This window comes from Neoarius graeffei, chromosome 12 (assembly GCF_027579695.1).
Source record: "Neoarius graeffei isolate fNeoGra1 chromosome 12, fNeoGra1.pri, whole genome shotgun sequence".
NCBI lineage: Eukaryota > Metazoa > Chordata > Actinopteri > Siluriformes > Ariidae > Neoarius > Neoarius graeffei.
Genome location: NC_083580.1, coordinates 18,645,151 through 18,789,329, shown reverse-complemented (window position 1 = coordinate 18,789,329; position 144,179 = coordinate 18,645,151). Strand labels below are relative to the sequence as shown.

The 144,179-nt window shown below is 43.0% G+C and overlaps 2 protein-coding genes across 3 annotated transcripts; one reads left to right on the top strand and one right to left on the bottom strand.

Moving 5' to 3' along the window:
• Positions 1 to 13,427: 13,427 nt before the first annotated feature.
• Positions 13,428 to 58,247, bottom strand: LOC132895789 (uncharacterized). Its single transcript, XM_060936620.1, has 11 exons — positions 58,025 to 58,247; positions 34,804 to 34,912; positions 31,226 to 31,295; positions 30,928 to 31,084; positions 28,130 to 28,235; positions 26,976 to 27,051; positions 26,685 to 26,844; positions 25,676 to 25,781; positions 14,217 to 14,292; positions 13,908 to 14,082; positions 13,428 to 13,484 (listed from the first exon to the last, which is right to left on the bottom strand). The coding sequence occupies exons 2-11, from the start codon at positions 34,886 to 34,888 to the stop codon at positions 13,428 to 13,430; spliced, it is 1,068 nt and encodes a 355-aa protein (XP_060792603.1). The 5' UTR covers positions 34,889 to 34,912; positions 58,025 to 58,247.
• A 24,032-nt stretch (positions 58,248 to 82,279) lies between these two features.
• phyhd1 (phytanoyl-CoA dioxygenase domain containing 1) lies at positions 82,280 to 143,352 on the top strand. 2 transcript variants are annotated; one of them, XM_060935613.1, is made up of 12 exons: positions 82,280 to 82,428; positions 82,543 to 82,583; positions 103,722 to 103,880; positions 115,985 to 116,060; positions 124,141 to 124,188; positions 124,370 to 124,425; positions 129,311 to 129,373; positions 130,941 to 130,962; positions 133,972 to 134,100; positions 134,236 to 134,352; positions 139,605 to 139,731; positions 143,015 to 143,352. In XM_060935613.1, the coding sequence occupies exons 2-12, from the start codon at positions 82,551 to 82,553 to the stop codon at positions 143,058 to 143,060; spliced, it is 876 nt and encodes a 291-aa protein (XP_060791596.1). In that variant the 5' UTR covers positions 82,280 to 82,428; positions 82,543 to 82,550; the 3' UTR covers positions 143,061 to 143,352. The 2 variants fall into 2 exon arrangements, with proteins under 2 accessions (XP_060791596.1, XP_060791594.1); XM_060935611.1 differs by having other exon boundaries at positions 82,280 to 82,583.
• Positions 143,353 to 144,179: the final 827 nt, after the last annotated feature.

Genomic DNA, 144,179 nt, shown 5'->3' with positions numbered 1-144,179 from the left:
TTCGAACTACCATTTGGTGCATAAGCGCAAATGATATAGTCAGCAACCGTTCCCTGACCTGAATGTGCAGGGAAACAACCCTCTCATTCACTGGGGAGAACTCCAATGTTAGTGTGCCAAACTGGGGGGCTACCAATAGCCCCCCAGTGAGCGGCACCCTGCCCGGTGCCGCTCACCCTTGGCAACTCCAGGTGACAACGTCAACCTGACAACTTGACAACATCAAGTGGTGTAGGTCTTATTTTGCAAGAAATAAGGGGTGAAATAAATAAATAGGCCTGAAATAAATAAATAGGTCTGAACAAAAAAAAAAAGTGAGTAATGGTATTAATACCTAAGTGTTTTCTAATTATACACTCCATAAAGACTTTCGATCAAACAAATCTTAAGATGAAGGTGTCAAATATTTGAAATTTCATTGGTCAATAGCAGAATGTAACCAAATTAGCCACGTGGCCTAAGGTCATGTCACGCAGTTCAGGGACAATTTGGTCAGCTACAGACTCACTTTAACCTACTTGTAATGTACAACCCCAATTCCAAAAAAAGTTGGGACACTGTAAACTGTAAATAAAAACAGAATGAGGAAAATTTGCAAATGATGGAAAACCTATATTTCACTGAAAATAGTACAAAGATAACATATCAAATGTTGAAACCGAGAAGAAAAATTTTTTTTTTTAAATATGCGCTCATTTTGAATTTGATGTCAGCATCATCCTTTGAAAAAGTTGGGACATAGCATGTTTACCACTGTGTTGCATCACCTCTACTTTTAGCAACACACTGTAAAGGTTTGGGAACTGAGGATTTTCTCAATTGCTGTGGTTTTGAAAGAGGAATGTTGTCCCATTCTTGCCTGATATATAATTTCATTTGCTCAACAGCTCGGAGTCTCCTTGGTCATAGTTTGTGCTTCGTAATGCACCAAATGTTTTAAATGGGAGACAGGTCTGAACCGCAGGCAGTAGCACCCTGACTCTTTTACTACAGAGCCATGCAGTTTTAATATGTCCAGAAAGAAGAAGAAGCCGCCTTTGTCACATGCACACTCAAGCACAGTGAAATTTGTCCTCTGCATTTAACCCATCTGAAGCAGTGAACACATACATGCACACACGTGAACAATGAGCACACACACATACCCAGAGCAGTGGGCAGCCATGCTACAGTGCCTGGGGAGCAGTTAGGGGTTAGGTGTCTTGCTCAAGGGCACTTCAGCCCAAGGCCACCTCATGTTAACCTAATCACATATCTTTGAACTGTGGGGGAAACCGGAGCACCTGGAGGAAACCCACGCAGACATGGGGAGAACATGCAAACTCCATACAGAAAGGCCCCCGTCGGCTGCTGGGCTTGAACCCAGAGCCTTCTTGCTGTGAGGCAACAGTGCTAACCACTACACCACTGTGCTGAAAGCAGTTTGGCATTGTCTTGCTGAAAGAAGGAAGGCCTTCCCTGAAAAAGATTTTGTCTGGATGGCAACATTTTGCTCTGAAACGTGTATATACATCATTGAGCATTAATGATTCCTTCCCAGATGTACAAGCTACCCATTACTTACTTACGGTCCCCATCAATACTAACGATGGGGGACTCGATGTCGTCGGGTGCACCGCTCCTCAGCTTGCCGTTGAAGTCTCTGTTCACACAGAAGCTTGCCATTGGCTATGTGGTGCCTCCAGGTGGGACGGTTGGCCATTAAGTTATGCCAATCATTCTCCAGATCAAAGATCTTGATGTCCTCTTTAATAGTCTTTCCACCTTTTCTTTGGTTGGCCGCGCAGTCTATTTCCATGAGCTAACTCACTGAAGAGGAGCTGCTTCGGCAGTCGGTAGTCTGGCATCCGACAAACGTGGCCGAGCCACCTTAAGTGATTGCCGCAGATCATGGTCTCTATGGTTGTGGAGCTAACCCTTCTCAGCACTTCAACATTGGTCACCTTGTGCCACCACTTGATCTTAAGGATTTGTCTTAGTGATCTTTGATGGAACATTTCTAGTAGGTGCACATGATGCATGAGTGTGCACCATGTTTCACTACCGTAGAGCAAACATGGTAGGACCAGAGCTTTGTATACTGTGACTTTTGTGGCAAGCGAAAGACCTTTATGGTTCCAACATCTGGTGGTTAGTGAGTGGAAAGCAGCTGCTCCCCTGGCAAGTAGTCTTTTGATTTCGTCGTCAAGAGAGGCATCTTCAGAAAGTTCTCCGCCAAGGTATGTAAAGCTGTGCACTCGGGTAAGTTTGTGATTATCTATGGTGAAAGGAGGGGGTCATCACATTGGCAGTGCATCACTTCTGTTTTTGATCTGATGATGGTGAGTCCCCAGTCATTGCAGGCAGCGTTGAGGACCTCTGCTACACTTTGAAATGACTCTGCTGTTTTGGCACAGAAGGCGTCATCGTCAGCGTACAGGAAGTCATCCAGTCTGGTGGTCTTGGCTGATTTGGTTTTCAGGCACCTAAGGTTGAGCAGCTCACCATCAAGCTTGCACTTGATGTCTATCCCAGCATTCTCCATGGATTTATGAGCATGGTGCACAACGAAGGAGAAGAAAAGGATGAACAATGTAGGGGCCAGTATGCACCCTTGCCTTAGTCCCGACGAGACCTTGAAAGGTGGCATCATTTCACCATCCATGAGTACTTGCACTACCATGCCATTGTGGAAGCTGCTAATGATGTTTACTAGCTTCGCTGGTATCCCGACTCGCAGCAGCGGTTGCCAGACTAGGTCCCTGTCCACAGTGTCGAACGCTTTAACTAGATCAACAAAGATGAGGTGAAGTTCTTGATGCTGTTCACGGCATTTTCCCAACAACTGTCTGAGAGTGAACATCATGTCTGTCATGGAATGACCAGGTTGGAAACTACACTGTACCTCTGGTATGTATGAAGCAATCCAAGGCCATATTCGGTTTAGAATAACTCGGGCATATAGTTTACCAACAACAGCCAGAAGTGTTATGCCACAGTAGTTTTCACAGGTGTAACAGCATTTCTTTTTGAAAAGCTTGATTATGCCATTCTTGAAGTCATTGGGGACATGCTCTTCTTCCCAGATAATCAGAAGAAGCTTGTGGAGTTTGCTAACAAGTTGTGGACCCCCTGCTTTGAGGACTTCGCTAGAGATGGTGTCTGGACCCAGTGCTTTCCCTGACTTGTGAGTGTTGGAGCCAGCTTGAATTCATGTATTATCTCGGCTTGAGAGATGTCATCTAGGACCGATATATCTGCCGTCCCGTGTTGGCTGAGGAGGGTGCTGAAGTGCTCTCTCCACCAAGCCAAGATATCTTGCTTTTTAGTGAGACGAGCTCCATCTGCTGCATTGACTGGGCTGGTGCCACCAGACTTCCATTGAGGAAGCAATCTAACAGCTTCAAAGGGGCTCCTGGAGTCATGGCACTGCACATGGGACTCGATCTTGGCAGCTCTGTCAAGCCACCACTGATATTGCATGTGGCGGAGTTCACGTTGACAGAGGTTATGGGCTTCCCAGTAACGCTGGTGATTGTGAGGTGTTAGGTTTTGAAGCACAGCTCTGAAGCATTCCCGTTTCCATTCCAGCAGCTGTTGAATTATGGTGTTGTTCTCATCAAACCAGACCTGGTGTCTTTTCGTTTGTAGACCAAGGGTTTCTTTGGCGGTGTTTTACAGGGTAGACTTGGTTTGATACCAGAGACCCTCCAGGTCGTCAGAGTCAATGTCTGGCATCTTCTTAAAGATATTTTTTTTGGGCTTTTTGCACCTTTATTGGATAGGACAGTGTAGAGACAGGAAATGAGCGGGAGAGAGAGAGACGGGAAGGGATCGGGAAATGACCTCGGGCCGGAATCGAACCCGGGTCGCCCGCATTCATGGTATGGCGCCTTAACCACCTGAGCCACGACGCCCCCAATGTCTGGCATCTTCGAGTTGATGGCAGCCTCAAACTCCTGTCTGACCTTAGGTAGGTTTAGGCATACCATATTTAGGCAGAGAAGTGTTTTCTTGCGTCTGCATTGGGTGGAGATGTGAAAACGCAGATTGAGCCTAGCACAGACCATCCTGTGGTCGATCCAACAGTCTGCACTGTGGCAGACCCTTGAGTCTGCTAGGTCACTCTGGTAATGCTGTCTGACGATGATGTAGTCAATCATGTGTCATCTCTGTGAGTGAGGGCGTTTCCACATACCCTTATGGATATCATGGTTCAAGAACAGGGTGTTTGAGATCGCAAAATCAAATCTTGTGCAGAGTTCTAGTAGTGTGACGCCTTGGGCGTTTTCCTCACCAAGGCTATACGGCCCAATTACGTTTGGCCAGGCATCGGTATTGGTACCAACTCTTGCGTTAAAGTCGCCCAGGAGGAAGAGCCTGTCAGCGGGTGGTACGTCTGCAAGTACTGAGGTTAGCTGCTCATAGAAGAGTGTCTTCTCCTCAATTGGTCTCTTAAAGGTTGATGCATATACAGTGATAATGGTAGCGTGACAGTTTTTAGTCAGCAGGATATGCATGGTGGCTATTCGTGAGTTGATAGCTTCCCAAGAAACTACTGCTGGTCTGAGGTGGGATTTCATCACAATCGCGACGCCCTCCTGCTTCGGCTGGTTGCTGTCCCTTCCTGAGTAGATGAATGTGTAATCACCCTTGGTGAATTCACCTGTACCAGGGATGCAACACTCACTTAGACCTGCGATGTCAATGCACAGTCTTTGTAGCTTAGATGCAATAAGAGCTGAACATCGCTCAGGAGCATGCTGTTTGGATGAGGAGGTATCAGACATGATTCTTACATTCCAAGATGCAATCTTAATCCAAGAGATGTATTTGCAATGGCATTTGGGACTTTCAGGTGTGGGGGGTCCCGTAGGCTTTGACCCTGCCCCATAACTCCTGCAGTGGTCCTTCCCGTTTTCTTGACGCTGTAGCAATGTTGTAATTGAAGAATCTGTAGTGGGTTTGAAAAAGTTCGCTGCAGTAAGGGTGCTGACCTCGCTGCAGCTAGCAAGTAGGTTGCCCAACTTCTGTACTTGCGCCCTTCTTCCAGAAACACAAACAGTGGACTCACAGGGAGACACAAATCACCAGGTGCAGTACTGGAGAGAAGCGGTCAAAGGTGACATTCACCATTTGAGTCAGAGGGCTGAACCTTGGCTTGGTCTGACTCAGGCAAGCTGGCCGTTCCAACTTCCGATATGTTGGTGTCTCTATGCCCTAAGGTAGCTTGCCCAGTACCTTTTCTCCATAATGGACCCAAAAATGGACTGTTGTTCATCAGACCTCTCCTCTAAGACCAAGTCCGGTAGGTCCTACTGGACCTCCGCCGGCATAAGCTCTCGAGCTCATAGGGGCACACAAGCTGCTACACTACAACAAGGTCACAGTCCAGAGAAGCTACCCATATCATATTCACTAATGCACCCTCATGCCATCACAGATGTTGGCTTTTGAACTGTGCACTGATGATAAGCCAGATGGTCCCTCTCCTCTTTAGCCTGGAGGACATGGTGTCCATAATTTCTGAAAAGAATCTCTACTTTTGATTTGTCAGACCTCGGGACAGTTTTCCACTTCACCTCAGTCCCTTGTAAAAGAGCTTGGGCCCAGAGGTGGTGGTGGTGTTTCTGAATATTGTTTATTTCTGGTTTTAACTTGCATTTGTAGATGCAGTAATTAACTGTTTTCACAGATGATGGTTTTCTGAAGTGTTCCTGAGCCCATACAGTGATTTTCCACTACAGACACATGTTTGCTTTTAATGCAGTGTCTCCTGATGGCCTGAAGATCACAGGCATCCAATGTCAGTTTTCAGCCTTGTCTCTTGCACACAGAGATTTCCCCAGATTCTCTGAATCTTTTAATGATATTATGTACCATAGATGATGTGATCCCCAAATTCTTTGCAATTTTACATTGAGAAACGTCATTCTTAAATTGTTACACTGTTTGCCCATGCAGTCTTTCACAGAGCAGTGAACCCCTCCCCATCTTTACTTCTGACTCAGCCTCTCTGGGATGCTCTTTTTATACCCAATCATGTTACTTGATCTATAAAGTGCTCCCACATGGCGTGCATCTCCAAAAGCCTCTGACGACCAAGTCCAATTCCTGGCCTGTGCGTGGGGCTTAGCTTCTTAGCCCGGTGGAACTGCTTCTACTGACAGGAGAAGGGACGAAGGCAGATCTCTAGTGCTGTAAAACCAGTTGCTTAAAATAGAAGGCACACACCTGGGAAGGCAGCTCATCTAGGGGAAGGCAAACCCTGATTTCAAACCTCTGCAGCCTTACAGCTATAGCCAGTCATGGAAAAGGTTACAAGAGTAAACCCTCTTTTGAATCTTTTTCTTCCTGCTGTTAGCTTACATCTTCAGTGCATCAGAAAATGGTGTGTTCCTCCACACACATTCACATGGCAAGCTGTTCAATCTCTCCCACCTCCAAGCCAAGGCCAAAGTCTGCCTGGTCATGCTCAGAGAAACGCTTTTTGCTGACAATGCTGCCCTGGCCTCCCACACACAGCAAGGACTTCAGAGGTTCATCAACCATCTGGCTTATGCCTGCAAAGAATTTGGTCTTAAAGTCTGCCTGAAGAAAACAAACGTGATGGGTCAGGATATTAGCAAAGTGCCTAGCAACTCCATAGGGGACTACACCTTGGAGCACGGGCGATTGCTCTAAGACAACGAGGGAGGCTCAGCCTCCTCTAAAAATGATGAACATCGTGTAGGATGAATTGTGCTAGGCTTATGTTATAAGCCAACCTTATAACACTGCTATTTCAGATCCAGAATCATAGAAATATATGTGCTCAACCCAACTACAGTGCGAAATCATTCCGTTATAACTTTCCCCAGTTCGCCTAATGTGTGCATGAGTTTTTCCCCCTCATGACAGCGCGATGCAGCCCAGCCTCAGTGGACTGGGAGCTATGTGCTTGTCAATCTCAAAATGCAAGATGATTATTGGACAAATACTGCGAAAATGCCCGCCCACGGAGTCTCACGGACTCCCAGCCTCAATGGACTTCAATGGCATTTGGGAGCTATGCGCTTTTCAATCTCAAAATGCAAGACGGTTATTGGACAAATACTGCGAAAATGCCCGCCCACGGACTCCAAGCCTCACATGGGAGGGACATGGCAATGCTTTCCGCGAGGAGACTGGTGATTGGTGAAAGCGGCCGGATATTTTCTTTGATTGACAGCTCGTTTCAACTATAGACAGGCAGCAGTACAGTGTTGCCAGATTGGGCGGTTTTAAGTGTTTTTTGGTGGGTTTTGAACATATTTTGGGCTGGATAACGTCAGCAGTATCTGGCAACATCAGTTCAGTCCCATGCGGATTCGCAAGTGCTGTGGTGTATTGTAAGAGATCAGCTTACATTTCGATTTCATTCATTACATACAGTTTCTACCAGCTTTTTTAGTTTGTACATATTTTCATTGTAAATAAAGTGTAAATATAGTGTTGTCAAGTTTGCTATCTTAGTTCCAGAAATTTCGTTTATTTGAGTGACTGAACTTGAACTTGAGGGGGCTAGTCAGCTAGCAAGAAAGCTGCGCACGGATGCCAAGCATTGCTGATTTAATTTTGGCGAAGCCATTTGCCAGTCTTCCTTTCGAGGAAAAAATTAAAATTAAAGAGCAGGGTAGACCAACGCCTCAAATTGACTTGGTGAAAAAGGTAGGGAATAATACTCGTTCCTTTCAGCTCTCCTGGTACGAGAAAGTGAATTGGCTAACAGCAAGTGACCCACATCAACAACAGTAAATAGGCTACTTTAGTAATATGTCATGGATGGACCAAAAATATAGAATCTATTTAAAATGTTTATGCTGAGTATATTATATTGGAATATATATTTTTCTGGATATGAATTAAACACAGCTACAATTTGGAAAACATTTTTAAACAAAAACACAGCCGAGGTCAATTTTTAAACAACATGCCACAATTTTAAAATATAAAATATTAAAATATACCCCCCCCAACACCACCATCATGTATTGGACAGTAGGCTAATGGGCCAAAAGAACCTGTTATTTCACAGTTTGTGACCCTGCCAACAATCAGCCAGATCAGAGGCAAGAGTATGGGCAAAATTGATGTTTTTTCTTTTAAAATCTGGAAACATCGTAACCGACCAGCCTCCCCGTTTGAAAGACTACCAGCCGCCACTGCCTTGGAGGTGGCCGAAAACTTCACTTACCTTGGTTCTACAATCTCCAGTGACCTGTCCCCTGAGGCTGAGCTCAGCAAAGCAGCATCTGCTATGTCAAAACTGTCCAAAAGCATGTGGGAAAACAAGAAGCTGACCACAAAAACCAAGATCTTGGTGTACACACCCTACACTGTGTCAACAAAACCTGGATAGCTTATGCATTACATTAATGGCATTTAGTCAACGCTTTTATCCACAGTGACATACAACATACCCAGAGCAGCCTGGGGAGTAGTTGGGGGTCAAGTGCCTTGCTTATAGGCACTTACAGCCATTCCTGCTGGTCCAGGGAATCAAACCAGTGATCTTTTCATCCCAAAGCTGCTTCTCTAACCATTAGGCCATGGCTTCCCTGTGCCTAATGCATGGGTGCAAGTATAAAATTTTCAAAAACCTGAAAAGTCTGACAAAGTCAAACGTGCATGACGCAGCCATGCAGGGGGTGGGGGGTGGGTGTTTACAAAGGGGGGTGAGCCCCCCTTAGGGCTAAAAAAAAATTTAAATTACAAGTTAAAATGGTTGTCTCTCATGCAATCTCATGCAAACATTTATAATATTAATAGTTATATGATTTGCATATTCACATCAAATGTTTAATACATTTCATCAATTCATCTGAAATAACAATATTTCAAGTACAAGGCTTGATATTTCAAAACATCTAGCAACTACTAATTTAAATGTTGAAACAACCATTTTTAGTATGCTTTTGCTGTGATACCTTTTTTACAATATATACACAGCTTGAGTTAAAATAAGGGGCCACGTCTTGATGTCCTCAGAAACTCCTGGATTTTAGCAAATAACAAGATTCAGCTTTTTCCATATACAAAAATATCTATATTTTATAATCCATTACTGACTACAAATGAGTTTCAACCTAACAACCACATTAGAAAAGATGATAAAAAAGCTAACAAACTTATTTCAAGACCTACCTTACTTTTATTTAATAATTGAAAGGTAATCAAATGTAAAAAAAAAAAAGTTTATAAAAGCAGATACTTGTGATGAAAAATTTCAATTCTAGAAGAAAGCACATTGCATTTGCACATCACACAATATCAGATGACAATTTAAAATCACCAATAAATGTTTTGAATTCACTTATTACTACATAGCACAAAAATCAGAAAAGTGATTAGTCTCATCGGCGTGACTTTTAAGTCCCTTCTTCCCGCTGGAGCCATACTTGATAGTCTTTGAACAGCAGTCACAATACGCAACTCCCGGGACGTCCGGTTTTCTCAGCCATATTCCCTATTTGTCACCGTTTTTGTCATACTCGCTTCACCATTCCCATCTCAATTTATTTCTAGATGTCTTTTCTAATTTTTTTGTATTGGGGCCTTCTGATAAAAACTTCATTTTGACATATTTTGATCAGCAACCAGAAGCAAAGCACTTGGATCTGTCGCAAGGGAGGGAAGCGAAATAAGGCTTATTATAAAAGCTGAAGTTTCATTGGATGGCAGTTAACAGTGAGCCAATCAAAAGCACTGTTCTAACTTGCACCAAAAGAAACGGCGACTCATGGGAATAGCGGTGTTGATTTGGTCGAACAACGTGCTACATGCGTGAAACATGATATCACACATGTATAACACCGTGAAACAACGGGCTAGTTGGTGAGCGGCGTATAAATTGAATGAGGTTTGTGGCAAAGACAAGATGAAAAGATTTGTCTCATGCAGAGACTGTACCACGGTAACCCGGTAATATGCTGAGAGTGAGACAGTGAGAGGGCCACCCCCCTGAAAATCTCAACGGATTTACACGATTTGGAAAAATGACTTTTTCAGAACCGAAAAAAACGGAGCTTCCGGCACATGCCGGAAAACTTGCACCCATGCTAATGCCAGACAGGAACATCACCTCAACAGCTTCTTTCTGCGTTGCCTGCGACACATCTTGAGTATATCCTGGCAGGACATTGCACCTAACAAGGATGTCCTCGAACAGGTGAACACTCCAAGTGTGTTTGCACTGCTATCCCAGAGATGCCTCCAATGGTTCGGCCATGTCTGTCGCATGGAGGAAGGATGTCCTCTATTGCAAACTAGCATCAGGCTCAAGACCAGTTGGCTGTCCAATGCTGCATTATAAGGAAGTGTGCAAGAGGGACATGAAGTCTGCCAAAACCAAACTTGACTCACGGGAAACAGCTGCATTTGATCGCAGCAACTGGTGTCGTATTGTCCAGACAGGTGTTAAGAGAGCTGAGACCAGGAGGGAACAGCTGTGGTACAACAGAAGGGAATGACGAAGAGCAAGAGCATGCTCCACACCACTGCTACCAACAGCATACATATGAAGCAACTGGCAAAGATTGCCACTAAAGAATTGTACTTTACAGTCACTGTAAACGCTGCTCCAATGCAGCAATCTGACATCTCCGGCGCAGTCTATTATCTTTCAAGACAGAAGGAGACGACAATGACAACAACCATATTTAGCCAGTGAACAATTCACACATGAAATGCAGGTTTATTCTTCATCAGTAATAGATTTATTTATTGAATAAGGCACAGCCGATACTGGCAGCAATAGAACAATTGACATTCATAACACACATACACACCAACAGAAAACATTAACAAGCAACTGTAAACAGGTCACAGCTTTGCAAACAGATTTTCACTGCAGAATGCACTCCAAAACGCCAGCTCCGCACTAGAGACGTCCTCTTGCTCTCAGTAAAACATGTCACACTACAGGATCTGTGACAGAAACAAGAAAGAACATAACTTGCTAAATTATATGCACAATCCATATGCCAGTTGCTAAACCCACCTTTCACAAAGTTTCTATCGCCTCATCTTGTCTACACTGACAAGGTTCTTCTGAATGGCAGAACAACACAAGCATACAGCTTTTTCATTTTCCCTAATGTAGTAAAACCATGTCCATTGTGAAAACAAACCTGCCTTGAAACCATGTCCATTGTGAAAACAAACCTCCCAATTTGAACCTGAAAGTCTAATTATGTAGAAACTGAATAAAAATTTATTACTCAAGTTTTTTTTTTTTTAAATGGATTTCAGAAGTCCAAAACTGTATCATTGGTACATGGAAACGTTTCCCAGCTCTTATTACCGGGGGGGACAACCCCCCCACACAAAAACAGAATTGCTAAAATCACAAAATAGAATTGGCAATTTTCTGAAACAGAAAATCATCAACCCTAAATGGGATAACTCGAGAGCATTAATAAGGCAGTTAGAAATCTGTGCTGTTGTTCTTCTGTGGCTTTTGGAAGTGGAGTCAAATTCTTTCTTGCTCTTTTGTTTTTTTGGGCTATTGTCTCAGCTTAATAGAATTCAATATCTGAAATGGGGGCTGGAGTGTTCATCTTTACGAACTCATTATTCCACTTACATGGAAGCTCAGTGCTGGCTTGCTTAGTATAACCATTTCATCCAGCTGCTTCCACTTTAAAAATTAGGGCTGCAACATGAGAGCAAGATTCTCCGAGCCTGTAACAGAGAAATTTTAAACTTATACTTTGTCCATCCTGTACATAAATATATATGTCTAATTACACATGGAAGCTAACTCACCTTACCTATATGTATACATACACGTACAATTAAGGCTATGTTCCTGAATGGGGCAGCACGGTGGTGCAGTGGTTAGCACTGTTGCCTCACAGCAAGAAGGTTCCGGGTTCGAATTTCATGGCCAAAGGGGGCCTTTCTGTGTGGAGTTTGCAGGTTCTGTCTGTGTGGGTTTCCTCTGGGTGCCGCGGTTTCTTCCCACAGTTCAAAGACATGCAGATTAAGTAAAATACCCAGCGACTGGGGTTGCACAAGCTAGTGCATATTTAGTGCTGGTCCCAAGCCTGGATAGATTTTGGAGGGGTGCATCAGGAAGGGCATCCGGTGTAAACCTATGTCAAATCAAATATGCGGAACAGATCCACTGTGGCAACCCCTAACAGGAAAGAATAATAATAATGCATGTTCCTGAATGTATGTCATCAATATTTTAATCTTAGTAAGGCTATATTAGAAAAATATATACATGTGGTCGCTAACCTACAGTATCAGTAATTTTAAGTCCCTTCAAGTGCATAAATTAAGTTAGTGCAGTACCATTCTTACAGTTCAAACTTCATTTGAGAAAGTCTTTAAAGTGTGGCCACTTACCCTGCCATAGAGTTACAATGTCCAGCCAACACAATACCACAATGTCACTAACAGCAACCCATGGCTGATGTGGACTGTCATTGGTTCTCTGGGATGGCAAGACATCGGCCCTCATTAGAAAACAGTGACTTGTCTTCATATAGTATACTATCTGCAACCAGCCAGAAAGGAAGAAATTAGTTGCATCTAAGCTCTTTCTGTTTTTCATAGCCTCCTTTGTATACACACCCAGAAAATAGGAAATAAAGTTTTAATATTAAGATTTAATTATTTACTATAGACTACATATCTACAGACTATAATTTATGTCTATAGACTACATAGTAGAACTATATTTTAGCTGTCTATTTGCCTAACATTAGTCTAAAGTTCTTAAAATGTAACTAAAATCTCTTACCTGCAGTATTGAGAAGTTAGTTATATAGCTCAGACCACTGTGTCAAACTGTTAATCCATTTATTAGCTGGGATATGAATATGACTTCAAATGCAAGACTTCTAATTTCTTGTCTTATCGTTCCCTGGCTTCCCAGGTCAACGTTTCAATGTATAGGACATGATGACTCTAATTTGCTCTAGTATTGATATAAACAATCTCTAAATTACAATTATAATTTGTATATTTACAAATGCCTTAATGTTTCTGATTGATTCAAGATATATATCCATCGCGAAATTGCTAAATAAACACTGACTGCCAACGAAAATGACTGGAATGTTTTCACCTCCCATCTTGGTTGCCAAGTGGTAGCCTTTTGGAAATGACATCAGCCCGAATCAGTCAATACTGAAGGGGTGTTTTGTTATTGATTTCAGACTTAACAAGTGAACTGATTAACTGTTTGTGTAAATTGTGCTATGCTATGTAATTTGTGTAGCTATATAGCACTAGCTAGATGCTAGCAGGAAAACCGCAGCAAGCTGTGTTAAAGTGTAAGGGTAAGCTTCTAGCAAAGTCATGTTTATAATTGGCTAGGATATAATGTTATAAAAGGTCATGAATTTGTAGACCGTTATGAAAGCCTATAATACTGTGCTACTGTACTGTTGTTGTGAGTTCTGAGGACATACCCTTTAAGCTGTTCCGTGGAGCTGCCGATACAGAGTAATGTTGAAATTACGAGTGCGGTACTGTTGAAAAGAGTTATGGTACAGAGTTACAAAAGATTGACTGCAAGTATTCAAGTATTATAATTTCCTATAATATAGAAGGTAATTCACCCATTTGGCCCGATTCATGGGACCCAATACCCTACACAGTTTCATTTAGGTAAACAATGAAATAATTATCATTTAATGATAATTAAACTATTATCATAACTATCATAATTCTGTCCTGAGCTGAACCAGGTATGTGTTTCATCAAGCACTTAAATGAGCACTAATTACAAAAAAAAAACCCTAACGTGTAGTTTTCTCTTCTCCAAGATAATTTTAGTTGTATAGCTCTTAGTCCCTGATATACTTGTACTAGTATGAAGCAAGTTGATCCGGAAATCATTGTAACTACTACCGTATCTGATATTTTGTGATTAACACAGAGTTTTATATTACCTTACTACCATAGGCGGTCTCATATTCGGTGCGTCGATACTTGTCTGCAAACAGAGATGTAGGTGTGGTCTCGAATGTTGAGGGAAAAACACGTGCAGTTTCTTTCGGAGGATGAGGTAGGCGATGACAATATTTTTCCGCATACTCAGTCAGCCACCGAGATTCAACATAGCAACTACAGAGAGTCAGAGTTAGAGAAATCAAGTTAATTGAGGGATAAAGTATACACACAGTAATCCAATGTTGACTGCAGATAAATTAATAATGACAAATTAAAGATGACTCATTCAGTGTTTTTTGAATAGTTACCTTGGGGTGCTCATGTCGGGCTGATCAGCCTTTATACGCTCTAGAGTCTCCTGCCGGGCTGGACGCAACACACGTCCTTCAAGGAAACAAACCATTAAACATATTGAATATACTAGAAACACATCAAATGTGATAAGACAAAATGTGAAGACAATCCACTGAGATTTTACACACACACAGACAAGTGCTCGAACTTTCTCGGCTAGAGCTGTACTTTTCACTTTTTAAAGAAAGCATTTACTTAAATACACAATACTTTCTTGAATTATTTTATATTTATACATTTTACAACACATGATAAATGTGCAAATTTCAAATTTGGAAGAAATGTAAAATTCATAATCTTCCCTCAAATGATTGTTAGTTTTTTAAAGTTGATATGCAATATTATGAGGCTGTAGGACTGGAAGTTAGGAGCAAGATATTATTTGGCACTATTTTAGTACGTTTATATTTTAAAATCCTTTTTTCTGCAGTTCTACAGATGACATGTAGATTACAAGTTTACAACATTGTCAGTAAACCCGCTGAAGCTCAACAGACTACAAACATGGACTCTCCGAACTACAACTCCCATAACACACAGCACCCTCCTACTGAATCACAGCTGACTGTCATTTCCTCAATCACCTGTCCCTCTATATAAGCTCACCTCTCCAACACACCTTTGTGAAGTATCATTCTGCTCTCAGTACATACCAAGGCCTTGTACCTTTCTGGCTGCTTATTCTGATTCTGGCCCTTGCTACTTTCTTCTTGTTTCTTGCTGTGTCACTCCTATACTATGTTGTTTGCCAATCGCCCAACCCTCACTAGTTTACTGATTCCCGCTTCTCGATTTGGCTTTGATGACTTTCTGCAATCTGTCTTCCTCTGTGTGTACAACCATAGGTGTCTGCATCCGTACAGGATACTTCACAGACATGGATGTAGAGGAGGGGTCCAAACAGACTGCTTTAAACGTGCAGGGGCGTTTGCTAGGAGAACATCAGCAGACGCTTGCCAATCTCAACACTCGGATGGCTCAGCTTGCAACAGTGATGTCGCAGGCCCTCCTAGCGCGCCCCGAGTCTCTTTCCAATCCGGTGTTGCAACTCCCCACTCCAGAGAAGTTCGCTGGAGATGTCAGTGCATGTAAAGGTTTCCTGTTACAATGTTCTTTATATTTCACCACTATGCCCAGCCTATCTGAGAAGCATAAGATCGCTAAATTCTTGTCTTTTCTCACTGGCAAAGCACTCCGCTGGGCAACTGCAAACTGGAACAAGAGTGGCGAGCAAACCGTCGGAGGACAATGCACCAATGGCGGTGTCCCGTACTAGATTAACCCGTGCTGAGTGAGCTAGATGACGCAAGGAGGGGTTGTGTTTCTACTGCGGGAGCTCTGAACATAACATCCGGAACTATCCGACCAGCCCGCGAGAACCCAACCGAACAACCCGTGTCCTCCACAAAGCTCTCCTCCAAGTCTTTCCAGTTACCAGTGATACTGAAAGTTGCATCCTCTACTCACACATTATCTGCTTTCATAGATTCAGGGGCAGAGGGAAACTTTATCAGTCAAGCCATCGTGCAAGAGCTCAACCTTCCCGTCACCCTGCTGCGCAGTCCACGTACAATCCATTGATGGAGGACCAATAGGTGACGGACTGGTCACTTCACGCATCCAACCTTTGCAAATCCAGGTTGCAGCATTACACAAAGAGCTCATATCTCTCTATGTTACGTCAACCGTTAATCATGACATTATTCTCGGGTATCCCTGGCTGCAACTCCATGACCCTCTCATCTCCTGGCAACACAAAGAAATTCTCCAATGGTCACCTACCTGCTTCCAGAGCTGCCTTTCCCATCCTCAGGTCCAAGTAGCCTCCACCTCTGTGGAGAGCCCTCAACCCAACTCCATTGAAAATGTGTCTGACTGCTATCGGAACCTCTCTGAGGTCTTCAGCAAGGGGAAGGCCTGCGGGCTACCTCTGCACAGACCTTACAACTGCACCATAGACTTACTACCAGGTATGTCTCCGCCTTGCTGTCGCATTTATCCCCTGTCCCAGAAGGAACACGCTGCCATGGAGGATTATATACAGGAGGCTCTCAAACAGGGATATATTCGCCTGTCCAAATCTCCCGCATCAGCTGGTTTCTTTTTCATGGGGAAATGTGGGGGCAGGCTGCAGCCCTGCATAGATTAGAGGTCTAGACCAGGTCACTGTCAAGTATCTGTGTCCTCTTCCCTTGGTTCCAGCAGCACTAGAACAACTACGAACCACCAAAATATTCACTAAACTCGACCAGTGTTTCCCACACACAGTCTCAGTCCGCGCCCGCCCACACGCGCACACGCACAGCGACACTGACGCACCCGGCCTGACATTGCTTGCGTTGCCTATCTGAGACAGCGTGAGGAGACAACTCTGATAAGCTACATCCTGTCTGCATCTACATGTTAAGGTAAGTTTATACAACTTTATGTAGCCTTTGACACGATTGAGAAGATGACACTTAGGCTACGCTATTGTGCTTTATAGGCATATGGAGAGCACATTGATGGATAACATTAAGTGTATTGTTTCAGTAAAATTACTTTGTCCATTTTGTACTGGCAAATCTACCTTTGCTGTAAGGCAACAGTAGGCTATTTTGAGGCAATATTAGTTAGACCTATGTAGTTATCTAATTCGTCAAATTAACTTTATCATCCTACCAGGATCAGGTCGTTTCCAAATTCACCGGCGAAGTGCTTCCCGCTTGACATTGTATGTGCGCAGTCTATCCAAGTGATGGAGACGTGAAGTGACAGCAGTGATAAACTAATCTAGGTCTGCATGTACATGTTAAAAGGGAAAAGTAGTCTATTCTAACAGAGAGCGAACTTCGATGCCACTTTTGAGAATTAGTGCTAGTAGCCTTAACGTGATTTGTTACTGGTGAGACGGAGGACGTCAAATTATTTTTAGCCTTTTCTAATAGGCTACCTTCTAAAGGTGAAGCTATTAGGCCACATAATTAAGGGAATGTAATGTTAGTTACCTACTTAATTAAATTAACTTCTTGACTCGAATTTGATCGTTTTCAAATTTACTGATGAAGTGTTTCTCCACTAACGTAGGCCTTAATGCAACGCGTTGAATGTCAGGTGACAATGCCAGCCTTATTGTAGATGCAACAGCTGTAACAGAAAATCTCCGATCCTTATTAAACTGATGCTAAATTTTTGTTAATTCAGATCATGAGCATTTTGAATTATTTCAAAAAGAGGGATCGAAATTCACCTCAGGATGAAGAGGTAGTGACTGAGGTAGGCCTAACATCAACTGCTTGCTGTCTTTGTCAGGATGTCAAATTGGTATAACACTCCTAGCAAGTGAATGCGATGAATGGGGGCAGATATACCCATTACTCAGCCACTTGGCAGTGATTGCCCTTGTTGTGCCGGTGTCGAGCGTGAATTATGAAAGAGACTTTTCCACAATGAACAGGGTAAGGACATCTGCAGGCAAACCAGTGATGTGAATTTCAATTTACATTTACCCATTGTTTTTATGCTCAAATCCCACCTAAGTTCAATCTCACTTTCAGTTAAATATTTCAGAGTGAGCTCTACAATCACATGACTCATTGTAGTAACAAGTTGTTTGCCATTTTAGGTCAAAACAGACCTTCGTAACAGACTGCAAGGAGAGCACCCGGCCGCCTGCTTGAGGATTTCCATTAACGGGCCACAACCAGAAGATATAAATTATGAAAGGGCACTCGAACTCTTTTTTTTTTTCTCTCAAAGCCAAGAAAAATCAAATGCACAAGTGCAGGGTGTGGTCTTTGTAAATAGGGCAGGCATTTGTCAGGGTCACTTTTGACATACAGCAGAGCTAGAAGTCCTTGTTTTGTAGGACTTTTTGTAGGAGTTCAGGGTGTGAAGTATTGTAGGATTTTTGGTTTGGTTGCTATCTGTAATATGTTCTTCTTGTAGGACTGCCCTCTGTAGCAGCATGCTAAAATAAAATACAAGGTGTATAACCAATACCAACGAATTTGTTCTTTGTTAGTCTTAGTTTAGTAGTATTAGTAGGCTAAACAACCCCGCGCACCCCTGCAATTCAACTGGACACGTGCCCCCCCCATGGGCTGCCCCCATAGTCTCCAAAATTTCTGTGGGAAACACTGTCGACTTACGCAGTGCACACAACTTGATCCGGATCAAGAAGGGTGACGAGTGGGAAAACTGCCTTTAGCACCACCACTGGACACTTCGAATACTGGGTCATGCCTTATGACCTTTCTTCGGGTCCTAGTGTGTTCCAGTGTTTCATCAATGACGTGCTCCGGGACATGCTGGGTAGATATGTCATTTCATGGGTTTCCCCAAAGCATTTTAGCATGTCGGGCCCGATACGCTTGCTCTGCCTGCCGATACGCTTAGTCGCTTTAGTTAAAATCCGATACACTTAGATTTATACCGATACGTTAAAATTTCCTACTGACAAGTAACTAGATACATAGGAGAGCAAATAACAGATCCATTTACATACTGATTGATATTTGTGTTAAACAAGCGGTCTTTTTTTCCAATGTTTGTGTTGATTCTGTCAAAGTAATATGTCTGCGTGGTATGATGTAAACAAACTGTAATCTGTTGGCTACATCAAGATCACGTGTTCAAACCGTACAATAAAAATATCGAAAGAAAACGTCAAACATCCCGGAAGTTTCCGATTCATTATAAGTGATCTCATTGGCTGCCGATGTTGCCCCCCACCAGACGGACAAAGCTGACTGACTTTAATAAGCTAGGAGAAGACTTGCTGGACAAATTAATTCACATCAGCATGGATGACAGCGAGATGAGCTATGAGAGGGTTGCCCAACATTGGGCCAAGCAAAAGCCAAGGAGAATGAATCTGCTTTTAAAGGAGTAGAAAACTTAATTCATTAGTTTGGGTTTGCAGAAAGATTATGTACTTATAAACACTCTCACGAAGTGAAGTTGTCCAAATGTGTCAAATATAGCATAATTTCAAATAATCATCATAAGCATTTTTGGCAGTGTGATGTCACTGGGATCCATTTAACAAAAGAAGGCTCCGGATTATTCTTTTGTTAAAGGCTCACAGTGACCTCACACTGCCAAATATGCTTATCATTATTATTCGAAATTATGCTATATTTGACACTTATTAACACAATCTCTTCATGAATGTTTTTATAAATACATAATCTTTCTGCAAACTTAAATGTATGAATTAAGTTTTCTTTTCCTTTAAATATGTTTTAATCTTAATCTACTCCATTTAATAAAATGCCAAAATTTGAACTTTATAATATGCAGTTGCCTTACTTTTCAGTGCATCTTAGTTATACATATATTATGGTAATTGCATCAGAAACATTCTAAGTCATTACAGTTATAGTAATACAGCAACTTATTTTAAGGTGGCAGTTCTTAGGTTCAGATCCCTTTGTGATCAACAGGAGGTCATGATGATCGATTCTCTTCATTGGATTGCATAAGATGGAGCAAACCACTGGTCATATTTTCATGCACATTTTTGTTACAACACTACTTGATCATAGATAATTAAGTGCAAGGGATCCCCCTGGATTTTCAAATCTATCGTATACCTAAGTAATCTATAACAAAACAGTTTAACTTGCATGTTGAACTTTAAGGTGAAATTTCAAATGTGTATACATTAATACTATTTAGGTCAGAAATCATTGAAGCACTGTTAAAATCTATCCTATAATCATGTATCTAAAACCTATCAGAGACCCTGAAAATGCACCGGAGAGCATCTATTTTCAAAAAATTTTCCGGGGGGGCATACCCCCGGACCCCCCTAGTTTCACTTCGCGCCGTTGGCGCTCAATTGTCTGTGTTTTATCATGACAGAATTTAGGGCTTTAATTTTTTTCTGGGGAAAACACTGCATTGTGTACATAGACGACATACTCATCTACTCATCAGATTTCCTGCTTCACCAGGAACACATCAGAGCAGTCCTCAGGAGACTACTGGAGAACAACCTCTACATGAAGGCTGAGAAGTGTGAGTTCCACCAAAGCAGGCTCTCCTTCCTGGGCTATGTCATCAGCGCCAGTGGAGTCAGTATGGACTCATCCAAGGTCTCAGCCGTAACATCCTGGCCAACACCTCGCTCTATCAGAGACCTTCAACTCTTCCTAGGCTTTGCAAATTTTTACCGTCACATCATCCGAAACTTCAGCACTCTGGCAGGCCCGTTAACCTCGCTACTAAAGAAAGGTCCCAAGAGTCTACATTGGAACCCAGCGGCTGAGGAAGCCTTCAACAGACTCAAGCAAGCTTTTACGACAGTCCCTATACTCCAGCATCCAGATCCTGCAAAACCGTTCATCATAGAGGTAGATGCGTCCAACACTGGAGTAGGGGCCATCTTGTCCCAACGTTTTGGGGAGAAACAAAAGCTACATCCCGTAGCCTTCTTTTCCAAGAAATTAACCTCAGCAGAGAGAAATTATGATGTAGGAAATAGAGAGCTGCTTGCAATCAAATTGGCTCTTGAAGAGTGGTGGCACTGGTTAGAGGGAGCAACACACCCTTTCACTATCCTTACTGATCATAAGAATCTTGAGTACCTCAGAAAGGCCAAGAGACTGAACCCTCGTCAAGCCAGGTGGGCTCTATTCTTCACGTGGTTTGACTTCATCTCGTTCCGTCCAGGGTCCAAAAATGTGAAGGCGGACACCTTATCCAGGGCATTCGAGCCATCCCACCACAAAACGTGTTCCCATCCCATTGTCCCACCACAATGTTTCGTGCAGTCCATCACCTGGGAACTGGGCAAGGAAATCAATGCATCTCAACCCCAAGCCCTGCCGGTCAACCTCCCACCTGGTCTTCTCTGTGCCAAATGCATGTGCCCAGGTAAACTCATCACCTGGGCACATGCATCTCCCGCCACAGGACATCCAAACAGCCAACGAACCCACCCAATGCTAAGGAACAGGTACTGGTGGGAAAACCTGTTCTCAGAAATCAACCAGTTTGTCGCCTCCTGCTCCGAGTGCACTCAAGCAAAGGTCCCGAGACGCACCCCCCCCCACCCCCCCCACCCCTGGCGGGCAAACTATGCCCACTACCTGTTCCCCAAAGACCGTGGTTTCACCTGGCAATCGATTTATTTATTTATTTTTATTATTTTTTTTTTAAATCACTGACCTACCTCCCTCTCAAGAAAACACCACAATAATGGTAACCATAGACAGATTTTTGAAAGCCCTGAAACTCATCCCGCTGCCTGGCATCCCCACAGCCTCTCAAACCACAGAATTCTTGTTCCAGCAGGTCTTCTGGTACTATGGCATCCCAGAAGACACAGTTAGCGACTGGGGACCTCAATTCATTTCCAAGTTTTGGACGAGCTTCAGGGAAAGGTTGGGGGTATCCGTGAGCCTCACTTCCAGCTATCACCTGCAATCCAATGGTCAAGTAGAGAGAGCAAACCAGGAAATTGGCTGCTTTCTCATAATCTATTGCATGTGTAACCAGGGGGACTGGGCACGCGTCCTGCCCTGGGCTGAGTATGCACAAAACTCGCTGAAGCACTCTGCCACCCAACTAACCCCGTTTCAGTGCATACTCGGCTACCAACCGCCCTTGTTCCCCTGGGACAATGCACCTAACCAGGTACAAACTGTCTGACTGACTGGTTCAAGCGTAGTCAGACCATCTGGGAAGAGGTTCACCAACGTCTGGAGTCAGTCTGTGCCAAGTACAAGATGTATGCAGACAGGCATAGAGGAGAGACTCCCAACTTCCACCCAGGCGATAGAGTTTGGGTGGCCACCAAGAACCTAAGGGAGACCAACATCTGTAGTAAGCTCCACCCTCGATACATCGGCCCATTCAGAATCCTGCGCCGTATCAACGAAGTATCTTGCCGTCTCAAACTCCCTCCCCACAGCCGTATATCACCCACATTCCACGTCTCACACCTCAAACCTGCCATCCTGGGGCCCCTCATCAGAAACAAACCAATCCAAGAACACCCCTCACTCAATCGTGAAAAAGACCCCATCTACCAAGTCCACAAGATCCTAGATTCAAGACGTAGAGGAGGCCAAGTCAAGTACCTGATAGACTAGGAGGGGTACGGGCCAGAGGAACAAAGCTAGGTCAAAGCCAAATACATCCTTGACCCCCTTCTGAAGCAAGAGTTCCATGCCCGGTTTCCTAGCAAACCAACACCCAGAGGTAAGGGTTGCCCCAGAAAGATTGTCGCTCCCAGAGGTAGCTCCTCTGGGGGGGCTCTGTCAGTAAACCCGCTGAAGCTCAACAGACTACAAACATGGACTCCCCGAACTACAACTCCCATAACACACAGGGCCTTCTGTCTCCCACCTACTGAATCACAGCTGATTGTCATTTCCTCAATCACCTGTTCCTCCATATAAGCTCACCTCCCAAACACACCTTTGCAAAGTATCGTTCTGCTCTCAAAAGTACCTTGTACCTTATTCCGATTCTGACCCTTGCTACTTCTCGTTTCTCGCTCTTTGTCATTCCTACACTGTTTGCCGATCGCCCAACCCTTGCTAGTTTACTGATTCTGACTCCTGCTTCTCGATTTGGCTTTGACGACTTTCTGCAATCTGTCTTCCTCCACGCATACATCCATAAGTGCTTGCATCTTCACATACAGATTACAAGTTTACTGGCTTGGGGGGGAGGGGCTAGATAAGGATGGTCACCTGCAGGACCCCTCCCCACGGCTTCTATTAGAGTATTTTAACCTGAATAAACAGTTAAAGGTGTCATATTTAAGCCTTCAGATTTATTTTACAACAATAATTCAAACAATTTTACAACAGAACTTTTTTTTTATATCCAAGTTGCAGTTTCAGCAGGAGATCTGGTAGTGTTCTATTCGGCCAGGGGCAGAATTTTGATTTGAAGGGGTGTGTGGTGAGGGGACAACAAAGTACAGGCACAAATCCTCAAAAGAGCTTATGTTTTTCAGATACCCCTACCCAAGGTCTATCTGCTGTACTTGGGTCTTGCAAAAGAAATCTTGACCTCTATTAAATTATTTGACCACGAGTTGGCCTAGTGGTTAGCGTGTCCCCCTCTCGATTGGGAGTTCTATTCACGGTCGGGTCATACCAAAGACCATCATAAAAATGGTACCTACTGCTGTCTGGCAAAGCACGCTGCAATACAGATGTGAGTGGGGAGTCAAGCTCTTGTGGTTACCAGAGGACTAGCCCCCCACTGTAACCCTAGCTATGTAATAGATGAGAGGCCGAGGGCTACGGAAACAGAGATCGGCACCGCCCTATGCACCACATGGCGTGGGAAGGGACTTTGATTAAATTATTTGATTAAATAAAGGTTGTATATGAATGAGAGAATATCTTGGAGGAAAGTTCACCCCTCCAATACAGTTCCACAGACTTGGCAAGGAGCACTGAAGATATTCTGGAGCCTCATGGTGGCCTCACTAATAAGACACTTCATCCATCCATCCATCCATCTATCCATCCATTATCTGTAACCACTTATCCTGTTCTACAGGGTCACAGGCAAGCTGCAGCCTATCCCAGCTGACTATGGACAAGAGGCGGGGTACACCCTGGACGAGTCGCCAAATCATCGCAGGGCTGACACATAGAGACAAACAACCATTCACAGTCAATTTAGAGCCACCAATTAGCCTAACCTGCATGTCTTTGGACTGTGGAGGAAACCGGAGCACCTGGAGGAAAGCCATACATACATGGGGAGAACATGCAAACTCCACACAGAAAGGCCCCCCCATCAGCCGCTGGGCTCAAACCCAGAACCTTCTTATTGTGAGGCGATAATGCTAACCACTACACCACCCTAAGACACTTCATTTTGGCTTTAATTTGTCACCCATCTGTACCACAGCCTCTCATACCTTATTGTTTGATTCGGTAATTACCTCACCCGAGATGGAGTCCACCAGGGGGTGAGGTATTGTTTTAGGTCAGGTTTCTTTGTTTGTTTGTTTGTTTGTTTGTTTGTAAATGTTACAGGAAAATGGCTGGACCAATCGTCATGAAACTTTCAGGATAGATGGGAATTGGTCTCAAATAGAACCTCCAAAATTTTGGGGGTCATCCAGCCAAAGTCAAGGTTACGGTAACCAAAAAGGTGTTTGTTTTTTAATTTAAAAAAAGCTCTGAGCTCAGACTACAGGAGCGCTGCCTCGGAAAGACTCTGCCCACAAACACACTGATTGGATCACTATCTGCCTCATTTGCATACACTTGTCATTGGATGGTTTCTTGGTTCGTTTACATACGCAAAGGAAGGGGGGTTGGCCACGCCCACTTTTAAACCCCATTGATAAAAACTTCCCTGCTCTGTTGATTTTATTACTATAAATTATAAATAAATGGACTAAAGAAATCACTTTCAGACATGTTTATGCTTATTACAGAGGGAAAGTGCGTTCCACTGAGCTTCCACTGTCTGTACTTTTATATTATTCTACTCTTACCTCCTACAGTTTTTGAAAGTGAAACCTCCAAACTGAGGCTGACATACACGCTGTCGTAGGGGACAACAGAATCAGAATCAGAACCATGTTTATTGGCCAAGTATGTTCACACGCAAGGTCAAAATCAAGGTCAAGTTCACCAAAAATGTCAATCGTTTATTCGCGATATCTTCCTTCATATTCATCATAAGTGCTACCGGGCGAGATTTGTTTTGCCTGGCAACACTTGTTTGTAATTGGCTCACCTCTCCACTTTCTATATACTGTTCCTGCTTCCTGTCTATCACCTGTGACAGCTGTCCCTGCTGAGTTACAGAATCAAGAAATTATTTCCAAATAAAAATGCTTTCATGAATGAAAGTGTTATACTGTAATGATTTAGAGATCAAAATGATATATGAACCATTTATAGTTCTAACTGATTTATAATTCTAATTAGAAAGTCAGATAGCTTATTTCTTCTTTCTGTAATTTGTCTTCACTCACCTCTCCACTGCCTATCACTACTTGGATTTATGTGTTGCATGAAGAAGTACAGTAGTAGATTGACTGTGCTCGTTTGATATAACATAAAAAATAAGTCATTTTCTATGGCTAACTAACTTGATGTTTACAAAGTGATATTATATTCCAACATTAGCTCACTATGAATATTCATAACATAGTGTTAGCTAACTTAATATAGGGCGTGTCTGAAGACATCACTCACACTCTAAAAAAAAATAAGTAGTATGTCTTCCATCTTTTGCCATTTCTGACATTGCTAACTACTGTTTGAATCAAATTGTTTGAAGTCATCAAACTTTAAAATTCATCTACAGTGTAACATGACTTTATCTAATCGGTACCTGATAGAGTTTAGATTAATATTGTTTTTTACTTGACAAGTCAGAGCAACAGTTTTGATGATGTTAAATACCAGCTGTTCTGTTAATGTTAGTATTTACACACCAGGTCCAGCTTTTGTGGACCCTGAATGAGAATCCTGAAGACCAGCTGCCTGGGGATGGTGGTGTGTTGTAGGTTTCACCAGAGGTGGAAAAAGGCTCTGATTTGTCTATGAGGGAAAAGAAGACAAGAGGTATAATGTGTGATGAATAATCTGATCATTTTAATCATTAAACTAAGGTCAGAACGTCACAAAGAAATAGCAATCATGACAAGTTCATATTTGTCTAGGTCATATCGCCAGACAGGGATTGCATTAACTCAGAAATCGTGCATTTTTACACACAAAAACGCCAAAATATGCATGTTCAGAATTTTAATGCATCCTGGGACACAGGGCTCCTATTTGAAGAATTTTTCCCAATTGCCTTGGCAAATCTGTTAGATTATGTTGTTTAACAAAGCAAAAGTGAACAGAATGAAAAGGTCAAAACAGAGGCCTTTCATGTGACATCATCGTAACAGCGGTTTTGTTTACGCGGCTATATTGCCGGGCAAGCTTTGTGTTTTGACAACGACCGGCACAAGTGTACATGAGTGACTGTAAGCCCAATTCAGTAAACATCTACAGATAAACTTGTAGAAGTTACATCTAAAAGAACAATGCCAGAGACCTGTAGTTCTTTTGGATGTAATAACAGACGTGGAGATCAGCCTGGTTTAACTTTTCACAGGTTCCTGATGAACCCAGAAAAACGGAGACCTGCAGTTAAACAGGAAGACCGGCTGATAAAACATTCCCGTGTGTGTGGAGAACATTTGATATCAGGTTAGTGATATAAAAATCTGTTATGTATTAAAAAAAAAAAAAGAAATATTTGGGATCCACAAAAAATGTCAGGGGACTCCAATTTGGCCAGTCATGTGGCTCCCTAGACTCAGATTGAAAAATCCTAGCACCATCCCTGTCCATAGTTACTCTGCCAAATTCTATAAATTTAGTGGAGTTTGGCAATCATTGCATGGACTACTGTGTCCGCCATTTTGTAATCAGCATAGAGTTTTATATTACCTTATGATGATAGTCGGCCTGGTATGAGGTGCACAGATTCTTGTCTTCAGCTTGTCTTATGCTGTCAGCGGTCAAATACTGATCGCGTGTAGGTTTCTTCAGGTGGTGAACTTGCAGGAAACCAAAGTTTGCCCTATACTCAGTCAGCCATTTAGTAGACCTGCCACAGAGACAAGAGAGAGTCAGAGAAATCAAATTAATCAAGGGATAAAGTATACACACAATAATCCAATGTTGACTACAGACAAATGAATAATGACAAATTAAAGATGACTCATGCAGTGTTTTTACCTTGGTTTGTTCATGTCGGGCTGATCAGCCTTTATATGCTCTAGAGTCTCCTGCTGGGCTGGACGCAACACGCGTCCTTCAGAAAGCAAACAATTGAACACATTTGAATGTACTAGAAACACATCAAATGTGATGAGACAAAATGTGGAGACAATCCACTGAGTTTATATATATATATATATATATATATATATATATACACACACACACACACACACACACACACGTGCTCGAACTTTCCAGGCTAGAGCTGTATTTTTGACTTTTTAAAGAAAGCATTTGTAGCATTTACTTAAAATATACAATACTTTTCTTAATTATTTTGTATTTATACATTTTACAACTCAAGATACATGTGCAAATCTCAAATTTGGAAAAAATGTAACCTATTGAATATCTTCCCTCAAATGATTTAGTTTTTTTTAAAGTTGATGTGGAATATTATGAGGCTGGAGGACTGGAAGTTAGGTGCAAGATATTATTTGGCACTATTTTAGTACACTTATATTTTTAAAATCCTCTCTTCTGCAGTTCTACAGATTACATGTGTTCACAGTCTTATAAAGATGCTATTCCATTCCATATTCAAGATGCTATTCCATTTTTCTTTGTGATTTGTTACTCAGAGATTTGATCAAGAGAATTGCACTGATTTTGTTATTTGGCCCTAAACCCAAGTTCAAGATGAAGCTTTGATAAACTTGCATTATGATAAATTTGCCCTGAAGGGCAAAATAAGCAAAGAAGAGCATTCATTTTGATTTAAATCAAATAAATCTAAGACGTAAATGGAATTTAACAGTCTAAACACAGCCAAGACTGGAAACATCTTTCCTACCCTTTAATCAGCTCAGTAGTCAAGGATCAGTCAATTTCCTTATTGTAACAGAGAATTACACCAGATGTCCTTATCACTCATTACTATTCACAATCCAACTTCTGTTTTTAAGTGAGTCATCTGGTTATCTCCACTGTTTTCTCCTCAAACTTAGACTTAAGTAATCAAAATTTAAAATGAATCTACGATGTAACATGACTATCTAATCGGTACCTGATAGAGTTTAGATTAATATTGTTTTTTACTTGACAAGTCAGAGCAATAGTTTTGATGATGTTAAATACCAGCTGTTCTGTTAATGTTAGTATTTACACACCAGGTCCAGCTTTTGTGGATGCTGAAGGAGAATCCTGAAGACCAGCTGCCTGGGGATGGTGGTGTGTTGTAGGTTTCACCAGAGGTGGAAAAAGGCTCTGATTTGTCTATGAGGGAAGAGAAGACAAGAGGTATAATGTGTGATGAATAATCTAATCATTTTAATCATTAAACTAAGGTCAGAACTTCACAAAGAAATAGCAATTATGACAAGTTCATTTCTGTCTTGGTCATATCTCCAGACAGGGATCGTGTTAACACAGAAATAGTGTATTTTTATGCACAAGAATGCCAGAAAATGCATGTTCAGAATTCTAATGCATCCTGGGACACAGGGCTCCTATTTGAAAAATTTTTAACAATTGCCTTGGCAAATCTGTTAGATTATGTTGTTTAACAAACAAAGCAAAAGTGAACAGAATGAAAAGGTCAAAACAGAGGACTTTCGCGTGACATCATCATAACTGCGGTTTTGTTTATGCGGCCATATTGCTCGGCAAGACTGGTTCATAAAACATTCTCGTGTGTGGAGAACATTTGATATCAGGTTAGTGTGAAAGCTCAGTGTAACCTTAAAATGTATATCTGGATGTGAGCTTTGGACGTGGTATATTTGATTAAACCTAATGCTTGACGAGACTAACATGTTTGTTATCTACTGATAATGTAGATTCAGCTAAACACCATAAAATATGCTAGATCTCAGCCCTGCCTTCTTTATTACGACTAGAATTCCAAGTTTGAGCTTACCTTTGTCATAATAAGGTATTTTTCTTTATCAGGAATTTCTCATAACATTCCAGCATGAACAAAACCTGCCTTGAAATATTAGTAGGCATCTACACTTTTGTAAGCCTTTAGCATCTCTGGAGTATTTAGAAGTCCCAAATACTCAATAGTTCAGGATGTTGTGTCCCAAATCCAGTAGCTGGTTTGCTGTACAATTTTCAAGTGGAATAAATACATTTATGGGTAAATTAAGAAGCCTTTATTTTTTTATTTTTGTCACATGTAAACTCAAGCACAGCGAAATGCCTCCTCTTCATTTAAACCATCTGAAGCTGTGAACATGCATGCACAGAGAGAGAGAGAGCATGCATTGGGCAGAATACATAATAACATTTGTGAGTAAATTATATGGATCTGTGATACCTGTATATTTCAGCTTTTAGATGTAACACAATCTGCTGGTATAAAATAAATTTTTAACCATTTCAGAGAGATTGTACTGATTGCAGTCGTCTCAATTTTCATTATTAACTGTTGCGACTGTTTGTTTGCCTAGTAATATGGCGGGTGCTGCGTGAAAAACTAAAATCTGTGACGTCAAGGGAAAGTCTTCTATAGACCCCTTGCACAGACATCACACTTGTGTTACCAACCATTTCTACCTTTCTCCTGGGGGACAAGCAAACTTTTGTTTCCATACTGAAGACAAGCGATATTGAAGATGTCAGACATCTGTAGTTCGAAGAAAACTACAGCTAAAAACATTTTATGACCGGATTACTTGGATAATCTAAGTCAGAAAGACACAAAGCATAGATATACATGGAAATTAGAGTTTATTAGTGGTTACGATCCATACAAAATTCCTTGAAAGGACTGGAGTGATGATGTAGATTTGAGACCTCGCGTTACCTACATAGATGTAGGAATGTACCTTCTCACTGCATTTTCTGTTTTATTAAAACAAACACACACACTATATATATATATATATATATATATATATATATATATAAAATCTCCATTATCCGTAGCCACTTATCCTATCCTACAGGGTTGCAGGCAAGCTGGAGCCTGTCCCAGCTGACTGTGGGGTACACCCTGGACAAGTCACCAGGTCATCGCAGGGCTGACACAGACAACCATTCATGCTCACATTCACACCTACAGTCAATTTAGAGCCACCAATTAGCCTAACCTGCATGCCTTTGGACTGTGGGGGAAACTGGAGCACCCGGAGGAAATCCACACAGACAGCATGCAAACTCCACACAGAAAATCCCTCACCGGCCGCTGGGCTTGAACCCAGGACCATCTTGCTGTGAGGTGACAGTGCTAACCACTACATCACCATGCCACACACACACACACACACACACACACACAGAGACAGGTTCTAACTAGGCCTTTTCAGCATATCGGGCCGATACGCAAAGTTTCCTTACCGCCATGTCCACCATATTGCAGATATACCTGTAAAAGATGCCACTACACTAATAAAAGGACTTGTCAATCTTGAAAATGTGGTATTTTGTTTAATTTTCTCGTTATCCCCACGTGATGGCAACGGCACGCTGCCATGCAAATGGTGTACATTCGGACATACTCCACTCCCCGTCCACGTAAGCGCCCAGTGCATAGCTGCCTGAGTAGTTCCACGTGGAGATTGTCACTGATCATGCTAGTCCAGTTTACCGCCTTCCTTATGCTGTGTTTGCGGTAAAGTGCCATCCATGTTAAGAGGCGCTCATGTGCCATGCACGTAATATGCGCCGGTCTCTGGCAAATTTTTTTACATTGTATTGTAATTGAACAGCTGAAGCTGAAAATAAAGCTTACACATTATAATAATATATGTATTAAAAAAAAAAGAAATTTGGGATCCACAAAAAATGCCACGGGACCCCAATTTGGCCAGTCATGTGGGTCCCTGGACCCAGAACGAAAATTCCAAGCACCATCCCTGTCCATAGTTACTCTGCCAAATTCTATAAATCTAGTGGAGTTTGGAAATCATTTTATGGACTACTGTGTCTGCCATTTTGTAATCAGCACAGAGTTTTATATTACCTTAGGATCATAGTTGGCCTGGTATGAGGTGCACAGATTCTTGTCTTCAGCTTGTCTTATGCTCTCGTTGGTCAAATACTGATCGCGTGCAGGTTTCTTCAGGTGTTCAACGTGCAGGAACCCAACAGTTGCCCTATATTCACTCCGCCACTTAGACCTGCCATGGAGATGAGAGAGAGTCAGAGTTTGAGAAATCAAGTTAATTGAGGGATAAAGTATACACACAATAATCCAATGTTGACAACAGATCAGTGAATAATGAAAAAGACTATGTAGTCACTGTTTTTTGATTAGTTACCTTGGTGTGTTCATGCTGGGCTGATCAGCCTTTATATGAGTCTCCTGCCGGGCTGAAAGCAACGTGTGTCCTTCAAGAAATCAATCAATCAATCAATAGAATGTCCTCAAAACACATCAAATGTCCAATGCAACAAAGTTTAAATGTGTGTGTATGTGTGTCTATCTATATATAGTGGATATAAAAAAAAGTGTACACACCTCATTAAAATGATTTTTCTGATGTAAAAAAAATGAGACCATGATAACTAATTTCAAAACCTTTCCCACCTTTAATGTGACATATAACCTGTACAATTATTTGCCCAATGTTCAACCCTTCTTTTGTCAGTTCAAACCAAATGAGTCAACACAGGTGTGGCAGCGGAGGCGTGGTTGAGTGCCACTTTGTGAATGGAGGGCAAGGCCGGGGAAGGTGAGTGGCAAAGTGATTACACCGGTGTGTCTCGTGTGTGTGTCTCTTGCAGTAACAGATGAGGGCTTATATGGAGAGAGGAAGCAGAGAGGAAGGAAGCTTCCCTGCACGCTGTGCGCATGTGTGTGTGGCATGTGAGAAAGTGCTTTCACTGCAAGCTGAAAGCTCAAATAAAAGTTACCAGAGTAACTAGCCCACCTGTCCCAGTGCTTCAGTATTCCACCACTCCCAACAAAGGTGTTACACTAGTGCTGAAACCCACGACACTGAAGCAAACCGCCAACATGGCATCCACGCCATTCAAGCAGCTCATCCATGTCCTCACTGCCACCCAGCAGAACCAGTACCAGGTGCTGGTTGTACTGGAACAGCAGGAGGATCGCCAGGTGTTCCAGAACATGCTCGCATTGGCAGGTGCCACAGCGTCAGCGGGCTTCCCCCACATCACACTGATGAAGATGGGGCCCCACGACAACCTGGAGGCCTTGCCCCCTCCCTGTCTCTGCACCACAGAAGTGAGGGTCGACTCCCATATAGCCGACTCGCCAAGCCCATGATTCCCCCCTTCCCTCCTCCCCTTGTATTTCTGTTGCTCCTCCCCCTCAGGTGAGTAATCCCTGAGCCACCGGTACAGAGGTGAGGCCCAGGCTCCCTGTCGCTGCAGGGAGCCTGGGCACTTCCAGGACCAGTGCCATGCGATGGAAGTAGGGGCAGTGGTCTGGATCCCTGACGTGCCAGAAACCACCCCCGATCGCATACTGGTTAGTAACTGAAGGGGTGCCTACCACACACTGGTGGATTCAGGCTGCAATCAGACCTCCATCCACCAAAGCGTGGTGTAAGGTGAGACATTGGGTACAGCACATTTGGTGAAGGTTCTCTGTGTGCCTGGGGATGTTCATGCATATCTGCTGGGTTCTGTCTGAATTCAATTTCTGGGGAAAAATCATAGTGTGGAGTCAGTGGAGAGTCCACGCCTCACTCACCCACTAATTCTGGGAACAGAGTGGCCAGGGTTTAAGTGTTTGATGGCGCGAGCAGCGGTGGGTGGGTCCTGCAGTAAAACGTCATGGGGGGATCCTAGCTTAGCATTGGCCGGGGAGGCTGTCCCAGAGCAATCTATGTCGGCTCTCCGTCATAGCAACATGAAGAGTGGGGAGCACCCTGGCCCTCTCTGCTCTGTTGGGGACTCTCTAGAGGAGTTCCCTCTTGAGCAGGCACAGGATGAGACTCTGCATCATGCTTTTGACCAAGTGAGAGTAGTCAATGGTCAAACCCTCCAGCCCAATGTTGCACTTACCTGCCCATACTTTTCAGTAATTAAGGATAGGTTGCATCGAGTGACATAGGACACTAAGACTGGTGAAAAGGTGACACAATTGTTGGTTCCAAAGAGCCGCAGGGAATTCATATTCCATGCAGATCATTATAACCCTCTGCCAGGACACCTAGGGCAGAACAAAACACTGACCCATTTCTATTGGCCGGGGATTCGCAGGGATGTCTGCAGTTGGTGTGCAGCATGTCGCAAATGCCAGCTGGTGAATCCAGTGGCCACCCCAAAAGCGCCATTGCACCCTTTCCCTGATCAAGACCCCCTTCAAAAGAATTGGAATGGATCTTGTCGGGTCACTACATCAGTCTGCATGAGGGCATCACTTTATCTTTGTCCTTGTGGACTATGCAATGTGATACTCAGAAGCAGTACCACTGCGTAACATTTCCACGCATAATGTCACAGAGGCACTATTTGAAATTGTCTCCCAAGTCGGGATTCCGAAAGAAATCCTGACTGATCAGGGCACAACGTTTGTGTCACACACCCTCCTCAAACTCTGAGTTACTAGAAGCTAAATCCATCCACACAAGTGTTTATCACCCACAGACAGACAGCTTGGTCAAAGAATTTAACCAAACCCTTCAAAACATATTTCATAAGTTTGGAAGCAAAAACACACGTAACTGGGATAAATGGCCCGAGCCCCTAGTTTTTTGCAGGATGAGAGGTTCCACAAGTGTCCTCAGGGTTTTCCCCCATTTGAATTATTGTACAGGCATAAGCCACATGTCATTCTAGACGTCATATGTGAAAATTGGGAGGAGGGACTGTCTTTTGATTAAATTTAAATTCAATATATCCTCAACCTGCATGCAAAACTCCACACACTCAGTCACCTAACCCAGGAGAATTTGTCGCAGGTACAGGAATGTCAGTCCCTGATGTACAACAGGGGTGTGCACCTATGGGATTTTACACCAGGAGATGTGCCAAGTCCAACCCACCTCGAGGGGGGTTGCAAAGCCAAGTCCAACAATGTGGGTTAACCCTTTCAGACACAAAATCAACATGGGCATAACCCAGGTTCGCCACTTGGTATGTAAAGTGTATTGGTTTGAATTGCCAAAGGAAAGGTTGAACATTGATCAAATAACCCAGGACCAACCTTGGTATGAAACAGGTACAGTACCAATCAAACATTTGGACACACCTACTCATTCATAGCTTTTTCTGTATTTTGATTATTTTCTACATTGTAGAACAATAATGAAAACCTCAATATTATGAAATAACATATGGAACATATATGGAATTATGTGGTAAACAAAAAAGTATTAAACAAAATATGTTTCATATTTATATTCTTCAAAGTAGCCACCGTTTACCTTGATGATGCTTTGCACACTGCTGGCATTATCTTAACCAGCTTCATAAGACAGTCACCTGAAATGCTTTTCAGTTAACAGGTGTGCCTTGTCAAACGTTATTGAGTGGAATTTCTTGGCTTCTTAATGTATTTGAGATCAAACAGTAAATAATAAAAATACAGTAAATAGCCCTATTCCACAACTGTAGTAATCCATATTATGTCAAGAACCACTCAACTAAGTAAAGAGAAACAGCAGTCCATCATTACTTTAAGACATGAAGTGTCTTTTAATTAATAAAAATCAAGAAAATCCATTAAATTAGGTGTATCCAAACGTTTGCCTACTACTTACTCTATGTAACGTGACTATCTAATTGGTGCCTGATAGAGTTTAGATTAATATTGTTTTTTTAATTTGACATATCAGAACAACAGTTTTGATTATGTTAAATACCAGCTGCTCTATTAATGTCAGTATTATCTCATGTATTATATTAGTAATGCTAGTTTACACACCATAACAAGCTTTTGTGGATGCTGTAGAAGGTAAACCCTGAAGACGGGATGTCTGCGGATAGCGGCATGTGATAGGTTTCACCATAGGTTGAAAAAGTCCCTGATAGTTCTGTGAGGGAAGAGCAGACAACAGGTATAAAGTGTGATGAGTAATCTGAGCATTTTAATCAATACAAGGTAATGTGCTATACCAGGGCCGTTTCTTGCTAAAATGGTTGCTCTGGGTCCCTGGACTATTATTATAGATAGAAAAATAATAATTAAAAAATAAATAAATAAGCAAGCTCTACTATCCATCCATCCATCCATCCATCCATCATCTGTAGCCACTTATCCTGTCCTACAGGGTCGTAGGCAAGCTGGAGCCTATCCCAGTTGACTATGGGCAAGAGGCGGGGTACACCCTGGACAAGTCACCAGGGTGACACATAGACAAACAACCATTTCACACTCACACCTACAGTCAATTTAGAGTCACCAATTAGCCTAACCTGCATGTCTTTGGACTGTGGGGGAAACCGGGGCACCCGGAGGAAACCCACGCAGACACAGGGAGAACATGCAAACTCCACACCGAAAGGCCCTCGCCAGCCACTGGGCTCGAACCCAGGACCTTCTTGCTGTGAGGCGACAGTGCTAACCACTATACCACCATGCAACCCCAAGCTCTACTAATATTTGGCAAAAGATATATGTATCAGGCACTCACAGAAGGCCTCTTTGTGGTGCAAAAAAACCCCCCAGAAATTAGATAATTAAAGATGCTGACTGCAAGGTTGAATTCTGGGCAAAATGGAGTTTCAAGATGTTTCGCTGCTGCACACACCATGTATCCTATGTGTAAATGTTTTGCCGAGATAAAAGGCATCCTGCATTTTACAATTCCGGAGATTACCAAAGCAAGTGAGCAACTATATCATGTGACCACCGTGGGGCGTGTTTGACCTACTTTTAACCAAAACAAGTCAGCATGGGCAAACATGGTAGACTCTGCTCTCCCGCAAGTTAAAAGCTAGAGGAAAAGAAAAGGAAAGTCTGCATAGTGAGCGCAACTGCCAGACAGAGCAAGGTTAGATGACATATCATTTTTTCTGGGCAGGTAACTAAATCATTCTAGCTAGTGCTTAGCTATCTTAGCCTTAGAATGCATGGGCTCAACTCCACAGTAGCGAGTATGGAGTTATACACCATGTTTTCATCTTACAGAGAAAGAAACAATAACACAAAAGCAGTAACAGAGAAAAGATATATTCATCTTTTGTTTCACGACTCTATTCGTGAATGTCAACCATATACTACATCCCTGCGACTCAAAACTCTGAGGTCGATGCAGAGTCACAATGTTTTCCACATGTTGCCATCTTGGTGTGACACAGTTCCATAGTCATGCTCATCTCATTATCTCTAGCCACTTTATCCTGTTCTACAGGGTCGCAGGCAAACTGGAGCCTATCCCAGCTGACTACGGGTGAAAGGCGGGGTACACCCTGGACAAGTCGCCAGGTCATCACAGGGCCGACACGTAGACACAGACAACCATTCACACCCACAGTCAATTTAGTCATCAGTTAACCTAACCTGCATGTCTTTGGACTGTGGGGGAAACCAGAGCCCCCAGAGGAAACCCACGCAGACATGGGGAGAACATGCAAACTCCGCACAGAAAGGCCTTCGCCGGCCACGGGGCTCGAACCCGGACCTTCTTGCTGTGAGGCGACAGCCCTAACCACTACACCACCGTGCTGCCCCATAGTCATGCTAATTAGTTAAAGCTCCTCGCATTCGGCTATTTCTGTAGGGCCATACTGTTTACCTCAAGAGATAGGATATTCGGTTCCAAAACGGAGGAAAGTAACCCTCAGCACATGAAAATGATCACATCCCGTCCGCATGATATTGTTCTTGTGAGACATAGGAAAATGCTATGCACAATACAAAAAAAAATTGAAAATTTCAGATGACTTTGCAGTCAGCACCTTTAACTTAAATTCGATAACTAATGCCAGAAGGTAGAGATTATTTTCCATGATTCTTTTCAGTCCTTGATTCCTGTACGTTTTGTGTTTATTTGTTGTGTTTCTGATAGAAAATAGCATCAGTCATGAAGAGTTCATATGTGTCTAGTTTTACAATCAGCATCAGCAAAGCCACAATGCATTTATTTCTAAATAAGTAAATATTGACTTGTGAATCATATTATAACCATAGTTTTTAACAGTACTGGGGGGGTTAAGAGTTTTGCAGTGATGAGACAGGATTCAGATTGCTGATGATTTTTGCTTGGAGCATCTACAGATCTGCATTTATTATTAATATAACATTAGCCTAATAGCATAATTGCCCAAGTGATTTTTTGGCCAAATTGTGATATCTGCCTAACTTTACTCTTCTACCACTGCTGCATCACCCTGCCTTACTGCCTATGTCCTCAGCCTATCAGAACACATTTTAGAGTCCAAAATCACTGTCTGCCTTAGTCATCTCTTTGACTTAGGCATTTTTGATGCACAAATGGAGTGTGACTCCATGCATAGCCTCATTGAACGACGTACCATCAAAGATATTCACACTCCACGTGATTACATTGTCATCTTTGAGACTGCACATTTGCATCCATCCCCATACAAGGTGACCCAGCTATACCACAATGACTTCATGAAGTTATCTGGGGCCTATGTCACCAACATTCGACCAGGCAGAAAAGTTGGCGACCCCACAGTCCATGACCTTCGGGCTCTCCAGTACTTGGCAGATGGTCGAATCCAGCACAAGTTGGATTTTGAGTCTGACTGGGAGGACCTACCTCAGCGACTCAGCATCCCCGAAGAACTGCTCCACTGGGTCCCACACTTTCCTGCCCAATTGCCAATTACTCTCAGGAAATTCAATGACTTGCAGGCAATGAAACCAGTACTACCAAGAGTGGTCCACCAGTACTACAACCCCGATTCCAAAAAAGTTGGGACAAAGTACAAATTGTAAATAAAAACGGAATGCAACGATGTGGAAGTTTCAAAATTCCATATTTTATTCAGAATTGTTATGGCTTTGCTGGGATTCAAACCTGGTTTGCTGGTGTGATAATCCAACAAACCCCCACTAGGCCACCAGGGGAATGACTCAAGTGCAGAGGCGTGAGGCGGAAGTTAAAAAAAAGTATCAAAGTTTATTTACAATATTTACAGTCCCAAAAAAATATAATCCAAAAAACGCTCAGAAGATGAAGGGAAAAATAAAATATCCAAAAGTTCAAAGTCAAATACAAAAGCCAAAAAACTAGAAAAGAAAAGGCAAAAATACCAACACTCAGAAGATCCAAAAAACAGTAAATACAAAGTCCAAAAAGAAAAGCAAAGTGCAAAACCAAAAAGACAAAGGCAAGGAACACGGAACAGAGGTAACTGGAGCTAAACATAACAGCACAAAGACTCCGTGACAAGAGGACTGAACTCAGGGGTATAAATACACAAACTAATTAAGGACAGGGCGGGGCAGGAAACAGGCAATAAGACAAAAACAGAACACAGTGGTGACCTCTAGAGGCCCAAAACAAAAATGACCAGAAAAGGAAATAACAGTGGCCTCTAGAGGCCAAAACAGTCCCAGTCCTAACAGGACCCCCCCCCCAGGAGCATCTCCTGACGTTCCCAGGACGATCAGGATGGGCCGAATGGAAGTCCCGACAAAGTTCTTTATCGAGTATGTCCCGAGCTGGGACCCAGCAGCGCTCCTCAGGGCCACAGCCCTCCCAGTCCACAAGATACTGGAGGCCCCCGCGAACCCAGCAGGAGTCCAGCAGGCGGCGCACGGTGAACACAGTCTGACCCTGGAAGATGCGGGGCGGGGGGTTCCTAGGGGCAGGGGCATACGTGAATGTCAGTATGGGCCGCAACAGGGAAACATGGAATGTGGGGTTGATCCTTAGCGTACATGGTAACTGGAGCCGGTAGGAGACAGGATTAACTCTGCGTACAACCTTGAAGGGGCCAATGTAGCGAGGAGCAAGCTTGCAGTTCTCCACCCGCAGCGGAAGGTCCTTGGTGGACAGCCAAACCCGCTGCCCAGGGCGGAAAGTGTGGGCAGGTCTCCTATGGCGGTTGGCCTGAGTCTGGTTGGTACTGGAGGTCTGGATGAGTGTCCTTCTGACCTTGCTCCAGGTCTTGCGACACCGTCTCACGTAATAGTTGACCGAGGGCACCCCAGCGTCCTCCTCCTGGTCCGGGAACAGAGGTGGCTGGAACCCGAATTGGCACTGGAACGGCGACAGCTTGGTGGCCGATGACTGCAGGGTGTTGTGGGCGTACTCTGCCCATGGCAGCCAGGTGCTCCACAATGTCGGGTTATCCATAGCCAGGCCTCGCAGGGTGATTTCCAGGTCCTGGTTGAGCCTCTCCATCTGGCCATTGGACTGGGGGTGGAACCCAGAGGAGAGGCTGGCAGTGGCCTCGATGCTCTTGCAGAAGCCGTGCCATACTCGGGAGGAGAACTGGGGCCCCCGGTCAGAGACGATGTCCTGAGGGAGACCAAAAACTCGGAAGACATGAGTGAATAACAATTTAGCAGTGTCAAGGGCAGAGGGGAGTTTGCACAGTGGAATAAAGCGGCAGGCCTTGGAGAATCTGTCCACTATGACCAATATGACAGTGTTACCTTGAGACTCAGGGAGACCCGTGATGAAGTCGACCGCCATGTGGGCCCAGGGACGCCGGGGAATAGGCAGAGGATGCAGGAGACCCTGGGGACGCTGTCGTGGGTTCTTGGTTCTGGTGCAGACCTCACAGGACATGACGAATGACCTCACTTCCTTCTCCATGTTAGGCTACCAGAAGCGTCTTTTCAGGAAGTCCAGGGTCCTCTGAGCTCCCGGGTGGGCGGTGAGAGGGGAAGAGTGACCCCACTGGAGAACCTTGGCCCGGGCTTGACGAGGGATGTACAGGAGGCCCAGTGGCCCCATCCCAGGATCAGGGTCCTGGCGTTGAGCTTGTCGAACGGTCTCCTCAATACCCCAGCGGACAGGAGCCACAATCCGGGATATAGGGATGATAGGCCCAACTTCACTCTCCCTGTTGTTGGGCGAGAACAGCCTGGAGAGCGTGTCCGGTTTGGTGTTCTTAGAGCCCAGGCGGTATGATAGGGTGAAGCTGAAACGGCTGAAAAACAAAGCCCACCTAGCCTGTCGTGGGTTCAGCCTCTTGGCTTGCTGGAGGTACTCCAGGTTCTTATGGTCCGTCCACACCAGGAATGGATGTTGCGCTCCCTCCAGCCGGTGCCTCCACTCCTCAAGGGCTCGTTTGACCGCTAGCAGTTCCCGATCCCCCACATCATAGCGGGACTCCGCAGGGCTCAGGCGGTGGGAGAAGTAAGCGCAGGGGTGCAGCTTCCCTTCCGAGCGTTGAGAGAGCACCGCGCCGACACCACTGTCCGAGGCGTCCACCTCCACGATGAATGGTTGGGAGGTGTCCGGGAGAACCAGAATGGGTGCCGTGCAAAAGCGGTGTTTTAGGTCATGAAATGCCTCTTCCGCCTGAGGGGACCAGACAAAGGAGCCACCAGTCCTTTTGGTGAGGTCCGACATAGGTGCAGCTATGGAACTGAAGTTCCTGATGAACTTGCGGTAGAAGTTAGCGAATCCTAAGAACCGCTGAACCTCCTTAACGGACTTGGGAGTAGGCCAGTCCCGGACGGCCAGGGTCTTGGCTGGGTCCATTTGGAGTTGCCCCGTTCGTACGATAAATCCCAGGAAGGAGACCTCGGGGACATGAAACTCGCATTTCTGGGCTTTAGCAAACAGATTATTCTGCAAGAGTCTCTGGAGGACTTGGCGGACATGGTGGCAGTGTTCCTGTAAGGTCTTGGAGAATATAAGGATGTCGTCGAGGTAGACGAAAACGTATAGATTAATCATATCCCTCAAGATGTCGTTGATAAGGGCCTGAAAAACAGCTGGTGCATTGGTGAGTCCGAAGGGCATCACCTGGTACTCGTAGTGCCCTGACGGGGTGTTAAAGGCGGTCTTCCACTCGTCTCCCTGTTGGATACGGACGAGGTGGTATGCGTTCCGTAAGTCCAATTTAGTGAAGATGGTGGTGCCTTGGAGCAGGTCGAATGCTGTGGACATCAGCGGAAGGGGATAGCGGTTGTGCACGGTGATCTTGTTCAGGCCCCTATAATCAATACATGGCCGGAGACCCCCATCCTTCTTGCCGACAAAGAAGAAGCCGGCACCAGCGGGTGAGGTGGAGGGTTGAATGAACCCAGAGGCCAAGGCTTCCTTGATGTACTCCTCCGTGGCCTTGCGTTCTGGCTGAGAGAGGGAGAACAGACGGCCCTGAGGAGGAGGAGTCGCAGGGAGCAAGTCGATGGCACAGTCGTAGGCACAGTGCAGAGGAAGAACGGTGGCCCTGCTCTTGCTGAAGACTTCCTTGAGATCCCAGTACTCTGTGGGAACTTGAGATAACTCGGTGAGATCAGGGGGCTCGGCAGGAGACACAGGAGAGCTAGAGAGCAGACAAGAGGCATGGCATGCAGGGCCCCATTCCACAACCTGGCTTGTTACCCAGTCTATGCGAGGGTTGTGGCGAGTAAGCCAAGGAAGGCCTAGAATAACTGGGAACTCTGGTGAATGGATAAGGTCCAGGGATATTTCTTCTTTGTGACCTTGAGACTGGAGAAAGACTGGAGAAGTAACTTGGGTGACTCTTCCATCACCTAACGCTTGGCCATCGAGGGCAGACACAGACAGTGGGACTTCAAGAGGCGCAGTCGGGACATTGATGCATTGGGCGAAGTGGATATCCATAAAGTTTCCAGCCGCCCCTGAGTCTAACAAAGCTTGACAAGAGTGGACAGACTCACCCCAGGAGATGGAGACCAGGATGTAGATTCCTTGGCCAGGGAGTCCGGGAGAGAGGGTAGGCCCCATCACAACCCTCCCTCGGCTGGACGGGGTGGTCCTTTTCCTGAGAGTTCGGGACATGATGCTCGGAAGTGACCAGGCTTGCCACAGTAGATGCAGCACTTGTCCCTCCTTCTGCGCTCCCACTCAGATGCGGAGAGGCGAGTATGACCCACTTGCATGGGTTCTGGACAGTCACTGGAGGAGGTAGACGGGCTCCAGGTAGAGGCAGGGAGGCCGGGGAGGCTCAGGACTTGGCGGCGTTCTCTCATCCTGTTGTCCAGACGAGTAGAATGTGAGATCAGTGTTTCGAGGTCACTTGGGCATCCGATAGAAGCCAGACCGTCTTTGATGGGGTCAGACAGACCATGGTGGAAGGCTGACACCAGGGCAGTCTCGTTCCATCCACTTACTGCTGCGAGCATCCGGAACGAGATGGCGTAGTCTGCGACGCTTCCCCCTTGCCGGATGGACATGAGCTTTCTGGCTGCGTCTTTACTGATGTCTGCTTGATCGAAGACACGCAGCATCTCCTCAGTAAACAGCTGGAAATCAGAGCACTCAGGTCCCTGTCTCTGCCAGATAGGAGTAGCCCAGGCTCGCACCTTACCAGCTAACAAGGTTATCACAAAGGCAATCTTGCGGCGATCCGTAGTGTAGGTGGTAGGCTGAAGCTCAAAGGTGAGTTGGCACTGGGTAAGGAACTCTCTACACTCACTGTACTTGCCGTCATATCTCTGTGGTGCAGGAAGGCTGGGTTCACGAGGTGAAGAAGGCAGCATGGCAGGGGGCACTGGAGCAGGAGCGGATGGTGGAGCAGAAGCAGAATCAGGCGGAGGAGATGGGGGCAGAGAAGTCAGCTGTGCCAGGGTTCTCCCAATCTGCTGAAGCAGTACCTCGTGGCGAGCAAGGGTCTCATGTTGGCTTGCAAGAGTCCATCCATGAGTGTCCATGGTGGATCCGAGGCGTGTTAACGCAGCCATCATTCCCTGAAGGTTGGCCGGGTAGACAGATGAAGAAGCCTCTGCTGAGTCGGTCATGACGGAGTCTTTCTGTTAGGGTTTTGCTGGGATTCAAACCTGGTTCGCTGGTGTGATAATCCAGCAAACCCCCACTAGGCCACCAGAGGAATGACTCAAGTGCAGAGGCGTGAGGCGGAAGTTAAAAAAAAAGTATCAAAGTTTATTTACAATATTTACAGTCCCAAAAAAATATAATCCAAAAAACGCTCAGAAGATGAAGGGAAAAATAAAATATCCAAAAGTTCAAAGTCAAATACAAAAGCCAAAAAACTAGAAAAGAAAAGGCAAAAATACCAACGCTCAGAAGATCCAAAAAACAGTAAATACAAAGTCCAAAAAGTCCAAAAAGAAAAGTGCAAAACCAAAAAGACAAAGGCAAGGAACACGGAACAGAGGTAACTGGAGCTAAACATAACAGCACAAAGACTCCGTGACAAGAGGACTGAACTCAGGGGTATAAATACACAAACTAATTAAGGACAGGGCAGGGCAGGAAACAGGCAATAAGGCAAAAACAAAACACAGAACACAGTGGTGACCTCTAGAGGCCCAAAACAAACATGACCAGAAAAGGAAATAACAGTGGCCTCTAGAGGCCAAAACAATCCCAGTCCTAACAAGAATAGAACATAGATGACATATCAAATGTTTAAACTGAGAAAATGTATCATTTAAAGAGAGAAATTAGGTTATTTTAAATTTCATGACAACAACACATCTCAAAGTTGGGACAAGGCCATGTTTACCACTGTGAGACATCCCCTTTTCTCTTTACAACAGTCTGTAAATGTCTGGGGACTGAGGAGACAAGTTGCTCAAGTTTAGTGATAGGAATGTTAACCCATTCTTGTCTAATGTAGGATTCTAGTTGCTCAACTGTCTTGGGTCTTTTTTGTCGTATCTTCCGTTTTATGATGCCCCAAATGTTTTCTATGGGTGAAAGATCTGGACTGCAGGCTGGCCAGTTCAGTACCCGGACCCTTCTTCTACGCAGCCATGATGCTGTAATTGATGCAGTATGTGGTTTGGCATTGTCATGTTGGAAAATGCAAGGTCTTCCCTGAAAGAGACATCGTCTGGATGGGAGCATATGTTGCTCTAGAACCTGGATATACCTTTCAGCATTGACGGTGTCTTTCCAGATGTGTAAGCTGCCCATGCCACACGCACTAATGCAACCCCATACTATCAGAGATGCAGGCTTCTGAACTGAGCGCTGATAACAACTTGGGTCACCCTTCTCTTTAGTCCGAATGACACGGTGTCCCTGATTTCCATAAAGAACTTCAAATTTTGATTCGTCTGACCACAGAACAGTTTTCCACTTTGCCACAGTCCATTTTAAATGAGCCTCGGCCCAGAGAAGACGTCTGCGCTTCTGGATCATGTTTAGATACGGCTTCTTCTTTGAACTATAGAGATTTAGCTGGCAACGGCGGATGGCACGGTGAATTGTGTTCACAGATAATGTTCTCTGGAAATATTCCTGAGCCCATTTTGTGATTTCCAATACAGAAGCATGCCTGTATGTGATGCAGTGCTGTCTAAGGGCCCGAAGATCACGGGCACCCAGTATGGTTTTCCGGCCTTGACCCTTACACACAGAGATTCTTCCAGATTCTCTGAATCTTTTGATGATTTTATGCACTGTAGATGATGATATGTTCAAACTCTTTGCAGTTTTACACTGTCGAACTCCTTTCTGATATTGCTCCACTATTTGTTGGCGCAGAATTAGGGGGATTGGTGATCCTCTTCCCATCTTTACTTCTGAGAGCCGCTGCCACTCCAAGATGCTCTTTTTATACCCAGTCATGTTAATGACCTATTGCCAATTGACCTAATGAGTTGCAATTTGGTCCTCCAGCTGTTCCTTTTTTGTACCTTTAACTTTTCCAGCCTCTTATTGCCCCTGTCCCAACTTTTTTGAGATGTGTTGCTGTCATGAAATTTGAAATTTCATGCCAAATATTGGCTCATTTGAAAATGTCTCACTTTCGACATTTGATATGTTGTCTATGTTCTATTGTGAATACAATATCAGTTTTTGAGATTTGTAAATTATTGCATTCCGTTTTTATTTACAATTTTGTACTTTGTCCCAACTTTTTTGGAATTGGGGTCGTATGACAACCTCCCTCATCAACAGACAGTGTGAAAACGAGTTCACACAGCACCTGACTAGGACTTTGGTGAAGGTTAAACAAGTAAAACAACTTGGTTATGTTTAGGAAAGTAAAACTACTTTTCTATGTTATGTTTGTATTTATATGTAAGAGAAAAATTGCCTAAGTCACTTTTATTTGTTATGCAATCGATGATGTCTTTTTTTTTTTTTTTTTGCAAACTTGTTCACACATCTTGCTGAACTTACTGTTACAAAATCAATAAAAAAATTCCAATGTGCTTGCTAAAAATTGTTTTTTCTTATTTTCTGAAAACATTCAAATATGACTTAGGCAATTATGCTATTAGGCTAACGATAAGTATACTTTTCAAGACGAATTGTTGGAATATTATCAGAATGATTAGTAGGGTGCATCAGCTGCCCCCTAAAAATGAAAAGTTCCTCCAATCATTTTGGTAAGAAAACACACTGGGTGAAATATTTTGACAAAATTCAAAAGTTTAATGGTGGCACCAGGAGCTCAAAGTTATGGAAAAAGCTGCTATTTTATGACTTTTATGACAAAATTTCGATCACTTTTCATGAAACATTATGGCACCTTATAGAGCAGGCATCACCAAATGGCGGACCTCGGTCCGGATCCGGACCCAGTGATGGTTCTGTCCGGACCCGTGACCAATGGTAAATTCACGAGATTAAGTAATTTTCATGGAGCATTATTTTGGACGGTCGTGGCTATTGACAGCGGGCGCTGCTACTCCAGTTAATACGACAACAGCTTCACTCAGTTGAGGCAATAAAATCGTTAGTTTACCCAGCGCACCACAGCACAGCAACAAGCAGAGAGGAAGAGAGTTAAGTTCAGAGACAACCGACCGAGACAACATGGCTTGCTCCAGAAGGCGGCGGAAAGTAGACAAGGAAAATCGTTGTTTTAAAGATGAGTGGACGGAGAAATATATGTTCATTCTTCCGGCGAGCATTTCAAAACCAGTGTGCCTCATATGCTCTGAAAATGTGGCATTAATTAAAAGCGGCAACGTGACGGGCCACTACGAAATGAAGCATAGCTCTTTTGAGCAAAGTTATCCCCTGAAATCCGAGCTGAGGGCACGCAAAATAACCGAACTGCAAGCACAGTATGACAGGTCTACCCGACTCATCACACATACATTTACAGCCCAGCAACGTGCAAATGAATGTTCCTTAAAAGTAGCGTGGATTTTGGGGCAACATAAAAAAACATTTAGTGATGGGACAGTTGTGAAGGAGTGCTTAAATGCCGTTGCTGAGACATTGATCTGCTCATTGATCTGCAAGGAAATGCTGCATTAAGAGAACATTTTGAGACAACTGACCCTGCTACTTTCTGGTTACAGACTGTTTCTGAGAGTGTGTTCCCTGGTCTAACCAAAGGAACACTGCACACCTTGACTATGTTTGGATCAACTTACAGCTGTGAGTCAGCTTTTTCCACTATGAACATTGTCAAAACCAAGTACCGTTCTAGGCTCAACAATGAACACCTACAGTACATATCTGCATGAGAATGGCACTAACTCCATTCCAACCAAGATTTAAATTACTGGCAGGTCAGCCACATGCCCATTTTTCTCATTAAGAAAAGTAAAATAAGAAGAATTAAAAGAGAAAAGTTCAAAGAAAAATGTTCTGTTTGCATTCCCCCCCCCCCCCCCCCCCAAAAGCCACTTGTTTTCTGAAGATGTGGCCTTTTTTTTCTTGAAAAGTAGGCCCTCATTTTTTTAGGCTGGGACCTCCTTATTTTAAGAACAAAGAAGAGAAAATGTTAAGTCAGTGCTCTGTTTGCACTTTTTAGTTAATGCTTTCTGAGTTGACTTTTTTTACTTGAAGTGTAGGCCTTCAATTCTTCAGGTTGGGACCGCTTTAATTTAAGAGAAAAAGGAGTTATTCCACTCTGTTTGCACTTTTTTATTTATTTTATTCTGAGGTTTCTGTTTTCTTTAATCTGAAATAAAGGCCTTGAATTTATTTTCCTGGGACTACTTTTATTTATGGTAAAAGAGATAGTTGTACACTCAGTTCATTTCCTGCATTGGAAATTAACAATAAATATTGTTGAAACCATATGAAAATGTGGACATAGGGGAAGGCTATAAGACACAAGCTGGACTTCGGTTCGGACCTTCTACTTGGACAAAATTTAATAACTGGACCTCAGCGACTTTTAATTGAATACCCCTGTTATAGAGTATACCAAATATCTTAGACACATTTTTAGTACATATTCTAAATATATTATCAAGCACAGTTTGAGTTTTAGCTGTTCATTGAATCATTGTTCAACTACTTTTAAACAATACAAATGTATTATGAATCACATTAATGCTTCTCAATCCCTTGCAAAGGTTCTTAACATGATCTCTGGGTCACAAGAAATCAATAAATGGAGTCCAACACTGTGATTCAAACCTTAGGCGAAAACATAAAATAAGCGTTTTTTGGCAAAAAAAAAAAAAAATGAACCTCATGGTGCCACCATTAGACTTTTGAATATGGTCAAAAAATTTTACAGGATGTCTTTATTGGTGAAAAGGAACACCCAAACAAAAATGCATCAGATTTTATGAAAGTGAGGGCAACTGATGCACCCTATGATTAGGCTACTGAAAGGGATAAGACCTAGTTATATAGCCTAATACTTTATCAAAGTTCATTATGTTCAGAGTTAATATGCAAAAGAGCATCGCGAACTTATTAGTAAACTTGCCTAATAACAGTTAGCCAGGTTAGCTAGCTTTACAGTGGACCTGTTATTACACTAGTTAGCCTAAAAGCCTGAATATTATATTATATTATATTATATTATATTATATTATATTATATTATATTATATTATATTATATTATATTACATACGGATCGGGTGCCACTGGGAGCCCTGCATCCGATAAGCGAATGTTTAATGCACTCCGTCATGTTGAATAGTAAAAATGTACAACTTTACCTCAACCGTCTGGTCAATCGGAGGCGTATTTTTCGGTCTGTACATTTATACACATCTGCTGTGTTTACAAAGTTTGACTTGGACGCTGTCCTGGTGTCGGCTCGCGGACTCAAAACTCAGTACTGTGACGTAACAAGCGTTACACGCCATGCGCGTCTTTATTACGCAGGTCCAGATCCGTTCGGTTCTTTTCTTTCTTTTTTTTCTTTCTTTTCTTTTCTCTCACCAAGAAGGTGCAAAACCTACTTTTTGGAACTAGTCAAGACTTTTTCTTTTTTTTTATTATTGCCATTTTCACAAAGTTAGGGTCAAATGGCTCAGAAGAGTTTCACCTTCCATCCTGAATAAACTGTAATCCAGTCATTCCTCCTCCTCCTCCTCTCACTCTTTCACTCCTGACTTTCTACATACTGAAGACATCAAAACTATGAAATAACATATGAAACATATCTGGAATTATGTGGTTTTAAAAAAGTGTTAAAAAACAAAATATGGTTCATATTATTTAGATCAGGGCTTTTCAAAGTGTGGGGCGCCAGAGTTCTTCAGGGGGGCGCAACGTCAGGAAAAATAAATCAGAATAAGTTACTATTGCGAACATTTAGCGAACTTCAGCTAGCCTTTGCCGGAGACAAAATGGATCGATTTTTAGTAGCTAAAGCTACAGTGAGTGAGGAGACAGAGTCTGGGCCAAGCAAAAAAAAGAAGGAAGTATGACCACGATTATTTAAAGTTTGGATTTTCCTGGACTGGATCTGAACATGCTCCACTGCCACAGTGTGTTGTCTGCCAAGAGGTGCTAGCTAACGATGCTATGAGATGTTGAAAATGTGTAAAACAAGATGTTTTTTTAAAAAAAGCACAGATGTTTAAAATGTGTAAAAAAAATGTTTTAAAAAAGCACAGATGTTTAAAATGTGTAAAAAAAAAAAAGAGGTTTTAAAAAGCACAGATGTTTAAAATGTGTAAAAAAGATGTTTTAAAAAGCACAGATGTTTAAAATGTGTAAAAAAAAAAAGATGTTTTAAAAAGCACAGATGTTTAAAATGTGTAAAAAAAAAAAAAAAGAGGTTTTAAAAAGCACAGATGTTTAAAATGTGTAAAAAAGATGTTTTAAAAAAGCACAGATGCACTCTAAAAAATAATGGGGCCAGTACCGGTTCTTCAGGGCGATGCCATAGAAGAACCTTTTTCAGGGCTTCAAAGAACCGTTCATGCAACAGTTCTTTAAAGAACCATTTAAACCATTTGTTTGAGCAGTGAAGACAGATTTGTGTAAACGTAGCCTATGTGCATTGACCAGCAAATGGGAAGAGAATGCCAGGATCTGAAGAACCATTTCCAATGTGAAGAACCTTTCGCATAATGTAATGGTTCATCACAGAGTTTTGACTCTCCATGGAACCATCCAGAGATTTGAAGAACCACTGAAGCACCTTTATTTTTTAGAGTGTGTTTAAAATGTGTAAAAAAAGATGTTTTAAAAAGCACAGATGTTTAAAATGTGCAAAAGAAAAAATAAAAATGTGTACAACAATCATTTTTTTTAAATACTAATGGAACATTCAGTATAGCAACAACAAAAATTGTAAGGTGGGGCGCTGTTGTTTATTTGCTCTCTGAGGGGGGGCTGACTCTCCCACACTTGAAAACCCCTGATTTAGATGCTTCAAAATACCCAGCGTTTACTTTGATGATGCTTTTCACACTGTTAGCATTAGCTTAACCAGCTTTATGAGGTAGCCACCTGGAATGCTTTTCAATTAACAGGTGCCTCGTTAAAAGTTAATTAGTGCAATTTCTTGCTTTCTTCATGTATTTGAGATCAAACAGTAAATAATAAAAATACAGTAAGCCCTATTCCGCAACTGTAGTAATCCATATGTCAAGAACCGCTCAACTAAGTAAAGGGTTGTTTTACAATCAGGGTACGCAAGCTAAAAATCACATTTAACACTTATTATCTTCAATATCAAAAGGCTTGACTAAATAAACTTGGTTGTTTATTGTAGCCCTGTGATAGCTCTATTTACCATGCAAAAAAAAAATTGGTGATAACGTTATTTTTGGTGAATGTATGGCAATATATGTCATATTTAGCAAAATTACTCGTGTCATTTAGAAAAGGTGCTTTTTTGACCACAAGTAGCTCCAAAAGGGATGCACTTAAATCATTCTTTATACCATAAAACAAATATTTGGTTCCATATCATTGGAAACATAGTTAAGTTTTAATGTTGAATGCCAGTAAGTTTTCAGACTATTTTGATCAAATTAGTATGTAATTATGTCAAAAAAATTTCCTCTCCGAGACAGCTAAATTTTCAATATAAAATAACATATCTAAAATTATTATTTTCATCCTAAAATGTGGTCAAGATATTGGGACATAAATATTAGAGACAACTAACACAAAGCTTACAGCCTTATATTTAAAAGCACTATGGAAGTAGTGGATTCTGAATTGTCAAAAAAAAAAGTCCTCTCCGAGAATCACTTCATTTGTTTCTCCCATCTTATAGCAGATTACACAAAACTACCATACACATATGTCAAAAAAATTACCTGAAATCTGTTCTTTAACTTGTCCTTCACTTAAAAACTGGAACAAGAAACAGTTTGAATCAATTTGAATTTTGGACCCCTGTGACACAAACTTTGTACCCTGATTGTAAAACAACCCTAAAGAGAAACGACATCCATCATTACTTTAAGACTTAGTGTTTTTTGATTAATAAAAATAAAGAAAAACCATTTAATTAGAAGGTGTGTCCAAACTTTTGACTGGTACTGTATATATCCATCCATCCGTTATCTGTAGCCGCTTATCCTGTACAGGGTCACGGGTAAGCTGGAGCCTATCCCAGCTGACTATGGGCGAGAGGCGGGGTACACCCTGGACAAGTCGCCAGATCATCACAGGGGTACTGTATATACTTTCTAATAATCTGCATACACGCGCTTTGTCTATCCTGTCCTTTTGGATCCTCTCAGCTGTTAAATTTCTCCCCCTTCATTCTTCCTGTCTTCCTGGGTGTTAAGCATATCTACACTCTTCTCTCTCGCACACACACACACACACACACACACACACACACCTTGACATTTACTGCATTTTATTGTTACAATGTGGAAATGAAATGGATTTAACCCCTAACATCCATCCATCCATTACCTGTAGCCGCTTATCCTGTTCTACAGGGTCGCAGGCAAGCTGGAGCCTATCCCAGCTGACTATGGGCGAGAGGCGGGGTACACCCTGGACAAGTTGCCAGGTCATTGCAGGGCTAACACATAGAGACAAACAATCATTCACATTCACACCTACAGTGAATTTAGAGCCACCAATTAAGCTAACCTGCATGACTTTGGACTGTGGGGAAAACCGGAGCACCCGGAGGAAACCCATGCAGACACGGGGAGAACATGCAAACTCCACACAGAAAGGCCCTCATCAGCCGCTGGGCTCGAACCCAAGACCTTCTTCCTGTGAGGTAACAGTGCTAACCACTACACCACCATGCCGCCATGCAGAATCATGTTGAGCATTAATTGTGGTGACTTGGTTGCATTTCTGACTAAAAGTTCAGAGAAGCAACCAGAGAAGCAAGCAATTGTTGAACATGGAGGTGTTCAATAATTATGTATTCTGCTTTATCATCCTTATTGCTTTCAGTCTGCTTTAATGCTTTCAGCATCCTTAATGCTTTCAACACTGGGACCTTGTTGGAGAAATAAGACTGGGGACAATACAAAGTTAATGGTCCATGAAGAGGATGTTCAGATAAATTTCAATTCTATGCAGTGATTTGTCAAACAGCTAAAAAGGATGGCTCAGTTTTAAATAATGTGTTCATCAATAACAAGAACTGGCAGAGTAAAACATTAAATCAGTGTGTGGCAGCGGGGGCGTGGTCAAGCGTCGGTCTGTGACCGGAGGGCGGAGTCAGGGAAGGTAAGTGGCAGAATCACTGCACCTGATGTTAATTAATGTGTTTGTGTGTCTTCCCCAGTGACCGTGCCCTATTTAAGGAGAGAGAGCAAGAGCAGAGGGAGCTCTCCCCCGAACCAGACACCGGATGTGTGTGCGTGCGCGTGTGTCTGTGTATTATTAGTGGGAGACCACTGAAAAGTGTTCAAAATAAAAAGGTTTACAAAACTTAGCTCTGTCCTGCTGTCTTCTGTGCTCCGCCCACTCGTACGAACAGCCACAGTGGTGCCGAAACCCGGGAAGTGGAGCGCAGAAGCAGAACAGCCCCATGGAGTCCTCCCCTTTCGCCGACCTGGTCCACGCCCTCGCCACGGCCCAGCAAAGCCAGCACCAGGCGCTAGTCGCCTTCCGGAAGGAGCAGGAGCAACGGTTTGAGGCCCTGGTGTTGGCTCAGCAGGAAGATCGACAGGCGTTCCGGCACCTCCTCGCGTCGGCGGGGTCCACCAACTCCATCGCCGTGGGCCCTTCCCCCCTCACCCTAACGAAGATGGGCCCGCAGGACGACCCTGAGGCCTTCCTCACGCTCTTTGAGCAGGTAGCAGAGACCTCGGGGTGGCTGGTGGAACAGCGCCCGGCGCGCCTCCTCCCCCTGCTAATGGGAGAGGTGCAGCTGGCCGCGCTACAGCTCCCCGCCGACCACTGGCTGACCTACGTGGACCTTCGCTGGGCCGTCCTCCAGCGTGTGGGGGCGCACCCCTGAGCAACAACGACAGCGCTTCCGCGCTTTGTGCTTGGAGGAAGTCGGCTGGCCGTTTGCATTTGGCCAGCAACTCCGGGACGCCTGCTGGCGGTGGTTGAGGGCCGACAACTGCGACGCCGAGGGAATCATCAACCAGGTGGTACTGGAGCAGTTCATCGCGCACTTACCAGCAGGAGCCGCAGAGTGGGTCCAGTGCCACCGCCTGGCGTCGCTGGATCAGGCAATCGAGCTGCTGGAGGACCATTTGGCGGCTGTCCCGACGGCAGGACAGCAGACAACCTCTTCTCCCCTCTCCTCTCTCTCTCTCTCTCTCTCTCTCTCCCCCTCTCCTCCTGTGTCTCATCCTCGCCCTGTTCCCCCACCGCGGAGGCGGGGGCCGGGGCCACCCCAGCCAGCCCACCGCACCCGCGGTGCCCTCCCGTTTCCCCCTTCTGTGTCTGTCTCTCCCCCCCCTCAGGTGAGTGAGCCCCAGAGCACCAGTGCAGAGAGGAAGCCTGGGCCGGTTTGCTGGCATTGCGGGGAGCCGGGCCACCTCCAACAGCAGTGCTCGGTAATGGAGGTGGGCGTGGTGGTTCAGATCCCCGACACGCCAGGAGCCGCCCTCAATCGGGCTGGAGCGTATCGCATACCGGTGAGTGTCCAAGGGGATACATATCAGGCATTGGTGGATTCTGGTTGTAATCAGACCTCAATCCACCAAAGCCTGGTGCAAGACGAGGCACTGGGGGGAGCACAATTGGTGAAGGTGTTGTGTGTGCACGGGGATATTCACAACTACCCTTTAGTGTCGGTCCACATTCTTTTTCGAGGGGAAAAATTTATAGTAAAGGTGGCGGTTAATCCTCGCCTTACCCACTCGATAATTTTGGGGACTGATTGGCCGGGATTTGGGGAATTAATGAGTCATTTAGTGAAGAGTGGGTCCTGCTGTAGTTTAACAGGGGGAGGTCCCGGTGTCGCTTTGGTGGGAGCAGCTGTCACAGAGCCGTCTACGTCATCTCCGCGTCAGAGTGAGGAGCCGCCGGCTCCTCCTCTCTCTATTGGGGAATCCCTCGTGGATTTTCCATTAGAGCAGTCGCGAGACGAGACTCTGCGGCATGCGTTTGACCAAGTGAGAGTATCGATGGTCAAACGCTCCCGCCAAATGCCACCCCGTCCTTCCCCTACTTCGCAATTATGAAGGATAGATTATACAGAGTGACGCAGGACACTCAGACTAAAGAGCAAGTCACGCAGCTTTTGATTCTGAAGAGCAGCCGGGAATTGGTATTCCAGGCGGCTCACTTTAATCCCATGGCTGGACACTTAGGGCAGGATAAAACACTAGCCCGAATAATGGCCCGGTTCTATTGGCCAGGGATTCACGGCAATGTCTGTAGGTGGTGTACGGTGTGCCGCGAATGCCAGTTAGTAAATCCAGCGGCCATTCCAAAAGCACCCACTCCCATTAATCGAGACCCCATTCGAAAGAACTGGGATGGATCTCGTCGGGCCATTAGATCGGTCAACATGAGGGTGCCGCTTTATATTAGTTCTGGTGGACTATGCAATGCAATACCTGGAAGCGGTGCCTCTTCGCAATATCTCAGCACGCAGTATTGCGGAAGCACTCTTCCACATCATCTCCCGAGTTGGAATCCCGAAAGAGATTCTGACTGACCAAGGCATCTCGTTTATGTCACGTACACTGAACGAACTGTATGGGTTGTTGGGTATTAAGCCGATCCGCACCAGTGTGTATCACCCACAAACGGACGGTTTAGTTGAACGGTTCAATCGCACCCTCAAGAATATAATTTAAAAATTCGTAAGTGAGGACGCACGTAATTGGGATAAATGGCTCGAACCCTTGTTATTTGCAGTGCGAGAGGTCCCCCAAGCCTCGATGGGGTTCTCGCCATTTGAATTGTTATATGGGCGTAAGCCACGCGGCATTCTAGATGTGCTGCGAGAAAATTGGGAGGAGGGACCTTCACCAAGTAAAAATGAAATTCAATACGTTATTGACCTGCATGCAAAACTCCACACACTCACACACCTAACCCAGGAGAATTTGCGGCAGGCCCAAAAACGACAAACCCGCCTGTACGACAAGGGCACGTGCCTTAGGGAGTTCGCACCGGGAGATAAAGTACTTGTACTGTTGCCCACATCGAGCTCCAAATTGGTTGCCAAGTGGCAAGGACCCTTTGAGGTCACATGGCGAGTCGGGGACGTTGACTATGAGGTGAGGCGAACGGACAGGGGTGGGGTGCTACAGATTTACCACCTCAATCTGCTCAAACTCTGGAACGAGGAGGTCCCCGTGGCGTTGGTGTCGGTGGTTCCGGAGAAGGCGGAGCTGGGGCCGGAGGTTCAAAAGGGAGCATTGGCATCACGTACCTCTCCGGTCCCCTGTGGAGACCACCTCTCCCCGACCCAACTCGCGGAGGTTGCCCAGTTGCAGACCGAGTTTTCGGACGTGTTCTCGCCCCTGCCCGGCCGCACCAACCTCATAGAGCACCACATTGAGACGCCCCCGGGGGTGGTAGTGCATAGCCGCCCTTACAGGCTACCCGAACACAAGAAAAAAGTGGTTCGGGAAGAACTCGAGGCCATGCTCGAAATGGGCATCGTCGAGGAGTCCCACAGTGAGTGGAGCAGCCCGGTGGGCTTGGTACCCAAGGTCGACGGGTCGGTCCGGTTCTGTGTAGACTATAGAAAAGTCAACGTGGTGTCTAAATTCAATGTGTACCCAATGCCTCGTATTGATGAGTTGCTCGATCGACTAGGCACGGCTCGCTTTTACTCGACACTGGATTTGACAAAGGGTTATTGGCAGATCCCCTTGACTCCATTATCCCGAGAAAAAACGGCCTTTTCCACACCGTTCAGCTTACACCAGTTTGTCACACTTCCTTTTGGGCTGTTTGGGGCACCCGCTACGTTTCAGCGGCTGATGGATAGGGTCCTCCGCCCCCACGCCACCTATGCAGCCGCATACCTCGATGACATCATTATTTATAGTAATGACTGGCCAAGGCACCTACAATATCTGAGGGCCGTCCTTAGGTCGCTGAGGCGAGCGGGTCTTACAGCCAACCCGAAGAAGTGTGCGATTGGGCAGGTGGAAGTACGGTATCTGGGCTTCCACTTGGGCAACGGGCAGGTGCGTCCCCAAATTAACAAGACAGCAGCAATTGCGGCCTGCCCGAGGCACAAGACCAAAAAGGGGGTGAGACAGTTCCTGGGGCTGGCTGGCTATTATCGTAGGTTTATACCTAATTATTTGGACATCACCAGCCCGCTGACTGATCTGACTAAAAAGGGGGCACCAGATCCGGTCCAGTGGACTTTGTCAGTTGGTGTGAAGACTCATACCTTGAACTCAACGTGACCAAAACCAAGGACATGGTTATTGATTTTAGAAAATCGGCACCTATCCCTAAGCCCACTGAGATGGGGGGGGGGGGGGGGATATTGAACAGGTGGAAAGCTATAAATACCTTGGGACTGTCCTAAACAGTGACTTGTGCTTTCAGCCAAATTCAGAGGCCATATATAAAAAGGTCCAGCAGCGTCTCTATTTTTTAAGAAAAATGAACACTTTTAATGTATGTACTAAAATGATGTCTTTGTTTTACAAATCTTTTATTGAATCGGTCTTGTCTTTTTCTATTATTGTGTGGTTTGGTAACCTAAAACTTGCAGAATGCAACAAGCTGGGTCGACTTGTTACTGTTGCGGGGAAGGTCATGGGGAGAAGCAGACTCCCCTTTCTGAACTGTTTAATCGCCATGTTTTCAGGAAGGCACTTTCAATCATAGACTGTGTTGATCATCCTCTCTATGGGGAGTTTGAACTTCTGCCCTCAGGCAGAAGATTTAGAGTTCCCACCCATAGGACCAATAGGTACAAATGCTCATTTGTTTGCACAGCCAGAAACATGTTGAATTTGCACAAATAATGCTTCCTCCTGCACTTTCTGCATTTTTTTGCACATTGGACTCCTGGACTGGACTACTCTCCATGTTTTGATTTTGTTTTGACCTTATTTTTTAATCTCTTATCCTTTTATCTGTTTTTATTTATATTTTGTGTATTGGTCTCAGTCTATATGGTTGGGGGCCTTATGTCTACATGCCTACCTGTGTCCCTGTTTTTATGTTGTTTTTATTATCTGGTTGTCTGTTTGTGTTTTTAAATACCTGCTACAAATTAATTTCCCCTTTGGAGACAAATAAATCAACTTGAACTTGAACTTGGAGCAATGCCAGCGGGCTTTTTCTGAGGTAAAGGCTGCACTGTGTGGGGGGCCACTTTTACACTCCCCTGACTTTTCTCTCCCCTTTATGTTACAGACAGATGCGTCGGACAGAGGGCTGGGGGCTGTTTTGTCCCAGGAGGTGGAGGGGGAGGACCGCCCAGTGCTGTATATCAGTAGAAAGCTGTCGGTGATTGAGGGGCGCTACAGCACTATTGAAAAGGAGTGCCTAGCAATCAAGTGGGCGGTCCTCGCCCTCCGTTACTACCTGCTGGGATGCCCTTTCACCCTCTGTTCGGACCACGCGCCCCTCCAGTGGCTCCACCGCATGAAGGATGCCAAAGCGCGGATCACCCGTTGGTATCTGGCACTCCAACCCTTTAACTTCAAGGTGATCCACAGGCCAGGGGTGCAGATGGTCATGGTGGACTTCCTCTCTCGTCAAGGGGTGGGGGAGTCACCTGCAGGCCGGACAGCCGCCCGGCCTGAGTCGGGCGTTGGGGGTATGTGGCAGCGGGGGCATGGTCAAGTGTCGGTCTGTGACCGGAGCGCGGAGTCAGGGAAGGTAAGTGGCAGAATCACTGCACCTGATGTTAATGTGTTTGTGTGTCTTCCCCAGTGACCGCGCCCTATTTAAGGAGAGAGAGCGAGAGCAGAGGGAGCTCTCCCCCGAACCAGACACTGGATGTGTGTGCGTGCGCGTGTCTGTATATTATTAGTGAGAGACCACTGAAAAGTGTTCAAAATAAAAAGGTTTACAAAACTTAGCTCTGTCCTGCTGTCTTCTGTGCTCCGCCCACTCGTACGAACTGCCACACAGTTTCTTTTTTGTCAAATAGTCAAGTCAAGTTTATTTGTATAGCGCTTTTAACAACAGACATTGTCGCAAAGCAGCTTGACAGAAAATTAAAGACTTTAAACATGAGCTAATTTTATCCCTAATGTATACCCAATGAGCACGCCTGTGACAATGGTGGCAAGGAAAAACTCCCTCAAATGACATGAGGAAGAAACCTTGAAAGGAGCCAGACTCAAAAGGGACCCCATCCTCGTTTGGGTGATAACAGATAGCGCAATTATAAATAACTCACTTCTATAACTGTGTCCTATATAGTCACAAAGTATAACTGTGAAACCAGGAAAATCATTATAGTTTTAACATGAAGTATGTTTTGCTGAAGTTATAAACTGTTCATTGATGGAAACTTGAGTGCAAAACTGTTCATGTCAACTGCAGTCCTAAAGTTAGCAAGTCACCTGTAGTCCTCAGACATAAATGTTACTGTAAGTGTCCAGAGCCATCTTCCAAGTGCGACTTTCGACTGTCTATATGGAGCCATCCTCCACAGGAGCAATGAGATGAGACTACAGCCAGACATAGGGCATCAGGATGGATCAGGAGAGTCCAAGGAGCAGAAGAGGTCAGCATCTTATTGGTATCTCAGGATCAACATGTAACTCCGAGAGGGACAGACAGAGGGACAAGATGGGGGAGGGGGAGAGAAAGCACAGGTTGTTAGGTATGCCCAATGTTAGTGAACAAGTAAGAACAGAATACATTTTGCACTGAGTGCAAGCAAGGACTCTGGCAAGACTAACTATGACAGCATAACTAAAAGAGGAGAGCCAGAAGGTAACACAGACGTGAGGGCGCCCTGGGACAAAAAGCAGCCAGCCACTACACTGTCAACAAACATGAGTAAGTGAGTGAGAGTGGGGGGTGACAGCATCCAAACATCCAAGTTTACCAAAACACTCTATGCCTGAGGACCCTCCAGATCTACCCCTTTACCTAATAAAAACTATTAACAAAAAGCTTGACTAAACAGATGTTTTCAGCCTAGAATTAAACACTGAGACTGTATCAGAGTCCTGAACACTACTTGGAAGGCTGTTCCACAACTGTGGGGCTTTGTAAGAAAAGGCTCTGCCCCCTGATGTAGCCTTCACTATATGAGGTACCAGCAGCTAGCCTGCACCTTTTGATCTAAGTAGGCGTGGTGGGTCATAAAGGACCAGAAGTTTGCTCAGGTACTGTGGTGCAAGACCATTCGGTGCTTTAAAGGTCAATAGTAGTATTTTATAATTAATATGAAATTTGATTGGGAGCCAATGCAATGTGGATAAGATAGGGGTGATGTGGTCATATCTTCTAGTTCTAGTAAGGACTCTTGCAGCTGCATTTTTGAACTAATATTATCCTAATGCCCTCTTCAAGTGCTCTATGACCCAACATAGGCCTGGTTAATTTTAGTTCCAGCAATAGTGCTTAAGGCCAGCGTATTTGGTTGATCTTTTCATCCCTGTGGTGTAGTGAATGAAAACAGCTGTTTTTGACCTCTGGACACATGTCCACAGCAAGAAGTGAGAAACAAACCTGACCTGTTTCTTCCCCAAGTGCAACTAAGAAGTGTTGTGGCACCCCAATAGAAGTTCAGCTCAGTTACAAATTGCTGAGGCTCTACCTTTTGAACTCTGAAACTTTAAAATTATCCTGGACCCAAGCTCTAACTGTGTTCTAATCCATGTACTTCTGCCTTATTCTAATTATATATGTAGGGGTATAACCAATTTTCCCATGTTAATTCATTTTGATTAAATGTACTGATTTAATTAGCTATAATGACAACAGCTTCTAAACAAACAATAAGTAATTGCTTGAAAGGAAAACAATACTGTATTAAATTATGATTCCACTGTAGCAGTCTTTACATTGTGTGGGGTGCCGATAGGCTTACAGGAAGTGCTTTTACATTATATCAAGTTGCAATGTGGAACGCCATCATCATGGTGTAAGGAATATTGATGTGATCCCTTCAGCTTCTTTCTTATTGTTTCCTCTTATTTTACATTTTGTAGATATAAATGTACAAGAAAGACTCAAGACTCTTCTCTGTGCTGGCACTAAGGGGGTGGAATGAGCGAAAGATTGGCAACCTGCCCAGGGTCTACCCCATTAATCACCTGAAGTCAGCTGGGATTGGCTCTAGCTTCCCTGTGACCCTGATGAATAAGTGGTATAGATAATGGATGGATGTTATATTGTCCTTCAATTATCCACCATTAGGATACAAGTAGGGCGGCACGGTGGTGTAGTGGTTAGCGCTGTTGCCTCACAGCAAGAAGGTCCAGGTTTGAGCTCCGTGGCCAGCAAAGGCCTTTCTGTGCGGAGTTTGCATGTTCTCCCCGTGTCTGCGTGGGTTTCCTCCGGGTGCTCCGGTTTCCCCCACAGTCCAAAGACATGCAGGTTAGGTTAACTGGCGACTCTAAATTGACCGTAGGTGTGAATGTGAGTGTGAATCGTTGTCTGTGTCTGTGTCAGCCCTGTGATGACCTGGCTACTTGTCCAGGATGTACCCCGCCTTTCGCCCGTAGTCAGCTGGGATAGGCTCCAGCAACCCTGCAACCTTGCCTGCAACCCTGTAGAACAGGATAAAGCGGCTAGAGATAATGAGATGAGATGAGGATACAAGTAAGATATGTGGGTTAGAATATTATCATTGAGGGCCTGTGTCCTAAATCAGGGTTAACCAAACTCCAGGACATTTTTTTTACATTACATTACAGGCATTGACCAGACGCCTTTATCCAGAGTAATGTACAAAATACCCAGAGCAGCCTGGGGAGCAGTTGGGGGTTAGATACCTTGCTCAAGGGCACTTCAGCCATTCGTTCTGGCCCAGGGAATTGAACTGGTGAACTTTTTGTCCCAAAGCTGCTTCTCTAACCTTTAGGCCATGGCGTTTCCTGCTGGCATCACACCTCAGCCATTATACTGATTCATTATTAAACTTTGCTTGAGTTGGATTAGGTGGTGTCAGATGATAGGAAATAGTGAAACTTTACAAAACAGTGGATTTCCAGCCCTGGTTTTGAGAAATGCTGTCCTAAATCCAGTTACTGCATCACCACAGTTACATTATAATCACCTATAATCAGGTTTGACATGCTGAAATCACTTGATCCTTCAAGTACCTAGATGAGCTAATCTCTCTCTCTCTCTCTCTCTCTCTCTCTCTCTCTCTCTCCATGTGTGTGTTAAATCCAGTCAGCTTTATTGGAATTACTTTATATTTACAGCAGTTACAAGGTTGCCGCTACACTGAAATAACCGACTTCACTGTTTTTTTTTTTATTGTTGGGTTTGGGGGTTTTTTTTGGTACAAAAAAACAATAAAACATGGGGGAAAATAGAGCAAAAAACAAATATACATGAACAAATAATCACTGTCAATCTGCTGAAATAAGTATGGACGTCTTAACGGCGCATGATGCCCAAAAGGTGAGTCAAAACCTACATTCTTTAAGTCTTCTTGAACAAATAAGGGCATAACTACATATTTCAGAAGGTAAGTTCCAATTTTTTGTCCAATAAATGCCTTAGAATTATAAGGATTTCCAGTATTTGGACTTATAAGAAGCCCTGGCGCTAGCCTGGATATGCTTTTGGACTGTGTGGTTTAACATGACCTGAATTAATCAATTACTTAATCTGCCCTCTCTGAGTTGCACTGCTAAATGATAGCAGAAATGATAGCCAGCTTTATTTTACTTTTTTTTTTTATTTGCTGCATGGCATTTGCTGGATAACTTTCTGAACAAGGAATTGAATTCCTTTTTAGAGACAAGTTTCAACTCACTTCAGATTTCTTGCATTTTCTGCAACAGGTGTTTGCACAAAGCATCTTCAATCATGAAAATCAAGGCTTTACCAGGGGAATTTTTCATATCAAAATTTAAATTATGATATTTTATGGTATCTTTGTCCGAGATGTATATGAACTATTTAAAGATAATAAGTGAGGAATAAAAACATAATGGGATGTGCTGTTATAGGAAAATAAATCAAGGATGTGGTTGTGTGATGTGTCATATCCATGCACATTGGTGCACACAAGAGACTTTCATTCATGTGCGCTCTGTACAGTGCGTGCCTCTAATGACTAACATCTGCCTCGGATGAAAGCACAATGAGCACGCACATATAAGGATGCTGCACACAGCAAGATTTTGTGAAGTATTGCGTTGCTAATCACCATTACCAAGCCTTGTTATCGTGTTGTCTTCCTGGTTCCCTGATTCTTGTTCTGTATTTTGATTCTGATCTTATCTATCCCTGTTTAGTCTGTTTGTGCCTTGCCCTACCCTTTGCCTGTTCTTCAATATTGACTCAGCCTGCTGTTTTGGACTTCTTGCCTGTTGTGTGTTTCTTTTAAAATAAAGACTCTCTTCTGTGAATACGGTACATTTGTCTCCTCTCCAGTCTATCTCTCCCTCTGACAGAATACTTTGCTTCACTGACAGAATACTTCGCCTCAGTGACAAAATACTTTGCCAACCCATGGATGTAGCTAATGGAAGAGAACCGGCATGCTGCTCAATGCCATGCCTGATTTTCCGTGCCTCTACCCAGATCAATATTTTTCCTGCAGTGATTAGGGTTGGACATCCCAGCACCCTATGATGGGGTGGAGTATCCCCCAAATGGGTTCCTACTACAACGTGCACTTTTTTATTCTGACCTGGTGGAGCCCAAGCCTTCAGAGCACATCTGTGTCAGCTGTATGATTCACTGGCTCACAGGACAAGCATGCTGATGGGCCGAGTACCTGATCCGAGTGGAACACCCATGCCTCAGAAACTCCCAGTTATTTGGTGCCATGCTCTGGCACTTGTTTCAGGCTCTGAGGAAGGAGGACCCTCATAAAACTTTTTTTTGGGGGGGGGCTAAGATGCCAGAGGCAGATGCAGTGGCAGCAGAGGAAGCCGTTGCTCCAGAGCTCCCTCCAGTGGCTGAAGCAGTGGCAGAAGAGGAGGCCTCCACTCCAAAGCTCCCTCCAGAGGCCGACGCAGAGACAGAATAGGAAGCCTTTGCTCCAGAGCTCCCTCTAGAGGCCGATGCAGCAGCAGGGGAGCAGGCTGCAGCTCCACAGCCAGCACCCATGTCAGAGGTTGACAGGGTGGCCTCTGCTCGACTGCCCATTCCAGAGCCAGCACCAGAACAGAATTTCACTCACGCACGCTCTGTACAGCATGCGCCTCTAGTGATGAACACATGCTCTCGGATGAAGGTGCAAGCGGCACACACATATAAGGATGCTGCACACAACAAGACTTTGCAAAGTATTGCGTTGCTAGTCACCATGACCGAGCCTTGCTATCGTGCTGTCTTCCTGGTTCCCTGATTCTTGTTCTGTGTTCTGATCTTGTCTAGCCCTGTTTAGCCTGCTTGTGCCTTGCCCGACCCTTTGCCTGTTCTTCGATATTGATTCAGCATGCTGTTTTGGACTTTTTGTCTGTTGTGTTTCTTTTATAATAAAGACTCTCTTTTGTGAATACATCTGCCTCCTCTCCAATCTACCTACATCCCTCTGACAGAATACTTTGCCCTACTGACACGATGCAGTCCAGCTCAAATATATAAGGCAGGCCATTAGGATTAGTGGAGGCCTGTTTGTTTGTTGCTTGTTTTATGGATTTGAATATTTAGACTTAAAATAAAGGACTATTATAATAATCTGATATTGTGATAGAACCTTTGGTTTATAAGGAATATATGAGTATAAACAGCTTGAGAAAGGTCTGATGATCATTCGCACATGCAAGAATGAAGTGTGTGGGAACATTTCTGACCACTTTGCTAGTTTAGAGGATAAGGTAGGGAGAAGGCAAATGCTGACACTGATGTTCTACTTTATTTGCCCGAGTCTCTGTGTGCCATCCAAAAATTAAGTACTTTACCTGGAATTGTAATAGTATGTGATACCAATACTGTAACATACAGCTCAACTTGTTCTCATTTAGATTACTTCTTTTCTTCTTGTTCAGACTATCAAACTATCCTCTGGCCTGCTGAGCACTAGCCTAAATTTTCTTCTCAAACTACTGTATGTATCATCATAGCTGCTCTCCGGAAGCAAATGGTTTGTTGTGATTGTGTTTGAATATAGCTGATTTTTGTGATTTTTGAGTTTTTACAGCTTCAGGAGCTCAAAATAAACTTGACATGTTTTATAATATTTTTGAACAAATTTCAATCAAGTAATTCCCTTCAGAAAGAGCAAAATTAAACAACTTGACAAACCTTGGATGACACATGGAATTAAACTGCTCATATCTAAACAGCAAAAGGCCATTACAATGACAGACAAGAGTGAACACAAAAGACTTCATACCAAGGTAGCTCAATCAATTAAAAAAGCAAAGTTGTCCCATTTCAAGAACACAGACAGAGGAAACTGGTAGTAAGGGGCTTACTGGGGTGGAGGATTGATATGTTACAGGAATGTACATCACACCACAAGATAAGTGTGAGGCTGAAAGAACTTATGTGCTAACATCCCTAATTTGGAAAGCATCCAGGCAAAACTGTTATGTAGACCACTTTAGGTTGTGAGTATTGTAAGTATTGGTGAGTGTAGTATGGCCCTGGGGTGGGTGGAACACTGAAGCATGGACAGGCGGGAAATGGTGTTCAACACAGTCTTTTTTATTGTCTATATTGCTTTTCAGCTCAACGTTATTTATTTGATCACACACACACATGCTCTGGTTGGGAGACTGCTACCTCTTCACGCTCCCTTCCTTTTCACTGCTCTGTCATCACTGTTCTCACACACACACACACACACACAAAAAAAAAAAAAAAAAAATCAATTGACAACAGGTGCACTCATTTTGTCACTCACCTTCCCCAGCCCTGCCCTTCATTCACAAACTGACGCTTGACTACACCTCTGCTGCCACATACCTCCGCCGCCCAACTCAGGCCAAGAAGCCATCCAGTTTGTAGCCGACTCTCCCCCCCAACAGGAGAGGGAGTCTGCCACCACCCTCTGCACCCCCAGCCTGTGGACCACCTCGAATTTGAAAGGCTGGAGGGCTAGATACCAATGGGTGATCCGCGCATTGGCATCTTTCTGCGGTGTAGACTGGGGTGTGATCCGAACAGAAAGTGAAAGGGCACCCCAGCAGGTAGTATTGGAGGGTGAGGACCACCCACTTCCTAGCCAGATACTCCTTCTCAATAGTGCCGTACTTACTTTCTCACATTGAGAGCTTGCGGCTGATGTACAGCACTGGATGTTCCCTCTGTGTGACATGTCTGTCTGCAAGATAAAAGGGAGAGAAAAGTCTTTGGGTTATTTTCTTACAGGTTTGAGTGCCCTGCGCCACTCAGTATAATCTATCTTTAATAATCGTGAAGTACTGAAAGGAGAGTGTTGTGTTTGGTGGGAGAATCTGACCATTGACTACAACCCCGATTCCAAAAAAGTTGGGACAAAGTGCAAATTGTAAATAAAAATGGAATGCAATAATTTACAAATTTCAAAAACTGATATTGTATTCACAATAGAACATAGACAACATATTAAATGTCGAAAGTGAGACATTTTGAAATTTCATGCCAAATATTGGCTCATTTGAAATTTCATGATAGCAACACATCTCAAAAAAGTTGGGACAGGGGCAATAAGAGGCTGGAAAAGTTAAAAGTACAAAAAAGGAACAGCTGGAGGACCAAATTGCAACTCATTAGGTCAATTGGCAATAGGTCATTAACATGACTGGGTATAAAAAGAGCATCTTGGAGTGGCAGCGGCTCTCAGAAGTAAAGATGGGAAGAGGATCACCAATCCCCCTAATTTTGCGCCGACAAATAGTGGAGCAATATCAGAAAGGAGTTCGACAGTGTAAAATTGCAAAGAGTTTGAACATATCATCATCTACAGTGCATATTATCAAAAGATTCAGAGAATCTGGAAGAATCTCTGTGCGTAAGGGTCAAGGCCGGAAAACCATATTTGGTGCCCGTGATCTTTGGGCCCTTAGACGGCACTGCATCACATACAGGCATGCTTCTGTATTGGAAATCACAAAATGGGCTCAGGAATATTTCCAGAGAACATTATCTGTGAACACAATTCACCGTGCCATCTGCCGTTGCCAGCTAAAACTCTATAGTTCAAAGAAGAAGCCGTATCTAAACGTGATCCAGAAGCGCAGACGTCTTCTCTGGGTCAAGACTCATTTAAAATGGACTGTGGCAAAGTGGAAAACTGTTCTGTGGTCAGATGAATCAAAATTTGAAGTTCTTTGTGGAAATCAGGGACGCCGTGTCATTCGGACTAAAGAGGAGTAGGACGACCCAAGTTGTTATCAGCGCTCAGTTCAGAAGCCTGCATCTCTGATGGTATGGGGTTGCATTAGTGCATGTGGCATGGGCAGCTTACACATCTGGAAAGACACCATCAATGCTGAAAGGTATATAGAGCAACATTTGCTCCCATCCAGACAACGCCTCTTTCAGGGAAGACCTTGCATTTTCCAACATGACAATGCCAAACCACACACTGCATCAATTACAGCATCATGGCTGCGTAGAATAAGGGTCCGGGTACTGAACTGGCCAGCCTGCAGTCCAGATCTTTCACCCATAGAAAACATTTGGTGCGTCATAAAATGGAAGATACGACAAAAAAGACCTAAGACAGTTGAGCAACTAGAATCCTACATTAGACAAGAATGGGTTAACATTCCTATCCCTAAACTTGAGCAACTTGTCTCCTCAGTCCCCAGACGTTTACAGACTGTTGTAAAGAGAAAAGGGGATGTCTCACAGTGGTAAACATGGCCTTGTCCCAACTTTTTTGAGATGTGTTGTTGTCATGAAATTTAAAATCACCTAATTTTTCTCTTTAAATGATACATTTTCTCAGTTTAAACATTTGATATGTGATCTATGTTCTATTCTGAATAAAATATGGAATTTTGAAACTTCCACATCATTGCATTCCGTTTTTATTTACAATTTGTACTTTGTCCCAACTTTTTTGGAATCGGGGTTGTACTCCCACTTGGTCAAAAGCATGACACAGAGTCTCATTTCGCATTTGTTCTAAGGGGAAATCCTTGAGAGAATCCCTGAGAGAGAGAGAGAGAGAGAGAGAGAGAGAGGAGGGGCAGGCCATTCCTCTCTCTCTGTATCGCTCTGACACAGTGCTGATATGGAAGGCTCAGAGACGGCTTCCCCAGGCAATGATACACTGGGATCCCCCATGACGCACTACTGAAGGACCAGCCCACTACTACATGCTCCATTAAACATTTAAACCCCAGCCAATCTGTCCCCAGAATCAGTGGGTGGGTGAGGCGCGGGCTAACAGCTGCCTCAACACCAGAAAGTACCCCACTTCATTACTTAAGTCAAAGTACAGATCCCACTGGTCAAATGTTACTCCAATACAAGTGAAAGTTGTACAGTCAAATTTTTATTCAAGTTAAAAGTACTTGCTTTTAAAAATATTTAAGTATTAAAAAGTACATTTTGTGTCAACGCATTGTTGTATTATTGCCACAACACTTACAAAACCTAATGCCTCTGATACAACTGATTGTTAGGGATCGTGGAGGTGTGGTGGGATAAGGATCCACAAGCAGAACACAGACAGTAATCAAATAAATAGAGAGATTTAATCCAGGGAAAAGGGCATGGCACAAGGGTAAACAAACGGGACAAAAACAAATGGCAAAAATAATCCAGATAACAAGAGACAGAAAACTAGACAAAAAGATGAAACAGGCAAGGACAAAAATGCTAGGACAAGAAACCAAAAACAAGAAAAAAAACTAGTACAAAAAAACATGAACTAGAATAAACCCTGAGTGCAAAAACCATGAACTAGAAAAATGAGCTTGAGCAAACAACCATGAAACATTACAGAGGCACAGAAACACCTAGAAGCAAAGCGAGACGTTCTGGCAAAGTTCCTGCCTGAGAACAGCGTTTTTATAACAGCAGAGAAAACCAAGAAATGAATGCAGGCATGAAGGAATTCCCGTTCCGGATTTGGATCGGCGCTGGCGTGAAAGATTCGTAATCTCCGGAGCAGATCTCCGGAGCGGAGCATGACACTGATTGGATTTACTCACTAGCTAGTAGAACCTGTAGATTAGAATAAACACCTGGTAGAATGTTACAAAATGAAACACAACTGAACTGAAAAAAAGCCTTTTTTTAATATTCTAACACCTCTCCTCACCCCAACAAAGCAGCATGGTAGTGTTCTGATACAGATCTGGCAGCGTGTGCACACATGCATGTGTATATTAATCAGGAAGACAGTGGAATAGCTGTAAATGCAGCTTCCTCAGAAAATAAAAATGACAATCCAACCTGCTTAAAACCCAGGTCCACACCTCTAGCTTAATAACTGCCCAACAGCAACACTGCTTTAAGCAAGACAAAAAAAAAATGCAAGACCATCATCTGACATCAAAACAAAAAATTCCAACAATTTGTTGTGACTGACTAGTACAATACTGTATATCTTACAGGGCTCTGTGTGTGTGGTGTGTGTGTGGTGTGTGTGTGTGTGTGTGTATGCATTCATGCACATATGAATCTACCTGTGGAATCATGGTGGTTTAACATTAATGGCCCTTTTCCACTACCCTTTTTCAGCTCACTTCAGCTCGCTTCAGCTCACTTCAGCCCGACACGGCTCGCGTTTCGACTACCAAAAAACAGCACGACTCAGCTCGCTTCAGCCCTGCTTAGCCCCTAAAACTCGCACGGTTTTGGAGTGGGGCTGAAGCGAGCCAAACCGTGCCGAGTGAGGCTGGGGGCGTGAGCAGACACTCCCCTGTGCACTGATTGGTGAGGAGGAGTGTCTTCACATGCCCACACACGCCCCGCGAGCATGCTGGGATCTGTAAACACCGTAAACCCGGAAGAAGGAGAATTACGAATTACGAGAATTTCTGAAGCCTTATGCGCCTCGCCTCATCTATACGCTCTTGCCAGTATCTGTTGGCGTTGTCGGTGACAACAAGCCACAGCACCAAGACCAGCAACACTAACGACTCCATGTCCTCCATGTTTATTGTTTACTATCCGGGTCGTGAGACTACCGCTTAAAAGCTCACTGATGTCACTGTTTGCGCTGCTTAATGACATCACGTGACGTCCACCCACTTTCGCTAACTCCACCCAATGTGTCCACCCACTTCCAGCCAGCACGGTTCAGTGCGGTTGTAGTCGAAATGCAACTCCAACAGCCCCACTCAGCTCGACTCAGCATGGCACGGCTCAGCCCGACTCAGCCGTGTTTGTAGTGGAAAAGCGGCATAAGCTAGCTAGTCAGTGAGGCTCCATCTGACATACTAGCAAACTCTTTTCAAACTCGAAATCATATTGGATAGCTAACATTACTAGAAAAAAAAGGATTTTTACATTGTTTATTTGGCAAGATTATGCTGAAACATTTCTGAAAGGACTTCAGAAAAGTTAACATTATTCATGTTAGCGTAGCTCCATTTTTACACGCTAACTAACGGTGTCCAAGTTAACTAACTATGTGTTAACGTTAGCCATGGACAAGGCGATGGCAACTTGGCAGGCAAATCCATATAAAGTCATTTGACTAACCAGACTGCATAGCTATTGCCATGTTATCGCGAACTCTAAAAGCACAGACAGCTTCATTGCAAGCTTTCTCTTGGAATAAAATGTTTACATACCTCAATATGCTTCCTCAGGTTGGACGGCAAGTTTTTGTAGGCCGTGATGTGCTCCGTTTTAAGCAAACAAAGCAAACATTTAAAATGAAATTAATCTTTATTCCTTTCAGAAAACTGAAACATGGGTTCTAGGTATGGTCATGGGTGTGTGCATTCCCCAAAAGAACTGCTTCCTTCCATTCTGCCATCAACTGATCGTGTTCAAATAATGCTGCAGAGAAATAATTGAACTTAATTTTATGCAGTCTATGGATGTGACGTGACCCTGGTGATTACTGATAGGCTGTCTCAGTGTCACCTGCAAAAAAAAACCAATCACGTTTTAGAAAAGAAAAGAAAAAAACATCCACTTTCAAAGCTGCTTCATAGTAACGAGTAACGAGGACCTTGATAGAAATGTAGTGTAGGTATCATGCCGCCATCTTGTGTCAGAACTACAACTCCCAGGCAACTTCCGCGTTGACTACGTCACGCCTGGGCGGGATCACGTACACCAGGGGTCTTCAATCCTATCCGCAAAGGGCCGGTATAGCTGCAGGCTTTCATTACAGCCAAATTGGAGGCTCACTTGATTGTTGACTGGAGACAAGGGTGAAATGATTAAACAAGTGAAATCAGGTGTAGCTCCTGCTTGGTTGGAATGAAAGCCTGCAGCCACACTGGCCCTTTGTGGATAGGATTGAAGACCCCTGATGTACACATTCCTCAGGTTTCAACAAAAGGACTTGGAACACAGCCATCTTTGCTCTTTCGCGTCGGACTCTAACCGAGACTGACCTAAAAAGAGAACTCATCATCAGACGTCTAAACAGCGCGTTTCCTTCTTTAATCTGCTCCTGATCAAAGTAGATATCGGAAACACGCGATCATCAACTCAAGCGAGTTATTAACCGGTTTGCAAGTATTACTTGTCTTTTAAACGCGTACGCGGCTGCAAGCAAAGGCAGTTTTCTAAAGAGCTCTTCTCTTTTCTTTCTTTTAAATCCATGCACGGTGTTGAACAAAGACTTTCTTATCAACTACGAAGATCACCAAAGAAAGCTTCAGAACTTCTCTCTCCTTCACCGAAGACTTCTGACCTCAGGAAGCGCGCGCAACTTCCTCGAGCCTCCAACTTCAGACAGAAGACAAACTTCCTCTGCAGTAAGAAAAGGCATTGGGCAAACAGAAGTTTAAGCCTTAGGAATTAGTAAGAAGTGAAGTTGTATGAAGTTAAATGAAGTGTATACACTGAATCTTGGTTCTCTATCATTTGTTTGTTGATTTAAAAATTGGTTAATCCATAAGTTGCATGCTCTCTCTCTCTCTCTCTCTCTCTCTCCTTTTAACATCCTAAATTCATTACTCACTCATATCCTGATCTCATTAAGATTTCAGTAACTCGGGTAATACTAGGAAGTTAAGAGAGTTGGCTGGCTGGAAAGGTTTTCCTTCCACTGGGCCTCACACGTGTTTTAGGCCAAGTTTACATTAGACCGTATCTGTCTTGTTTTCTTCGCGGATGCACTGTCCGTTTACATTAAAACGCCTGGAAACGCCGGGAAACGGGAATCCGCCAGCGTCCACGTATTCAATCCAGATCGTGTCTGGTCCGGTGCTGTGTAAACATTGAGATACGCGGATACGCTGTGCTGAGCTCTAGCTGGCGTCGTCATTGGACAACGTCACTGTGACATCCACCTTCCTGATTCGCTGGCGTTGGTCATGTGACGTGACTGCTGAAAAACGGCGCGGACTTCCGCCTTGTATCACCTTTCATTAAAGAGTATAAAAGTATGAAAATACTGCAAATACTGATGCAAATACTGCCCATTGTGTAGTTATGATTGTCTTTAGGCTTGCCATCCTTCCACTTGCAAGTGGTAAGTGACACGCATACCCGATATGCACTGGGATCACACACACAGCGGCTCAGTCCCGAATTACTGCTCGTGCACTTCACTTGCGCGCTCTGTGAGCTGTGCAGGGCCGGAGTGCGCACCCTCCAGAGGGCACTGCTGTTCAGGGCAGAGTAATTTGGAGCGCAGGATGCCTGCGGAGCCGAGCGTATCCGTGTATTGGCGTTGCTGTGTGCATGTTAATCGTTTTAAAAACGTTAATCTGATGACCCGCTGATACAGTCTAATGTAAACCCCACCTTAGATAGCAAAGCAGAGCCAGCTCCTTTGTTCTCCAAGGAGCAGATGTGGGCCCTGCCTCCACACACTAAGTTTTGAACACGTGGTCCTGTATCTCAGTATTAGATAAACGTCATAAGTCCTGAGTTTAATTCAACCTTGATAGTAATTCTCCTGTTTACATTTAAAGCCATATAAACTACAGATGACTGTTTGAATGTTTAATTTTAATTAAAGCCTTCAGCTTTTACACACTAGGCCTGGAAGCACATGGCTAGTTAGAAATTCTTTTGTTCAGTTAGCTCACAAGCTAAAACTGCTTACACACACACGTGCTCACTAAACTTTGAGGATTCCCCTCCTCCAAGATTGCAGATAGCACGTCCTGGTACGGACACATTCCAACTTCGAGAGAGAGCCAAGGTCTCTCTCTCTCTCTCTCTTTTCTCTCTCACACACACACACACACACACACACACACACACACACACACACACACACTTTGTTTACAGAAGATTTTAATTCTGCTGCTATTAGATTGTTCAAATTTTTCCTTTTCTTTTTATTAAAATTTTTATTATCTTTTTTATAGTAAACTCCATTATTATTGAAATCGTGTCATTGTCTGTTGTTCTAAATACTTGAAGTCGCCCACATTGTCAAAGAACTCCTAAGGTGTATGAATAATTAATTAGATGCAGTTTGGTAAGTGATAAATTTGAATTATCAAATTTTAAACGATTCTTCACTTGATTCTTTAAATGATTCACTAAATGTTTCATTGAATGATTCACTAAATGATTCACCAAATGATTCACTGATTTGATTCACTGACTCGATTCACTGAATGATTCACTTCAACCAATTCAATGAGACTGATTCTATGGTATGATTCAATTCAAATGAGTCAAATTAAACGATTCACTGGGATTGATTCATTTTAACTATTAACCTTCAAATTTAATGAGACTGATTTCATGTAATTATTAAAGAGTGATCACTTATCCAATCTTAAATACACAAAATCATTAATTACACCTACAGTAGTGTAGTAAAAAGTATATCTTCTTTCAAATGTAGTGAAGTTAAGGTCATACATTGCCAAATAAATAATACTCAAGTCAAGTACAGATACTCAAAAAGTGTACTTAAGTACAATACTCAAGTAAATGTAATTTGTTACTGTCCACCTCTGTTCGACACTATGTTTTACTCTGCAAAATTGGATGCGAACGGACACTAGTGGATATTCATGAACACCCTGTGCACACATAAGGCCTTCACCAAAAGTCCCCCTAATGCCTCACCCTGAACCAGGCTATGGTGGCTTGAGGTCTGATTACAGCTGGAATCCACCAACGTGTAATATGTACCCCCTTGAATACTCACCAGTGTGCGATATGCTCTGGCCTGACAGAGGGCGGTCTCTTGCGTTTTGGGGATGCAAACCACAGCCCCCACTTCTATCGCTTGGCACTGGTCCTGGAAATGCCCAGGTTCCCTGCAGCGCCAGCAAACTGGCCCAGGCTTCACCTCTGCATCAGCAATCCAGGGTTCACTCACCTGGGGGGGGAGACACAGACACATAAGGGGAGGGATGGAGAGGACACCACGGGCTCAGCAAGTCGGCTATGGGGGGGTGTCAGTCCCCGTTTCTGTGGTGTGGGGATGGGGTGGGGACGGGAAGTGAAGGAGGGAGAAGAGAGAGAGAGAAAGAGAGAGAAGCAGGATGTCTGCCTGCCACTGGAACTGCCACCAGATGGTCCTCCGCCAACTCGATTGCACAATCCAGTGACACTGGGCAGTGGCACCAGACCCACTCAGCTGTCCTTTCTGGCAGCTGCACAGTGAACTACTCCAGCACCACCATGTCGATGATCCCCTCGGCATCACAGTCTTCTGCCCTCAGCCACTGCCGGCAGGTGTCCAGAGCTGTTGGCTGAACATGAATAGCTGGCCGATCTCCTCCAGAGTCAGCGTGCAGAAGCATTGATGGTGTTGTTCTGGGATGTGGCCGACACGCTGCAGGATGACTCACTTCAGATCAGCATAGTTGAGCCGACTGTTGATGGGGAGCTGTTGGGCAGCGAGCTGGGTTTCCCCAGTCAGGAGTAGCAGGAGATGAGCCGCTCATTGCGCGGCCAGCCACCCCTACACCTTCACAGCTTGCTCAAAGAGCATGAGGAAGGCCTCCGGGTCATCATGAGGCCCCATCTTTGTGAGGGCAATGTGGGGGAGGTTTGTGGATGTAACAACCTGGAATGCTGCTGATGCGACCAGGTGCCGGAACACCTGGCAATCTTCTTGCAGGGCCTGCAGCAAGGCCTCGAAGCACTGCTCCTGTTCCTTGTGCAGGGCGATCGGCGCTTGATGTTGACTTTGCTGGGCGGCAGCGAGGGCATGAATGAGGTCTTTGAATGGGGAAGACTCCATGGGTGGTTTCCTTCAGTATTCCTGGCTTTTGGCACCAGTATAGTATGTCCCTGGGGTGGGTGGAACACTGAAGCGCGGACAGGCGGGAAATGATATTCAACAGAGTCCTTTTTATTGTCTACATTGCTTTTCAGCTGAATGTTATTTCTTGCATCACACACGGACACACACAGACACACACATACTCTGGTTGGGAGACCGCCTCCTCTTCACTCTCCCCCTCCTTTTTACTGATCTATCATCACTGTTGAGAGACACACACACACACACAACATCAACTGACATCAGGTGCGTTCATTTTACCACTCACCTTCCCCGGCCCTGCCCTCCATTCACAAACCAACGCTTGACCACACCCCTGCTGACATTGTGACATACACTCACTGTCCACTTTAATAGGAACACCTGTATACCTGCTCATTTAGATTAGATTAGATTAGATTAGATTAGATTAGATTAGATTAGATTAGATTAGATAAAACTTTATTGATCCCTTTGGGAGGGTTCCCTCAGGGAAATTAAGATTCCAGCAGCATCATTACAGATAAACAGAGAAAAGAAATAGAGAAAACTTCTAGATAAATTAAAATAAATTAAGTATTTACATATACAAATATAAAAGAATAAGATATGGGGAAGAGAGGAAGGGGGGAGCATTCTGTCACTGAATAGGCTCTTCTGGTTGCTGATGACGGTGTGCAGAGGGTGACTGGCATTGTCCATGATGTTCAATAGTTTGTCCATAGTCCTCTTCTCTGCCACCGTCATCAGAGAGTCCAGCTTCATGCCGACCACAGAGCTGGCCCACCTGATCAGTTTGTCCAGCCTGGATGTGTCCTTCTTGGATGTGCTGCCCCCCCAGCACACCACAGTGTAAAACAGGACACTGGCGACCACAGACTGATAGAACATCCACAGGAGTTTCCTGCAGATGTTAAAGGACCGCAGCCTCCTAAGGAAGTATTGAGGTTTTTCACCCACGTGACCAGGTCATGTGATGCATCGTTAGGCTGCCATTTTGGACGTCACGGCTCGAATCAGTTTGAATGTGAGGAAGGCGACAAACGAAAAACATAAAAGAAAAAGGAGCAAGATGCAGAAAACACCTTCACTATCCAGCGACGTAGGGCATTTACAGGGCGAGCAGAGGGAGAGGTATTTGCAAAAATTGAGGTTAGCAGGCTTAGAGAACGATGTTTACCTGCTTCCACCAGGACTGTTCACTGATGTACGGAAGTACACGAAGCCCTCGTCTTTACCTGACTTTGGCCCACATGATCTGTATACCTGTGTTGTTAAAAACCCATCGCCATACACAGGTATTGATCTGAAAGCGTATAAGAGTTTGGATGCCTACAAATATTTTGTGTCAGGCTGGGTAACATGCCTACATCAGTGGGTCGTCCCTGGAGCCGGTGGTCGCCATCTTATTACAGCTAAGGTTTGTTCACATTTTCACTTACTTTCGGTCCTCAGGATAAACAAAATGTTATTAAATGTCATTGAAATAACTTCGTGGGCGGCACGGTGGTGTAGTGGTTAGCGCTGTCGCCTCACAGCAAGAAGGTCCTGGGTTCGAGCCCCGGGGCTGGCGAGGGCCTTTCTGTGTGGAGTTTGCATGTTCTCCCCGTGTCCGCGTGGGTTTCCTCCGGGTGCTCCGGTTTCCCCCACAGTCCAAAGACATGCAGGTTAGGCTAACTGGTGACTCTAAATTGACCGTAGGTGTGAATGTGAGTGTGAATGGTTGTCTGTGTCTATGTGTCAGCCCTGTGATGACCTGGCGACTTGTCCAGGGTGTACCCCGCCTTTCGCCCGTAGTCAGCTGGGATAGGCTCCAGCTTGCCTGCGACCCTGTAGAAGGATAAAGCGGCTAGAGATAATGAGAATGAGGGATGAGATGAGATGAAATAACTTCTTAGTCTGTTGAGACATGGCCCGTTATAAATTTGCTGTTACCAGGCAATGACCAAGAACTGTATTATTAGGGTCGGTGTCTGTGTTGTAGCAGTGTACTAGCAGCTAGCTGTTAGCACTAGCTAATGTCAACAACATAGTAGCTAGTATGTTACTGTAGCAATGTTTACGTTCAGTCATTTGGATGAGTGTTAAAACCTTTCAGTCTCAAGTTTTTCCTTTACTGTATTTACTAGTTTACTGTAATTATGATCCGGCAGCTATTTACACTGGATCCAGTGTAAATAGCTGCCGGAGAGCGCTCCGGCTTGCTCCCCCTCAAATTAAGCAGCGCGCTCCGGCTTGCTCCCGGAGTGCTCCGGCCGAGGTTCTGGAGCGCGCTCCGGCTTGCTCCTGGAGTGCGCTGCTTAATTTGAGGGGGAGCAAGCCGGAGCGCGCTCCGGAACCTCGGCCGGAGCACTCCGGGAGCAAGCCGGAGCGCGCTGCTTAATTTGAGGGGGAGCAAGCCGGAGCGTGCTCCAGAACCTCGGCCGGAGCACTCCGGGAGCAAGCCGGAGCGTGCTGCTTAATTTGAGGGGGAGCAAGCCGGAGCGCGCTCCGGCAGCTATTTACACTGGATCCAGTGTAAATAGCTGCCGGATCATAATTACAGTAAACTAGTAAATACAGTAAAGGAAAAACTTGAGACTGAAAGGTTTTAACAGTCATCCAAATGACTGAACGTAAACATTGCTACAGTAACATACTAGCTACTATGTTGTTGACATTAGCTAGCTTGACCTTCAAAATGGCGGATACCGGGGCGTCACGTGACCCTGTGACATCAGGTGAAATACCTCAATAGCCTGCTCTGTCCCTTCCTGTACAAGTGATTGGTGTTGCAAGTCCAGTCCAGCTTGCTGTCCAGCCACAGCCCGAGGTACTTGTAGGAATCCACAGCCTCCACCTTGACTCCCTCGATCAGAACTGGTCGTGACCTTGGTCTGGACCTCCCAAAGTCAATGACCAGCTCCTTGGTCTTCAAGGTGTTGAGCTGCAGATGGTTCCTGTTGCACCACACAGCAAAGTCCCTCACCAGGCTCCTATACTCCTCCTCTCTGTCGTCACTGATACACCCAACGATGGCTGTGTCATCTGCAAATTTATGCAGTTATCTAATCAGCCAATCATATGGAAACAGCAGAATGCATAAAATCATGCAGATACAGATCAAGAGCTTCAGGGAATGTTCACATCAAACATCAGAATGAAGAAAATGTTTGATCTCTGTGACTTTGATCTTGGCATGGATGTTGTTACCATATGGGCTAATTTGAGTATTTCAGAAAATGTTCATCTCCCAGGAATTTCACACACAACAATCTCTCGAGTTTACACAGAATGGTGCAGAAAACAAGAAAGACTGAGTAAGCAAAAGTTCTTGGTGGAAATGCCTTATTTACAGTGCCTTGAAAAAGTATTCATACCCCTTGAACTTTTTCACATTTTTCCACCTTACAACCACGAACTTAAAAGTTTTTTATTGAGATTTTATGTGATAGACCAACACAGAGTAGCACATAATTGTGAAGTGAAACGAAAATGATAAATGGTCTTCAAAATTTTAAACAAATAAAAATCTGAAAAATGTGGTTTGCATTAGTATTCAGCCCCCCTGCGTCAATACTCTGTAGAGCCACCTTTTGCTGCAATTACAGCTGCAAGTCTTTTGTGGTATGTCTCTACCAGCTTTGCACATCTAGACACTGAAGTTTTTGCCCATTCTTCTTTGCAAAATAGCTCAAGCTCAGCCAGATTGGATAGAGAGCGTCTGTGAACAGCAATTTTCAAGTCTTGCCACACATGCTCAATGGGATTTAGGTCTGGACTTTGACTGGGCCATTCTAACACATGAATATTCTTTGATCTAAACCATTCCATTGTAGCTCTGGCTGTATGTTTAGGGTCATTGTCTTGCTGGAAGGTGAATCTCCTTCCCAGTCTCAAGTCTTTTGCAGCCTCCAACAGGTTTTCTTCCAGGATTGCCCTGTATTTAGCTCCATCCATCTTCCCATCAACTCTGACCAGCTTCCCTGTCCCTGCTGAAGAAAAGCATCCTCATAGCATGATGCTGCCACCACTATGTTTCACAGTGGGGATGGTGTGTGCAGGGTGATGAGCAATGTTAGTTTTCTGCCACACATAGCGCTTTGCATTTAGGCCAAAAAGTTCAACTTTGGTCTCATCTGACCAAAGCACCTTCTTCCACATGTTTGCTGTGTCCCCTACATGGCTTCTTATGCCTGTCTTTCAACAATGGCTTTCTTCTTGCCACTCTTCCAAAAAGGCCAGATTTGTGGAGTGTACGACTTATAGTTGTCCTGTGCACAGATTCTCCCACCTGAGCTGTGGATTTCTGCAGCTCCTCCAGAGTGATCATGGGCCTCTTGGCTGCTTCTCTGACCAGTGCTCTCCTTGCTCGCTCTGTCAGTTTAGGTGGACGGCCATGCCTTGGTAGGTTTGCAGTTGTGCCATACTTTTTCCATTTTTGAATGATGGATTGAACAGTGCTTCTTGAGATGTTCAGAGCTTGGGATATTTTTTATAACCTAACCCTGCTTTAAACTTCTCCAGAAATTTATCCCTGACCTGTCTGGTGAGTTCTTTGGTCTTCATGATGCTGTTTGTTCTTCAGTGTTCTCTAACAAACCACTGAGGCCTTCACAGAACAAGTGTATTTATGCTGAGAGTAAATTACACACAGTAGGACTCTATTAACTAATTAGATGACTTCTGAAGGCAATTGATTGCACTGGATTGTATTTAGAGGTATCAGAGGACAGGGGGCTGAATACTAATGCACACCACATTTTTTAGATTTTTATTTGTTTAAAATTTTGAAGACCATTTATCATTTTCGTTTCACTTCACAATTATGTGCTACTCTGTGTTGGTCTATCACATAAAATCTCAATAAAAAACTTTTAAGTTCGTGGTTGTAAGGTGGAAAAATGTGAAAAAGTTCAAGGGGTATGAATACTTTTTCAAGGCACTGTATCAGAGAGGTCAAAGGAAAATGGCCAGATTGGTTTGAGCTGCCAGGAAGGATATAGTAACTTATATGATCACTCTTTATAACCGTGGTGAGCAAAAAAGCATCTCAGCATGCACAAAACAGGCTGATAGGCTACACCATCAGAAGACCACATAGGGTTCCAGTCCTGTAAGCCAAGAACAGGAATCTTACGCTATCATATGCAGAGAACTCACCCAAACTGAATGGTTGAAGATTAGGAGAAAAAAATCACCTGGTATTTTTCTAGTTTTCAACTGTCCAGTTTCCATGAGTCTGTGCCCATGATATCCACAAATTCCTCTTCTTGGCTAATAGGAGTGGAACCTGATGTGGTCTTCTACTGTCGTAACCTATCTCCTTTAAAAGGTCGGATGTGTTGTGCATTTTGTGATGCTTTTCATCTCACCAGTTGAAAAGAGTGGTTATTTGAGTTATTATACACTTCCTGTCAGCTCAAACCAGTCTGTTCATTCTCTTCTGATCTCTCTTATCAACAAGGTGTTTCAGTCTGCAGACCCTACGCTCACGGGATGTTCTTTTGTTTTTTTATGTGTAAGCTCTGGACACTTTTGTGTGTGAAATTCTGAGGAAATCAGCAGTTTCTGAAATATTCAAACCAGCCCATCTAGCACCAACAACCATGCCACAGTTAAAGTCATAAGTGTGTTACGCTGCTGCCACATGAGTGGCTGATTGGACAACTGCATAAATGAGCAGGTATACAAGTATTCCTATTAAAGTGGACGGTGATTTTGTAAAATTGCTTTTTAGGAAATTGAATGGTTGCAAGTCTCCAAGGAAAGATGGGATTTCTACATTGGTGGGATTGATGCAACTTTTTTTAAAAAAACATCATGCTCAACAAAGTTAGATCTTAGATTTCGGGCCAGTAATGTGGTAAAACAATTAAATAATGATGTGATTTGAAACAGGTGATGGCAACAGGTGATTGTAATCATGATTGTAATCATGGAGGCAGTCATGGTCTAAAGGTTAGAGAAGCAGCCTTGGGACCCAAAAGGTTGCTGGTTCGATTCTTAAATGCCCTTGAGTAGGCACCTCACCCCCAACTGCTCCCCAAGTGCTGGGTATGTGTGTGTGTGTTCCTTGGACGTTGCTCTGGAGAACAGCATCTGCTAAATGCCTGTAATGTAATGATTTGGTACAAAAGCAGTATCCTGGAAAGGCTTAGTCTTTGAGGAGAAAAGATGGGCTGAGGATCTCCAGTTTGTCAACAAATGCATGAGAAAATTATTGAAATGCTTAAAAACAATGTTCCTGAAAGAAAGATATGAAGGGATTTGTACATTTCATCCTCTACAGTGCATAATATCATTAAATGATTCAAGGAATCTGGAGGAATTTTGGTGCGTAAAGGGCAAGGGAGCCTAAGCTGTGCACCTGTGATTTCCGATCCCTAAGACGGTACTGCATCAAGAACCGTCATTCATTTATAGCTCATATAACCACATGGGCTCGGGATTACTTTGTCAAGCCTTTGTCAAGCACTGGAATATAGAGTTACATCTATAAATCCCAGTTAAAATTTTACTGTGCAAAAAGGAAACTTTATGTTAACTGTGTCCAAAAGCACCATCAACTTCTCTGAGCTTGAAGGCATCTGGGATGGACCATCAAACAGTAGAAATGTGTATTGTGATCAGATAAATCAGGATTCCTAGTCTTTTTGGGAAGAAACAGATGCTGTGTGCCCTGGACCAAAGATGAAAAAGAACCATCCAGACTGTTTCCACCAACAAGTCCAAAAGCTAGGGTATGTCATGGTATGGGGTCGTGTCAGTGCTCTTGGCAAAGGTAACTTACACTTCTGTGATGGCAGCATTAATGCAGAAAAGTACATTGAGATTTTGGAGCAACATATGCTACCTCCAAGACAACATCATCTCCAGGGATATTTCAACAAGACAATGAAAAACCACATTCTGCACACATTACAAAGGCGTGACTGTGGAAGAAGAGGTTGCTTGTCTCCTCTGTCCCCAGTAAAGAGTGTGTGGCGAATTTTGAAATGAAAAATATGACAACAATCCCATACTGTTGCACACTTAAAACCTGTTTACAGGAAGAATAGGACAAAATAACACCTGAAATCCTTCAACATTTGGTGTCTTCAGTCCCTAAGGGTAGTATCTCACTGGGCTGCGACAGCCCGCGACTAGTTGGAGACACAACAATATGCGAATTAGCGACAATATTCACTTGGAATCACACTGAATTGATATTCGCATATTTTACCACAATTGTTGAGTCTCCAACTAGTCGCAGGCTGTCGCAGCCCGGCTTTCCCTCGGCAGGCAGGGAAGTAGAGGACACCTCACGGAAACTGACTTGAGAAGGGTTTGCGACAGCTTTGCGACACCAGCAACGCATTTGCTGCTATTTTGAGAGAAATTTTGTCGCACTAATTTTTTGAACATGTTCAAAATTTCAGCGACGAAGGAGCGACACTTTGTGACTCATGCGAGGAAATTGAGAAGCCTCGCGAATGTTTCAAGACACTTTTGAAACTCTCTCGCGAATGACGTTCGCAACTTGTCGCAGCCCAGTGAGATACTGGCTTAAACATCTTTTGAGTGTTGTGAGAAGGAATGGTAACATTATAAAGTGGTAAATGCTTTACTTTCTCCATTTTTTAAAAATGTGTTGCAAGAATCAAAACTGATGTGTTTATTTTTTTAAAAAAATCATGAGGTAAAGCATCAAATAATGTGCTGCTGTATTGTTTTGAGTGCAATACAGGTCAAAAATTATTTGCAAGTCATTGTTTTCAGTTTAATTTCAATTTACCGTCCCAACTTTTCCTGATTCGGGGTTGTATGTTGAATAGAAAAATGTGCTGTATCCCCCACCACCACCACACACACACACACACATTCACTCACTGTATAAACTTATTGGGCAAAGACATGATAGCATGCTATCTCTTGGGGAGAGAAGAGTGGAATGGATTATAACAGGATTATAATGTATTATCAAGTCAAGTTTATTGTCAAATATGCTATACATGCTCGACATACAGCACAGATGAAATTTCAGTCCTCTCTGACCCACGGTGCAAACAGGCAATGCAATAAATAAAAATAGAATAATTAAAAAAAAACAACAACAATATAAACAGTATAAACACTAGATAGGAACTAGACATAGACTAAACACTCAGACAAACAATATAAACAGTATAAGTAAACAGTATAAACAAAGAACAAGACATACGGGTAGACTAAACACTCAGACAATATAAACAGTGTAAACACTAGATAAGAACTACACACAGACTAAACACTCAACAGACAATATAAACAGTATAAACTGTTATTAATAATTATTATTAAGTTTTAATAAACTTAAGCTTATTTCATGGGAAAGGTCATAACATTAAATAGTTTTGAAACTTATTTGGAGTGGATCTGATCTTGTGATAGGTCCCCCCCAGACGTGGGGTGGGCCTTGGGCTCGTAGGTGGGGGCTGTGATTGGGCCTCCTCTTGTATAACAGATCAATCACAACAATTTCTAACAAACATAAACAAATGGTCATTTATTGAAGAACAACAAGTCATATTTTTATTCCTTTAATCTTGGGAAACAATTGTAATGCAAGTCAGTTGCATTTTGTCCTTTTAGACTGCAATATTTGATCATTTGCCACCTTAGATTTGTCAGTATCTGGAAAAGGCTCATTAAACTGGTGTACATTCTCTCTCTCTCTCTAAGAAGTAAGTATGGATGTCTTAACACAGCAGGAAGTCAAAAAGGTGAGTTAAAACCTACATTATTGACATCTTCTCTAGCACATAACGATATAACAACTCATTTCAAAACGTAATTTGTTGTTGTTGTTGTTTTTGTCGAAGGACTCGTCCAAACGTATATAGATGTTTCTAGAAACGCACTTTTTCTCCTCCCATCCACTCGAAAACGGAGCTTTTAGAAACCACCTTCTGACGGTGGAAAAACTGTAAAACTTTTCACCGTTTTTGAAAACACTGACATCACAGCTGTTCAGCAGGTTATTACTTTCTGGTCTTATTTTTTCTTTCGCTAAGACCTCGCCTCAGCGTCACACCGTATGATACTGTTGGGAATTCCGGTTCTTTTCAGTGAGTCAAGAAGAGCCGATTCTTTTGGCTTCCAAACGATTCCCTGCTAGTTTTCTTTTTATCCACACTGGCTGAAGTTGTTGTACTACTTGCTAACACTGAATCTTATCCTTTGATTAACAAAATAAACATTATGCTTGGCGCTTTTCTGAACAAATCATGTGGTGATCAGATTCAGTCGATGCCCTTCGGTGGTGATGGGCTGTCTGAAGCCGAGGATCCAAAGTGCATATCGAGTATAAGGGGGCGTGTCAGATCCGGAAGTAAGATATCAATAACTAACGGTAGGGGCGGCAGAGGGGGGGCGCCCCCCCAAAAAAAATATGTTGGGGGCGGCGGGGGGGGGGGGGGGGGGGGGGGCTGTGCCCAGGGCCGTAACCAGGATTTTTCAAATACCGAGGTCAAACATTGCGATACATCTTATTTGCCAAAAAAAATGTCCTAATATGGTGACTTTTCATACATTTTGGAAACGAGTCAAAATCACAAGCCCAACAAGATGAACATGTACATAGGTGAACATGTTTATTTTAACAATTTCAAAACTGCACGATCACAAAAGTATTTTGTGTGTATGTGTGTGCGTGAGTGAGTGAGTGAGTGTGGGTGAGTGAGTGAGAGAGAGAGTGTGTGAGAGTGAGTGAGTGAGAGAGTGTGTGAGAGTGAGTGAGTGAGAGTTTGAGTGAGTGATGGAGTGTGAGTGTGAGAGTGAGAGTTTGAGTGAGTGATGGCGTGTGAGTGTGTGAGAGTGAGAGTTTGAGTGAGTGATGGAGTGTGAGTGTGTGAGAGTGAGTGAGTGAGAGTTTGAGTGAGTGATGGCGTGTGAGTGTGTGAGAGTGAGTGAGTGAGTGAGAGTTTGAGTGAGTGATGGAGTGTGAGTGTGTGAGAGTGAGAGTTTGAGTGAGTGATGGAGTGTGAGTGTGTGAGAGTGAGTGAGTGAGTGAGTGAGAGTTTGAGTGAGTGATGGAGTGTGAGTGTGTGAGAGTGAGTGAGAGTTTGTGAGTGAGTGAGTGAGTGAGAGTTTGAGTGAGTGATGGAGTGTGAGTGTGTAAGAGTGAGTGAGTGAGTGAGTGAGTGAGAGTGACAACGCAATCTAGCCGAGCCTGAATGGACTTCAATTGCTTTTTAAAAAATATATGCCCTTTTCAATAGCAAAATACTAGACGGTTATTGGACAAAACTGACTAAAACGCTACATTCGGAGACTGAGCCTCACTGGAGATGGGAGTCAATAAGAGGGGCGGGACAAGACTTCCCGAGAGGAGGCTCATCTCCAGCTGGTGATTGGAGGAGGAGCTGTGAACGCGGCTGGGCTGGTCATGATTGACAGAAAGCAGTCAGAGGTGGTACATCATGTTGTAAATAAAATGTGAACATAAGTTTGCTACCCGTTTTCATTTCCGTTCGAAAATACAACCAATGATCAAAACAATAGTGTCTTGGGTTCACGTTAGCCTATAGTCTGGTAAGTTAGCAAAATAGCTCAAGTCTCGTCAGCACCCAATAACTTCATAAACAACAGGTCACGACTGTCCAGCCTTTTCTGATCTGAAACGCACCAAATCAAATCGAGACGAGAGAGAATAAAAGAGTTTGTGCCGCCTGGAAAACGAAAATCCCATCTAGCTAAGTGGCTTCGACTGTTGTTGCTTGAAATGCTAATTAAAATTGCACTGTTAATGATCATAAGCATTCCGGCACATAACTGTCAGTGACTGGCAAAATTAACTCCCCTTCTTCCCTCTTTCTTTTTCTCTCACTTGCTGACTTTCCAAAGCTGAGTTTGGTTTGTTTTAGTGTAGTAGCCTTCTTCATCTTATGTCAATTTTCAGATTCCACGACTAATTGACAAACTGACTGGCTGCGGAGTCGGACCTTGATGAGAACACTTCTCAGCTCTTGTATATCCCGCGGTGCTTAGCTGACTATCGCGAGGCTGCCTAATATGAAATGTTTCCAATGCCGGATATTTCAGCTTCGTTTAAAAATGATTATGTGGACTTTATTTTTAGACAAACAAATGAGAACAGGGGGATGCAAGCTGAATTTAGAATTTTCCACCGATCAAAGTCAGAACGATTTTCATCATATATTAATTTCACATTTCTGAGTGAAAAAAAAAAAACCGTGGGAAAAAAATGCCGAGGACATGACCTCGGTGTCCTCAATGGTAGTTACGGCCCTGGCTGTGCCCCCCAAGTTATGATGGAAGTCCTTTGACTATTTACAAGGAAGAAAAGGAGAGAGTAGTGTGAATAAACAGCCCGCTGTGCGCCTTTGTTTTCCCTTATTAAATCCCACTGAGTCCCTTCATCCCGGCGCCATCCCTTTGTACTGTAGGTTGGTACCGCCCATTCGCACCAAAACCAATGCAAATTAGCCTGGCCCTGACGTCACCGATTGCCTCCGCTTTCCGGGATTTTCCTTATTTGGCTTACTCAGAACTGCAAAACCCATCACTTTTTTTTTTTTAACTTTATTGCCCAAATGAAGAGGTTATACAACCCCGATTCCAAAAAAGTTGGGACAAAGTACAAATTGTAAATAAAAACGGAATGCAAAGTTTAAAAATTCCATATTTTATTCAGAATAGAACATAGATGACATATCAAATGTTTAAACTGAGAAAATGTATCATTTAAAGAGAAAAATTAGGTGATTTTAAATTTCATGACAGCAACACATCTCAAAAAAGTTGGGACAAGGCCATGTTTACCACTGTGAGACATCCCCTTTTCTCTTTACAACAGTCTGTAAACGTCTGGGGACTGAGGAGACAAGTTGCTCAAGTTTAGGGATAGGAATGTTAACCCATTCTTGTCTAATGTAGGATTCTAGTTGCTCAACTGTCTTAGGTCTTTTTTGTCGTATCTTCCGTTTTATGATGCGCCAAATGTTTTCTATGGGTGAAAGATCTGGACTGCAGGCTGGCCAGTTCAGTACCCGGACCCTTCTTCTACGCAGCCATGATGCTGTAATTGATGCAGTATGTGGTTTGGCATTGTCATGTTGGAAAATGCAAGGTCTTCCCTGAAAGAGACGTCGTCTGGATGGGAGCATATGTTGCTCTAGAACTGAGGTGGGCAAACTACGGCCCGCGGGCCACATCCGGCCCGTTGGCGTTTTTAATCCGGCCCGCAGAAGACAATCATATAAACGCGATTGAGCAGATCTATAAACTATAAGCTTCAGTGTTATCACGTAGACAGGTGTTCTAGAGATCCGTCTTTCCAGTCAGTCGTATTCATGCGAGATTACATTTGCAGAGTGGTGCAGCGCGTGCCATGGAAGTCATTCTGGCGCCCGTACCACTGATGATCTCGAGAACACAGGATAAAACCTGACAATGAGTGGTCCTAAAAAAAGAAAAGTGGACAGTGAGTGCAGGGTGTTCAATAAAGAATGGACAACTAAGTATTTTTTTTGCTGAAGTCCGATCAAAGGCTGTATGCCTTATTTGCAAAGAAACCGTTGCAGTTTTGAAGGAATATAACATCAAATGGCACTTTTCCTCCGAGCATGCTAATTATGCTAACAACCAGTCAGCGCAAGCACGGACGAATACAGCTCAGCGGTTGCTGAGTGAATGTGAGTATTAACACTTTCTCTTTTTAAAACTATGTTGGAGCTGTAATAAGATGGTAGTCACATGTTTACAGACATAATAATATAAAAAGTATAACTCTTAGTAATTTTGGTTGTCGTGGGTGGCTGCTGTAGTGCTGGTGTTTGTTTTTAAAGTCTAGGTCACAACCGGCCGTACGTGCTCCTACGGCCGGTCTACGTGCAAAAAACGCAAGAAACGTACGGAGGGCGCGTGTGTGACGTGCTGATTTTCGAGCCGTAGACTGGCCGCAGACCGGCTGCAGAGGTTCTTTGTCATGTCAAACAAACTCTATGGGCGCTTACGTTTTTTTTCAGGTTGCAAGACAAACTTACAGCCAACGCGCGTCTTTCTCCACGAACAAAAAAAATCGCACGCCCAAAAAATCGTACGTCCGGTTGTGACCTAGGCTTAAGTATACCATGTGCTTTTGGGTGTCTGCTCCGCCCCTCATTTATGTCCCTGTCTATTATGAGCAGCTGACCTTGCTTCTGCTTATATCTGTTCCTGGACTTTTGCCTGTGGAGGTTATTCTGATCTATGAGTGGCCTTTTGGAATATGAAAACCTGTTTGGAACCTGTGTTTTGATTTTTTGAGGACTGGAAATATTAGTGAGTGACTTTGAACCTGAAAACCAGTTTGGAGTTTTTTGCTTTCTTGAGCTGTTTTGTTTGATTTTGTGGGCTGGATGGATCCAGTGCCAAACCATTGAACTGCAAACATGTTGGCATGGTGTGGTACCTCTCCTACTAATGGTGGTTGGTTGGACTGGCAGGCTGGAAGTGGATGGTTAAAAAAAACACTCAGGTGTAAATCTATGAGTTCAGTGAAATGTACAAAAATGATATGTACTGATATGTAATTTAGTTCAATTTAATGATATGCAATTTAGTTGTATGTATAAAATGATACAAATATACAAATACACTGGCATCCTACTCATCCTGGCAGCTCAAAGATATAATTTAAGAATTAAGTGTGCTACTTTTCTTACTGTCACGTGTGTGTGTGTGTGTATGTGTGTGTGTTACTTTTCTGGATGGATCCAGTGCCAATCTATTGAACTGCAAACATTTTTCTGCTTTGCCTTTGTTGACTGAGAACTAAAATAAATGACAATCTGATCTGCATTTGGGTCTCTGTCAGTGAAGGCCTTACAATAACACTAAAGCTTTTCTGGTTTATGTTCGATATGTATGAATTTGGTGCTGGCCCAGCCCGCCTGGCAAATTTCAAAAGTCAATGTGGCCCCTGAGCCAAAAAGTTTGCCCACCCCTGCTCCAGAACCTGGATATACCTTTCAGCATTGATGGTGTCTTTCCAGATGTGTAAGCTGCCCATGCCACACGTACTAATGCAACCCCATACCATCAGAGATGCAGGCTTCTGAACTGAGCGCTGATAACAACTTGGGTCGTCCTTCTCCTCTTTAGTCCGAATGACACGGCGTCCCTGATTTCCATAAAGAACTTCAAATTTTGATTCGTCTGACCACAGAACAGTTTTCCACTTTGCCACAGTCCATTTCAAATGAGCCTTGGCCCAGAGAAGATGTCTGCGCTTCTGGATCATGTTTAGATACGGCTTCTTCTTTGAACTATAGAGTTTTAGCTGGCAACGGCGGATGGCACGGTGACTTGTGTTTACAGATAATGTTCTCTGGAAATATTCCTGAGCCCATTTTGTGATTTCCAATACAGAAGCATGCCTGTATGTGATGCAGTGCCGTCTAAGGGCCCGAAGATCACGGGCACCCAGTATGGTTTTCCGGCCTTGAGCCTTACGCACAGAGATTCTTCATGATTCTCTGAATCTTTTGATGATTTTATGCACTGTAGATGATGATATGTTCAAACTCTTTGCAGTTTTACACTGTCGAACTCCTTTCTGATATTGCTCCACTATTTGTCGGCGCAGAATTAGGGGGATTGGTGATCCTCTTCCCAGCTTTACTTCTGAGAGCCGCTGCCACTCCATGATGCCCTTTTTATGCCCAGTCATGTTAATGACCTATTGCCAATTGACCTAATGAGTTGCAGTTTGGTCCTCCAGCTGTTCCTTTTTTGTACCTGTAACTTTTCCAGCCTCTTATTGCCCCTGTCCCAACTTTTTTGAGATGTGTTGCTGTCATGAAATTTCAAATGAGCCAATATTTGGCATGAAATTTCAAAATGTCTCACTTTCAACATTTGATATGTTGTCTATGGTCTATTATGAATACCATATCAGTTTTTGAGATTTGTAAATTATTGCATTCCGTTTTTATTTACAATTTGTACTTTGTCCCAACTTTTTTGGAATCGGAGTTGTAAAAAAAAATTAAATTAAATTTAAAAAAAAGGGTCACCTTGTGATTGAACTTTATTCAACACATATTGGTTACATAGAATCAGAGTAGATAAACCATCGCATATCGCACAGTAAGTTTTAAGTATTATTCTAAATTAAGGCCTAGAATGACAGGGGTCCATCTTCTTATGAACAGTGGTAATTTCAACTGTAAAATAGCAGTAATATTTTCCATGATATAGACCTGTTTGATTTTTTTGTATCCACTGGGCTTTTGTAGGGGTACTAGGCTGCATCCAATTAATAGTGATTATTTTTCTTGCAATCATTAATAGAATATGTAACATGTAAGATTGGTCCTTAGAAAGCAAGTCTTCCGGCATTTTCTCCAATAAGAAAATTAAGGGGTCCAGAGGGATATCCATTCTGAAAATGTTGTCCAATTCTTCTTTAATGTCTTTCCAATATGTCTGTATCACAGAGCAATCCCAAAATACAACCCCGATTCCAAAAAAGTTGGGACAAAGTACAAATTGTAAATAAAAACGGAATGCAATGATGTGGAAGTTACAAAATTCTATATTTTATTCAGAATAGAACATAGATGACATATCAAATGTTTAAACTGAGAAAATGTATCATTTAAAGAGAAAAATTAGGTGATTTTAAATTTCATGACAACAACACATCTCAAAAAAGTTGGGACAAGACCATGTTTACCACTGTGAGACATCCCCTTTTCTCTTTACAACAGTCTGTAAACGTCTGGGGACTGAGGTGACAAGTTGCTCAAGTTTAGGGATAGGAATGTTAACCCATTCTTGTCTAATGTAGGATTCTAGTTGCTCAACTGTCTTAGGTCTTTTTTGTCGTATCTTCTGTTTTATGATGCGCCAAATGTTTTCTATGGGTGAAAGATCTGGACTGCAGGCTGGCCAGTTCAGTACCCAGACCCTTCTTCTACGCAGCCATGATGCTGTAATTGATGCAGTATGTGGTTTGGCATTGTCATGTTGGAAAATGCAAGGTCTTCCCTGAAAGAGACGTCGTCTGGATGGGAGCATATATTGCTCTAGAACCTGGATATACCTTTCAGCATTGACGGTGTCTTTCCAGATGTGTAAGCTGCCCATGCCACACGCACTAATGCAACCCCATATCATCAGAGATGCAGGCTTCTGAACTGAGCGCTGATAACAACTTGGGTCGTCCTTCTCCTCTTTAGTCTGAATAACACGGCGTCCCTGATTTCCATAAAGAACTTCAAATTTTGATTCGTCTGACCACAGAACAGTTTTCCACTTTGCCACAGTCCATTTCAAATGAGCCTTGGCCCAGAGAAGACGTCTGCGCTTCTGGATCATGTTTAGATACGGCTTCTTCTTTGAACTATAGAGTTTTAGCTGGCAACGGCGGATGGCACGGTGACTTGTGTTCATAGATAATGTTCTCTGGAAATATTCCTGAGCCCAGTTTGTGATTTCCAATACATAAGCATGCCTGTATGTGATGCAGTGCCGTCTAAGGGCCTGAAGATCACGGGCACCCAGTATGGTTTTCTGGCCTTGACCTTTACGCACAGAGATTCTTCATGATTCTCTGAATCTTTTGATGATATTATACACTGTAGATGATGATATGTTCAAACTCTTTGCAGTTTTACACTGTCGAACTCCTTTCTGATATTGCTCCACTATTTGTCGGCGCAGAATTAGGGGGATTGGTGATCCTCTTCCCATCTTTATTTCTGAGAGCCGCTGCCACTCCAAGATGCTCTTTTTATACCCAGTCATGTTAATGACCTATTGCCAATTGACCTAATGAGTTGCAATTTGGTCCTCCAGCTGTTCCTTTTTTGTACCTTTAACTTTTCCAGCCTCTTATTGCCCCTGTCCCAACTTTTTTGAGATGTGTTGCTGTCATGAAATTTCAAATGAGCCAATATTTTGCATGAAATTTCAAAATGTCTCACTTTCGACAATTGATATGTTGTCTATGTTCTATTGTGAATACAATATCAGTTTTTGAGATTTATAAATTATTGCATTCCGTTTTTATTTACAATTTGTTCTTTGTCCCAACTTTTTTGGAATCGGGGTTGTATGTGGGTATGGTCCCCCACCATGCCACAGTTCCTCTAGCAGATATTAGGGGCATTGTTTTTAAACCTTGATACCTTCAGAGGTGTCCTAAAGAATCTTATTTTCACCTTCCAGTCAAATTCTTTCCACATCTGACTTCCAATCCCTTTATGACTTGCTAAACATATATCTTCCCATGTGTCATTATCTATAATTGTACTGAGTTCCAATTCCCATTCACTTATATATACGTGATACCTGATGCTTTGTTGATACCAGTTGTTGATAAATATGTATAAAATACCTTTCAACCTCAGTTGGATCTCTTTTAAGACTATCCCAATCTGTGTGCTCAGTGATGTAATTTCGTACTTGTAGATATTTATGCCAGTCATTTGAGGGCAAGTCAAATTTTTCTTTGAGTTGTGAAAATGATCGCAATGTGTTGTTTTCAAACAACTGGTTGACAGTAATCAACCCCTTTTCCACCCATCTCCTGTATGCTAAGTCTGTCAAAGATGGCAGAAAATCAATGTTTCCAAAAATGGGCATTGCCCTTGATAGCGCTATAACCCCTTTTACGGTAATTGCTTCTGTGCACTGTTCCAGACTTTTAGTGTGTGTTTAACCCAGATATTATTAATTCTTATCTTTTTCTGAGCCTACTTACGAAGAAAAGGGAGAGTAGATAGTGATATGCCTGTTAAGGAATTCTGTTCAATGGATAGCCATCCTGTTTCTTTATCATTGGTCACCCATGCCACTATTGCTCTAAGTTGGGCTGCCCAGTAGTACATTTTAAAATTGGGCAGATCCAAACCTCCTTTTTCTTTACCAGCCATCAATATTTTTAGGCGTATTCTGGGTCTCCTGTTTTGCCAGATAAATGTTGATATGCGTTTTTCAAGAAGTTCAAGTTCAAGTCAACTTTATTGTCAATAATGTCATATGTGCAGGACATACAGAGAATTGAAATTGCGTTTTCCTCTTATCCGCAGTGCAAACAGTAATAAACATGAAATATAAAATATAGGTACAAGATATAAACTATACTAAACTATATATACAACACTTAAGAAGCTTAAGTGTTGATTGTGGTACATGGATTGGTAAAGATTGAAATAAGAAAAGGAGTCTAGGAGTCTAGGTAGAATATTCATCCTCACTGACTCTATTCTACCAAAAAAGGACAAAGGCAGCATATCCCACCTACTTACATCTTGGTTGATTGCTTTGACTAGTTTGTTATAATTGGAGTTGTAAAGCTGTGCTGGTTTTGGTGTCAGAATGACCCCTAGATATCTAAATCCCTGTTTGGATTTCCTAAAGGATACCAGTTCATCTAATTGCTGGGGCCATTCGCCACTTATCATCATTGCCTCAGATTTGTTGGTATTTATCTTATATCCTGACACTGCACTGTATTTATTGTGCTGGGATAGAATCCATAGGACGTTCTAGGAATAACAATATGTCATCGGCAAACAGGGCCAGTTTGTGTTGAATCATTCCCTCATCAGGAATGCCCAGTATGAGTGGGTTTGTCCTTATTAATTCCGCCAGTGGCTCTATGCTTAAGGCAAATAAAGAAGGAGATAAAGAATCTCCCTGGCGGGTGCCACGTCCCAATGGGAAGACGTTAGAGCAATGCCCATTCACTCTAACCCTAGATTTAGGGTTTTTATAAAATAGGCCTATCCATTTAATAAATGTGTCATTAAAGCCCATATCCGAGAGTCTGCTGAAGGAAAGACCAATCAACCCTATCAAATGCTTTCTCAGCATCTAAGCTGAGAAGCATTGAAGGAGTAGTCCTTTTGGCCGCAATAGATTGCAGGTTTAGAGCCCTCCTGACGTTGTCCACACCTTGACGATTATTAATAAAACCGGTTTGGTCCGGCTTTACCAGTTTATGTATCACTGTTTGTATTCTTTTTGCTATTATTGAAGTAAGAATTTTAAGATCAACACAAAGGAGGCTGATTGGACGATAGGAAGCACACTGGCTGGGTCCTTGTTTTCTTTATGAATAACACTTATAATTGCTTCTGACCATGATCCAGGTGCCTCTCCCTCCTCCAGTGCATAGTTATAAACCTTACATAATATTGGGGTCAAATCATCGACAAATGCTTTATAATATTCTCCTGGGTAACCATCAGTTTCTGGTGATTTATTATTTTTAAGTTTTAGGATATTATCTCTGATTTCTTTTTCTGTAATTGGCAGAGACAGTACATCAGCTTCCTCTGATGTTAATTTTGCCAGGTTTATGGATCTAAAAAAAGACTCCATCTTGTCATATTTACGTGGATCTACCTGCTCCTCATATAATTTTCTATAGTATGTGGCAAAAGCCTCTGTGATGTCAGTAGGTTGTGTTAGGATTTCAGCACTATCTGGGTTTTTGATTTTGTGAACTATCTTGCTACTTTGTGCTTTCCGCAATTGGAAAGCCAATAGACGGCTTGCTTTATTCCCCATTTCGTAGTATTTTCTATTTATGAACTTTAAAGCCCCCTCTGTTTTGTAAGTTAGTAAGTCATCCAATTTTTTCCTTGTCTCTTTCAGTGCATGCAATACTTCTTGTTTCTTAGATTCTTGATGTTCTGTTTCTACAACCCCGATTCCAAAAAAGTTGGGACAAAGTACAGATTGTAAATAAAAACGGAATGTAATAATTTACAAATCTCAAAAACTGATATTGTATTCACAATAGAACATAGACAACATATCAAATGTCGAAAGTGAGACATTTTGAAATTTCATGACAGCAACACATCTCAAAAAAGTTGGGACAGGGGCAATAAGAGGCTGAAAAAGTTAAAAGGTACAAAAAAGGAACAGCTGGAGGACCAAATTGCAACTCATTAGGTCAATTGGCAATAGGTCATTAACATGACTGGGTATAAAAAGACCATCTTGGAGTGGCAGCGGCTCTTAGAAGTAAAGCTGGGAAGAGGATCACCAATCCCCCTAAAGGCCTCTGCATGCTCTTGCGACAAGGCTTTCGCAGATAGCTTTTCGCAGACAGTTGTAATTTATTGTTGAGCGGGGGAATAGGCGTGCGCGATGTTATTCACCGGCACAACGCAAGGGGGCGCGAAGTCGCTAGGAGTAGTTGGTGGGTGTGGTTAGTGGAGTGTTTATCCTCCGGTTACTTATAATGACTAGAACTTTTTTTTTTTATAACGACTAGAACTGGAGTCGTATAGATGTACGTACTTCCTCAATCAACCACTCTTCATGCTGCTCCATCTTCGCTCGTGTTTTTAAAAATGCCGGTCGTGAAAACAAAACAAACCGGGAAAGTAGGGAAGCGGAAGTGCGTGTACAGCGGGTACAGTGGACCAATCAGAGCCCTCTTGTCTGCAGCGCTGTCTGCGAGGCTTCTGCGGTGGTCACAATTTTTGGGAGGTGCGCGCAGAGCGTCTGCGAAGGTGGGGGGGCTACGCAGACACTGTCTGCGACACCGTCTGCGAGGACTGGGTTGTCAGCATAAATTGGCCTTAATTCTGCGCCGACAAATAGTGGAGCAATATCAGAAAGGAGTTCGACAGTGTAAAATTGCAAAGAGTTTGAACATATCATCATCTACAGTGCATAATATCATCAAAAGATTCAGAGAACCTGGAAGAATCTCTGTGCATAAGGGTCAAGGCCGGAAAACCATACTGGGTGCCCGTGATCTTCAGGCCCTTAGACGGCACTGCATCACATACAGGCATGCTTATGTATTGGAAATCACAAACTGGGCTCAGGAATATTTCCAGAGAACATTATCTGTGAACACAAGTCACCGTGCCATCTGCCGTTGGCAACTAAAACTCTATAGTTCAAAGAAGAAGCTGTATCTAAACATGATCCAGAAGCGCAGACGTCTTCTCTGGGCCAAGACTCATTTAAAATGGACTGTGGCAAAGTGGAAAACTGTTCTGTGGTCATTTCGATTACGTTCATTATGTCTTATATTGAATATATGACAATGAGGCAATGAGGAAATACAACATTAACACACCTGTCAAACCACACACAACACTCCGTCAGATCCTGGTTCATCCCAAAGACAGAATACATCCGGACAACAGATGCAATACCATATATGAGATTCCATGCCAATTATGTAATAAAACTTACATTGGGGAGACAGGAAGGAGTTTCAACACAAGAAAAAATGAACATAAGAAAGAGTGCGAAAAGGAGACAGCTACAAGACAAACCCGAACAATAAAAGAAAAGGCACAACAGGAAAATTATAAGTCAGCCATAACAGATCATTGCAAAAGGGAAAATCATATTATGGACTGGGGGAATGCCAGAGTCATCCGCACAGAAGATAATAAACATCAGCGCTGGATCAGGGAGGCCATAGAGATCCATAAGCGAAGTCCGAGGACCATCAACCGAGATGAGGGAGCATACATGCTCTCCCATACCTGGAGTGCCATCTTGCAGGGGACGAACTGACAGTAGAAGGCATGACCGACCTGTCAATCCAGACAGGAAGGCCATGCCTTCGGAAACATCAGCTGATAAAAGATGCGTCACCAATAACATCCGGTGACACTCAGAGGAAGACGACAGTCGTACATTGAAACATGTCAGGTAAACAAACCTAAAAAATTAGATGTCTGATAAAAAAGAAAAAATATATATATATGTTCTGTGGTCAGACGAATCAAAATTTGAAGTTCTTTATGGAAATCAGGGACACCGTGTCATTCGGACTAAAGAGGTGAAGGACGACCTAAGTTGTTATCAGCGCTCAGTTCAGAAGCCTGCATCTCTGATGGTATGGGGTTGCATTAGTGCGTGTGGCATGGGCAGCTTACACATCTGGAAAGACACCATCAATGCTGAAAGGTATATCCAGGTTCTAGAGCAACATATGCTCCCATCCAGACGACGTCTCTTTCAGGGAAGACCTTGCATTTTCCAACATGACAATGTCAAACCACACACTGCATCAATTACAACATCATGGCTGCGTAGAAGAAGGATCCGAGTACTGAACTGGCCAGCCTGCAGTCCAGATCTTTTACCCATAGAAAACATTTGGTGCATCATAAAATGGAAGATACGACAAAAAAGGCCTAAGACAGTTGAGCAACTAGAATCCTACATTAGACAAGAATGGGTTAACATTCCTATCCCTAAGCTTGAGCAACTTGTCTCCTCAGTCCCCAGACGTTTACAGACTGTTGTAAAGAGAAAAGGGGATGTCTCACAGTGGTAAACATGGCCTTGTCCTAACTTTTTTGAGATGTGTTGTTGTCATGAAATTTAAAATCACCTAATTTTTCTCTTTAAATGATACATTTTCTCAGTTTAAACATTTGATATGTCATCTATGTTCTATTCTGAATAAAATATGGAATTTTGAAACTTCCACATTATTGCATTCCGTTTTCATTTACAATTTGTACTTTGTCCCAACTTTTTTGGAATCGGGGTTGTAATTGCTTAAATTTTTCTCTAGCTCATCCTGTTTACTTAACCTTTGCTTTTTCAATCTAGAGGAAATGGCAATAATACAGCCCCTCATCACAGCCTTAGCCCCTTCCCATAAAGTTATTGGAGAGATGGTGTCATCTTCATTTGTCTCAAAATAATTTGTCAAGTCCTTGTTTATCTCATCTCATTATCTCTAGCCGCTTTATCCTTCTACAGGGTCGCAGGCAAGCTGGAGCCTATCCCAGCTGACTACGGGCGAAAGGCGGGGTACACCCTGGACAAGTCGCCAGGTCATCACAGGGCTGACACATAGACACAGACAACCATTCACACTCACATTCACACCTACGGTCAATTTAGACTCACCAGTTAACCTAACCTGCATGTCTTTGGAGTGTGGGGGAAACCGGAGCACCCAGAGGAAACCCACGCGGACACGGGGAGAACATGCAAACTCCACACAGAAAGGCCCTCGCCGGCCCCGGGGCTCGGACCCAGGACCTTCTTGCTGTGAGGCGACAGCGCTAACCACTACACCACCGTGCCGCCTTCCTTGTTTATTTCTTGTTTAATTAAATCATTATTTAACAATGATACATTAAGTCTCCAGTATTTAAATGATTTGGTTGTCCCTATATTTATTTTTAAGGAGACTGGAGCATGATCTGATATGGTGATTGGCTCTATTTTACATTCCTTAACCCTATAGAGATCCGGTCCTGATATTAACAACAAATCTATCCTATGCCATGTACCTGTGACATAAAAGTGAGGTCCTTCTCCTTGGGATGTAAGCGCCGCCATACATCCACTAAACCAAGTTCGCTCATCATAGCCTGTAGTGTAGAGGACTTTCTAGATACTGAGCCCACTTCTGCAGGTAATCTATCCATGTTTTGTCTCAGGACACAGTTGAAATCACCTCCTATTAACACAACCCCTTCTGCTGTGTCTGCTAATAGAGTAGCTATATCTTTAAAAAAGACAGCTGTTTTCGTTTGGGGCATATAGATTGAGCAGTGTTACTCTTGTGCCACTAATATATCCTTTTTTTTTCCAAGTTCAAGTCAACTTTGTCAATAATGCCATATGTGCAGGACATATGGAGAATTGAAATTGCGTTTCCATATCCGCAGTGCAAACAGTAATAAACATGAAATATAAAATATAGGTACAAGGTATAAACTATAAAAGGAAAAAGGAAAAAAGGGGGGAGGAAAAAAAAACGGCGGGAGTTACACACACAAGCTAAAGCTATCTAAGAAAAGACAAGACAGTGGCAATCCAGAAAGTGCAAATGTGGCAGTGTGAACAGAATTAATGGTATAAATTTAAATTTGACAAATGACAATATACAGTGGTGCTTGAAAGTTTGTGAACCCTTTAGAATTTTCTATATTTCTGTATAAAAATGACCTAAAACATCATCAGATTTTCACACAAGTCCTAAAAGTAGATAAAGAGAACAAAGTTAAACAAATGAGACAAAAATATTATACTTGGTCATTTATTTATTGAGGAAAATGATCCAATATTACATATCCACGAGTGGCAAAAGTATGTGAACCTCTAGGATTAGCAGTTAATTTGAAGGTGAAATTAGAGTCAGGTATTTTCAATCAGTGGGATGACAATCAGGTGTGAGTGGGCACCCTGTTTTATTTAAAGAACAGGGATCTATCAAAGTCTGATCTTCACAACACATGTTTGTGGAAGTGTATCATGGCACAAACAAAGGAGATTTCTGAGGACCTCAGGAAAAGCGTTGTTGATGCTCATCAGGCTGGAAAAGGTTATAAAACCATCTCGAAAGAGTTTGGACTCCACCAATCCACAGTCAGACAGATTTTGTCCATCTCATCTCATCTCATTATCTCTAGCCGCTTTATCCTTCTACAGGGTCGCAGGCAAGCTGGAGCCTATCCCAGCTGACTACGGGCGAAAGGCGGGGTACACCCTGGACAAGTCGCCAGGTCATCACAGGGCTGACACATAGACACAGACAACCATTCACACTCACATTCACACCTACGGTCAATTTAGAGTCACCAGTTAACCTAACCTGCATGTCTTTGGACTGTGGGGGAAACCGGAGCACCCGGAGGAAACCCACACGGACACGGGGAGAACATGCAAACTCCACACAGAAAGGCCCTCGCCGGCCCCGGGGCTCGAACCCAGGACCTTCTTGCTGTGAGGCGACAGCGCTAACCACTACACCACCGTGCCGCCAGATTTTGTCCAAATGGAGGAAATTCAAGACCATTGTTACCCTCCCCAGGAGTGGTCGACCAACAAAGATCACTCCAAGAGCAAGGCGTGTAATAGTCAGCGAGGTCACAAAGGACCCCAGGGTAACTTCTAAGCAACTGAAGGCCTCTCTCACATTGGCTAATGTTCATGTTCATGAGTCCACCATCAGGAGAACACTGAACAATAATGGTGTGCATGGCAAGTTTGCAAGGAGAAAGCCACTGCTCTCCAAAAAGAACATTGCTGCTCATCTGCAGTTTGCTAAAGATCACGTGGACAAGCCAGAAGGCTATTGGAAAAATGTTTTGTGGACGGATGAGACCAAAATAGAACTTTTTGGTTTAAATGAGAAGCGTTATGTTTGGAGAAATGAAAACACTGCATTCCAGCATAAGAACCTTGTCCCATCTGTGAAACATGGTGGTGGTAGTATCATGGTTTGGGCCTGTTTTGCTGCATCTGGGCCAGGACGGCTTGCCATCATTGATGGAACAATGAATTCTGAATTATACCAGCGAATTCTAAAGGAAAATGTCAGGACATCTGTCCATGAACTGAATCTCAAGAGAAGGTGGGTCATGCAGCAAGACAATGACCCTAAACACACAAGTCGTTCTACCAAAGAATAGTTAAAGAAGAATAAAGTTAATGTTTTGGAATGGCCAAGTCAAAGTCCTGACCTTAATCCTATTGAAATGTTGTGGAAGACCCTGAAGCGAACAGTTCATGTGAGGAAACCCACCAACATCCCAGAGTTGAAGCTGTTCTGTATGGAGGAATGGGCTAAAACTCCTCCAAGCCGGTGTGCAGGACTGATCAACAGTTAATGGAAACGTTTAGTTGCAGTTATTGCTGCACAAGGGGGTCACACCAAATACTGAACGCAAAGGTTCACATACTTTTGCCACTTACAGATATGTAATATTGGATCATTTTCCTCAATAAATAAATGACCAAGTGTAATATTTTTGTCTCATTTGTTTAAATGGGTTCTCTTTATCTACTTTTAGGACTTATGTTAAAATCTGATGATGTTTTAGGTTATATTTATGCAGAAATATAGAAAATTCTAAAGGGTTCACAAACTTTCAAGCACCACTGTAAACAGAATGAACAATGTAAACGGGAACAGCAGTCTGATATTATAGGAATTATCAGTATAAATATAAATAAATAAATGGCAGTATGAGCAGAATTTTCAGTGTAAGTATAAATATGGCAGATATGACAGTATAAACAGTGAAGTCTCATCTCATCTCATTATCTCTAGCCGCTTTATCCTGTTCTACAGGGTCGTAGGCAAGCTGGAGCCTATGCTGACTACGGGCGAAAGGCGGGGTGCACCCTGGACAAGTCGCCAGGTCATCACAGGGCTGACACATAGACACAGACAACCATTCACACTCACATTCACACCTACGGTCAATTTAGAGTCACCAGTTAACCTAACCTGCATGTCTTTGGGGGAAACCGGAGTACCCGGAGGAAACCCACATGGACACGGGGAGAACATGCAAACTCCGCACAGAAAGGCCCTTGCTGGCCACGGGGCTCGAACCCAGGACCTTCTTGCTGCGAGGCAACAGCGCTAACCACTACACCACCGTGCCGCCCTAGCAGTGAAATCTATCAAAGATTAAAGATGTATAAAGTGTAAACAGTGTTGTAAACAGTTTTTATATAGTGCAATTAACTATTAAAAAAAGGCAGTACAATGACATATCTACCATCTTTATCTCTAACTATTTCTGTTTGATTAAAGTATACTGATTTATTAATGAGGATGGCCACGCCTCATTTTCTCCCCTTTTCATAAGAAGAACTAAATATCTGGTCCACCCATTCTCTTTTAAGCTTTAAATGCTCTTTTCCTGACAGATGGGTTTCTTGGATCATTGCTATAGAGCAATGTAGTTTTTTGAGTTGGCTTAATATTTTCTTCCTTTTGATTGGATTGCCTAGCCCCTTTACATTATAACTGATGCAGTTTAGACTATTCATACTAGTTCTATGTTTGGAGCCTGTCCTTGTGCCTACTTATATCACTCATTCTTGACATTGAAACATACGTATCAACAAAGCTCTACCAGTAACCAGACTAATCATTTCAAGGTGACAGTAACAAATAAAACACAACATAGAACGTCTAACTATAAGAACAATAAACTTCCACATACCCAAATGGTTTGCTATAGGCCTACTGAAAAATAAAAGAACATTGGCCTCTAAGTTAAGCAAACCACATCCTGGGCAGAGGATGGTGACAGTTCCTCCGTGGGATTCACACAAAGTGTCTTAGCTGCTGTCGTCCAGTTTGTGGAGCGGTCGCTGCTCATTGTGCATACATACACTCAAAGTTCAGCTGAGTTCCGTCCATTACAGAAAATTAAGAGGAGGGGGGAGTAATCCTAACGTTAGGCATATCCAGAAAAAAAATAAAGTCTCGGCGTTGACATCATTTCTTATTCCAAGAGGGCCACAGGGTCTGTGGAAGGCATCCCTCCCACTGCACCTTCCCCACTTCTCTCACTTGCAACATCCCACCTGTAGCGAGACCTCTCATCCTTCATCTGTGCTCTTTCATCGACTTGTGGATGTATGTTGTACTCCGCCAGGAATGGAAGAGCCTCTTTGAGCGTAGGGTAAGTTTGATCCCCATTTTCCATGGTCAGTTTCAGTTGCGCTGGATGAAGGCACTTGGCTTTAATGTTCTTCTCCTTTAGTTGTTTGATGACCTTTCGCACTTGTGCTCTCTTCCTTTGCAATTCCGGAGAATAATCGTGGTCGAAGTATATTTGTTCGTCTTTGTATATTAGTTTTTGGCTCCATGCTTGTCGAAGGATCTTGTCTTTGAATAATCCACAAATCTGACGATTATAGATCTAGGCGTAGCATTGGGGTCTTTCGGCCTGGACGCCAGAGAACGGTGTGCTCTCTCTATTTGCATATTCACGTCTGGCATTGGTTTGAGAACAGACTGAATCATCTCCTTGACAAATTTCATAACATCTTTCCCCTCGCTACCCTCAGGCACACGATATATTCTCAAATTGTTACGTCTTGTTCTGTTTTGCAAATCTTCACATCTAGATGTTAGGTCCCTCTCTTGGCGTAGCAGATAACGTATAGCTCTCTCGTATCTTCTCCCATTGTCTTCACTGGCACTTATACGCTCTTCTGCCTCTGTGTTTCTTTTCTCTAGCTTTGGCATTTCACCTTTCAGGTCTTCCATAGCTAATTCCAGCTTCTGAAGAGATAATTTGGTCTGATTATGTCCTTCCCGGTTTTTTGACCTTAGCTTTTCTAGCTCGGCTAATATTTTGGCTTCTGAGCTAGCGCTAACGTTAACATTATGTTGATTTGGCTTCAAATTATCGTTCTTGTCTTTCGAAGCATCTTGTTTAGTCGTATTTCTGTTTCTAGAAGACGTTGCCATTGTCAAATCGTGATTCAATGCTGAGTTTTAATTATTTTTTTAGGTTATTTAGTATTTGGTTGGACAGAGCTCAACTTCTAGGTTGCTGCTTATTGCATGACGTCACCAGAAGTCTACCCATCACTTTTAGTAGACAAGCTGATTTATGAATATTCTGTGGACTACTTAACCCGTTGCTGTGGCAAATGTCTAGACATGTGTGGTCTCCTTGGGTACTCGCACCAAAGCGGGGACCCTGTGACAGCAAGGCTATGACAGTGTCGCTACATTTGTATCTGACTGATAACTCGTGTACTGTCCGGATGGCTAGATAGCGTTCACGAGGCATACAGTTTTGGGGGCCCAGAAACTTGATGCTGCTCTAGATCTACATGAATTTGCTTGCTGCCCTGACCTGCTGCATGGTAAGAGGGTGTTATTCACTCAACGATACTAAGTAGACGTAATTACGTTATAGTATCATTGGTTCTGTTTCATATAGAAAAAATATATAGATGAAATGTACTCTAATAGAGACATTAAACTTAGCTTTACGACACCAAAATACGACACCAAACATTAGCGAAGAAAACAGGCTAACTTAGTGAAATGTATCTCATTATGCTTTTTCAAATGAGGTGTTCATGCCTTCTAGGGAGGCGAATCAGACACCTCATATTATCCGAGTCTTTGCTTTACTCCAGCATATTGAAACATCTTACTGAGGGAGAGATGGGGTGCTCAGCCTCAGGGTTGAATCTACAGTATGGTGATTTATCCATATTTAGATGCAGATAGACAGCACTCACTACACTATGTAGCATGAGATCATCATAGCAGATGATGAATTGGTAGTTTTTTCAACACTGATACACTGCTTTGGGTGCTAAACTGAAATGAGTAAACATGAAACTGATTCATTTGATATCTACTCATTGGCAGGGTGAGAGCAAAAACGTTTGTAACAAATATTTTGAAGGTCTAAATAAAATGTAAGGAGTAAACAGGAAGGTTTTTTCTTCTTGGAAAGTTTTCGTTGTTAATTAGGGAAGTTCGCAAGTTTTTTCTATTTCAGTAATCCTCAAATAAAGTATAATTATGCCAAAAACAATGCTTATATACTGTAGTAACAAAGTACAATTACTCAAGTATTTTCCACCCCCACAGCGGTGTAGTGGTTAGTGCTGTCGCCTCACAGCAAGAAGGTCTGGGTTCGAGCCCCGTGGCCAGCGAGGGCCTTTCTGTGCGGAGTTTGCATGTTCTCTCCGTGTCTGCGTGGGTTTCCTCTGGGTGCTCTGGTTTCCCCCACAGTCCAAAGACATGCAGGTTAGGTTAACTGGTGACTCTAAATTGACCATAGGTGTGAATGTGAGTTGTTGTCTGTGTCTATGTGTCAGCCTTGTGATGACCTGGCGACTTGTCCAGGGTGTACCCCGCCTTTCACCCATAGTCAGCTGGGATAGGCTCCAGCTTGCCTGCGACCCTGTAGAACAGGATAAAGCGGCTAGAGATAATGAGATGAGATGAGATTTTCCACCCCAAACCATTGCAGGGTTATATGGGATTGAAGGTTGTTGTAATCAGGTATCATGTTAATACCACTCTCCCCAAGCTGAAATTAAAATTCTTTAAGGTGGTTGATGTGTTCTGTGCCTTGGTAATGTTTTCACACAATGTAGTTTGGTTTGAATGGCAGTACCGTGAAGATGGCTACCTTGTGCTGGAAGGAGTCTTCAGCCCAGAGGAGTGCGAAGCACTGCGAAAACGAATGAGTGAAATAGTGGAGCAGATGGATGTTCCAGTTCACTGCCGCATTCAGTTCTCTACTGATCATGACGAGCAGCTGAAGAGCCAGGTAATGTTACTTTAACATGAATGTTAAATTAGTACATTAGAAGAAATACTGAAAGTAATTAATAACTTTTTTTTTTTGCTCTTTTTGTTTTCGGAAATAAAAATTTGGTGTGGTAAGATGCAGGTAAGTTTTCAGATTACTGAGGGGTGACAAATGAAAGCAAAAACAAGTTTCCCTGTTGTGCTTTTTGGGAGCATTTTTCTGGTATAGTATGTGGCAACACCTAGTTCCTTTAGTGGGACGAGCCACTGCAAATCAATCCAAAGTTCATCTGAATGATGAACTTTATTCTATTTCTATCCTGTTTTGAATGGTGTCTTTCAGAATGACTCATCTCCAATCCATAGGGCATGAGGGTTCACTGAATGCTTTGATGTGTATGAAAGTGATGTAAATTGTGTGCTATGGCTTTTACTGTCACCACATTTCAACCCAGATGAACACTTGTGGAGGATTTTGGAGCAACATAGTAGATAGCTTTCACCACCACCATCAAAACAGAAACTGAGGGAAAATCATATGAAAGAATGGTGTTTATCACTCCAGTACAGTTCCAGAGACTTGTAGAATCTACAGTACCAGTCAACTGTGGGTGGTAAAAGAGAGCAACTGGACTTGCTTGAAGATTCTTGAAGACGTTTCACCTCTCATCCGAAAGGCTTTTTCAGTTCTGTCTGACTAATAGGCAGAATTAGGTCAACAAAGAAGCCATTTTTGTCAACCTGGAATGACCATCACTGAACAGAGGTGGTGGTCTAAGACACCATATATCAGCCACCTACAATGCAGTCCTTGGCACACTTCCCAGACAACTGAATGCACACCAAAACCCAGCTGATTTCAGTGACTCACAGGAGGACAGAGAGAACCAACAACCCATTGATCACCCCAGCGACTCTCTAGGCCATTCACACCCAGCCTCCAGTGACCCACTCCAACAGGATGACTCAATGACACCTTAGGATTGCTTTTCATCCATGAGAGGATAAATACCTGATACTCCCTATTAGTCAGACAGAACTGAAGAAGCCTTTCGGATGAGAGGTGAAACATCTTCAAGAATCTTCAAGCAAGTCCAGTTGCTCTCTTTTACCACCCACAGTTTACTATGACCTGGATGACTGAGAATCTTCACAGACATACAGTACCAGTCAAAAGTTTGGACACACCTACTCATTCACAGGCTTTTCTGTATTTTTACTATTTTCTGCATTGTAGAACAATACTGAAGACATCAAAATTATGAAATAACATATGGAACATATGTTATGTGGGAAAAAAAAAAGTGTTAAAAAACCAAACAAAATGTCTGTGGCAGTTCCTGATATGGGTGGAGCACAGAAGCACGGCAGGCGAGTTGATGGTCTCACACACACACACACACACACACACACACACACACACACATTAATTGACAGCAGGTGGAATGACTTAGCCACTTATCTTCCCCAACCCTGCCCTCCATTCACAGACTGCTGCTTGGCCACGCTCCCGCTGCCACATACCCCCACCGCCCGAATCAGGCCGGGGAGCTGTCTGGCCTGAAGCTGACCCCCCCCAACAGGACAGGAAGTCTGCCACCACCATCTGTGCCCCTGGCCTGTGGATCACCTCGAACTTAAATGGCTGGAGGGCAAGATACCAACGGGTGATACCAACGGGTGATACCAACGGGTGGCATTCTTCATACGGTGGAGCCACTGGAGGGGCGTGTGGTCTGAACAGAGAGTGAAAGGGTGCCCCAGCAGGTAGTATCGGAGGGCGAGGACCGCCCACTTGATGGCAAGACACTCCTTCTCTATTGTGCTGTATTTACTTTCATGCATTGAGAGTTTCTGGCTGATTTACAGCACGGGGCGTTCCTTGCCCTCCACCTCCTGGGACAAAACGGCTCCCAGCCCTCTGTCCGATGCATCAGTCTGCAAAATAAAGGGGAGAGAGAAGTCAGGGGAGTGTAAAAGTGGCCCCCCACACAGTGCAGCTTTTACCTCAGAGAAGGCCTGTTGGCACTGCTCCATCCATTGGACCGGATCAGGAGCCCTCTTTTTAGTGAGATCGGTTAGTGGGCTGGTGACGTCCAAATAATTAGGTATAAACCTACGATAATAGCCAGCCAGCCCCAGGAACCGTCTTGCCTCCTTTTTGGTCTTGGGCCTCGGGCAGGCCGCAATCACTGCAGTCTTGTTAATTTGGGGATGCACATGCCCATGACCCAAGTGGAACCCCAGATACCGTACTTCCACCTGCCCAATTGCACACTTTTTCAGGTTAGCTGTGAGGCCCGCTCGCTTCAGCGACTTTAGAACAGCCTTCAGGTGTTCCAAACGCCACAGCCAATCATGGCTGTAGATTATTATATTGTCCAGATAGGCGGCTGCGTAGGCAGTGTGAGGGCGGAGGACCCTGTCCATAAGCCGCTGGAACATAGCGGGCGCTCCAAACAACCCAAAAGGGAGCGTGACAAATTGGTGTAAACCAAACGGTGTGGAAAAGGCTGTTTTCTCTCAGGATAGAGGAGTCATGGGGATCTGCCAATATCCCTTTGTTAGATCCAGTGTCGAATAAAAGCGAGCAGTGCCTAACTGATCAAGCAACTCATCAATGCGAGGCATTGGGTTTGTGTCAAATTTAGACACTGCGTTGACCTTTCTATAGTCCACACTGAACCGGACCGACCCGTCTGTCTGGGCTGCTCCAGTCACTGTGGGACTCCTCAATTATGCCCATTTCGAGCATGGCCTTGAGTTCATCTCAAACCACCTTTTTCTTGTGTTTGGGCAAGTGGTGAGGGCGGCTATGCATTACCACCCCCGGGGACGTTTCGATGTGGTGTTCTATGAGATGGGTACGACCAGGAAGGGGTGAGAACACGTTGGAAAATTATTTTTGCAACTTGGCCACCTCCGTGAGTTGGGCCGGTGAGAGGTGGTCTCCACAAGGGACTGGAGTGGTCCGAGATGTTATCTTTTTCACCTCCAGCTCCACCTTCTCCAGGACTACCGACGCCAACGCCACAGGGACCCCCTCATTCCAGTGTTTTAAAAGGTTGAGGCAGTAGATTTGCTTGCCTCACCTCATAGTTGACGTCCCCGACTCGCCGTGTGACCTCGAAGGGCCCTTGCCACTTGGCGACTAATTTGGAGCTCGACGTGGGCAATAATATGAGCACTTTGTCTCCCAGCGGTGAACTCTCTAAGGCACGTGCCCCTGTCATAGAGCTGGATTTGACGTTCTTGTGCCTGCCGCAAATTCTCCTGGGTTAAGTGCATGAGGGTGTGGAGTTTTGCATGCAGGTCAAGAACGTACTGGATTTCCTTTTTTCTAGGTGAAGGTCCCACCTCCCAATTTTCCCGTAGCACGTCCAGAATGCCATGTGGCTTACTCCCATATAATAATTCAAATGGAGAAAACCTCGTGGAGGCTTGCGGGACCTCTCATACTGCGAATAACAGGGGCTCGAGCCACTTATCCCAATTACGCGCATCTTCACTTAAGAATTTCCAGATTATGTGCTTGAGTGTTTTGGTTAAATCGCTCTACTAAGCCATCCATTTGTGGGTGATAGACACTGGTGCGGATAGACTTAATCCCTAATAAATCATACAGTTCGCACAGTGTACGTGACATAAACAAAGTGCCTTGGTCTGTCAGGATTTCTTTCGGAATCCCGACTCGGGAGATAAAGCGGAAGACCACTTCCGCAATACTGCGTGCTGAGATATTGTGGAGAGGCACTGCTTCCGGATATCGCGTTGCATAGTCCACCAGAACTAAAATAAAGCGATATCCCCATGCTGACCGATCTAATGGTCATCCCAATTTGCTCAAACGGGGTCTCGATTAGAGGGAGAGGGCGCAACGGCACTTTTGGAGTGGCCGCAGGATTGACTAATTGGCACTCACGGCATGCCGCACACCATCGACGGACATCCCTGCGAATCCCTGGCCAATAGAACTGGGCCATTATCCGGGCTAGTGTTTTATCTTGCCCTAAGTGACCAGCCATGGGATTAAAGTGAGCCGCATGGAATACGAGTTCCCTACGGCTCTTTGGGATTAACAATTGGGTTATTCGTTCACTAGTTTGAGTGTCCTACATCACTTGGTACAATCTATCTTTAATAATAGCAAAATAAGGGAAGGTCGGTGCCTCGCCTGGCTGAAGAGTTTGACCATCGATTACTCTCACTTGGTCAAACGCATGCCGCAGAGTCTCGTCTCGCAACTTCTCTAACGGGAAATCCCCAAGGGAATCCCCGAGAGAGGGAGGAGGAGTGGGATGCTCTTCACTCTGATGCAGTGGGGTTTTTTTTTTGTGATCAACTTTTTTATTGTTTTTTTCTTGGGGGGGGCAGACGGTTACACAGTACATTCATTAAAAAGAAACCTTCTGGTACACATGGATAGATGCATACAGTCCATATAGTCCTTTCAGTCCATATACCAGGGTATGGCCCACAAAGGCATTACAAGGAAAGAGAAAAACAGATAAGCAAAACCATAAGAAGAAAAAAGCACTCAGCCAAAAACAAAACACAATAATGGTAGTAATACAAATTAAAATTATGTAGACATACTGTAGGTACACTCACTGAAGAGGGGATTTACTTAAATCTTGAATTCTACCTAGGAATGATTGCCATTTCTGTAAAGTGGAAGGCATGGCCTTGTTTAGTATAGCTGTGTGATATTCTAAATTAACGATATTGTCCAAGTAGTTAATCCAAAGTTTACGAGGTGGAACCTGGGGGTTAATCCATAATTGCAAAATTGCTTTTTTGGCGGCTGTAAAGCCTGTCATCAACATTCTCTGTTGGATAAGGGCATAGTCTAGATCAGTGATGTCATTCAGAAGACAAATGTGTGGTGTTTTTGGGATATTGATGCCCAGCAGTTTTGAGAGGTCCTTTATTACACTAGACCACAGATCTGCAATTATGGGACACTCCCAGAACATATGTAAAAACGTGCCAGGTAGCGCATTACAAATGTTACAGATAGGGCTTGGGGCACGGTCCATCTGGAACTTCCTGTAAGGGGTTGCATACGCTCTATGGATAGTTTTGTAGTGAATTAGCTGGTGAGCTAGATTCTTTGAACTTTGAGAGAGATTGAGCCATATTTCATCCCAATCCAGTTCTTGATTGTATGTGGAGAGTTCTCTATCCCATATTTTCTCTATGGCTAGTTCACCAGCAGACTTGTGTAGTAAATTGTTGTAAACCAGAGAGACTCTGCCTCTTAAGTTATCAGAGGGTTGAACCCATTTTAACAATGGATGAATTATAGGTGGACGGTCCCATGGCACGCCATATGCTCTGAGAGCAGAACGTAGCTGGAGGTAGACAAAGTATGATGAAGCAGGTAGATTAAATGTGATTTTAAGATTCTGAAATGAATGCAGGCCATCCATGTCAAACATGTCATTTACAGCATTTATGTCCTGTGAAGACCAGTGTGAGTTGTGGAATGACTTGCCACCAATCAGAAATCGGCTGTTATGCCAGAGAGGAGTTAACGCACCTGTATGGAGCTGGACACCCATGCATTTCTCTGCCTCTTTCCAAACTTTTAAGGAGTGTGCAATTATACAACCAAGTTTAAGATTGGGGTTAGATCTTCCAAGTCCAGCGAAAAGCAAATATTGTAACCTATGGGGCTTAACTATGGCATCCTCTATAGATCTCCAGGGGACTTTTGAGCTGGGGTCCATCCAGATATGCAGCGCTCTTATCTGAAAGGCCCAATGATAAAACTGGAAATTCGGTAAGGCAAGACCCCCCAATAACTTGGGTCGCTGTAATGTTGTCAACCTTATTCTGGGGCACTTACCATTCCAAATGAATTGAGAGATTGATGAGTGGATATCTTTGTAGTAGTTGGGAGGGGGAGCTAAGGGAATCATAAAAAACAAAAAGTTGATTCGAGGTAGAATATTCATTTTTACTATATTTACTCTTCCTTGCAAAGATAGTGGCAGCCTGTTCCATCTTTTAATATCTATTTGAATATTTTGTAGAACCTTGACAAAGTTTTCTTTCACAATTTGCGGGATTGTTAGAGAAATGTGAACACCTAAGTAAGTGAATGAGTCCTTAGTGGGAATGCACAGGGGGGTTTTACTCTTCCCTATGTTATTAAGTGGCATTAAGATGGATTTATCCCAGTTTATTTTGTACCCTGAAAGCTGACCAAATTGCTCAAAGAGCTTCAATATTCGAGGGACTGATGATTCTATTTCTGCTAAGAACAAAAGTATGTCATCAGCAAAAAGTGATATATGGTGATCCACGCCATAGAGTGTGACAGGTTTAACATCCCTACTTTGCCTAATCATTTGCGCCAAGGGTTCCAAACAAAGACAAAACAAAATAGGAGAGAGAGGGCACCCTTGACGTGTGCCTCTCTCCAGCTGAAAAGGTGATGAAATTTTAGAACCTGTTAACACACATGCTGTCGGCGAATTATACAAGACCTTTATCATACTCATAAATTTTGGTCCAAAACCAAACTTTTCCAAAACAGCCCACATATATGACAATTCTAGCCTGTCATACGCTTTCATCGCGTCCAGTGAGAAGACAGCCATAGACTCAGGGTAGGTGTCGGCAGAGTTTATAACGTGTAAAAGCCTACGTATATTGTCTGATGCTGTGCGCCCTTTGAGGAATCCTGTCTGATCATGATTTATCAATTTACTCGCATATGTATCCAATCTGTTCACAAGCACCTTAGCAAAAACTTTCACATCACAACAAATCAAAGAGATGGGCCTAAAATTACCACAGTCCAGTGGATCTTTTCCTTTCTTTAGTAGTAGGGAGATAAGAGCCCTATTTTGATCTCTATGGAAAGAACCAGTTTCCAGTGCGTAGTTAATGGAATCTAAATAGAGAGGGCCAACTATGTCCCACACAAACAAAAGTAGCTCAGGTGGTATACCATCTATTCCTGGTGACTTCCCCCTGTTAAGAGATCTAAGAGCAGTAGTAACCTCATCTAGAGTAAGGGGAGACTCTAGTAGTTCAGCTTCCACCTCAGAAAGCTTAGGTAGCTCAAGCCCATCCAGGAAGGATTTGCTATTTGTGCGATCCCATTTGACTTCTGAGGCATATAGATCTAAATAAAATTTTCTAAAAACTTCATTGATAGATGCAGGATCAGTAAGGATAGATCCATGTGGGTCTTTGATGGCAAAAATATTGGCTTTTGATTCATTTTCTCTTAATCTTAGGGCCAGGAGATGACTGGGCTGCTCTCCTTCAGAGTAATATTTCTGCCTGGTGCGTTGAAGGATGAATTCTGCTTTAACTAGATTTAATCTTTTGTATTCTGAATGCAAAGCATTAAGTTTACAGGCTGTAATTTTGGTTGGATTTTGTTTTAACTCTAACTCCAATGTTTTGATGTTGAACTCCAATTCCTCAAATCGTCTTTTCCTTGCTTTATTCAGACTGGAAGAGAATGAAATGCAAAACCCCCTTATAAAACATTTCACTGTTTCCCACAGAATCTGTGCATTCTCACAACCATGTTTGTTAATCTCAATAAATTCAACAAGCTTCTCGCGGATCTGGGTGTCAAAATTCTTGTCTAACAATAATGAGTCATTAAAGCGCCATCTGGTGGCCTTTGTAGGGACACCTTTTGGGAAAATCAGGCACAATACTGGAGTGTGATCTGACAGCAGAATGGGCAAGATATCTGGTTTTGCTTGATGAACTAGAGATTGGCTTAAAAATATGTAATCAATACGGGAAAAAGATTTGTGCCTGTTTGAAAAAAAAGTGTAGTTCCTGGTGGACCTGTTATGGAATCGCCAAACATCTATGAGTTGCAGGTCAGTGACAAATTTCTGCAGGGCCGAGGAGGCACGAGGATCTGTGGAGGATGTAGTTCTGTCAATATCATATATAGCGCAATTGAAGTCACCCCCAATAATCAAGCTATATTCTGGCATTCCCAAAAGTTTATCATAAATAGTGTGGAGGAAATTTGGATCAAAGCTGTTAGGTGCATAAACTGAGGCTATTAATAATCTGGCTTGGCCTATAGTAATAATTACCAAAGTAAACCAACCATGGCCGTCACTATAGGTGTGATGGACTGTTATTTGAAGGCTTCTTGCAGCCAAAATCAGAACACCCCTAGTTTTATTGGGTGCACAGGAAGAGGATAGAATTTTGTAACGCCTGTTCTGAAAGCAATGGACGTCACAGCTTTTTAAATGGGTTTCCTGAATGATGGCAAGTTTGACTTTTTTACTGTGCAGATATTCCAGACACCTCGTCCGTTTGATAGGTGAGTTTAAACCATTCACATTCCATGTTATTGCATGTAAACCATCCATTACAGATAATCAAGTGCTGTAGCAATGTAGTGACATTTGTAAAACCCTTTCGTTATGAGCGCTGAGCATAAAATCCTATCTATACTTAGTATGCACAATCCCAACCAAAAATAGTACCGTCTGCCAAAATAAAAACAGGAGGGGGAGGGGGTAAATAAAACTATATACAGAGAACAGGTGCAAGCCGCGAGGACGCCAAATGCTCCTACAGGCTTTGCGGAACACAAAACAACACTGATCCATGGCATTATCAACAGCAGCGCAAACTTATCCTAGCTCGCTGCAAGACCCCCAAAACTCTAGTAACATATAGTTGTACCCATATGCTAGAGAGATGATAATCATTAACAACATTAAGGCACGCAAACCAACCGGTATTTTAATCAAGAGGTGTCCAGCTGCCAATCTGGACACCAGCAGTTTGGTAATTACCCACAATGTCAGATGTTGGCTACTTCCATGCATGGCGCATCGTCAGGAGGTGGGCTATCGCGGTTCTGGCGCTGTGTTTGTGCAGCTCTCGGTGGCTGCTCACCTGGCGCATGGGTTCCCAGCGAAGTCAAAAACCCCTCCACATCGGCTGGGGAGCTGAAGTTGAGCTGAGACCCTCCGTGCTCCACTTTGAGTGTTGCGGGGTATAGAAGGAAGGACCAAATGCCCCGGTCATTGAGCTTATCGATAACTGGAGTGAATTCTCTCCTCTTAGCTGATGTCTGGGGACTGTAATCCGGGAAGAAAAACAAAGCGGCGTTGTCGTGTTTGGGCTTGGCTCTGCGAGCTCCCTGCAGAATAGCTTGCCTGTTGGCATATCTCAGGAGATGAAAAATGACAGTACGAGGCTTCTGGTTTTCTCCTCTGGGTTGGTTACTGCCATCATAAATGCGATGGCAGCGATCGATTTCAATACGTTGTCCTGCTAGGGATGGTATCCACTTAGGCAAGTTAGCAATCAGGAAGCCCTTCAGATTGGAGCCCCCGACTGATTCTGGAAGATTGACCAGCCTAAGGTTATTTCGCCTGCTTCTGTCCTCCATTTCGATCAGCTTGTCTTGCAGAATAGCTAGTTTGGTGATAACGTCATTGAGGTCATGCTTGTTGGAGCGAACGGTAGCATGAAGAGATTGCACTGTAGCATGGGTCTTCCGCACTTCACTAGCCTGATGTTCCGCGTCTGCTGCTACTCTCCGGATGGCTTCATTAGCGGTAGATATCTCTTCTCTTAGAGTTGTAAGCTGGGGCATCAGGGTACCCTCCAAGGCTTCTTTCACTGCGTTAGCCACTGATGCATCGAAATTTCGTTGTTGTTCTTTGAGGGCCTTGCTAATTCCGCTCAAAATGGCTGCATCGAGGTCGTCTTTGGAAATGGAGGTTGTTTCTCTCAGTTTTTTCTTCGCTGGGGACATTTCCAATTCTCTCTTGACGCTCTTTTTGGTTGGTGTAAGAGTTGCCATCTTCAGTTGAGGGGTACTAATAAAGACCTTAGTAATTATAATACGGTTTTGGGTAGGTCTTTCACGACCACAAGACTTCACGTCCGCATCGCCGCTGAGATGTCACGTGACTCTGACTCTGACGCAGTGTTGACGTAGACGGCTCTGTGACCGCTTCTCCAGTCAATGCCACACCGGGCACTTCCCGTGACCTACTAGTGCAGGACCCACTACGTGTTAAACATTCCATCAGCTTTTTAAACCCTGGCCAATCAATACCCAAAATCAACGAGTGGGTGAGACGAGGACTAACTGCCACCTTTACTCTATGCATTTGGCCCTGGAATAGAATACGCATGGATACTAGGGGATAATTGTGAACATCCCCATGCACACACAACACTTTCACCGCTTGTGCTCTCCCCAATGCCTCACCTTGCACCAGGCGTTGGTGAATTGAGGTCTGATTACAACCGGAATCCACCAAAGCGTGATATGTATCCCCTTGAACACTTACCGGTATGTGATATGTTCCGGCCCAATCGGGGGCAGTTTCTGGCGCATTGGGGATCCGGATCACAGCTCCCTTGTGGAGCTCTGACTCTGGAGATGCTCTGACTCCCCGCCGCGCCAGCACACCGGCCCAAGCTTTCCCTCTGCACTGGTGTTATGGGTGTCACTCACCTGAGGAGGAGACAACACAGACATGGAAGAGGGAGATGGGAGGACACCACGGGTGCGACGGGCCGGCTGGGGAGGAGCCGGCCGCCGCCTCCATAACAGGGGAATGGGGTGGGGAGGGGAACAAGATACAGGGGGAGAAAAGAGAGAGAGAAGAGAAGCGAGGGGAGACGCCTTGTCTGCCTGCCGTTGGAGCCGCCTCCAGATGGTCCTCCGCCAGCTCGATGGCTCGTTCCAGCGACACCAGGCGATGACACCGGACCCATTCCACTGTTCCTTCCGGAAGTCGAGAGATGAACTGTTCCAGTGCCACCAGATCAATGATCTCGTCAGCGTCACGGTCTTCCGCCCTCAGCCACCGCCGGCAGGCATCCCGGAGTTGCTGGCCAAATGCAAACAGCCGGCTGACCTCCTTCAATGCCAGCATCTGGAAGTGCTGGCGATGTTGTTCTGAGGAGTGGCCAACCCGCTGCAGGATGGCTTTCCTCAGGTCAGCATACACCAGTCGGCTGTCAGCAGGGAGCTGCTGCACTGCAAGCTGCGCCTCACCAGTCAGGAGCGAGAGGAGGCACGCTGCTCCAGCAGCCACCCCCACGCCTCGGCTGCTTGCTCGAAGAGGGCAAGGAACATTTCTGGATTGTCCTGCGGGCCCATCTTCGTGGGGGTGCCGGCTGCGGTGACGAGGGCAAGGATGAGCTCTTTGAATGGGGAGGACTCCATGGGGTGGTTCCCTTCTGTGCGTCCCGGGTTTCGGCACCACTGTGGCAGTTCCTGATGTGGGTGGGGCACAGAAGCATGGCAGGCAAGTTGATGGTCACTCACACACACACACACACACACACACACACACACACACACACTAATTGACAGCAGGTGGAATGACTTAGCCACTTACCTTCCCTGACCTCGCCCTCCATTCACAGACTGCTGCTTGGCCACGCCCCCACTGCCACAATGTCTCATATTTATATTCCTCAAAGTAGCCACCATTTACCTTGATGACGCTTTGTGCACAATCGGCATTATCTTAACCAGCTTCATGAGGTAGTTACCTGGAATGCTTTTCAGTTAACAGGTGCGCCTCATCAGAAGTTAATTAGTGTAATTTTTTGCCTTCTCAATGCATTTGAGACCGTCAAACTGTAAATAGTAAATACTAAATATACAGTAAACAGTCTTATTCCACAACTGGAGTAATCCATATTATGTCAAGAACTGCTTGACTAAGTAAAGAGAAATGATAGTCCATCATTACTTTAAGACATAAAGTGTCTTTCAATGAATAAAAATAAAGAAAAACAACTGAATTAGCAGGTGTGTCCAGACTTTTGACTGGTACTATCTATCAAGGTGCACTGAAGATGTTGTGAAGTCTCGTAGTGACCCAACAGCTTACTAACACGTGTGTTTTATGTTGGCTTATGTTATTTGTTGGTATGTTTCCTTTAAATTGTCACCCATCTGTAGTAGTCTCCCTGAGCTACTAGTGAGAATTTAGTAGAGCTGTATAATACTAAATAGTATCAAATAGTTAAGTTTCCTAGGACTTTGCCATTGTAACTGTTGTGCTCAAAACCCTCAACATTCAGCTCAGACCTCTGTTAATGACTCACTAACTTGCCCCTCTGGTTAACTTTTTTCAGGGAAATGCAGATTACTTCATGAAAAGTGGGGACAAGGTCTGCTTTTTCTTTGAAAAAGGAGTCTTCGATGAAAATGGTTCGTGATCCAGCAGTTGGGTTTGTAGCAGATGTGGGTGAATTACAATTACAAATCAGAAAAAGTTGGGATGGTATGTTAAAATTGAAATTAAACTGAAAACACTGATTTGTAAATAATCTTTGACCTGTATTACACTCAAAACAATGCAACAGCACATTTGATGTTTTACCTCATGAATTTTAATTTTTTTTTTTCAAAATAAACACATATTTCAATTTTGATTCTTGCAACATACGTATTTCAAAAAAGTTGGGACAATAAAGCATTATAATGTCTGCCTCGTACAGTGGACTCTGAAACAGGTAGGTAAGATCAAGTTCACTCTTGGTTTTTATCAACCAGTAATCAAAACAGATCACACTTTTCAGTGGATTTTAATTTTCACTGTCCCAGCGCACGGCCATGATTTCAGCCAGGGGAAGAGATCCTCACTCTCTGCTCCTCTCCCCTTTTATCTGCCCCCTCTCACTGCACAAACACACACACAGACAACACATTAATTCACAACAGGGGCTTCCACTTTGCCACTCACCTTCCCCGGTCTTGCTCTCCATTCACAAACCAGCGCTTGACCATGCCCCCACCGCCCGACTTAGGCTGGGGAGTCGTCCGGTCTGTAGCTAACTACCCCCCTGCTGGGAGAGATAGTCTGCTACCACCATCTGTGCCCCTGGCCTGTGGACCACTTCAAACTTAAAAGGCTGCAGAGCCAGGTACCAATGGGTGATCCGGGCGTTGGCATCCTTCATGCAGTGGAGTCAATGGAGCAGGGCGTGATCCAAGCAGAGGGTGAAAGGGCATCCCAGCAGGTAATAAAGGAGGGTGAGGACCGCCCACTTGATGGCCAAGCACTCCTTCTCGATGGTGCTGTCCTTCATCTCCTGCATGGAGAGCTTGCAGCTGATGTACAGCACAGGGTGCTCCTCCCCCTCTACCATTTGGGACAAAATGGCCCCCAGCCCTCTGTTTGACGTGTTGGTCTGCAACACAAAAGGGAGAGAGAAGTCAGGGGAGTATAAATGTTGTGGGTGCAATTGGTCTTAAGTGATCAGTCTCATTAAATCAGTCTCATTAAATCAGTCTCATTAATAATACCATTAATTTTGGTGTTTAATAATAAATTACCAAACAGCTAAATTATGGTGTATTCCAAATTATTATGATCACTACCGATGCAGCAATAATGTATTACTTACTGTATTACATAGACACTACAGCCAATAGCACTCATATACACTTGGGTGAAGGCAATTTGGAGTTCTTTGAGATTGTGTGACTTCAAGGATACAGAAGCAAAGACGGACAAGCAGTTTAAGAGAATAATTGAATTTATTATAACAATGATACTAAATGGGTAATAGCAGTTGGATACATTCAGAATGGTCAGCAGCAGTATATATAAGGCATAAACAGTGAGGTAGTATATGATGAGCGTGTGTGTGTGTTTGTGTGTGTGTGTGTGAGGGGGGAAGCGAGGGGAGAGATAGGGAGGAGGAGACAAAGAGAGTTTGAATGTGCGCGCGGGAGGATGTGCTGTAAAGTTTGGAATGTTATCTAAGGTGTTGGGGGGAAGTGAAAATCACCTCGTGGTTTCTTGAGACAAAGGAATTCGTCGTGGTTGCTAACCCACTACCCTATAACATTACCAAATCCACTGAAATCTTGATGAGGTCAAAATGTGTGTAATAATGAAATTAAGGGATATTAGAGAAGATAGAAAAAAAAAAGCATCCAACAACCTATCTATTAAACAACGGAGAGAGAACAATTGTAGAACACAATGATCAACTCGACAATCTAAGTGTCTACAGTGTGCACAATTAAACAGTTTCTGAGTTTAAATTCACACTACTTCATAAAGCTAATTCCTAAGACTAGTTTGCCCAAATGCCAGCCTTACTTCCAGTATCGATGTCTCTATGCAGGATATGCAGAGATGTCCCGAAGTTTCGCGGAGTTTCACAGAAAGCTCGTGGTTTGCTTCTGTAAAGGGCAGAGAATTCTTGATCCGAAGCGTCGTCGTTCGTGAGAAAAAATCTCTGATCAATAATGTGCACAGCGATTAAGTCAGAAGGAATCCGGTCGCTTCTAACTTTTAATTAACTGCTTGGGCTGCAGTCGTAACATTACTTATAATAAACAAATAAAACCGGTTGTAACTCAATTGAGTGAGACGACGTGACTTAGGTACTCTTTACCGTGGCCAGTGGTAAATACGAAAGCGCGCTGAGTCCTTTTTCTTGCAAGACAAATGTCTTGATTTTGGATGTTCTGATGAGCAGGGTTGTCTCTTTGTGTCTGTATGAGGCGAAGGTCCACCGACGAGAAAGGAGGAGTTGAGGATGACCAGGTCACTTATAGAGTCGGTCACGTGACGTGACGTAATCATGGACGCCGTGACGTAGGTCATCGGGGAAGTTAGTTGATGGGATTTGTAGTTCTAGACGGGACTGTGGCTGTCCCTACAATGTGGACCCCACACAGTACAGCTTTTACCTGGTTAAAGGCCTGTTGGCATGGCTCCATCCACTGGACCGGATCTGCCGCTCCCTTTTTCTAGTGAGGTCAGTCAGCGGGCTGGTGATGTTCAAAAAGTTAGGCACAAACCGTATATAATAGCCCACCAACCCCAGGAACTGCCTCACCCCCTTTTTGGTCTTAGGTCTTGGGCAGGCTGCAATTGCTGCAGTCTTATCAATTTGGGAACGCACCTGCCCATGACCCAAGTGGAAGCCCAGATACCATACTTCCACCTGCCCAATTGCCCACTTCTTCAGGTTTGCCGTGAGCCCCGCGCATCTCACCGACCTCAGGACCACCCTGAGATGTTGTAGATGCTGCTCCCAATCATTACTATAAATGATTATATCATCTAAGTAGGCTGCCACATACACATTGTGGGGACAGAGAATTCGGTCCATGAGACACTGAAATGTAGCATGGACCCCAAACAACCCGAAAGGAAGGGTGACAAATTGGTGTAAGCTGAATGGAATGGAAAAAAACATTTTTTCCCAGGATAATGGAAACAAGGGGATCTGCCAATATCCCTTTGTTAAGCCTCGGTCACAACCGGCCATACGTGCTCCTACGGCCGGTCTACGTGCAAAAAATGCAAGAAACGCACGGAGGGCGCGCGTGTGATGTGCTGATTTTCGAGCCATAGACTGGCCGCAGACCGGCCGCAGAGGTTCTTTGTCATGTCAAACAAACTCTGCGGGTGCTTACGTTTTTTTCAGGTTGCAAGACAAACTTACGGCCAACGTGCGTCTTTCTCCATGAACAAAAAGAACGCAGCGATTTGGGAAACACCAAAAATTGCACGGCCAAAAAATCGTACGTCCGGTTGTGACCTAGGCTTAAAATCCAGTGTGGAGTAAAAGTGAGCTGCGCCTAACCGATCGAGCAGTTCATCAATGCGAGGCAAAGGATATGCATCAAATTTAGACACCACGTTGACTTTTTTATAGTCTACACAGAAATGGACCGACCCATTGGTCTTGGGAACCAAGACCACTGGGCTGCTCCAGTCACGGTGTGACTCTTCAATTGCCCCTATCTTTAGCATAGCCTGGAGTTCATCCTGAACCACTTTGTGTGTGTGTGTGTGTTCGGGGAGCTGATATAGATGGCTGCGCACCACCACCCCTGGGGGAGTCTCAATGTGGTGTTCTATGAGGTCAGTGCGACCAGGGAGGGGCGAGAACATGTCGGAGAATTCCTCCTGCAAACTAGTGACCTGTGCTCTCTGGGATGGTGAGAGGTGGTCTCCACAGGGGACTGGGGTGAATTGGGCCACGCTTTTTAGACTTACCTCTGGTCCCAGCTCCGCCTTCTTCGGAACTACCATTGCCAGAGCCTCAGGAACCTTCTCTCTCCATGGTTTTAGGAGATTGAGGTGGTAAATTTGACATGTGTCACCCCTATCTGAACGCTTGACCTCATAGTCGACCTCCCTAATTCTCCGTGTGACCTCAAAGGGCCCTTGCCACTTGGTGAGCAATTTTGGTGAGCTACCTGTCACTGCACACAAACACACAGACAAACACAGACACAGCACATTAATCCACAATAGGTGCTTCCACTTTGCCACTCACCTTCCCTGGCTTTGCTCTCCATTCACAAACCGGCCCTTGACCACACCCCTGCTGCCACAATATCCCTAACCATCCCTGAAGCTGGCTTGAGGGAATGGATACATTTGGATCCAAAAGTCTGAGACCGCACTGAAAATGTTTTGGCTTTTTTCATTTAAAATGGGAAATAAACAGAAGGTTTTAGAAGTTTGAAATATTTAAAACAAAGGAAATAAATGTTCAGTATCTCCAATATTTACTATTTAAGATTCTGCACTATTTCTAGGTTCCTATTTAAATGTAAGCAAATTTGTGATATTGACCATGTTACCTGCTTTGTACAAAAGGACAGATTTTCTTCATAACTAATCTCGTCTACTGAAATGTGTTCAGATGACACACCAGTGGATTTGATCTAAAATGGATCATAAGGTTTACCCCCGTAAGGACCATTACCTTGTCGAAGGTTGGGGGGCTTGCGTGTCTCAATAACCCTGAGTGCTATGCTGGCGGGAGACTAATCTCCCAGAAGGGTCACCCAAACCGGATTGGTCTAAGGGTAGAGGCCAGACTAAAAATGATCCAAACCCGGTGACCAGACTAGGACAACCATCCTATTCCTGGTCCCACATCCTCTGAACATTGTGAAAAGACCCAAAAAGAAGAGACATGCTGGCTCGGTCATCACCCAGGATAAAAAGGACCACAGTGCTGCTGTAGAGAATCCAGCACAACCGACAAGTGAGCGAGATTCTTCAAACTCCATAGAAATTGGCACTCAACTAAAGATTTTGTCCCTTAATGTTGAGGGGCTATCAATGCCAAAATGTTAATACCTATCTAGACTACTAACTAAGCACAATGTGGACATCCTTGCCCTCCAAGAGACCCATGTGGGAAAAGAAGTGGCCTGTTCAAGGTACAGTATCCCAAACTATACTTTCATACAACGACTAAACCACAATCAATATGGCACCATGATATATGCAAAAGATCCAGGCCTAGTCACCCTAGGTGAATCTACCATCACAGAAGGGAATGTACATAAAGTACAATACAAGTGGGAGGAATTGCTATAACAAATATCTATAAGCCTCCAAATGCTGAGTGGCCAAACCCCCCTCTACAAAAGCCACAACATCCAACCATAATAGTTGGAGACTTTAACAGCCACCACAATGAATGGGGGTATCATAGAAATAATAATGCTGGAGAAACAATCAGTAATTGGGCAGACTTAAACAACTTAAACAACTTACACCTACTATACCACCCAAAGGACAAAGGAACCTTCTTCTCAGCAAGATGACAAAGAGCATATACTCCTGACTTAACCTTTGTAACAAAAGATGAAAATCTCCACCCTCTCCTGGTACAGAGGGAGATCCTAGATGATTTCCCAAACAGCCTGCACAGACCTATTCTCATCACAGTTGGAACAAGAATCCCAATGATAAAATCACTGCCAAAACCAAGGTGGAACTTTCAGAAAGCCTCCTGGAAATTTTACACTGAGCACACTGAAAAACATGCAAGAGAATACCACCTTCATATGACAACATCAAAAGATTCACCAGCCTCTTGCTCAAAAACACCAGGAAATATATATCCCGAGAGGATACAGAAAACAGTATATCCCATGCTGGTCAGATAAAAGCAAGGAACTGCTACAACAGTATGAAACCACACAGGACCTAGACATAGCAGAGGAACTACTGAACTCCCTCCAAGAGGGTAGACAGAACAGATGGATAGAGACCACAGAGAGCCTAGACTTCTGACGATCCAGCAGACATGCATGGAAACTACTCAAAAAGCTAGAGCTAGATGATTCCATACCCAGAGAACAAAGAGCTCCTATCAGTGCAGACATTATAGCCAAGCAAATAAAATGACGCAGCATCCACATGCCAAATCACATTTTTGAAAAAGCTGCCAGATTCGAGTATCAACACCTTATACTAGCACAGAAACAGGGGATACCACTGCAGCACCAATAAAGAAGAAGTCAAAGAAGCAATTAAAAGCATAAAACTAGGAAAGCAGTAGGGCCCATTGGAATTTACCCAGAAATGATCAAACACATCTGTCCTATAGCAGTCTCCTGGCTCGCCCAGGCCCTATCAAACATCCTAGAAAATCTGACTACCCCAAAATATGGAAACACACCAAAGTCATAGCCATATTAAAACCAGGAAAGCCAGCAGATGACCCAACCAGCTACAGACCTATTGCGCTACTTTGCTGCCTCTTCAAACTGCTGGAGCGCATTATGCTAACACGACTGTCACCTCTACTTGACCCTCACCCCCACCCCCACCCCCCCACCCCCCTTGAACAAGCAGGGTTCAGATCAAAGAGGGATACAACAGAACAGGTCCTGGCACTCACATCATACATTGAAGCAGGCTATGAATGGAAAGTGAAAAAACAGTCTTTATTGACCTTACAGCAGCATATGACACCATCTGGCAAAAAGGATTAATGTTCAAACTTGATAGAATCATCAAGTGCAAAAAAACTCCGAAACTCCTACACAGAATGACAGGGCCCAGAACATTCCAGTTTTGCCTAGGAAATGATGGAAGTATGACAAGGATTAGTCCTCGCACCAACCTTGTTCAACTTATACATCAGTGACATACCCCAGACACAATCACTCAGGTTTGGATATGCATATGACCTGGCCAGTGCTTATCAGTCCAACAACATTAAAGAACTGTAAACTGCTAAGTAGAGACACTCAAACAATCCATGCTTTTTTCAACACCTGGTAGCTAAAAATGTACGCCACAAAAACTGTGACAACTCTCTTCCATTTGAACAACCACCAAGCAAATCAAAACACCTACAGGTGTTACTAAATAACGAACCACTTCCACCAGAGAAATACCCTAAATATCTAGGAGTGGTCTTTGACAGAAGCCTAACATACAAAAAACACCTGGAAGACACCGCACAGAAACTGGCAAAGAGAAACTCGCTCATCAGGAAGTTAGCAGGGACAACATGGGGAGCATCCCAGAGTGTGCTAAGAACATCAGCACTAGCATTATGCCACAGTGTAGCTGAATATTGTGCCCCAGTATGAGCACGTAGCACCCATGCAAAAAAGATTGACACCAAACTGAATGAAAACATGCAAATTATATTTGGTGCCATCAAATCAGCACCAGTAGAATGGCTATCAACAATGAGCAACATTGCTCCACCACATCTTCGCAGAGAAGAGATCACTCAAAAACAACACCAGTGCATCTCAAACACAGAAAGTGCCATACCGCTCAAACAAATAATAGAAGTAGCACCTACCACCTCAGAATTAAAATCAAGAAAACCCTTCTATAAGACCAAGAAGGAAAACTTCAACATCAAAACTTCCTGGAGAGAGGAATGGAACCAAAATGTTCCCAGATGTGGGGAACTAATAAAGGACCCCACCAATCCACTACCTGGCTTCCTCAACAAAACTAGAAGACAGTGGACTCAAGCAAACAGGCTTAGATCAAGACATGCCAGAACAACTGCCAGTTTGCATTATTGGGGCTACATAGAGTCCCCTATATGCCCTAAAAGTCAGCAATCCCCACAAGACACTGACCACCTAGTATTGCATTGCCCAGTAACAGCAGTGCCAGAGCGCTATGCCACTGTACATGAAGGAGGCGTTACCTTTAACAACTGGCTTAGAGATGCTCATCTGGAGGTGTGACACCATACGAAACTACTACATAAGGTTTTGCAAAAAATCCTCGAGTGCACACTATCATTAAAGCAAAAGGTTATAGCAAATACTAAGAAACTGAAATTCATGTAAATATTTCAAACATTCTGCCTTTCACTCAAGTTGTTGTCAATAATATAACTTATAGTGAAAACTGTTGTATTAAATCAGGAAGGTATATCTGAAGCGCTATAACACTGGGCAAAGCTCCTACAGTAATGGAGACCCATAATGTTTTTAGAGTTTGTCTTTACCCTGTTTTTCTGTCTCTTTACAGGGGAGTTTACTGTCCCAAGGGAACACTCACTAAACAAAATTGGACACGGTAGGTGGTGTAAAAATAAAATATAATTAAATAATCTCGATTATTGATTAAGATTACTTTCCCTTCACCATTTTCTACTTGTATTCATCCATTAGGTTGGCACCTTCAGGTAAAAAAAAAAATCTGCTAGTTTTATTATTAGCTAGTTTATTTTTTCTTTCTCTCTGTCTGTATCTTTTAGCTCTCCATGCCCATGAGCCTATATTTAAATCCATCACACACTCCCCTAAAGTCCAGGTAAGGACACCTGTGATTACTGGTTCCTTTTTTTTAACCATGCTATAGTGAAGGAGTAAGTGAGAATGCATTTCTACTGTACTTTAAAATTCTTAATAAGTCACATCTGTAATTGGCTTATAAAACAATTATTGTAGGAAAATAATCAAAGACAGGGTTTTACTTACTTTAAGTTACTGTTAACACATTTAAGTTGATTATTTTCCAATAATAGCTGTAAAATAAGTGTTTTATTACTCTTACACCAGACAGCAGAAAATCACTAATGTGTACCAAATGTGTCTCACTGAGGGCCAAAAATTGACCATGTCTTTTCCAGCAGAAACCTATGGTATATTGCCACAAATTATCTCATCTCATTATCTCTAGCCGCTTTATCCTGTTCTACAGGGTCGCAGGCAAGCTGGAGCCTATCCCAGCTGACTACGGGCGAAAGGCAGGGTACACCCTGGACAAGTCGCCAGGTCATCACAGGGCTGACACATAGACACAGACAACCATTCACACTCACATTCACACCTACGGTCAATTTAGAGTCACCAGTTAACCTAACCTGCATGTCTTTGGACTGTGGGGGAAACCGGAGCACCCGGAGGAAACCCACGCGGACACGGGGAGAACATGCAAACTCCACACAGAAAGGCCCTCGCCGGACCCGGGGTTCGAACCCAGGACCTTCTTGCTGTGAGGCGACAGCGCTAACCACTACACCACCGTGCCGCCCGCCACAAATTATGTCTAATATATTTTAAAATTTTTCTCACTAATCTTCAACAGCAAAAAAGTTACATACATTCAAGTTACGACACTATAGGGGCCTATGGACACTACATTTTGCCATATTACTTTGTACATGTGATATGCTTTTCATGTTCTGATTAACAATCTTCAGGTCTACAATTTTTAAAAGCAATACTATCCCAATACTTTGTTTTAATTCTAGCAAGATCAGAATTCTCAGCATGTGGTGTTTTGAACTGTTAGGGTTTTGCTGGGAATTGAACCCGGGTCGCTGGTGTAGTAATCCAGCAAACCCCCACTAGGCCACCAGGGGAATGACTGAAGTGCAGAGGAGTGAGGCAAAAGTAGAGTAGGAAAAAAAAAAAGGTTTATTTACAGTGCAAAAAATCCAAGGCAAAAAACAAAAGTATAATCCAAACGCTCAGAAGATATACGGGAAAAAATTTTAAAAAATCCAAAAGTTCAAAGTCAAAACAAAAAGCCAAAAAATAAGAAAAGAAAAGGCAAAAATCCAAACGCTCAGAAGATCCAAAATGGTAAATACAAAGTCCAAAAAGGCAAGGAACACGGAACAGCGGTCTCTAGTGATAACATAGCACAAAGACTCCGTGACTAGGGACCAAACTGAGGAAGTATTTATACACAGGGAAATTAAGAAACTGGGCGGGGCAGGAAATAAAGAACAGGTGGGGGTAAAAGGCACATGGAAACAGGCAATCAAAACAAACACAAAACACAGAAGCGGTGGCGGCCTCTAGAGGCCAAAACAAACATGACAAGATAAAGCAATAACAGCGGCCTCTAGAGGCCAAGACAGTCCCCAATCCTAACATGAACTGTAATTAAATCTTCCAAATATCACGAAAAAAGTTCCTTGTGTATTTGTTTCTGTCACATACAATGATTTTTCCTGATTACTTCAATAAGTTGCCTATAGCTTTTTACGTATGTAATTGACTCTTTGTATGAGATAACATGGGGCCTACGGACACTACAAGTGAGTTAATCTCATCTCATCTCATTATCTCTAGCCGCTTTATCCTTCTACAGGGTCGCAGGCAAGCTAGAGCCTATCCCAGCTGACTACGGGCGAGAGGCGGGGTACACCCTGGACAAGTCGCCAGGTCATCACAGGGCTGACACATAGACACAGACAACCATTCACACTCACATTCAAACCTATGGTCAATTTAGAGTCACCAGTTAACCTAACCTGCATGTCTTTGGACTGTGGGGGAAACCGGAGCACACCCACGCGGACACGGGGAGAACATGCAAACTCCACACAGAAAGGCCCTTGCTGGCCCCGGGGCTCGAACCCAGGACCTTCTTGCTGTGAGGCGACAGCGCTAACCACTACACCACCGTGCCGCCAGTGAGTTAATTGTCCTGCATTTTGTAATTCAGCAAGACATTCCAAGTACCATATAGACATATTGTGTTGTTACCAAAGACCCTTCATAGTTATTGTACTGAGCTCATTGTATGTCTCTCAGCATTGTGTACATAGGGGGGCCTATGGACATTATAGAGATTTTTGTCATTTTGACATACCATTTTGAATCATACCTCCGTAGTATTAGGAAGTTATATTGTGAACGTATTTGTTTTTTTCCCATCTGGATACTTTGTAGATGAGAAATTCATTATAAACTAGATATTAAATGCAAATTTGACGTCATGAGCTCGATAAATTTGACAGAAAATATCTCCGTAGTAAATCTGTCACACTGCAGACATTTCATGTGTGGTCCAATAAGATGTATATTTTGCAACAAAATGGTGTACTTCAGCCTGAAAGATGAAGAAATACAATACACTAGCACAAACAGTGCATCCAATAAGTTGAAATCATATTATATTACAATACAGAAGATGTACAACTTTCCTCATTGAAAAAATGAGACAAAAAATCTATGAAATTGTAGCAGTTTTGACCCATGTTCATTGCCGTCAAATTTTTATTATTGCAGATATCAATGTGTGGTTTTCGACATCTGACAGTCCTTGTAGTACTTTATCTGAAAACAAACACTACAATTATTCTGTTTCTATAATTCTGAAATGTGTGCATAACATTGTCAAATATGAAATGGCTCACATTAATGATTTTCTGCTGACAGCAGTTTGCAAAGTTTTTTTTTTTTTAAAGAAGAGCAACATGTCATACTTTGCGTTTATTTATGGTTATGTTCAGTGTTATGGAACTTACACAAAACAAGTTTGTTCCTGTTATCACTTGCATTAGAACAGTTATAAACAGTCGTTCTCTCACCAGCCCCTTTTTTCTCTAGGTACATGTATATGTATGAGTTTATCTCTATCTATTGTTGGTAGATTTAGAGGGATCCATTGGGATCTTATCTAGAACTCTCTCAAGAGCTTTTCTGTAGAATTCATCTGCAGATATTCTTTGGGCACTAAGTACTCTCTCTTCCAGTGTTTTTGATGGCTGGCCTTTTTTTATATACTTGTCAACATTAAATAACATCTGTTTGGTTATGCTAAGAATCAATTGTTGACTGACATGGGCTAGGTATCTTGACTGTAGTGTGTCTGTATAGTCAGTTATTAAGGTGGTCTTACAGATGCGGAGGAGATCATCATGAGGGTAATGATATTGGAACTCAGGGTGGCACGGTAGTGTAGTGGTTAGTGCTGTCGCCTCACAGCAAGAAGGTCTGGGTTCGAGCCCCGTGGCCGACGAGGGCCTTTCTTTGTGGAGTTTGCATGTTCTCCCTGTGTCCGTGTGGGTTTCCTCTGGGTGCTCCGGTTTCCCCCACAGTCCAAAGACATGCAGGTTAGGTTAACTGGTGACTCTAAATTGACCGTAGGTGTGAGTGTGAATGGTTGTCTGTGTCTATGTGTCAGCCCTGTGATAACCTGGCGACTTGTCCAGGGTGTACCCCGCCTCTCGCCCGTAGTCAGCTGAGATAGGCTCCAGCTTGCCTGCGACCCTGTAGAACAGGATAAAGCGGCCAGAGATAATGAGATGAGATGAGATATTGGAACTCAATATTTTCATCGTGCTTGTCTGTGGTATTGCTATCTTTGGTCCGTACTTCTTTTTGGGTAGTTTCCATCTTTCCTTGTGTAGCCATTTCTGAGCAAATAACTGCTGTTAATTCTTTTTTGTTGCACAGCCATTAAGTTCCATGTTTGTGCTGAGTAAGTAAGACTATTCCTAACAAAAGCATTCAGGAATAGCATACATGTGGCCAGGCTGATGTCGAAATTCCAAAGCTTTTGCCTCAGTTCTTGGAATTTACCTTCTGCTAGACTGATACGAAGTGTTATTTCAGCATCACCTGTGGATGGTTCATCATATTTGATGTCACTACCCAGATACCTGAATATCATCTTATTTTCAATGGGAACACTCTCTAGGCTTATGATAGTAGTTGGATATGGAGCATCTTTGTTGAAATATTTGTAATTGGATATCATAGTTTTTGTTTTGATGATGTTGATCTTCAAATGGTATTGTTGGAAGATTTGATTGAGTAGGATTAATGCTTGTTATAGAGCATCTTTTTCAAGGAAAAACAACTCCAGGTCATCTGCATATCCAACTCAGTCACAAATATTTATGCCAGTATATGTTTTTTGGCCCCGCACTTCTCTTGTTGTGGCAGTCGATCTTACTCTATATTTAAAGTCAACAAAGTTAACATTCTCTTTCTGACATTCATTTATGAATACTCTCATCACAAAGTCCATCCAGAGGTTGAACAGGAGTGGGCTTTCTGGGCCTCCTTGTCTGACTCCGGTGCTTATTGAAAATTTATCATCAGGTCTTTCAACTAGGGTTATAGTAGTATCTTCGTAGATGGCCTCTAGTTTGTAGCTTGTCATGTTATGGAGAAACTTCAAAGCCACCCATCCTGAAGAATTTCCTGGGTCAAAAAAATGTAAAATTTAGGTTTGCTTCTTTTACAAAGCACTGACATTGGATACGCCAATTAATGTCTTCTAAGAGACGTCATATTAAAAAAAAAAGTTTTTTCATTTATTATGTGGCACATTCTGACCGATCGAAATTGAGCATTCAACAGCACTGTGGTATAATACATGTATAAATAATATGAAATTTTATTCTTCTTTATTGTTCATTCTCTTGTGGTGTTTCTCTCTCTCTGTGTAGAACTTGGCTAAAAAACTGGGTCTTATAAGTCCTGTTGTTTTGCAGAGCATGTATATTTTTAAGGTACTGATCTTTGATTTTAATCTCAAAGTTGGTTGTATTTGAATTGACTTAAAATTAAAGGGGACATACCATACACTTTTCAATTATTTTATATTATTCCCTCAGATGCTTTTGTAAAGTTTGTAAAATTTTTGTAAAAAAAAAAAATTTAATTGAAAAAAAGCCTTAGTTATTTTTTCTCATGCCATTTTAGCATGGTATGGGAACTGTATAGGATAAGACAGGCAGGTTTTGTGACTGTATCTTTTAAATATTAAATATGTAAATACACTCACCGGCCACTTTATTAGGAACACCCACACACCTGCTGTTTTATGCAGTTCTCTAATCAGCCGATCCCTTGACAGCAGCACGATGCATGAATTCATGCAGATACAAATCAAGAGCTTCAGTTAATGTTTACTGCATACATCAGAATGGGAAAAATTGTGATCTCTGTGACTTTCACTGTGGCATGGGTGTTGGTGCCAGATGGACTAGGTTGAGTATTTCAGAAACTGTTGATCTCCTGGGGTTTTCACACACAACAGTCTCTAGAGTTTACACAGAATGGTGCGAAAAACAAAAAACGTCAAGTGAGCAACAGTTCTGTGGGTGGAAATGTCTCGTTGATAAGAGAAGTCAGAGGAAAATGGCCAGATTGGTTCGAGCTGCCAAGAAGGATCTAGTAACTCCTATAATCACTCTTTACAACCGTGGTGAGCAGAAAAGCATCTCAGCATGCAACAGCAGAAGACCACATTGGGTTCCACTCCTGCCAGCCAAGAACAGGAATCTTAGAATCAAGAACAAGTTCCTGTTAAAGTGCAGCTTTGCTCTGATTGGCTAACATATTTAAATAAGAACTCTGTTATCCACACCCATATACAATTATTTTGCTAAGGTCTTCCTCAAGTCCGATCCACATATCTTATTTCAAAAACAACAAAACAGTTTTCCATGGCATGTTCCCTTTAAGCTGCAGTGTTTTGATCTTGGTTATACAATTTGCATAGTAATATAAAATTTCAGTGTTTCTAAAACATTTGATCTTTAATTTCGCTGTCTAGTATCAAGGGTTTTTTTTTTTTGTTTGTTTGTTTGTTTGTTTGTTTGTTTTTTTACATTAATCTTGGGCCTAATATTAATCTTTAGTACAAGCTAAATTATCTAATCTTTTGTCTTGAAGTTATTTCATATTTATTAAGCATTTCCAATATTTTAGCTGTCTAAGATTTTTTAAAAAAAGTATGTTTATTTTAGTATGTTCTAATTTAGGACATATTTAAACTCGCTGATCATGGCTTTGGGAAAAAAATGTAAAGTACATTCTGAAGGTATAAGGTCTTTGATCCACATTTTAAAATGAATGTTTATTAATATAGAATGGATGTGATCTTTAATCCTGATATTAAAATTATAGTTTGGTACTTATAAAATATGTATCTATGTACATTTAATACATTTGTAAGACAGTTGAATTTTAGGCTTGAGGACATTTTGATTTTGGAATTACAGTATATTCAGAATGATTGACAGATCATGCCTTATATGGCTGACTAATAACAGTTCTGTTTTTTTTTTCAAGCAACCAGGTATTGGTGGAGAAGGTATGAGATTGTGCTTTATATCAGTATCATGACCTTATTGAACATTTACAGTTGTGGTCAGAAGTTTACATACAGTGACATGAATGTCATCTTGGATATGAATGTCATGGCAATATTTGGGCTTTCAGTAATTTCTTTGAACTGTTCTTTTCTATGGCAGAATGATTGTACAGCATACATCTTTAATTAAAAAAAACACTAGCTTTAATTTTCTTTGGGTTTTCTGAAATCAACACAGGGTCAAAATTATACATACAGGGTCAGAAATATACATACAGCACACCTAATATTTGGGTAAAATGTCTCTTCGCAAGATTCACCTTGACCAAACATTTTTATTTATCATGAACAAGCTTCTGGCAGAATTCTGGTTGGATATTTCACAACTCTTCATGGTCGAATTGTTTTTTGATCATATCTCAGGAACCCCTCATCCATCCAATTCTCACAAAATTTAGTACACATCATCTACAGACCATACTGACAAAGAGTTGTACAAAGAATTTTGATCAATTTTGAAGATGTGGCCCATATTGACTGTATGGCCAATATCTTGATATAATGGTCCAAATTTAAAGAAATGTGTTACCCACTATCAATACAACATTCTTTGGAGTCACATCAAACTGTGTGAACTTTCTTTCATAGGGGTGCTACAATGGACACGTGTCCATATCACAAGAACTGCTTAACCTAAAAATCTGAAATTTGCTGGACTTGTACGTCTCCTCATTTACCTACATTTACTAAAGTGCCAAATGGCTGCCTCCCCAAAATGGCCACCAAACAGCCAATCAAATTTCAGCAGCCAATATTTACCATTGTGTATGCCCAATCTAATGAAAATGTATAGGCTCATGCTTATTGGCACATAGTAGTTATATACCAAATATGAATATCAAATGGGTCTATGTCCACCAGCTTCCACCACTAACATTTCCCACCATTTCAATTTCATGAAAAGGACAGGAAAAAAAATCAACCTTGTCTGAGGCACTTCATCCAATTGTCACAAATTTGGTATGCCTCATCTCCAGACCATGCTGATAAAAAGTTGTAAAAATAATTTTGATGTGTCCTATTTCAAAATGAGCCCAGGAAAATTTTCATGGCATGGCCCCTGTTGACTCTATGGCCAATATCTTGTGATGTAAAGGTTCAAATTTAATGAAATTTGATGTCCTGCATCAATCCCACAATCTTTGGATGCATGCCAAATTTTGTAAAATTCTGTCCATAGGGGGCACTCCAAATAACATATTTCAATATCTCAAGAACCACTTAAGCAAAATGTGGTTTTAGTTGACCACATTTGTTAATATGTCCTATAGTACCAACTGGCTCACTCAACAAAAATGGCCAACAACAGCCAATCAAATTTTAGCAGTCAATATTTGTCAAAATGTATTTTTTCCAACTTTTCCTTGACTGTTTGTCTGATTTGCATGAAATTTGGGGTATATCATCTACATAGCATGCCAATAAAAACTTGTAAAAATAATTTTGATTCATCAAGCCATTTCAAAGTTATGAGCCAATTAAATCTTAAGACATAGCCCCAACAGGGAGGGAAAGTAATCTCATCGCCCCCTACTAGATGCGTTCCAACCTCTATGGCAAAATGAATGGGAATATCTTTTCAAAAAATTACATTTTGGGTTACACTTCAAAGTTAAGACAATGGCTTACATATGTTGTGCATGTCGGGCAGCTCTATCGATCCTGGTAATCTTACTTTATTTTTTCCACCGATTTGAATTGTTTTGAATGTTTTTTTTAATAAACCAATCAAAGACTACACGGGCCCGACGTCACGTATGTGACGTCACCGCAAGTCTAGCGCCTTTCCAAATCTGTAGCAGGTAGTGGCCGGCGAGTAGCCTACATCAACATGCCGATTTGTATAGTGTGGTTGGCGGAGTATTTCTGTACCAATAAGAAATGCATCCCTCGTGGGGATAACCATTACAGATCAGGGCATGTAGTCAACTGCCGCTATTCACAGGGAGAGCTGTCAGCACTCGTAAGGGCTAGTATGAAGAACAAAACTTATCAAGCCTACTGCTGACGTAATATGAGCGACTCTGACTAAACAGTTTGGTTGTAGTCTGTTTCTGACAGGTTAGGCGCAATTTCGACCGTTTAAAAGACAGCGAAATTTCACCTGATACTTTCACAGTTAGTAGATAATCCCAACATATACAACATATTTTGGGGGGTGTACAAGTTCCATGTCATAACTTCGTGGGATTTTTTTAAAAAATCGGGTCTATGGGATTTTCAATAGTATGGCTCTCAGCTTAGGAACGCTACCACTAGGATCGCTGTGTTTCACTTTCCCTCCCTATTGACTCTATGGCGAATATCTTGTGATATAAAAGTTCAAATTTCATGAAACTTAATCACCATCATATTTCTCGGAAGCACATCAAGTTTTGTGACATTTTGTCAATACGGGTGATACAACTGAAATATTGCAGTGGTTAAGTGGTTAATTAGAACCACTTACGCTAAAAATTTGAAATTGTATGTAGTTGTACTTGGCCACTAATGCTGTTGAAGATGTTGAACCACTTCTAATTACACCACTGTTTGCAAATTCTTTGATTCTGCTTGGACTACAGCCACTTGCAGCTATATTTAATTTTTATTATAATTTATGTAGCGCTTTCCCCTCAAAATTTAATTAGTCTGTCACTGGGTTTATATTATGGGTTCTGTCCCAAAATCTAAAGCTCATGTATAATCTGTCTAAAATACTTGAACACCAAAAATCTGTTCTAGTAAGACTAAATATTGGTCATCATTATCGTTTTAGTTGGTGAAGAGATTTGTGCCATAATTTATCATAATACACTGCAGGGACAGAGAGAGTTAAACCAAGTGTAACATTATTCAATATACCTAAGTGTAACATTATAAACTAAGTGTAACATTATTCAATATACCAACTTGCTAGGATGAATTCTAATGAGAACTTTGATCTAATAAAACCTTTTGACCTGTTAGTGATGCCTCATCAGGATGCGACCTTCCTGTACACGGAGCCTCTGGGCCAAGTGATGGGGGTGTGGATCGCTCTAGAAGATGCAACCCTTGACAACGGCTGCCTGTGGTTCATACCAGGCTCACACAGGAGTTAGTACACCAACACACATACATGCTTCGTTAGCAGGATTGGTCTATTCTCAGAGACAGCCATTTGTAGTATAAGAGTGTACATTTTGGAGACGTAATAGACATGAGGTGTGTTCTCACATGTGTGTATAAAAGATGGAATCACCAGACGGATGGTTCGAACCCCAGAAGGCACATTCCCTTTGACTGACTTCATTGGTCGAGAACAAAATTATGATGATGGTCTCTTCATACCAGCACCTGTCAAGAAAGGTTAGAGTCTTACACTTCGGTAGTGTTTGTGTAGTGGGTTCTTTAAAACTTCATTTCATTATGGCTGCCTTTAACTATATTTAATATTTTTCTCTACTGAGTTTATGTTGAGCTATATTGCACCTATCAACTTTTATTCAGATTACTGTTGTCCACATCCATAGCATCAGGAACATTCTGCTTAAAATGTCTGCTTAATAACAACCATCTTCATTCATGTATGTAAGAAATAAAACAGGACTGGGCACGCTGTAATGGGAAAATCATCCACGTTAGGCTGGTGTGATATGGCCTAACATGAAGTGGCATTACCATTATCACCCCCTTCTACCACAGTGATTTGCCAGTGATTCAAATTTTTCTTTATGTATTAATGAATTACATAGTGTATTGTTCCAAATAATAATAGTCTTTCTCATTTGAATTGAGACTTATTGGACAAAAAACAAAACAAACAAACAAACAAACCACTGCTTGTCATGTTACAGACAAACTGGAAAACTCAAACTCCTCTGTTCTGAAACTTGAGTCCTGAGACTCGGGTCTCATGGACATTCTGTAACAACACAGAACAGTTAAAAAGAGCACTGTGTCATTTTTTTAATAAATGAATCATTGTAATCATTGCCAAAATACTGGGGTGGCACAGTGGTGCATTGGTTAGCACTGTCGCCTCACAGCAAGAAAGTCCTAGGTTCGAACCTTGCGGCTGACAGGGGCCTTTCTGTGTGGAGTTTGCATGTTCTTTCTATGGGTTTACAGTGGTTTACTTCCATGGTTCAAAGACATGCAGCTTAGGTAAAAATATCCAGCCATGGTGGTTGCGCAAGCCAGTGCATATTTAGAGCCGGTCCCAAGTCTGGATAGATTGGTGAGGGTTGCATCAGGAAGGGCATCCAATGCCAAATCAAAATATGCGAATCAGGATCCGCTATGGTGAGTGGGAGCAGCTGAAAGAAAGAGGGATCTCTGATATAAAAACTCAAAAAACTGTAGTGGACCTTGGACCCAAGCACTGACAATAGTCTCTACCTCTTGATTGGGCAGTACATAAGCCTCTGGCCATTTGGTAAAGTAGTTTATGGCTGTTAATGGATATAGCGCATATAATACATGGAAAATGGCCCAGTCAAATCTTCAGTGATCTTCCTTGGTAGAGAATGTAATGCAAACAGCTGAGCATCTTTATTTACTTCAGATTTTCCTGATGTCACAAGCTACAATGGTGCTTGAAAGTTTGTGAAACCCTTTAGAATTTTCTATATTTCTGCATAAATGACCTAAAACATCATCAGATTTTCACACAAGTCCTAAAAGTAGATAAAGAAAACCCAGTTAAACAAATGAGACAAAAATATTACAGTGCCTTGCAAAAGTATTCATACCCCTTGAACTTTTTCACATTTTTCCACCTTACAACCACAAACTTAAAAGTTTTTTATTGAGATTTTATGTGATAGACCAACACAGAGTAGCACATAATTGTGAAGTGAAACGAAAATGATAAATGGTCTTCAAAATTTTAAACAAATAAAAATCTGAAAAATGTGATGTGCATTATTATTCAGCCCCCTGTCCTCTGATACCTCTAAATACAATCCAGTGCAATCAATTGCCTTCAGAAGTCATCTAATTAGTTAATAGAGTCCTACTGTGTGTAATTTACTCTCAGCATAAATACACTTGTTCTGTGAAGGCCTCAGTGGTTTGTTAGAGAACACTGAAGAACAAACAGCATCATGAAGACCGAAGGACTCACCAGACAGGTCAGGGATAAAGTTCTGGAGAAGTTTAAAGCAGGGTTAGGTTATAAAAAAAATATCCCAAGCTCTGAACATCTCAAGAAGCACTGTTCAATCCATCATTCAAAAATGGAAAAAAGTCTGGCACAATTGCAAACCTACCAAGACATGGCCGTCCACCTAAACTGACAGAGTGAGCAAGGAGAGCACTGGTCAGAGAAGCAGCCAAGAGGCCCATGATCACTCTGGAGGAGCTGCAGAAATCCACAGCTCAGGTGGGAGAATCTGTGCACAGGACAACTATAAGTCGTACACTCCACAAATCTGGCCTTTTTGGAAGAGTGGCAAGAAGAAAGCCATTGTTGAAAGACAGGCATAAGAAGCCATGTAGGGGACACAGCAAACATGTGTAAGAAGGTGCTTTGGTCACATGAGACCAAAGTTGAACTTTTTGGCCTAAATGCAAAGCGCTATGTGTGGCGGAAAACTAACACTGCTCATCACCCTTCACACACCATCCCCACTGTGAAACATGGTGGTGGCAGCATCATGCTATGGGGATGCTTTTCTTCAGCAGGGACAGGGAAGCTGGTCAGAGTTGATGGGAAGATGGATGGAGCTAAATACAGGGCAATCCTGGAAGAAAACCTGTTGGAGGCTGCAAAAGACTTGAGACTGGGAAGGAGATTCACCTTCCAGCAAGACAATGACCCTAAACATACAGCCAGAGCTACAATGGAATGGTTTAGATCAAAGAATATTCATGTGTTAGAATGGCCCAGTCAAAGTCCAGACCTAAATCCCATTGAGCATGTGTGGCAAGACTTGAAAATTGCTGTTCACAGACGCTCTCCATCCAATCTGGCTGAGCTTGAGCTATTTTGCAAAGAAGAATGGGCAAAAATTTCAGTGTCTAGATGTGCAAAGCTGGTAGAGACATACTACAATTACTTGCAGCTGTAATTGCAGCAAAAGGTGGCTCTACAAAGTATTGACGCAGGGGGGCTGAATACTAATGCACATCACATTTTTCAGATTTTTATTTGTTTAAAATTTTGAAGACCATCTATCATTTTCATTTCACTTCACAATTATGTGCTACTCTGTGTTGGTCTATCACATAAAATCTCAATAAAAAACTTTTAAGTTCATGGTTGTAAGGTGGAAAAATGTGAAAAAGTTCAAGGGGTATGAATACTTTTGCAAGGCACTGTATACTTGGTCATTTACATACTGAGGAAAATGATCCAATATTACATATCTGTGAGTGGCAAAAGTATGTGAACCTTTGCTTTCAGTATCTGGTGTGACCCCCTCGTGCAGCAATAACTGCAACTAAACGTTTCCGGTAACTGTTGATCAGTCCTGCACACCAGCTTGGAAGAATTTCAGCCCATTCCTCCATACAGAACAGTTTCAACTCTGGGATGTTGGTGGGTTTCCTCACATGAACTGCTCGCTTCAGGTCCTTCCACATTTCGATTGGATTAAGGTCAGGACTTTGACTTGGCCATTCCAAAACATTAACTTTATTCTTCTTGAACCATTCTTTGGTAGAACAACTTGTGTGCTTAGGGTCGTTGTCTTGCTGCATGACCCACCTTCTCTTGAGATTCAGTTCACGGACCGATGTCCTGACATTTTCCTTTAGAATTCACTGGTATAATTCAGAATTCATTGTTCCATCAATGACGGCAAGCCGTCCTGGCCCAGATGCAGAAAAATAGGCCCAAACCATGATACTACCACCACCGTGTTTCACAGATGGGATGAGGTTCTTATGCTGGAATGCATTGTTTTCCTTTCTCCAAACAGAACGCTTCTCATTTAAACCAAAATGTTCTATTTTGGTCTCATCCATCCACAAAACATTTTTCCAATAGTCTTCTGGCTTGTCCACGTGATCTTTAGCAAACTGCAGACGAGCAGCAATGTTCTTTTTGGAGAGCAGTGGCTTTCTACTTGCAACCCTGCCATGCACACCATTGTTGTTTAGTGTTCTCCTGGTGGTGGACTCATGAACATTAACATTAGCCAATGTGAGAGAGGCCTTCAGTTGCTTAGAAGTTACCATGGGGTCCTTTGTGACCTCGCCAACTATTGCACGCCTTGCTCTTGGAGTGATCTTTGTTGTTCGACCACTCCTGGGGAGGGTAACAATGGTCTTGAATTTCCTCCATTTGTACACAATCTGTCTGACTGTGGATTGGTGGAGTCCAAACTCTTTAGAGATGGTTTTATAACCTTTTCCAACCTGATGAGCATCAACAATGCTTTTTCTGAGGTCCTCAGAAATCTCCTTTGTTTGTGCCATGATACACTTCCACAAACATGTGTTGTGAAGATCAGACTTTGATAGATCCCTGTTCTTTAAATAAAACAGGGTGCCCACTCACACCTGATTGTCATCCCATTGATTGAAAACACCTGACTCTAATTTCACCTTCAAATTAACTACTAATCCTAGAGGTTCACATACTTTTGCCACTCACAGATATGTAATATTGGATCATTTTCCTCAATAAATAAATGACCAAGTATAATATTTTTCTCATTTGTTTAATTGGGTTCTCTTTATCTACTTTTAGGACTTGTGTGAAAATCTGATGTTGTTTTAGGTCATATTTATGCAGAAATATAGAAAATTCTAAAGGGTTCACAAACTTTCAAGCACCGCTGTATCTTCTTAATCCTGTCTTCCTCATTAAATAAATATGTAGCATACTTCAAACAGTGGCTTACTACAGAGTTTTAAAATTACTTTAAAGGTTGGCTAAAACCACACGTACAAGAATATGACAAAAAGGGAGAACCAGCACTTGTTTTCCAGTTTAAACACTGTTCCTTTGTGGAAACTTTTGTATTCGATGCAAATTTGCAACTTCCTTCTCTTTTAGGAGCTATAATCACTGAAGATGCCTTCAGGAACTAATTTATGGCTGAACACTGAATCCTTGCATGAGTAATGATTTTGCTGGTGATCCAGAGGGTGGTGTCAGGGTAAATCTTCAATGTCATGCAGTGCAAACTGGCATCAAGCTTTCCTAAAGCCCCAATTGCTGTATGTTAAGGTTGTTGACACTTGTCTGCCAGAACGACTCCTATATTTTTGTTTCAGATCCATTCAGGCTTGATCTGTATGTTCGAGAGCAGTCTTTCTGGCAGGTTTTGAGTGAACATGATCAGTCAAGAATATTCTCTTTCTGTGGGCCAGATATGACAGGCCATGCAATAGTTCTGTGCTATCAGGACCATGGAACACCATTGCTTATGTCTCTCTATGCTGCTGAGTGCTTACGCTTCATGTGCTGATCACCCGACAGCCTTATTAAACTCATTGTGACATTTTCTAAGCTAATTGCCAACTTGAAAAGTCCAAGTTCAAAATACAGGTCCAGGTTCCAACAATCCTGTCTTGCTGTCCATGGATCCCTCTCTATGCTAATATAAATGGGCATGTATTTCCAGCAATCATTTCAATAATTATAATTATTTTTATAATTAATGCAGGTGATGTGATTCTAATCCATGGTGAAGTGGTCCACCGTAGTGCCAAGAACAACTCAGATGCATCACGTCATGTGTACACCTTCCACATCATGGAGTCCGAGAACACGTGCTGGAACCCTGAGAACTGGTGAGAAAGCATTGCATACTCACTAAGGCCAAGTTTACATTAGACCGTATCTGTCTCGTTTTCTTCGCGGATGCACTGTCCGTTTACATTAAAACGCCTGGAAACGCCGGGAAACGAGAATTCGCCAGGGTCCACGTATTCAATCCAGATCGTGTCTAGTCCGGTGCTGTGTAAACATTGAGAATACGCGGATACGCTGTGCTGAGCTCTAGCTGGCGTCGTCATTGGACAACGTCACTGTGACATCCACCTTCCTGATTCGCTGGCGTTGGTCATGTGACGCGACTGCTGAAAAATGGCGCGGACTTCCGCCTTGTATCACCTTTCATTAAAGAGTATAAAAGTATGAAAATACTGCAAATACTGATGCAAATACTGCCCCTTGTGTAGTTATGATTGTCTTTAGGCTTGCCATCCTTCCACTTGCAAGTGGTAAGTGATATGCGCTGGGATCACACACACAGCGGCTCAGTCCCGAATCGTGGCTTGTGCACTTCACTCGTGCTCTCTGTGAGCTGCGCAGGGCCGGAGTGCGCACCCTCCAGAGGGCACTCGCTGTTCAGGGCGGAGTGATTTGGAGCGCAGGATGCCTGCGGAGCCGAGCGTATCCGTGTATTGGTGTTGCTGTGTGCATGCGAATCGTGTATTGGTGTTGCTGTGTGCACACTAATTGTTTTAAAAACGTTAATCTGATGATCCGCTGATACGGTCTAATGTAAACCCCACCTAATGCAGGGGTTTTCAAAGTGTGGGAGAGTCAGCCCCCCCTCGGAGAGCAAATAAACAACAGCGCCCCCCCTTACAATTTTTGTTGTTGCTATACTTAATGTTCCATTCGTATTTTTTAAAAAATGGTTGTTGTACACATTATTTTTTTCTTTTTCACATTTTAAACATCTGTGCTTTTTAAAACATCTTGTTTTACACATTTTAAACATCCCATAGCATCGTTAGCTAGCATCTCTTGGCAGACAACACACTGTGGCAGTGGAGCATCTTCAGATCCAGTCCAGGAAAATCCAAACTTTAAATAATCGTGGTCATACTTCCTTCTTTTTCCAGTCCCCCAGGATTCCGCTGGCCTTTTTTGTGATTGTTGTGGGCTAAAATGTCTGATGTTGCGGGGTGTTTTCCAAAAAAATTGCGATGAAAGTTGCGGTGTTTTTTAGGTTTTTGTTGCGGTTACATTGCGGGAGGAAGTGAAAGTTGCGAGAAATTGTTGCGATTTTCTCTTTTTGTGATTAAAATTGAGTGATATGTTAAATATTAAGTTATTACTGAAAAACTATTGATTTAAAAAACAAAGAGAAATGGTCCTATAAACAACTTTACCAATATAAAAGATTACCAGGACTACAAAAATGCAGAAAAATAGGCTTTACTTCTCCAAATGCACCTGTTGGTTCAAAAGTTAAAGTGCAGAGAACCTCACAGCACAACATGAAGTTACCTTAAAATATAATATAAATGCCTCAGCTTTCATGTAAGAAAAAAAAAACTATTAATACTAGTACTGTGTGCAGGCAGTCTCTCCTGAAGACTAAATTAAACAATAATTATAAACTAATAAAATAAATGGCTCAGGCTTCATAGAAGAGAAAAAAAAACAATTTGAACAGAATCTCACAGTATGATGCTGAAGCTGCCTAAACAATGGAAAATAAAATACCATTTTGGCAAAAATGTTGGCATCCATTAACTTCTTGTATTAAGTACAAAAAAAAATAAAGTGCACACAGTCCTTCACTGTAAACATAACACACCTCAGTGTTGCCAGATACTGCTGACATTTTCCAGTCCAAAATATGTTCAAAACCCGCCAAAATGCACTTGAAATCGTCCAATCTGGCAACACGACGCGCATGCTGCTTCTCTTGAACACACGGAAGTAAGGCGGAAGGTAGTTTGTCGACGTCACCTCAAGACGACGCCAACGATTGGTCAAATTTGCGGGAAAGTTGCGGTGATTGGATATAATTGCAACACCGCCCTGAATTCGCGGGGATTGGTTGAATTTGCGCTGAAGTTGCAAATCGCAACATCCTGGAGGCTCTGTTTTTTTGCTTGGCCCAGACTCTGTCTCCTCACTCACTGTAGCTTTCGGTACTAAAAACCGATCCATTTTGTCTCTCACGTTGCGCCCCCCCTGAAGAACTCTGGCGCCCCCCGGGGGGGCGCCCCACACTTTGAAAAGCCCTGCACTAATGTATGTAGCTACAGTTCCATTGGCACTTTGCATGAAAATGATCTAAAATTAATATATAAATTGTATAATATATGCAATGAGTGATGTTCTGATCTTAAATGTAGAGTCAGTAAATGGACAGTAACACAATTTTTGCCTCCATACACCACAACAATGGATTTGAAATTAAGCCATCAATCCATCAATATGTGATTGAAGTGTAGGCATTCAGCTTTAATTCAAGGGGTTTACGAAAAACTATTATATTAATCATTTAGGAATTACAAACATTTTTCATCGTCCCTTAATTTTCACAGGCTCAGAAGTAATTGGACAAACTAAAAAAAAAAAAGTTATACAGCTATAAGGATTATTTTTAATACTTTTAATATTTACTGCCTGAAGTCTGGACCCCATGGACATCACTAGATGCTGAGTTTCCTCCATTGAGATGCTTTGCCAGGCCTTTTCCTGCAGCCACCTTCAGTTGCTGCTTGTTTATGGGTCTTTCTGCCAAAGGTATATAGCCAAAAGTACAGTATGTAGACACCTGCTCATTGAATATCCCATTCCAAATCAAATAAGGGGTCGGTCCCTCCTTTGCTGCTATAACAGCATCCACTCTTTTGAAAAAAACTTCCTACTAGATGTTTGGACCATGACCTCAACAGAGATTTGTGTTCATTCTACCAGAAGAACTTGGGTACTGATGTCTGGCAAGCAGGCACGGCACTAAGTTGGTGTTTGAATTCACATCAAAGCTGTTCAGTGGGGTTGAGGTGCAGGCTACTCAAGTTCTTCTGTTCCAACCTTGGCAAACCATGTCTTCATGGAGCTCACTTTGTATCATCCTGCTGGAACAGGTTTGGGGCTCTTAGTTCCAGTGAAGGGAAATTTTAATGCTACAGCATCCAGAATCACTTTAGATAATTATGTGCTTCCAACTTGATTGAATAAAAAAATTAATAAAAAGTCAATGATCTTTATTGAAACCTTGGAGCAGTTTAGATGCAATACACTAGACTTGTCTGGCTAATCACAATGACCAATTTGCAAATCTGTTTTCTTCAGATTGATATTCTCTTTCTTTACACACAGGCTACAGCCGACTGAGGAGCTTCCCTTCCCATCACTCTACACCTAAAACTACAAATAAGTCCTTCCTGCTTTATTATTTCCACCCAGTTAATGACAAGTCCCATTTCCTCTTTTTAGATTAATATCGTCTTATCTGGTACTGTAAGACAATCCAGAGCGATACATCTAGTTATGTGCATGAGAAAATTAACTCAAACATTGTGTATAATGTACAACCTGATGATTTTGGAATGTTTACTTGTTATATATAGCATTTTACTGTTTTTAGTATTTTAGGAACTATTCCCTTGTTTGCATACAATCAGAATATTTTCTTTGACATATATTTGAATGAATATAATTACTGGGCATGATGTTAATAAATAAAACAAAACTTTTATTTAGACTTTGCATACCTTGTAAACAATTACGTTAAGTGCATTTTTATTTTTATTTTCACTGCAGTAATTTTATAGGACCTTGGGTGAACATTTGGATTTTTTTGTTTTGTTTTATTTTTAGGTTAAATGCAATTAAGAAATTATTCAGTTCCTGTACAATTGCACATAAATCCATAACCCATATTTCATGCAAGTATCAAAAGCTGTACAGTCTATTGAACCCTGTGCATAATGTACTGTATTATACAAGATAGTAGCTGTAACAGCTTTGTGGAAGGGGTCAATGAGGAACTGGAAGCAGGCGCTGCAATTCAAGATATGCTGCACTTTATTAGCACTTTTCAGTGACTTTTAGTAATTTACACACACACACAAAACGGGGTGTCACAGCTCTCTCTCTTTTGTTCCTGGCTGTCTGAAAGACATACAGTGGAGGAAATAATTATTTGATCCCTTGCTGATTTTGTAAGTTTGTCCACTGACAAAGAAATGAACATTCTATAATTTTAATGGTAGGTTTATTTTAACTGTGAGAGACAAAACATCAAAAAGAAAATCCAGAATATAACTTCATATAAAAGATATAAACTGATTTGCATTTCTTTGAGTGAAATAAGTATTTGAACCCTCTAGCAAATAAGACAGTATTTGGTGGCAAAACCCTTGTTGGCAAGAACAGCGGTCAGACATTTCTTGTAGTTGATGACCAGGTTTGCGCACATGTCAGGAGGAATTTTGGTCCACTCCTCTTTGCAGATCATCTCTAGATCATTAAGGTCTGCTGT

Coding starts and splice junctions, on each gene's coding strand:
- LOC132895789 (XM_060936620.1), bottom strand. CDS start 34,888: ATGGTGAAACCTATCACATGCCGCTATCCGCAGACATCCCGTCTTCAG. Junction 31,296..34,803: donor ATCCACAAAAGCTTGTTATG/GTGTGTAAACTA, acceptor GATTTCTTGAAG/GACACACGTTGCTTTCAGCC. Junction 28,236..30,927: donor AGGCCAACTATGATCCTAAG/GTAATATAAAAC, acceptor CTTCCCTCATAG/ACAAATCAGAGCCTTTTTCC.
- phyhd1 (XM_060935613.1), top strand. CDS start 82,551: ATGGATGTCTTAACACAGCAGGAAGTCAAAAAG. Junction 103,881..115,984: donor ACGAGCAGCTGAAGAGCCAG/GTAATGTTACTT, acceptor AACTTTTTTCAG/GGAAATGCAGATTACTTCAT. Junction 130,963..133,971: donor ACCAGGTATTGGTGGAGAAG/GTATGAGATTGT, acceptor TTGACCTGTTAG/TGATGCCTCATCAGGATGCG.